At 45.4% G+C, this 144,179-nt stretch overlaps 1 protein-coding gene and 1 long non-coding RNA gene across 6 annotated transcripts; one reads left to right on the top strand and one right to left on the bottom strand.

The window, feature by feature from the left end:
- The first annotated feature begins 24,625 nt into the window (after positions 1-24,625).
- LOC125346359 (semaphorin-4D) lies at positions 24,626-132,295 on the top strand. Of its 5 annotated transcripts, XM_048339213.1 has the most exons (21): positions 24,626-24,723; positions 55,702-55,774; positions 88,934-88,984; positions 96,670-96,998; positions 98,535-98,680; positions 101,600-101,662; positions 103,036-103,134; positions 106,979-107,072; positions 108,039-108,152; positions 109,002-109,153; positions 111,069-111,244; positions 111,328-111,484; positions 112,665-112,887; positions 114,177-114,292; positions 118,205-118,377; positions 118,452-118,495; positions 119,597-119,926; positions 122,065-122,271; positions 126,716-126,925; positions 130,406-130,503; positions 131,404-132,295. In XM_048339213.1, the coding sequence occupies exons 4-21, from the start codon at positions 96,896-96,898 to the stop codon at positions 131,428-131,430; spliced, it is 2,532 nt and encodes an 843-aa protein (XP_048195170.1). In that variant the 5' UTR covers positions 24,626-24,723; positions 55,702-55,774; positions 88,934-88,984; positions 96,670-96,895; the 3' UTR covers positions 131,431-132,295. The 5 variants fall into 5 exon arrangements, with proteins under 5 accessions (XP_048195170.1, XP_048195005.1, XP_048195087.1 ...); XM_048339048.1 differs by lacking the exon at positions 119,597-119,926; XM_048339130.1 differs by lacking the exons at positions 119,597-119,926; positions 122,065-122,271.
- Positions 123,944-132,343, bottom strand: LOC125346727. The gene is made up of 3 exons (XR_007210025.1): positions 132,333-132,343; positions 131,926-131,930; positions 123,944-124,903 (listed from the first exon to the last, which is right to left on the bottom strand). It is a non-coding gene; the product is annotated as an uncharacterized LOC125346727 (long non-coding RNA).
- Between the last annotated feature and the right edge of the window lie 11,836 nt (positions 132,344-144,179).

The raw sequence follows: 144,179 nt of genomic DNA, 5'->3' as shown, positions 1-144,179 counted from the left end.
TTTCACAGACTTTCTTGCCAGGGTTGACCTTGATCTTCAATCCCCATATCTGAGCCTACTGAGTAGTTAGGATTATAGGCATGAGTGCTTGGCTATTTTGCAACTTGTAATGAGGTTATTGTCCCATGAAAACATAAGTTGAAAATGAATTTATTGCTGGGGTAGAATGATGCAGGAATGACATTGATAAAGTTACATTGTACTTATAAACTGATTTACTGAATTGAAACCCCTTTGTACAACTGGAGATAACTTAAATTTTTTTTAAAGAAAATGAATTCATTACACCCATCCAAATGGACATAAGAGCATAGACTACAACACATTCAGGACACTTACATTAATCTATAGCAGAACAAAATTATCTCACAAAATTATCCACTGTATAATAAATTAATGACTACATTATGTAATTTTATTAAATATTGAATGTGAGGTAGTGTGAGTCTACTTTTGCATTATAAAGAAAAGCTGTGGCATTGCACCTTAGTAAGCCAGGGACTGCTTGTATTCTATACGTGTGATCACTGGATTTATGTAAAATATGTATTAGGAAACATAGGACAATTCTCAAAGGATGAGATAAAGCTGGACAAATTATATTGTTAATTCTGCTGACCATGCTGATTTCAATCACCCTATGTAGTACACAATGGGCACAGTACACCCAGGGCAAGGTTCGTACTAGTGATCCTCTTTCAAAGTTTTCTTCCTCCTGACATTTAGAGTTCCTAGGGGATCCACTCTACAAGAGCTATTTCACCCTGTCAGCTCTGCTGCCTTCTGCTTGCCTGAGAAATGGCTAATCGAATCCTTATTCCACAGTGTCTTGGTTCAAAGTTCTGCTAAGCCATATGGCCTGTATGGGAGAGTGAGTGTAATTAGAATGAGACATGAAAGGATATGGGAAGCAAAAGGAGGTGCTCAAGAGTGAGCACACACAGCATTAGCGCAGGGCAAGTTTTGAATTTTCAAATGAAAAATGCAAATACTGATGTATTTTCCTATCCTCCCCCCCCCCCCAGGTATGTAATCCCTCTGCTTTGAGAATCCTTGTACCAAACAGTTGGAAGTGAGAGAGATGACTATCCTATATGAGTCAAAGGGGGCAGGGGGGATCTTTATTCTTATTTCCTATCACATGTCACTAGTTGATTTCCACTCTGGCTTCTTTGAGAAGCAGTAATGATCAATCCATAAATCTCTCAGTGGTCTGTGGGTATGCTCTGAGCAGCTCTGTGCAGAGCCAGGTCTGCTCTTCACTGAGGAGCCATGAAGCCTACCCTATTGCTCCTCTGCAGTATATCTTCCTGGCCCTTTCTGGTTTCTGTCCCCCTGTGATTCCATTGTGCAAAATCCCACATCGGTGCCCCATCCAGAGCAGCCAAGACTCTGCTTTTGCTTTATCTGTTCATTTATTTTGTTCAAACCCCTTCTACTTCCAGGCCCTTCCTCAAGACACTTATCACATTATTTTTCCCATACTGTACTTGTTATGAGAGCACAGCTCTAGAATTTGGATCTTTAATGTCCCCCAAGGTTCCTATGCTAAAGGCTTGGTTATCAGCCTCTGGCTGATGGTAGTGAAGGAACCTATAAGATATGCAGCCTCATGGAAAGAAGTTAAGTAATTGGGGGTACCCCCTGGTAGCATATATTGGGCTCTGGTCTCTAGACACCATGAGCTCCTTCCTTTACCACACACTCTTGCAATGACATACTGTGTAACCTCAGGCCCAAAGCAACAGGTGACCAAATGACCATGAACTGAACCCTCTGAAGCTAAGGGCCAAAATAAACAATTCTTCCTTTTAAGTTGATTCGTTTAGGCATTTTGTCATAGTGATAGAAAGCTGACCAGCACAGCCAGCTTCCAGTTCTCCTGGTGCCATCCGATTCCCTCTTACACTGAATAGCGCCAACCTGTGTCCACAATAGGACATCATGAACATAACTATGTGTGACTTCCAAGGTTATCTCATAAAACATACTGAGTCTTCCACCCTACTCTCTTTAGGATTCCTTTCCTTGCTCTGGGCTGGGGGAGACTAGTCTCCATACCATGAGACTGCTTGATCATGGGGAGAACACACATCTCTTGCCAACACCCTGAACCACACTATCCAGAATAACAAGTGTATCTTTGGAAGTGGGAACTCAACCCCCATCAATTCTTTGATTGGGACCACAGCCCAATCACCCAACTACCTGCCCTCTAATTCCTGAGCCACTCCAACCTGTAGAGATCATAAATGTTTATTGCCTATGATTTTAAGTTTGGGGGCTATTTACTCATTTATTTATTGCCAGTCCTATGTCTTGACCTCGGGGCCTAGGCACCGTCCCTGAGCTTTCTTTGCTCACGGCTAACACTCTACCACTTGAGCCACTTCTGGTTTTCTGGTGTTTAATTGGAGATAAGAGTCTCATTGATTTTCTTGCCCTAGCTGATCTTGAACCAGAATCTCAGATCTCAGCTTCCTGAGTAACTATAATTATAAACATGAGCCGCCAGAGTCCTGGCTAATAATAGGTTTTTTTTTACATTATATATTTATTACATATAAAACAAAACTATAACTTTTCTAAGTATTTATTGTATATCTTTTATCATGATGAAAGAATGAACAAAATGAGCCAAGCCCATGATAGAAAAAATGTAATATTCCCATCCTCTATAGTATTTTAATACCTTCTGCTATGTTTGACTTGGGGTTTCTATACTTCAGTACTGTCTGAGCCAAGTTTGGATCCATTAACCAACACAGAGAATTTTCTTTTTTTTAAAAATTTATTATAAAGGTGATGAACAGGGGGGTTATAGTTATAAAAGTAGTGTAATTGGTACATTTCTTTTACTCCATTTCCCCTCATTTTCTCCCACTTACCACTTTTCACTCCCCTCCACCCCCAAGTTGTAAAGTTCATTTCCAACAAAGTGTCTAATGAGTATCATTGTTGCATTACTTCATCCTTTGTCTTGCTGTTTCTGTGATTCTCTTTCCCTTCCATGAATCAGAACAATCTAATTTTCAGAACTGCAGTCTAAAAATATCACCTAGTACTTTGAAAGCATTATTACTGATGAGCACAACTTTTGTAAGTTAGCACTTGCCTGCAATCCCTTCCAGTCGGGATGACCCTTCACTAGCCTCATTTTGCATATCACCTTCTTAGGTACAAATTATATATGTTGTAGAATAATAATGAAGAACAAGACATGATGGGGTATACTATTTTACTCCAAAGACGCACCCTGAAGCAGCAAGGCATGTGGAATGGAAATATTTTCACTGGGTGCTCACCTTTCTCCAGGCTCTCCACATTGTCCACATCCTCTGAGTCAATAGCCCAGGTCTAATCAATGTATTATTTCCGTTAAGAAATATAAAGGTGGGGGCTGGGGATATAGCCTAGTGGCAAGAGTGCCTGCCTCGGATACACGAGGCCCTAGGTTCGATTCCCCAGCACCACATATACAGAAAACGGCCAGAAGCGGCGCTGTGGCTCAAGTGGCAGAGTGCTAGCCTTGAGCGGGAAGAAGCCAGGGACAGTGCTCAGGCCCTGAGTCCAAGGCCCAGGACTGGCCAAAAAAAAAAAGAAATATAAAGGTGGGGGAAAAATGAGAGAGGAGGTAACAAGTTGGATAAGAAATGTTCTCACTGCCTTACGTATGAAACTGTAACCCCTCTGTACATCACTTTGACAATAAAGAAATGAAAAAAATAGTAAAAAAAAAAATGAAGACGTTATTAACAGGTGTTTTAATTTGTCAGCCTACAAAATGAATTTCTTGAAGTGATTTCTAGTGATTTCAGCTTAGCGAAAGCTGGTAGTGAGAGTCATTGACCATATTCATAAAATGATTACACTTTTACTGTAGTAGTTTATTTTTTATAATAGCTAAAGAATTCCTCCAATTAAGAGAATGAAAAGTTCATATTGTTACATACATTCATGCATGTATGCATACATACATGAACACATAGATTCTTAAACCAAATTATACTAAACCATACATTAATTAAAGTAACACTATAAACTATAAATAATTAAAGTAACACTATAAACTATAAAATGTGTACCATAAGAACATAGTTCTTGGGGCTGGGGATATGGCCTAGTGGCAAAGAGTGCTTACCTCGTATACGTGAAGCCCTGGGTTCAATTCTCCAACACCACATATACAGAAAACGGCCAGAAGTGGTGCTGTGGCTCAAGTGGCAGAGTGTTAGCCTTGAGCAAAAAGAAGCCAGGGACAGTGCTCAGGCCCTGAGTTCAAGCCCCAGGACTGGCAAAAAAACAAAAAAAAACAAAACAAAAAAAAAAAAAACCACATAGTTCTTGAGCTTGCCACTGTTCATATAGATGTTTCTGCTTGGACAATTCTCCTCTGAGTAGAATGCATAGAATCACATGAGTAAACTGCAAACTCTGCATCAGGGCCAATGAGATAACAGCAAAGGAGATGGTAATGACATCATATCAACACCTTAAGCCTCTAGACCAGAAGTGACGCTTATCCAATCTGCTCATGTTCCAACTAGCCACTGGTTCTGCCTAGGAAGACATAAGTGGCTGCTGACTGGAAGCAATTCCCTGTAATGTCAGCTCTGTAGCTTCTCTGGGGATCAGTTCCTTGTCTCCTATGCTGACTCTTTGCCCTTTATTTAATTTTTTTTTTTTTTAGTTTTGTTCCTGGTGCTTCAACTCAGGGCCTGGACACTGTCCCTGAGCTTTTTTGCTTGGGGTTAGTGCTCCTCCACTTTAAGCCATTTGTTTTTCTTTTTTTGCCTTTTCAATATATACCTAGGTACCAGTGGCTCATGCCTGAAATCCTAGTTACTCAAGTGGCTGAGATCTAAGGATTGTGGTTCAAAGCCAGTGTGGGCAAAATACCAGAAGCATTGCCATGGTTCAAGTGGTAAAGCATCAATCTTGAGTGAAAGAAGAAAGAAAGAAAGAAAGAAAGAAAGAAAGAAAGAAAGAAAGAAAGAAAGAAAGAAAGAAAGAAAGAGAGAGAGAGAGAGAGAAAGAAAGAAAGAAAGAAAGAAAGAAAGAAAGAAAGAAAGAAAGAAAGAAAGAAAGAAAGAACGAGAGAGAGAGACACACACACACAATGCTCAGGCCCTGAGTTCAAGCCCCTGTACCAGCACAAAAATTAATCAATTCATTCATTCTTTCATTCTTTAATACCCTGTGATATAACTTGCTGCTCTCTATGGAGAAATGATCTGGATGGATGAAGGTAAAATAAAATCATTGTGCAGAAATGTATATGAAATTCTTGTAGCACAACCACAAATGAACCCAAGGAATTTTGCAGAACAAAATGCCAGTTTGGGGGCTGGGAATATGGCCTAGTGGTAAAGTGCTAGCCTTGTATACATGAAGCCCTGGGTTCAATTCCTTAGCACCACATATATAGAAAAAGCCAGACGTGGAGTTGTGGCTCAAGTGGTAGAGTGCTAGCCTTGAGCAAAAAGAAGCCAGGGACAGTGCTCAAGCCCTGAGTTCAAGCCCCAGGACTGGCAAAAAAAAAAAAATGCCAGTTTTTCTTCTTGGTTAAATCTTCCAGATAATGCAAAAGTGAAGTCAGCCAAGTTGGAGTTGAAGATTTGAAAACTCAAGACAAACAAGCACAATGGAAGCCAGACTCTTTCACCTTTCAGGCCAGGCAAAGTGAAGAGCTGTTGTGTTCCCTGCTCATGTTAGTCCTGGCCTCCCTCACCCTGTTGGGCCCTCCAGCTTCACTGATCACAGCACTACTTTCACTCTCCCGCTGTGTTTGCTTTCTCTCCTTTGAGAAATTGCCTTAAGAACACCTTTGTCTTCCAGGGCCCTAGAGATCACAGCAAATGAGTTACTAAGGAATGTCTATTGGTCCATAAACCCATAGGAGACCTGAACGAAAAACAAAGCTAAGGACTTTCCAGAGACCATGTTCACACTTCAGTTTTAAAGTTACCACCCATGGGACAAATGGGAAAACAGAACTCTGTACACCCTGCGGTCAGATTTCAGAGGTGGTTGCAGAGCAGGCCCAATCCAGGTCCTTGAAGGAGGAAATCACAGAAGAGGTCATTTTCCACAGGCATAGAAGTGACCACATGTGCCTCCAGTTGCCTCTTTTCTTTCACATCTCTGTATCTCTCATCTCTTCTCTCTGATTCCCCTTCCTTCTGTCCTTGACCTTCTCTTGTCTCCCTAAGCCAGATGAACTTATTCCTAGCAGGGACAAGGTAGTACAGGAACTAGTCACATCTGTGAGACCTAGGGTAAAGGAAAGAGGAACAGTGCATCCCCATCAGGAAAAAAGAGTCCACTCATCCCCATCAGTCCAGAGTCAGCTTCCTGGATGTACCTGGAGTCTTTTAGCTGGTGTTAAGTAGCTGCTTCATTGCATTAGGATATTACAAGCATGTACAGAAACTTCAGAGATGTGCTGTACCAGTAGTCACACAAATGCTACTGTATATGGATGGCTGCCATGGCTCTTGGAGTTTCTCTCCATCCTCTCACCTACACTGACCATAGAGATCAGAAAATCCAACTGCCCAGGAATCCAAATTGAGGAGGACAGGGTTCTGCCTTTCCTAGAATGGATCCCCCTTCCCTAGGTTTTTGCTTATAAGGCTGGACTAGCCAGGTGCCAACACCAAAATGGACTGAGGCATGGCATCATGAGAATCCATATCTCATCTATGGTGGTCCTAGAGTGAGTGTCCCAGGGAGATCATCACAGTCATGTGGTACCCAGGCTCACAGGTGGAAAGAGAAATATTCAAGAATTTGCAGGCATATTTTAAAACCACCATGACACCCACCCTAAACTGGGGTCCCTAGAGTTCTATATTTATCTCTTTAGCATGCTGCTGACAATTATCTAATAATCTTCCACTAGGCTCTAGGCTCTACCTTTTAAAGGTTCCACCACGACTCACATCTGCTGAGAATGAAATTTCCAACACATGAACCCTTGAGTAACAAACCACCTGCTGATAAACCGACTTTTGAGGACCAATGCTTTTGCTCCAGAAGGCACATCCACTCCTCCATTCTCCTAGCACATGGCAGGCAGTTTGTTGTAGGTCCTGCCCTTAAAGAAGCTATGACTATCCTTCCCCCTCAGCTCTATCCTGTCCAGAGTTTTGTTGTTGTTTGGCAAGCTGGTATGGCCGCTAGCCCTTGATACACTTCAACAAACCTTTAGCATCTTGAGGACTGTTTCTTAGCATGGTGATGTGTCTGCATTCACACAGGGATGAGGTATGCAAACAAAAACATAGTTTCCAGACACCTCAGTCACCAGTGCATGGAGAATACATACAGTCTTGTGTGAAGGGGAACAAAAGAAAAAGATTTGAAAACATACCCCAGATAGCAAGCATGTATTTAAGTAGTGTCATCTGGGGGGTACAATTCCAAGCAAGGATGGCAAGGCCTTGGCTTTCTAGTGCTAGGAGATCCTCCTAAATGGGGAGACAATTCAGATGAAGAGCCATGGCTGCTACCCAGCTGGCTCTGAGCTCACTCTCTGCTCCTTCTCTCAAGGAGCATTGCTATACCACAACAACTTTGCCTTCTACTTTCATCCCAGAAATTGTCAAAGCCTCTTAAGTCCAGAGTTGTTGAAAGCAGCCAGACAGCTGGGATAAACGTCAAGATGAAATCCAGAGCTGAGTGGAGTCTAACTGCCTCCTGTATTCCTCATGGGCTAAGAAGAGGTGTCTTTCCAACTAGAAACAGAAAGTCTAAGGGCTTCACAGCCTTCATGTTCAGCCATTCTCTTTTCGTAGGGCCCCTACATTAGGCCGTCTACTCTACCCTTGCTATAGTTGGATCTCAAATGTCCCCAAAACACCCACGGGTTAAAGGCTTATGCTAGGGCATGATAAGTGGTCCTTACATCATGGGAGCATGCCTTTGTGGAAGACTCTGGGACCTCAATAACTCTCTACCCATCCCCATCCTTCATTACCACATGTTCCCACCTTAATGCACTGCTTTACCCACTGCCCCCAAAGCAATGGAACCATCCAATCAAACATGGAAACTTTCAAAACTGCAAACCCAAACAACCCTTTTCTCATCTTAAGTGGATTATCTCCCGTATTTTGTTACAGTATTGGAAGACTAACAGTCCTTGACTTCCTTTAAAGATTTGGTCACCATCTACATTCAAAGACAGAGAGATACTACTATGCATCCTTAATATGAAAATCCAAAATTGAAAGTACTGCAGAACTCAACACTTTATGAGGGCAACATGATGCCACAGATAGAAAGTGCCATCCTATGAAGCTGCTTCATGCACAAAATTGTTTAACATACTGACTAAATTACCTTCAAGCTGTGTAAATAAGATGTATATGAAGCAAAAATGAATTTTTATGTTTAGACTGAGCCTTCCCCATCCCCAAGTTATCTCATTATGTGTATGCAGATATTCCAAAACCCTGTCCTCAAGGAAAAAATCCAGATCAGGTCCTAGCCCTTTTGGATTAGGGATCCTTCGAGTATAGTGAGCATGAGGTGCAGACCCTCTTCCAAGTGTCGACAGTCTGAGCCCTAAAGAAACAAGTTTCTCATGTTGAATGCCATGCTCTACAGAAAGAGGAGTTTTTCCTGGCAATCCTGAAATTGCTGCAACCCCACCATTGAAACTGATGGCTTCTCTGTGGGCCCGGTGAACCCCAAACTATCTGAGTAGAACATCCATTGGCAGACACTTGTCAAGATTTCTTAGCACTGATAGAAGGAAGGGATGAAGAGGTAATTTTTTTTTTCAGAGAAAGGATTTGGAATGTAATATTAGCAAGTGTTAAGTCAATCAGCAACAAACTATTTGAAAAATAATTCTGCTGTATATCAGCATGGGGTCTATGTCGGTCATCTTACAGTTGCTGTGAAAGGTACCTGGAATATTCAACTTACAGGAAGGAAGTATATTTTACCTTTTGGTTTCCGTCCATGGAGGTGTGGCCCTGTTGCTTTTAGCCTGTGGTGAGACACAGCATCATGGTGGGAGCATGGTGGTAGAGGCAAAGCTATAGAGGCCAGAAAGTAAAGAGAGAGACAGAGACAGAAAGGGGTGGGGCCCTAATGTCCCTTTCAAGGACACGCCCTGAATGACCTAACTTCCTTCTACTAGTTCCCACCTCCTAAAGGTTCCATCACTTCCCAACAGTGTCACAAGTTGGAGCCAAGCTTTTGACATGTGGGCATGTCAAAAAACATTCAACAGATAAGCCATAATGAGGTCCTTCCGTCATTTATTCATTTTATGAACAGCCCATGTCTCTGGGTATCTACAAGGAAAAGAATAGAAAGGAAAGAGAGATTTAATCCTAATTTGGGCTAGCAGCAGCTTCACACAAACATAATGATTGCACAATGAAAATAAAAGTGAAAAACATCTGGATAAGTTAGCCCCCAAAATGCTGCTTTTCAAAATTCACCAATGAATCTATTTTTGACTCTGAAGGTTAAAGCAATAAATTACTTCAAGAAACCTTACAATGGCAGGCCAATCTTCCTGGCCCTCCAGATGATGGGAGTGGGGTGAGTGGAGATGGGCCATCGCCCAGGCGGGAGAAGTAGGTGAGCCAGGCCACAATGGAGGCCCTGCTTCTGTCTTTCCTGGAAAAGGCATTTAGACCAAGAATTTCTGTCTGCTCCCTCAGCTGGCTTTGTTCCAGAACAGCCTTTTGCTACATTCAGCTTCTGCCATAGTGACTGGAGATGCAATCATATCCACAGTAAAAATCTACCAGTTAGGTAGGAGGAATAAGTTCTGGAATTCTGTTACATGGGAGGGCGACCCTAACCAACAATAATGTGTTATACATTTCTAAATAGAAGTCAGGATTCTTGAAGGTTCCAAATATAAAGAAATGATGTGTAAAGTGATGGATAACCAAACCACTGGTTCGATATTGTGCCCTGGTACAGAGTTATATGTGTCAATCGAAACCAGCCAAACCAAATAAAACAAAATTTTTAAAAAGATAGGTGTTTTTTAAAATGGGCTTTTATCAGGGTTTCCTTTCTCTTGAATCTACTCCACTCTCCTGGCCTCCTGCTAAGCAGCTCTGTGTCTGGCAGCTCCTCCTTAAAGCCATTAGTCCGGACACTGGGCTTTGCAAACCACTTTGCCTAATGAAGAAGGAACCACAGCTTTGTGCATAATGGTTGCAGCCCAGCAAGGAGCATGCTTGCTCTGTCTACATGAAATGCCTTCAAGATCAAACCTTTTTCTTCGCATTCAAGTGTGTGGCATTTACAGCCTTTGAAAATTAATATAAATGTTGTATTTCCATTTTCTCTCTGAACTAAGAGTATTTATGATTGAAAAGAAAGACAAAAAAGAAAAGAAGAAAATAATACCAGGAATAGGCAACATGTTTGGGTGGAGAGGGTAATGGAGCAGGGGGGAGGGGCGGGAGGAAGGGTGAGCAAACAGTCATTATATTCAATGTATATTATGTCAAAATTGAACTATGTAACTTAATAGTAGGGGTGGGCGGGAGAATGGAGGAGAACAGTGGAAGAGGTGGCATTGATCAAGATGCATTGTACACAGAACCAGACTAATCTCTTGGTACAACTACTTACTAAATTAAAAATAAAAAGCCTGGGGACGGGCACCTTTTCTAGTAAATATGGTTATGCTACAGAGAAAGAATATTTGGAGGATGTCAGAATTTCCACTCTACATGTCTCTTAGCATTGCTTTTCTGTTATTCACTATGGGCTCTGAGATAAATAGCAATTTTTCTTCACTTGACATTCTATAAGAACAGTCCCAAAGCAGTATTGCAGATCAAAACCCTGCTTTTATTGAGTCTGGCTGAAGCACATTCATTCCTGCCTTTGGACGATACAATTTCCGGCAAGCTCTCTGAATGTGATGGATTGAACAGATTGTGGCAACAGATGGGGAAAAATAACCATCTGATTTTGACATAATGCTGAGAAATAGAAGATGAACAATAATTAGAAGAAGCTATACAAAGGCAGAGAAGACAATAATCAGAATGGTCTGCATTGTCTTAGGTCAGAGGAGGTTTAACACAGAATGGGGGTGGGGAAGATACCCTCCTGTGAAAGGGTAGAAAATGAATTTGAAATTGAAAAGACACCTATTTTTAAAAGCTGTGCTGCTTGCCTAGGGAAATGTGCTCATTTGCAACCTTGAGCTGCCAAAGAAATCTATGAGTTGGACTTATCAGCCAAGCCTGTTACGTTTAAGACCTGGAAAATCCTGCAGGAGAGTGGCTCAGGTACATATATGTGCAGATACAGTGACATTAATATGTGTGGACCAGTAAAGGCCCTGATGTGTGTTGTCATTACAGAGATGGGTGGAAGCTAGGGCAGCAGAAGCTATATAGTAAATCTCTTGCCCTTCAGAGGATGTTTTCTATGTTCATAGTCAACATATTTTATATGCTATAAACCTGGACTATTAAATTTTAAGTACCCAAGCCAGGTGCTGGTGGCTCAGACCTATAATCCTAGCTACTCAGGAGGATGAACACTAAGGACATCACTTTCAAAACTAGCCCAGATAGGAAAGTCTAGGGGACTCTTATTCCAATTAACTATCAAAAAGAAGCCATAAATAGAGGTGTGGTTCAAGTGGTAAGGCACCAGAGCTCTGAGTTCAAGCCCCAGTACTGGTATGAAAATGGAAAGTAAATAAATAAATAAGATTTAAAAACAATGTTTGACCTGGTACATCATCATGGTAAGTGCTCTGTGATCATTAAGAAGTAGCTTCAGCAAGGTGGTGGCCATGGTATATAAATGAGTGGATGCATGGGATTTGGATCTGGAGTATCCTCTAAAGACCCTGTGTTACAGACTTGTTCTCTAGTTTCCTATAGGAGGCAGTAAAAACTTCAGGAGGCAGAGACTAGTGGAAGGAAGTTAGGTCATTAGAGGTGTGCCCTGGAAGCTTCTTCTTGTCTCTCCTCACTTCCTGGCCATCATGAAGTGAGCAGACTCCTCAGTCATAGCTGCCCTCCATCATGTGTTATTCTGGCATAGTATGTCAAAGCAACAAGGCCAGGCAACCGTGGACTGAAATTTTGAAACTATGAGTGAAAATTAACCTTTCTTCCATATCAGTTTTTTGTCTTAAATGTTGTGTCACAATCACAGAATACCGACACACCTCCCAAACTCTCAAAGATCCTAGGGAAACCTTGTGTGGAGGTTCTCGTGGCTCAGGATGCCTACTGAGCCTGGAGGGAGACAGGAGAAGGAAGGAGCTGCACTCACCCACCCAGCTGTGACAGAGCAAGGGAGGAACGTGAAACCAACAGGGGCTGCCTCTCTTGACCTGTATAAGCTCAAAGACTCAGACTCACCCTTTTAAATCATGATGGAGGCTTACAACTGAATAAACATCTCTGGTTTCACTTGGCACCTAATACCTTGAGTCATTAAGTAGTATTAGTGCATTTAGTTTAATTATAAACAACACAGAAGTAAGACCATCTATCTTCCGTCTAAAGAAGCACACAGAGAAACCAAGAAAATAAGCAGAAGCAGCTCTACTAGGAAAACTTTGACCCTTCAGAAGTCCAGCTGCCTCATTGGTCCCATCAAGAACACAAAGCCACTTGTGTGGTGTCCTCCATGGTTTCTAGCTGGCCATACGCCTGGGAGCCTGGCCACTGGCTCACTCCAACCATGCTGTTTTGTAAAATCATTTCCTATGAGAAAAACAGACCTACTAGCTCAAAGGCAGAGGTAGGTAGGCTATCTTAATCTGTTTGTGAACTGTGGCAAACTACCTACCACTGGGCAATTCATAAATAATATAAAGTTATCACGTAGCTCTGGAGGCAGTTTTGGTGTCTTGTGAAGGCTTCCTGCTTCCAAGGTGGTACCTTCCATTGTGTCTTCACATGGCAGAACAAATAGAATGGGTGAGTCCACACTCTCAAGCTCTAATCTCATCCAAAAGAGTTATGCCTCCAGGATTTCATCACCTACTCAGGGCCCTCTTAATGCTTCGATCACATGGGCTATGATATGGAAACATACATGAGGGACATATTCACATTACAGCATAAGCCAAGCCAGCTACCTAGGCCAGCCAAGTAAAGATGATCATTTGTTCTTAAAAATGAACAATGAAGAATCATTGGCCACTTGGAAAAACTCCTGATGAAAGAGGAAAAGGTAACGGACAGGACAGCTGACCACAGAGTGAACTTCTTTGTCTCCAGAAACAGAAAAGAATGTCAGGAAATTTCAACTCTTTTTTCTCAGACTTTGGAGAAAGCATTGAATCCTTAAAAAATTAACTGCCATTTTGAAATAGTAACTATTTAAGGGACATATATTGATGTCTGTGATTCAGAACATTTTTTTAAGGAAATGAATGAAATTTGGGATGCCTAGTTCTCTGTCCAGATAGAGTGAAGTATGGCAATACAGTCATGGTAGAATTAGTGATAGGTAGCCATGGGTTGATTAGCCAGTTCTCTCAACCTTTCCATCTATCTAGCTATTTCCGCAATAAAATGTTGTAGGAGTGGGTATTAGCAATCAAGAAAATGGAGAGAGATGGCAGTAGTTGAAAAATGTCCACATAGTCCGGAAGCTAGTGAGTGTGTGTTTTATGATGCTTAGTGGTACAGTGTAAATGTACCTTTTTTTTTTCTTTTCTGTTACCAGGCTTTTGAATGGAGGGCCTCTTGTTAAGCTGGTTCTCTACCAGTTGAGACATGCCTCTAGCCAGGTCTTGTGCTAGTTAATTAAAGATAGATTTTCTCAGATATTTCTGCTTCGAAATTTGATCCTTCAGGTCTCATCCTCCTGAGCATGCCACTGACACCTGGAGTGAACATACGCGCATGCACGTGTGTGTGCGCGCGCTTGCCTGGAGCTTGAACTCAGGGTCTAGTTGCGGTCCCTGAGCTTTTGTCCTCAAGCCTAGCACTCTAATACTTGAACCACTCCTCCACTTCCAGCCTTTTGGTGTTTCCTTGGAGTTAAGAGACTCACAGACTTTCCTGCTTGGGCTGGCTTCAAACTCAGATCTCAGATCTCAACCTCCTGAATAGCTAGGATTATGGGCATAAGCCACCAGCGCCCAGCATGAACATACTTTTTTACCTCTTCTACTAACCAGTTCTTAGAGAAGAATCTTTTACTAGGCTATTCCATAAAATAATTTTTCAAAACAATTTGAATCCTAACCAAGCAGGAGCTATTGTCACTTTTGGGCATATGTTTTACTCAAATCACACTATTTCCTCTACCCCATCAGGAAACTAGGCAGAAATTGGTTTTTGTTGTTGTTGTTTTTCCCCCTCCTTTCTTCCTTCCTTCTTGCCTTTTATCAGTACTGGGGGGTGAACTAAGGGCCTTGGATTTACTTAGATTGCTTACTCTGCTGGTACTCTACCACTTGAACCATACTTCCATCCAGGTATTTTGGGAGGTAATAGGAAATGGAGTATTAAAAAGCTTTCTGCTCAGCATTAAGCCAATCCTCCAGATCTCAATCTCTGGAGTAGCTAGGATTACAGGCCCATTAAAGCAGTTTCTTTTTTTTTTGTAATTTATTTATTAATTAAACACAAATTTTTTGACAAGGTGTTGTGCAAAAAGGGTACAGTTACATAGTAGAGCAGTGTGTACATTTCTTGTGATATCTTACACCCTGTTTTTCTTTCCCTTCCCTAGGTCAGGTAGACATATATACAATACACAATGTACCAAGAACATATACAGTAGCGACATGGCCTATGCACAAGAAAATTCGCCTAGGGCTTTAAATGTAATGTCGACATTAGACAATATGTCGACAGTAGTCTTATATGAATGTACATACATAGCTTTTGAGCTATTGTATTCCACTAAGAGGTCAATTTTTGACCTTTATATGTTGAGTAGTTCTTTGGTTTTAGTTACATAATGTTGGGTCGCTGACCCAATCTTGTGGGCAATACCATTTGACAAGCAGTTTTTGGTTTCACAGACCTAGTCTCTACTGTCTCTCCGTCACCCCATCTTAACAGTCATATATCAGGGAGATCATGCCCCTTTGTTTTCTGTGTTCTAGGCTTGTCTCGCTCAACATTATTTGCTCAAGTTCTGACCATTTCCCTGCTAATAACAATATTTCACCATTCCTAATCGCTATGTAGTATTCCATTGTGTATAGGTACCATATTTTTTGGATCCATTCATCTGTGGAGGGGCATCTGGGTTGTTTCCATATTTTGGCTATTGTGAATTGTGCCGTGATAAACATGGAAGTGCAAATGTCTTTTTGATATCTTGGGACCTGCTGTTCAGGATAGGTGCCTAGGAGTGGTATGGCTGGGTCATAGGGTAGGTCTATATTGAGCTTTTTGAGAAACCTCCATACTGTTCTCCAAAGTGGTTGTACTAATTTGCACTCCCACCAACAATGGAGAAGGGTTCCTCTTTCCTCGCACCCCCTCCAGCATTTGTTGTTGCCTGAGTTCAGAGTATAGGCCATTCTAACTGGAGTGAGGTGATATCTCAGGGTTGTTTTTATTTGCATTTCCTTTACTACCAGGGATGTTGAACATTTCCTCATATGTTTCTTTGCCATTTTTATCTCTTCTCTTGTGAAGTCTCTGTTTAGCTCCTTTGCCCATTTCCTAATTGGTTTATTGGGCTTGGAGGGGCTTAGTTTTTTCTGCATATGGCTGCCTAGTTCTCCCAGCACCAGTAGTTGAAGAGGCTATGTTTATTCCATTGTATGTCTTTATTAAACAGTTTCTTTACTGAAGGAAAGGTGAGCATAGAGGTTGGCTGGGACAGAAAGGGATGGCTGGAGATTTGCTGAGAGGAAGACTGATTGCTAAGCACCCCTGTGAATCACAGAGCAAAGAAATGACCATGAAGCACTCTACCCATTCTCTTCAAAGAATACAATGTTTTAATATCCAATGATGACACCATCAAAGGGCAGATAAAATAATTGGGTTTTCTGTGCCCAGGTTCCTAACACCTTCCCTGCTAGGAAGCCCACAGATGGCCAAGTCCACCTGACTGGGGGGCCAGCTTGTCCTCAGAGACAGTCCTTACACTACTGTGCTTAGTATTGTTGCCAGAGTCTGTGCAGAAGCTTCTGTGCATATGAACACAGAGTCGATTGTAGCTGGCTGTGTATGCTGGGAGTTATGAGAAACATTAAAATGGAAATAAAATGGCAAATTCAAATGTTGGAGTCCCCAAAGTGACAATGAGTAAGGCACTGGCTTGTCAATCAAGGCAACACAATCTGCTCTGCACAATGCAAGAAAATGCAAGACCTAGTGTTGTCAAGGGCAGACAGACATCAGCCTGCAAGTAGCATCTGCCCATCAGGAATATGCCATTAGGACTTTTGATATATATATATATATATATATATTTGCTGTAATATATCAAAATATGGAGTAAGTACAACCTACAACAGGGCCTGTATACAGAGCTAAGCACATATCATTTTAAATTATATATACTTACCTTTCCTCCCTTTCATTTGTGTGTATGTGCGCGAGAGTGGGTGTGTGTTTTCTAATTGAAGTGTAACTTACAAGCACTAAAATGCAGAGCTCAATGCATTTTTGACATATGTATGCATTTAGGAAATGATGACTCAGCTCAAGATAACCCCCTATGTGCCTCCTCTTCATCAGGACCTACCAAGAGGAAATGCTACTTTGATATCAATCTTTTGGTTATATTTGGCTTTAGAAGTACTGTTAAGTATTTTCCCAAAGTGGAGCATAATTTCTACTCCCACAGCAATATATGAGATTCCTACTTGCTTCATGTCTCTATCACTGGATATTTCCAATTTTAGATATTTTAACAGGAGAGCAGCTTTCCACTTCCATGTATAATATCTCCAATTGTACTACAATGTGTTTGGCAACCTCTTTTTTTTTTAATTAAATTTTATTGACAAGGTGTTGTGCAAAGGAGGTACAGTTACATAATAAGGCAGTGAATACATTTCTTGTGATATCTTACATCCTCATTTTTCTTTGGCAACCTCTTAATTGCCCACTGACATCAATTTTTCCTTCCATCATAGAACAGACTTTTATTTTATTTTATTTTATTTTATTTTCAAATTTTTATTATCAAACTGATGTACAGAGAGGTTACAGTTTCATACGTTAGGCATTGGATACATTTCTTGTACTGTTTGTTACCTTGTCCCTCATGCCTCCCTCCCTCCCCCCCTTTCCCTCCCCCCACAGGTGTTCAGTTTACTTACACCAAACAGTTTTGCAAGTATTGCTTTTGTAGTTGTTTCTCTTTTTTTACCCTGTGTCTCTCAAATTTGGTATTCCCTTTGAATTTCCTACTTCCAATACCAGTAAACACGGTTTCCAATATACTCAGATAAGATTACAGAGATAGTGTAGGTACAACCACAGGATGGTGATACAAGAACATCATCAATAATGGAAACTACACATACACATAGGACGTTGAAAGTAGTTACAACTGTGATATAACAATTGTTTCCATAACATGGAGTTCATTTCACTTAGCATCATCTTATGTGTTCATAAGGGTATAGCTATTGGGCCTTGTGATGTTCTGCTATGGCTTGCCTAAACCTGTACTAGTTATTCCCAATAAGGGAGGCCATAGAGTCTATGTTTCTTTGGGTCTGGCTCACTTCACTTAGTATAACATTTTCCAAGTCCTTCCATTTCCTTACAAATGGAACAATGTCATTCTTTCTGATAGAGGCATAAAATTCCATTGTGTATATGTACCACATTTTCCTGATCCATTCGTCTATGGAGGGGCATCTGGGTTGGTTCCAGATTCTCGCTATGACAAATTGTGCTGCGATGAACATTGTTGTGCTGGTGGCATTACTGTGATTTTGTTTGTGGGCTTTTGGATAGATACCCAAAAGTGGGGCTGCTGGGTCATAGGGGAGTTCTATATTGAGCCTTCTGAGGAATCTCCATACTGCTTGCCAGAGTGGCTGAACCAGTTTACATTCCCACCAACAATGAAGTAGGGTTCCCTTTTGGCCACATCCCCTCCAATAGTTGTTATTATTAGTTTTCTTGATATATGACATTCTTGCTGGGGTGAGATGGAATCTCAATGTTGTTTTGATTTGCATTTCCTTTATGGCCAGTGATGTAGAGCATTTTTTCATATGTCTCTTGGCCATTCTCATTTCCTCATCAGAGAAGTTTCTTTGTAAGTCTTTAGCCCACTTGATGAGGGGGCTATTGGTTCTTTGCGGTTTTGTTTTGGAAGAAGGTAATTTTTTTAGTTCTGCATATATTTTAGAGATGAGGCCTTTGTAGAACAGACTTTTAGTTGGCTATATATTCACTCAGCTAGTAACTGCACCAACAATCTTTCTTGAAGTTAAATGTAAGCCTATGAGTAAGTTCTAATCAATGATATGTGACAGAAGTGATGTATGTCACTTTCCTGGTACTGTTCTCAAATCCACTGATCACACTTCTCCTGATCTACTGAATCTATGGACCACACTGTTTCTGGTCTATCACATCTACTGAGTGATCCCTTCCTGTTATATAAAACCTATTGCCCACAGCCTTCCTAGTCTAAGGGCTGTATGACAGTCTTTCTAGTCTATGAGATTCACAGTTTATGGCCTTCCTGGTCTATTGGATCTACTGTTAACTTTTCCTAATCTTTGGGATCTACTGCTCACAGTCTTCCTAGTCTAGGGATCTACTATTCACAGTATTCTTGGTCTACAAGCTCTACTGTTCATAACCTTCCTCTTTTATGGGATCTACTGTTTGCAGCCTTCTTGATCTATGGGATTTACTGTTCATGGCTTTCTTGGTTTATGGGATCTATTGTTCATGCCTTCCTGATCTATAGGGTCTATAGATTACATCCTTCCTCTTTCTCACTTTGTGGATGAGATCATCCAGAACAACAAAACTGCCTCCTAGTCCTGGTCTACCAGTGTGCCTCTGGCAATGTTGTACAAAAATTAATGTATACGTTGGCCAAACCACTGAATTTCAGGTTATTATATTACAGCAGGGAATGCCATGCTCCCATTTCTCCTTTACTCTTAGCCCTCCTGCACCTGGGCATGTGTTTGGGCTTCTCAGCACTTACCTACCCTCTACAAACCAGCTCTGTGGTTCTCTGAGCTCTGTACCACACACTGCTACAGGAATAGGCTTGTGTCCCAGTTGTGTGTGTGTTTCTTGGAGCTATGGGTCCATGGAATAAGCAGAGACTCAAAAGAGCCAAAGTCCTTTTTGTAGGACTCAGAACATGGAGAGAGTCCTTATCACCATCGTTTTAGAGCTGGGCTGCCAGTGGCTTGTCACAGAAAAAAAATGAAGAGGACATCCTAGCAGAGCCAGAGGCAACTACAGAGAAAGAAGAGGGGAGAAAGTCAGACAGAAGAAGGAAGAGAAAAAGCCCCCTACACACACACACACACACACACACACACACACACACACACTGACCTTTAACTGATATGAATATTTCCTTTAAATATCCCCACAGACAGCAAAATGTTGTCACACTTGCGACACAGGCACCCTGGTCCTCAGTAGAAATCACAGCAATCTTCACAATATATGTCAATTATCACAGAGTTTAAAGTACCAGTAGTTTAGCTCACTTTGAAAACTATTTGTTATTAGGCCTGCTTAAGAGCATATTATTCAATGTGCAAATAAAAGAGCAAACGGTCACATTTGAAAGCATTTTGATAATGGGATTTCAGAATAATTGGTTTCCTCCCTAATCCTGCAGTTGACTTTATGCAGTTAAAAAGCATCATTAGAACAGGAGGTCTTGCAGAGTTCGCCAGACTCAGAGCAGAAAATTTTAAAACTCAAAATAGTACATCAGAGAAGAAAGAAAAATACCTAGAGGCGATCTGAGTGGAAGCTGGTACAGGCTCCAGCTGTGGATGAGAGATGTGGGAGAAGATGAAGTCACTGTCACTGGGTGGAGTGGGGACACTGAGATCTGCTGGGGGTGTGTGGGCAGGTGCTGGAGGGTGGCAATGCTAGTTCCAGACTGAGGGCAAGGGGGGGAGGGGAGCATGGCTCAGGAAGGAAGCTAGTGGCAGCTGGAGGTCAAGGAAGAAAGGTCAACCAATTGTGAGAAGCAGTCACGGATTTCAGTTCTCACCTGGCTGGGTGGAGCCATGCTCAGCCTCTTTGGAATATTTACACACATTAGCATGACAAAGGATGGCTCCCTAACCTAAAATAGTGTATAGGGCTGCACCAGGAAAGAAAAGAGAGCTGTGGGCTAGATTATAGCCTCAACCAGATTTAGTTAGTTCTCCTGGCTTTGACGGCTCAGCACAAAGAGCAGGAGAACATCTCATCAGCTCAGCAGGCTTTCATTTATATCCTATTGCCAGTGTGGCACCCAATTTCTCAGGGCAGGTTTTAGGAAAAGTCTTCCAAAGCCTGTAGGGTTCATGGCAATAATGAGGACACAGGAGAGGTCTAGGATCCCCAAAATGCTGGGGATTAGTTTCCCTATTCCTTTCTCTGAGGGAGCCTGGGGGATCATGGGTCAGGACACCTCATTTTGGAAAAGCTGTCCAAGAAAGGCTTATTCTGGGTGAGGGAGGAGACAGGAACAAGATGGGTAGTAGTTGCAACACCAGCAGCTGCTGTGTAGGTAACCGGCAGCGCTATCCCATGGTCTCGAACATAGTTAAAAGATATTTCAAGCCAGTGCTGGTGGCTCTTGCCTGTAATCCTAGCTATTCAGGAGGCTGAGATCTGAAGATGGCAGTTTGAAGCCAGTCTGGACAGGAAAGGCCATGAGACTCTTACTTCCAGCAAACTATTCAGAAAAAAGCCGGTGGCACTGTGGCTCAAGTGGTGGAGCACTAGCCTTGAGCAAAAGATGCTCAAGGACAGCACTCTGGCCCTGAGTTCAAGTCCTAGGACTGGAATAACAACAAAAAAACATTTCTCAGACTTCCTGAGAAATCAAATTCCTCAGAAGGTCCTAGTTCTCTGCTCACTGTGGGTTCAGCCTTGACACCAATTCCTGAAGCCGCAGATGAATGCAACATGCCAGTCTACCAGCTTGGAAGTGCTCCTCACTGCGTGGCCCAGTCTCTACTCCCAGCCAGCCAGGTGTGCTAGCATAGCCTCAGGTCCTCAGCTCCTCCCACTAGCCCTGAGATCCACCCATACCTAATGAGCCACTCCTACTCACTACCTACCTACTTCCCCTTTACCCCCAGAGAGAAGCTGCCACCTGGATAAGGTGCAGACTCCATGTAGCTCCTTCTCTGGTGGGAACTACGGCCCCACTAATAAACCTCCTTATAAACCTTTTCCTGTCTGTGGCTATCTCCGCAAGGTCCCTTGGGATGGCCGGGACATATCCTTTCAAGGTGTACTTGCAGTTGCACACTGCAAAGAAGCACAGAAATAGTCTCTTGGACAATTAGTGAAATGATGCCGAAAGCCAAGTATTATTATTTGTGCTGTTGAAGCTACCACACCTGAATTTCTTTCTCATATGGGATGTAAATGTTGTCTCTTTAGTTTTCTTACTCATCTTCAGTTTCTTATTCATCTACATATACATGAGAGGTCCGTGTTCTATCAAAGAAATATTGGAAAACTTTACAAAACGTAAGTATCCAAAACGTAAGTATCAGCATTTCTGGGGAAACTCAATGGAAAATTGGCTAATATGTGTCTTTTTTTTTTTTTTTTTTTTTGCCAATCCTGGCGCTTGGACTCAGGGCCTGAGCACTGTCCCTGGCTTCTTTTTGCTCAAGGCTAGCACTCTAGTACTTGAGCCATGGTGCCTCTTCTGGCCTTTTCTATATATGTGGGGCTGAGGAAGCGAACTCAGGGCTTCATCTATATGAGGCAAGCACTCTTGCCACTAGGCCATATTCCCAGCCCTAATATGTGTCTTTGATGTACTTGAAATTAATATTGGAGGGGAAGGTAAATTAGTAGAGGAGAAGAGAGACTTGGGTTCATTTTGTTATCTTATGTGTCTGAAATGAGCAGTGACAAAATGTTAAATAATAACAACAAACAAATCGACTGGCCACCATCCCTGAGTGAAGGGAACAAGGAGGGCAGCCTTTCTTTACACTGGTGAAGTGTGTTGGATGTTTCACTTTTTTTTTTCCTCTCATCCCTTGGCCTACAGCAAGAAACAGGTTGGATTTAGGATTCTCCAAGTTTACAAGGCCAGAAATGTAAACTCCAGGACTATCTTAACAATGACTCTTCTCTGAACTGAGCAGCCCTTTATCAGGGATACAGCTGGTGACCTATAAACCAGAAAGTGGTTTCTGAGGTTATTGAGAAGCTGCTCAACACATTCCCAGAGTGTGGTAGACCTGTCTAGACGCTAGCCCTAGAGAGCCGGCTCAAGCAGAGGCAGCTGGCTCCTCTGGCTGAGAGATCTGTCAGAAAGCTCATAGTGAGCAGAAACCCACTTTCTCATCTAATTACCTATGTGTCCTCATTCAGCCCTTCATAGCCCTACAGGGCACTCTTCTCTGAATAATTTGTAAATTGATGTCTTGTGCTCCATTATGAATTTTCCAGGTGGAAGCTCCTATGTGTCACCTACTTCCTCCCAGCATGATGGTGGCTGTCTAGACACCAAGTGAGACACAGTGTTCTAAGTGTGCCCCACCTATGAAGAATAAAGGAGTCTCTCCTTCCATCTCGGTAGTCCTTGCATTTACTTAATGCTAAGTGTGTATGCATCCCTTTCCTGGGGATGGTTACTGTTTTATCTGTCCTGGTCTAATTCATTCCTGTGAGATTGTAATCCAAAGAGAATGGACATCTGGATTCATGGACTCCTACAGTTGAAGAAAGCTTGGAGAGAAAAAAAAATCCCTCTACTTCCCTCAAGTGGTCTCCTGCACTGAACCTGGGGCACATACTATGGACTTTACTCACCATTTTCTGCTTGTGTTCCTACAACCTCCCTTACCCTCCACCCCTGACTGCCACCCTATTCTTAGGTTGGGCAGGACAGAGAGCTGAGTTCCAAGGTTACCTTGGAAGTAATGGAGCCAAGAATCAAGTTGAGGGCTGTCAGAATTGGAGTGGAGGGTTATGATTTCTAGGCAGTAGGTAAGCTCCTACTTCATCCCCTTTGGCCCTAGTTCTGCCATCTTAATCTTTGCTGGGATTGATTCTATTCTTTTAATCTTGGCACAGAAAAGCAAAAGGTTTGTGAATGGAAACTTCCTAGCACTTGGGCATTTTATCATCTAGGAACTGCTTAGTTTAACTCTGCTTTGAGCATTTTGTGGTCTGAGCAACTTTAGCCCTATCTTCTGGCCCCTAAGAATCATGGTAACCCAAGATGCCATGGCTGGGCCTTATGAGTAGCCCTCCCCCTGCCCCCCCAACTCCACACTGTAAGGTCCTCTCCGGGAGGGCTACATGCAGTTACCCCCACCTGATTGTCTCCACCCAGTTACCTAGGTAACCTGCATACCAGGAGGGGATTGCTTCCCCTTTCCCTGAGGTCACATCCTGGCCACACCTCCCATCCCTGCCCTACATAAGGCATCCCCCCGCCCTCCCCCCCCCCCCCCGGGGTGACTCGATCTCTCATGCACCTTGAACTTGAGAGCAGGTCAGCAGAATAAACTTTTCTCTCCTGCCCGAATACCGTGTGGCGTTCTCCTTTACTGGTTACCTACTTTAAAAACCTAACACACACATTCAGAGAAACCTGACCAATTCACTTGGGAATTAGGTTCTCTTTCCACGAGGGCTGTGTCTTGGGACAGCACTGTCCACCTGGCCAGTCACTGTGAGAGCCATGGTCACTTCTACCTCTGGGGCAGAAAGGATGATGGCCTGTCAGGGTAACTCTTTAGGGCTGTAGTATTCCAACTTGTGGGATAGTTACAAATTTGTTTCATCTGGGGTTGCATGGAGGAAACCTTTGCTCCATGCCACGGGAAACCAAGAGCTCAGGAGGACCACACTAGGAAACCGGGAAGGGTCTGGCGTGTGAAGTTCAAAGTCAAAATCCCAGGTGTCATGGATGCCTGTCTGCTTTGCCCACAGCAAGTCAGGTCTTTAGCGTGGCATCTTAGAAACTGGGATGCAGGAGCATCTGGAGACTGAGAGAATCTGAAAGGGTCAGTTCCAGCTCCTAGAAATGCCAGCTTGTCCATGAATACTTGGTGAGAAATGGGGTGAAAGAGCCCCAGCAGAGATCAACCCAGGCCTTGGGCCTAGCCCCGGGGCCTGGTGTGGGGGAGCTGGAGGGAGGGAGAGCAGAGCAGGAGAGGGGAGGGGGAGTTGGCAAGAGAGGGGAAGGAGAGCAGCTTGGGGAAGGTGAAGGAGGGTGAGGAAGGCAAAGTGAAGTTGGGGGAGAGGGGGGAGGGAGGAAGGGGAGGAAAGGGGAGGGATCAGAGGAGGGAAGGCGGGAGGGCGAAATGGGAGGAGGCGCGAGGGGAGCGGGGGAGGGGCCTGCGTGCCCGCCCCGCGCCCTGGGCTCCCCGCGCCGGCCTCCGCGCCCTCGCGCCGCTACATCCCCGTGCTGCTGCTGCCCGGCCTCCTCGCTGCCCCCTCCCGGAGCCAGTCCGCCGTCGCTGTCGCCGCCGCCGCCGCCGCCGCCACCGCCGCCGCCACCACCACCACCACCGCTGCAGCCGCCATTCTTGGCGCTGGGCTGGCCGTGCCGGGCCCTGCAAAGAGCGCGCTCCAGGTAAGCGGCGGGGCGGGCGCGGGGGAGGGCGCGCGCGCTGGGCAGGTGTGCGGAACCGCCTGGCCGCACCCCGGGACCCTCTCTTTGGACCCCTCCAGCAGCCCCCTCCCCCGATCTCTCCCCTTCCCCTCCCCCTAAGATTCCCCATGTCCCCCTCGGAAGGTCTCTCGGAACGCCACCTGAACCTTCCACCCTGCACCCTCCCGGGACCCCCTGGATTCCCCCACCCGCCCCAGCCCTTCCCCGCCCTTCCCCTTCTCGCTTCGGGCCGGGCACCAGCGGGCAGGTGGCTCCCGGCGCGCGGGGCCGCGGAGCGCGTTGCCGACCGGGACCGGGGAGGAGGGGGGAGGCGCTTTGGGCCAGGCCCCGCAGCCACCGGCGGGGTCGCGTCCCTGGGGTCGCGCCGGCTCGACGGGGCCTCGCCGCAGCCAGCGGGCTCCCGGCCCCGCCGGCTTCTATTTCGGTCCTGGAGGCCTCGGCCTCCCTGCACCGGATGCGGCGCCGTTCACTCAGACAGGTGGGGCAGGTCGGGCCTCTGCGGTTAGGTCGCGGGTCTGGTGGCCAAGTGGGCGCTGCAGGCCGCAGCCTCCTTTGGGGTTTGGGGCTGTGTTATTCCGGAACCGCCCAGAACCACTGAGCCTGAGCTCTGGCTGCACCTGTTGCAGCGGTCCGGTGAACTGCTAGGTGTTGAGACTTAAAATGGGCTTTGCCAGTAAAAATAACGTAGAAAGGAGAGCTGAGTACCTATTTGGCTTTTTAATTTAGATTTTGTCATTTGGGAGGGTGAGCCAGGTTGCTTCAAATGAGGTCTGTTGGGGGTGTAGGAAGGGGGTGGCGTCCATCCCCACCCTCCTTGAGTGTTTACCACATGAAATCCCTTCTGCTTTTGTTTTGAAAATCTCACTCTGTTGGCACATCTCAGGCTCTTGGGTGGCCAGGCCCTCCCTGGACCTGAGGCCTGCTGGACCTAGGGCCTCCTGCCAAGCATCTGACCCTGCTGTTCTGAGTATTTTCAAGTCCACCAGGCGCCACCAAAAGGAAGTATCCCTTTCCAAGGGGTGTAGTGACACCCTGCTCTGTCACTTCATATGTGCCCCAGGTCTGGGGCCTGCCTTCTGGCTGCTCAAGTCAGGCTATTTGGGAGTGTTTACGGGGTTCCAGAAACAAGCAGCCTCTGCCAGCCATCAGGGTAGATCCTACTAGAGACCATAATGCCCCAATTGTCACGATGACGGTTAGTATCTGTGTACATCATGCTTGGGTAGACATCAGCTGAGAAGAAGAAAGCAGGTCTGCCTCCAGGACCCCACTAGGGGGGAGAGATGGCAAGGGGATGATTCTGTAGATTAGGACTGTCTTTTCTGAAGGCCAGACTTTTCAGACTGATAACAGTATCTATAATCTATGTGGCAAGTAAAACTAACAAAGAAAAACATTGCTGGTACCAGAAGTGGCTCTTCCCAGGGTCTATTTGCTAGACTTGCAGCTGGCATGGTAGTGGGGAGACTGCCTTCCAGCGATGGTTTGTCTGTTTGCACCCAGTGAGCTCCTCTGTGAACAGATTCTGAAGTCTACTCTTTACTGGCATACAGGGTGTTGAAAGCATTTGCAGAGACCCCTCTTTGAGGTGGCTCTCCCTCAAAGGAGCCCATGGGGTACATGGCCTGGACCATGCTTTTTTTTAATCTGTCTGGTGGGTTTGGGGGCCCAAGAGATGTACTTGATGACATCATGCACTTGTGGACAGTAGCCTGTGGATGTTGTGGATTGTCCTGGGCGGATGTTACCCAGAGCTGCCTGGTGGGTTCCTAGCCAATGCTGGGGAATGCATGCTAATGGCTGGCTGAAGAAGGAAGGGAGGAAATGTCCATTTTGCCAGCAGCAGCAGCACAATCAATAATGCATTGCAAAGATCAATAGTTTTTCTCCATTGCTCCTCTATGCTTCAGGAGGGAGTCTACTCAGGAAGGTTGGGCCAAGAGTCAACCCCTTGTGGGGTGGACCTAGATTCTGAGCTCCTGGGCCCTAGTGGAGACCAGGGCCTCCTCTCAGAGAATCCCTATTGTTCCTGGGTTAGCCTTGCAATGCCCTGGAAGAGGTTTCACTATGTTTTGTAATATATAGCAACCTTTCCCTTTGCATTAAGAATTTCTTGTAAAAATATCAAGAAAACATTGCTCTAAGTCTCCTTGCTCAGGCTTCTTCTGTTCCAACTCCCTCATCTCCCGCAGTTTTCCCTGATTGACACTGTGCAGACAGATGATTGTCCAGGATAATCACTGGGAGAAAAACTACAATCTGTAGTTCCTAACTAGGGTCATTTCTCTCTCTCTCTCTCTCTCTCTCTCTCTCTCTCTCTCTGTGTGTGTGTGTGTGTGCGTGTGTGTGTGTCTGTCTGTCTGTCTGTCTGTCTGTCTTTCCTTTCTCTGTTGTTTTGAGATAGGGTCTTGATATATAGTCTTTGAACTCAAGATGCTCCTGATTCATCCTCCCAAGTGCTGGGATTAAAGGCATCATTCCTGGCTAATTACTTTCATGTATGGTGACAATTTCAGGAAGGAAGGGAAAAAGGAAGAAGGAAGCAGAAACAATGGGGGAGAGAGTCTTCTTTCCCCCTTAGTTTTGGTCCATCCTGGGTTTGGCAGGTTCAGTTTGGGCAGCTCTACCCAAGTAGCTTGTGGTTGGTCTTGGCTGTCCCTGGATTACTTGGGGTGCTGCCCGCCCAAGAGCAGGTCAGGCAAGCTCTTCTGCACGTGGCAAGAGATTTTGTTTGGGGCCTCTGTGCCATTTAGCTGTCAAGAGATGACCCAGGAAAATGTGGAAATGTATTAAGAGGAGGTATCTGCTGACTTCCCTGTCTGTTGTGAGGTGTGTCTCCCTTGAAGCTGGGGTGGCGCCCTCTGCAACGCCAATTAAGATGATCTTCTAGAGGATCAGATTGGCTGCTTTGCTGAGATGGCTCAGTTTGCATGCCCCTCCCTGAGCACATTTATATGCCGTGGGAGTGCCACATGACAGGGCCCGCTTCCTGCTGACCTGCTGTTGGCCTTGGGTCTGGACAGTGTCCCACAATCACTTTTACATAGGACTCATTTGAGCTTTGAAGGACCAGGGTCCTGTCCTTCCTCAGATGCTGCCTATGAGAGTGACTCCACCCTTCCCCAGCAGCATAGTTGCAAGAGTCTGACCTAGAACCCCCAGTCATAGCCACATTTGATCCACGTCTCTATGACACAGTTGGACATTGGCTGAGTGAATGTTGGCTTTTAGGAATTTCTTAATGACTGCCCTGTGGCTAAAGTAAAATGATTATTCTCTTAGCAATCAGAGTGGTACAGGAGGAACTGAAGTGCTTAGGTCAGTGTAGGCAGGAAGGGATGGGATTGTCTGCTTTGGACAGTTTGGGGTTTGTTTGAGAGTACTTGGATTTAATGTTTTGCCACTTGAGTGCACTATAAAGATACTCGATAATTAAAAATATTTAATAGCCAGACGCTGGTGGCTCATTCCTATAATCCTAGCTACTCAGAAGACTGAGATCTGAGGATTGAAGTTTGTAACCCGCCAAAGCAGGAAACTCCATAAGATTCATATTTCCAATTAACCCACAATAAACCAGTAGTGGGGGTGTGGCAAAAGTAATAGAAAAGGCCAAGCAAGAGCCTGAGGCCCTGAGTTCAAGCTCCAGTACTAGCACACAGAATAACAGAAACAAATATTTAATAATAATTTAGGAACCCTAGTCCCCCGAAAATATAGCATTGGTTTCTTTACTTACAGAAGCATTTAAGGGTTTACATTAAACATCACTCCTTGGTTTAAAGCCTGCTAAGTGGTGCCATTTGCATGCACACATGTAGGCACTTAGGCACGGTAGCTCTTACTGAGTACACATGGCATGTGCATGTGGTTAAGCAGCTTCTTGGCCACTGCCAAGCAAGTCACTTCCCCAGCTAGGGATCAGAGGCAGCCAGGCTCCATAAGCAGAGAGAGCACAGTGTGTGTGTGTGTGTATGTGTGTGTGTGCGCGTGCGTGTGTGCGTGTGTGTAGGTGTGTGTGCATGCGCGCGCATGTGTATGTATAACTATGCAGTTGTGGCTGTAGTAAAAGTGTGTGAATATTCATATAACTTTGGTAGAGTAAATGTGCAAGTATGTGAGTGTACATATGAAGGTGAATGTGTAGGAGAATATAAATTCAGGAATGTGGGTTAGGAGAATGTAACTGAGTTTGTGTACACATGTGGAGAAAGGTGAGTATGAATGTGTGTGTGGAGCAGGGGAGTGCATGTGAGAATGTGTGGGCATGTGTAGCTTAGTAAAACTTGATTATAGCAATTTGTGTCCTACCCAAGCTCATAATGGGAATTTGGCTTACACCAAAATGGTCAGTGATCAGTGATTATTGGCTCTATGAACTTAAGCATTGTGGGTCCCATAAAGGTAATAGCCACTACCTATCCTCAGCAGCAGGGAACTGAGTTAGAGACCCTGAAGGCTAGCACGTGTCGTCCAGAATGGAAATAGTGACCTTGAGGTGGCAGAGTCTGGTCTGAGCCTGGCCTGTGCCCTTGCCTGGGCCCTCCACACCTGGGTCTAGTTCCTCCCCAGTTGTTCTTTCTTCCTTCTTCTTTCTTTCTTTTCTTTGTGTGCAGGACCTTGGTGCTGTCCTTTAGCAATTTCACTCAAGGATAGTGCTCTGCCACCATAGCTACACTTCCAGCTCTTTGGTAGTTAATTGGAGATAAGACTCACAGCTCTTCCTACCTGGGCTGGTTTTGAGCTGAGATGTTCAGATCTCAGCTTCCTTAGGAGCTAGGATTACAGTTGTGAGCCACTAGTGCCTGGCCTAGTTTTTAGTGGGAGCCTGTGCTTTCTCCTTCCATTGGTCCTTCATGGATCTCCCAAGTTACCCAAGCTTGGACTATAAGGAGAGCATAAACTAGTACCTCCAGTGTGAATGAGTACAAAATAAAAATACATATGTAAGGTTGCCTCAAAATATATATATATTTTTAATTCTCTGTCCTGTTGCGAGTAATTAGAGTTGCCTGGACAGTCAGAGTGTGATTTGCCACGATCTAGAATCTGGGGTTTGGCCTTTGATTGGTGTTTGTGTTCTGATTTTGATGGGAAGTACAGGAAGTTCCTGGGTAGGTCTGCATTTGGCTGAGTATCATCCTGGCTATGTGTTTGGGAGCTTTTGATGTTGTCTTTGTCGTTGTCATTACTGTTGACCTGTGCTTTATAGAGTCCTGGGAGAACCCAGCTGTGTGATGCTGTGACATGGGTGGCTCAGAGCCTGGACAGTTCTGCCAGGCTTGAGTTTATCAAGGGTCTCTATGGCCACTGTATGACACCTGCCTCCCCACCTAGCTTAGCATCTTTTCCCACTTTTCAGATCCTTCTACACATGCCCCTGCTTCCTCAAGGCCTCAGGGATCTTAGTGACAGGACCCAGCACGTTTGGCCATGGTAGGTAACATTTAAATCTTGAGGATTGCTTTTTGGGGTGTGTGTGTGTGTGTGTGTGTGTGTGTGTGTGTGTGTGTGTGTGTGCAGATCCTGGGGCTTGAACTCAGGGTCTAGTGTTCTTACTTAGCCGTTTTACTCAAAGCTGTTATACTTGAGCCACAGCTGCACCTCAAGCTTTTTGCTGGTTCATTGAAGATAAGAGTTTCGTGGACTTTTCTGCCTGGTTGGTTTTGAACCTCAGATCTCAGCCTCCTGAATAGCCAGGATTACAGATGTGAGCCACTGGCATCCAGAGTTCTCTTGGTTTTTAAAAACTGTTGTTATAAAAATGATGTACAGTGGGGTTACAGTTATATAAGTCAGGTAATGAGCGCATTTCTTTTTGAACAATGTCACCCCTTCCCTCTCTGTCTCCCAATTTTCCCTCCCGTTCCTACCCACAAGTTGTATCATTCATTTTCAACAGTGTCCAGTTAGTACCATTGCTGCATTTGTTCACCCTTCGTCCCTCCATTTCTGTGTCTCCCCCTTACCCTCCAAAGATAGAACAATGAACAAACAAGACAAAAAGAAAACAAAATCAAGAACAAAGAAAAAAAACCCTCTTGTTTTCATTTCCTGGGGTTCATTTTGATGAGTATTATTTTATATCTTGGATTTTTGATGGCAAGAACCTAAGAACTAACTCTGGCAGGATATCTTTTAGGGACTTCCCCCCCATGGATTCCTGACACCTGATAGTACTGAACCCTGTGTGTATTGTGTGTTTCCTATGCATAGCAATCCGTGATCGGATTTGACTTACAAATTAGGTGTCCAGCAAGAGATGAGCAACAATGATTAACAGTAAGACAGAACCATCATAACAATGTATTACGATCATATAAAACCTATGAATTGTTAAGGAGTTTTCTTTAAAAAAATTTTTTTTTTTACCGTGGTTGGCTGGGAGTAACTGAAACAGTGGTTAAAGAGGCCTGCTTCCCTTAAAGGGCTCTTTACCTCTCACAGTTCACTTCTTCCAGCAGGTGATTGTAGAGACAGTGAAGCCAGGAGACAGAAGGCCCTGTCCTTGACCTCATAGCCAGGTAGAGGGAGGTGAAAATCTGTGAGGAGAGGAAACATAGGACATTCTATCTTGAATTGGGGGGATAGTATGAGGTTCAAGGTCCAAAGATGTTTGCAACTTGTAACCAGCTGGCTGTATTCCCTCTGGTGTACCTCACTCATGGGAGTCCAGGAGTGAGGCTGGAGATAGATCTCAGGTACACATAGGGCAGGATGTGGGGAGAAGAGCTCTGATGTCCCATGATTAGGAGGTGAAATGGGGTCAGTCTAAGGTGCAAGTGGTGCTGAGTTTGTTGGATAGTTTGTTTGATGGCTGGATTTTGGTGACGGTTAGAGGTGATGTTTAGTCCTGAAGTTATCAGCAAGGTAGGTTGGGCAGAGAAGGGAGAAGATATGATGACTGAGTGGGGGTCAGGGAAACAGGAAGAAGAAAAGGCATGGGGTGGGGTAAGGGCCCAGTGACAGAATGTACATCAGGAGGACATGGGCAGTCAGGGCTGAGATGACCTTGGTATTAGAGGATGGAGGTCACTGGGGACTTAGCAGGTAGTCTGGGAGTGGAGGCTGAAGTATTAGGAGAGGAGGGGGAGGGGACTTGGGGCCAACCAGGGTTGATAACTTCTTTGAGAACTTTGTTCCTTTGAAAGAGAGGGTGCTGATCATGTGGGGTTTGGGTTTTATAGTTTGTAAGCAGGGAGAAAGTAATGGAGTGGAAGAGGAATCAATAGAAAAAAATATGGTACTAAAAGTGACATGTATTTGATCTCTTTCCCTCTTTCCCTTCCCTCCCCTCACTGATACTTATTGTACCCAATTAGCAACCTTAGCATGTAATTTTTCTTCTTACCTCTGGGATTCTTAACTTTTTTAATGAAGGAAGCATTTTATGATTTCTCCTTGGCGGCATTCTTACTCTTGCATTTATGGGCCATTATTAAATAAAATAAGGTCTATTCAAGTGCAAGCAAGCCCTGTGAGATTGTGAGTCCATCTAACAACTGAGCTGGCTACTAGGTGACTTGCGGTCCAGGTGGGACAGAGTATGATGTCATGAGATTTCATCATGATGATCATAATTATGGGCAATTTAAATCTTACTGATGGTTAATTTCTGGAATTTTCCATTTACTGTGTTTGAGCTATAACTGACTGTAGGTAACAAACTTCTGAAGGAAAAACTATAGGAAGAATAGGGGGGACTTAGATAGTATCTTTGATGTTCCTTGATGTCTAGCTTCTTTCACTGTGCATAATGTTTTTGAGATCTTTGTTTTTTTTTGTGGCAGTACTGGTAAGATTCTCAGTGGCTTTGTGCATATCAGTACTAAGTGTTTTTATTGCTGAATAGTATTTCATCATATTGTTGTAGTGCGGTTTATTTGTTCACCTGCTTGTGGGCGTGTGGATGGCTTCCTTTTGAAAGGTTATGAAGTAGAATCTAACAAGAAAAGGTAAACAATCAAGCAAAGCATGGATAAACAGAGCAGCAGAGAAGATAGTCAAGAAGCATGAAAGCATGCTCAACATCATTAGTTACTAGTGAGATGCAAATCAGGTTCACATGAGAGGAAATATCGCATTGATACCCCATTAGAATGGCTTTGATTAAAAAAAATAGATCCTAGTCCCTTGGGAGGGTAATGGTTCAAGGCCAGCCCTGACATATATGCATAATCCCCTTCTCAACCAATAGCTTAGTACAGTCGTTGCATCTATCTTTTTAGCTGTGTGTGTGTGGCTTTGATTGGTCAAATTGAAGTTCCAGGCTAGCTTGAGCAGAAAAAAAATGGAGGCCCCATCTCTACAGGAAGAAGCTCAGTGTGGTGATGTGTGCTTGTCATCTCAGCTATGGTGGGAAGCCTAAAAGGCCCAGACAGGAAATGAGATCTTAAAAATAACCTTTGTAAAAAGGGGCTGGAGGAGTAGTCCAGTGGTAGAAGGTTTGCCTAACAAGCAGGAGGCCCTATGTTCAAACCTCAGTACTGCCTCAAATAAACTAAAATATAAAATAAATAAACAAAAGGGAAATAATATGTTGTTGAGGATATAGAGAACATTGTTAGTGGGAAATATAAAATAGTTGGATAGTTGGGAAGATGCCATTTTTGGGAGTGCTGGTACTGGAGTTTGAACTCAAGGACTCATGCCCTCACTTCACTTTTTCACTTAAGGCTGGCACTGTATCACTTGAGCCACACCTCCACTTCTGACTTCTTGTTTTTGTTTTTTTTTGGCCAGTCCTAGGCCGTGAACTCAGGGCCTGAGCACTGTCCCTGGCTTCTTTTTTGCTCTAGGCTAGCACTCTGCCACCTGAGCCACAGCGCCACTTCTGGCCATTTTCTGTATATGTGGTGCTGAGGAATCGAACCCAGGGCCTCATGTATACGAGGCAAGCACTCTTGCCTCTAGGCCATATTCCCAGCCCCAGTATTGTTTTTTTGTATTTTTTTTTTTTTTGCCAGTCCTGGGGCTTGGACTTCAGGCCTGAGGACTCTGCCACTTGAGCCACAGCGCCACTTCTGGCTGTTTTCTATATATGTGGTGCTGAGGAATTGAACCTAGGGCTTCATGTATGCGAGGCAAGCATTCTTGCCACTAGGCCATATTCCCAGCCCCACTTCTGACTTCTTGCTGGCTAATGGGAGTCTCATGGACTTTTCTGCTTAGGCTGGCTTTGAACCTTGATTTTCAGATCTCACCCTCCTGTGTGGCTCTGATTACAAGTATGAACCACTAGCCCTGCTTGACAAACACTTTTATTCATTTTTAAAAATTAATTTTATGGTTATTATAAGGTACTGTACAGAGTGGTTACCATTTCATAGGTCAGATAATGAGTACATTTCTTTATTTGGACAAGGTCAGTCCTTCCTTCACTTCCCTGTTTCCCCCTCTCAGACTGCCCACAGATTACATAGGTCATTTTTTTTGTTTTACATAGTGTAAAATGAATAGCATACTGAATAGCATGATTACACTTGTGTTTCACCCTTAATCCTTCCTTTCGGTGCCTCCCTTTTGCCCCTCTCAAAAAGAATAAAGTTCCTGAAGCAAAAACAAAACACCATCACCACCGCCAACAACAAAACACATATTTCTATTTCCTGGAATTCGTTTTGATAAGTAGTATTTTAAATGTTCAGAGGAGTTAAACCTTTGGGTTCCTCCCCAAGGGTATCCTCCTCTAGTTTGTGTGTGAATGCTTGGAGTCTTATATAGGTTATAATGTCCAGTTATATTTTAGAGCTAGCTTCCACATATGGGAGCAAACACTTTTGAAGTCCCTGAAAAAGCTAAACATAGAATTACTCCATTATCTCAGCAATTCCATTTTTACATAGATTGTGGTGAGGGTTACATAGTATTGTGAAGGGACTGAATGCATTGTAGGCTTTAAAATGTTAAATTCTACCTTATGTGTACCTTACCACAGCGAAAAGTGATATATAAATATACTATGAGCAGTTAGAGGAAAATCTTACTGCAGACTGTGTGTTTATTTCTCCTGGGGTGGCTGCCTGGGAATGGAAGTGCAGGGTTTTGAGGTGTGTGTTTAGCTTTGCAGAATGTGGCAAAGTGTTTTGCAGAGCAGTTCATTATTGCACATTTTACCCCTTAAGCAGGAGCATTGCAGAGGATTCACGTTGGCTCAGCTCCTTGCCAGCACTTGTGGTTGTCAGTCTTTTGACTTTAGTTGTCCTGGCAGGAATGTTGGAATGCAGTATTCTGGACATTTCAGTTGCATCTCTTATGCTGTTGCTCATATTTTGGGGGATATAAGTATCTGTTCATATTTGTTGCTCACTTTTTAATTGGGTTGTTTATACTATGCTGGAGTTCTTTATGTGTTTTGAAGTCAAATCTGTCAAATAGTTGTACTGCACATAATTCCAATCTGTATCTTGCCCTCTTGTTTTGTTAATATATCTTTCAAAGGGAAACCTTTAGTATTAAGTCCAGCTTACTAATTAGTTTAATGTTTTATATTTTTATGTTGTATATGTGCCGGATCCCTTGTCATATTTTCTTCCATATTCCCCCCCCCCCAAATGTTGTATTGTTTAGCGTATTTATATATGCTGGTACTGGGGCTTGAACTTAGGGACTCTCGTTCTTGCTTGGCCTTTTCTGTTCAAGGCTGGTGCTCTATTTTCACTTCTGGCTTTTTTTGTGGGCCAATTGATTATAAGGATCTCATGGACTTTTTCTACCTGAGCTGACTTCAAACTTTGATCCTCAAATCTCAGTCTCCAGAGTAGTTTCAAATTGTGTTTTAATTACAAATAATTTAGGATTGAGCTCTTTTTCCCTTTTTATTTTGCATGCTGGGGATGGAATCCAGAATTTCATTCATGCTAGGCAAACAACCTACCACTGAACCATACTCCTAGACCAAGCTTAGTTTGTACATGGGTATCCCATAGTTCCAGGACAGTTGGTTAAAATAAATCTATGCTTTTCCCTTTGAGTTATCTTAGCATCATGATTGGTGAGTATCTGACTGTATCTACTTTCTTGGCTGATTCCTATCGGCCCCAGTACAGGGCTCTCTTGTGGGTGTGATGACCTTACTTCATTTTCAGCGTTGTACAGCCAACTCCAGATCCTTTGCACTGTATCTACTTGAAAGCAGTTTGCCAGTTTCTACAGAAGACTTTCTTGTATTTTGGCTGTGATTATTTTAACTCCTTAGGTCCACTTGGGGAAAACTGACCTGGTAGCAATTTCAAGTTTCCTGATCAGTAAAGCCTAGAATGCCTGATTGCTCTCTCTTAGTTTCTTTTAGTTAAGGTTTGTAGCTGCAAGTGTGTGTATGTTTTATAGATGTCTTGCCACATATATTCATAAATAGTTGATGTTTTTAAGTGTTAGAAATAATAAGTGGATTTGTACTTTTTTCATTTGTTCATTGCTAGCGTTATATGAATACAATTGGTGTTTATCCTGTGGTCTTCCTTAATTACTAGTGTAGCCTTTTAGTATTTCCTTAAGATTTTCCCTATACCCATCAAACCACACACAGATATTGCCACACACATCTAGAACCATAGCATATGTATACACAGTAGACTACAATATGCACACTGTATAAAACACACATAGCACGCATATGTACACATCCACACAGAAATACACACCATTCCCACACATACCAAAATAAGCCGCATATGCATATGTATGTATCGACCCAGAGAGAGCACATATACACACATAGATTGTATGTACTGTGCAGCAACATGTGTACATACACACACACAGACACATAGACTGTGTTTTGACATCCTTGCCATACTTATGCTCCACTCGTCAAACATGCCTGTCACAGAGCAAGGGGCATCTCTGGCAGTGAGCCAGCTAGCTGCCCTGGCCTCTCCCCCCTGCCACAGTGAGGCAGTAGAACAGAGTATGGGGTTTGTGGGCTGTTGAAAAGATAAGAGGAAGTGGCTGCAGGGTGTGGATGGCTGTGGGAAGCCCCTTGTGTGCTCTGGACTCTTGATGGGGATGGAGTGAGGCCTAGGACTGGCACATGATTCCTGGGAAGGTCGGAGTGGGGGAGGCAGGAAGGAGATGAAAATGTGACTCCCCCTGTTGTATCCCTTGGCACAGTTGGAGCTGGGATGCACATGGAAGCCAGTGTCATACTTGAAACCAAGCTGCACAGCAGTTCAGTACATGGAAGGTATTGCCCAAAGATTTTTATTTTATTTATTTTTAACCACACTATGAAAGCCTTATAACCATGGGAAGCTCAGCTGTGCAAGTAGCTTGCCACCGGCAGCTTTCAGAGTGTGTCAGTGATCCAGTAACATCTTTCACTGTGAAGCATTTCTGTATGCCTTGTGAAGCTTACCCACACACCTGCACAATCAGCTCATACCACTAAACCAGTTGTGCTGGACTGATTGTTTTGATATAGGATGTGTGAAGGTCTTTTTATTAAATTGCATTTTATTTATTTACATATCATTCATTCTTTTTTTTTTGGTGCTAGTGCTGGGGCTTGAACTCAGGGCCAGGTTGCCGTCCTCTAGTTTCTTTGCACAAGGCTGGTACTCTACCACTTGAGTCACAGCTCCACTTCTGTTTGTTTGCTGGCTAACTGGCAATACGAGTCTCATGGACTCTTCTACCCAGGCTGGCTTCTAACTGTGATCCTCAGATCTCCGCCTTTAAGTAGCTAAGGTTATAGGCATGATGAGCCTCCAGTGCCTGGCTTCAGTTGCATTTTATTTTAGAAGTGTGTTCGTACTCCCCACATGGAAAATTCTGGTCCACACATGGCATTTAGTGCCCCGTGGGTGACTGTGTGGCCATTTTAACGGCATTGGGTCAGTGTGTGCTGGCTGGATATGTTTCTCTTGTTACTACGTTGGCTCCCTTTTCACTCTTTGGCTCCCTTCACATCCGGCTCATCCTCTGGGTTTCTGGGCAGAGCCTACGTTGTGCTGCCCAGGCTGTAGGCTCTGGGTTGACCACACACTCAGGAACACCGGGCAGGGAAACTAGGTCAAAGCAAAGCTCTTGAGCAGGCGGAATTGGATATCTGATTTGTGTTTGAAAACTGAGGGCAGCCAGTGGCTTGGGTTTCAAGTGTGGAATTCTGAGAGACTGCCAGCTTCCTCCGGGTGCCCATGTGAACAGCAGGCATCTCCTGTTAGCATTGGTGAGGAGGGGGTGTTTGGGTAGAGACCCGCATCTTTATGTTATATCCATGAGAGAACCCTCTGGTTCCAGCTTGTTTTTCACCAGCTCTGCAAAACCAGAGAGGCAGAGAGAAGTTGGTCTTTAGAAGAAATACTGATCACCGAAGGGCCTGGAAAAGAAGCCTTTGGGGAGCTACAGATCCTCATTTATTTACAAGCAACCACTCTGTGTCTTGTGAGCTGGCAGGCACAGGGTTTTGTTCAGCTGGAAGAGACTGGTCTAATGACTACAACCGTCACTGCAGGGAGAATGGGCAGCTCAGGGCAGGCATCTCACTGTGAAGATGGACAGAGCTCAGCCTGCTCCCTCCCCCACACTCTTCTCTGAGGGAACCCAGCCAGCCTGCCTCATTCTCTAGAATAACTGCTGATGCTATTGGGCCATTTGTATCTCATGTTTTTGTGTCAGGACTATTTTCAGACATTTTCTAGCACTTACATCGTTGCAGTCACTAAAGATGGGAAGGGATGTTTCCCAAACACAGCCCCATTCATTTGCCATGAGGCCATGAGTCCATCCTCACTGTTGTCACCCAGTGAGCTAGGAACCTCTGTTGCTCCAGGAAGCAGAGCAGGGCCGCTGCTTCATAGAAGGTATTTTGTGCAAAGTGACTTGTGCAAGTTTGGCGAGGGCATTAGCTGCACAGGACTGAGGGCACCATGGAAGCCTCCATGTGGAATCAAAGCCACCAGTGTCACCTCTGTTGACACTTCACAGGGCATTCTTGGCATGAAGGGCAGGTTCCATGGTCTTTCAAGTTGTCAAGCCCTCTGATGGGGTGATCAGGTATGCTGTTCCTTGCCCTCTCTGTTACGTTCACACTCCCTGCGTATCTTCTCTATGAGGGTCTCGTAGTCCAGGGATAGCTGCAGACAGTGGCACCTGCAGTGCTGTGCCCAAGTGAGCTTTTGGTCCCGGACCTAGGAGGGACAGGGGCCACTTGGCTTCTTGCTGCCTTGCTCTCGCACAGTATGGGCTTGCCACTTTCTACAGGCTTCCATGGCTTTGCAGTGGGTCTTCTCAATCCACTGGTGGATGGGCCCTCTCCCAACTTCCTGACATCTTGGAGTCCAGGGGAGGTCATTCATTGAAACATACTCCCTTGCCAGTACTTTCAGCTTCCATTTTCTTCTCCCCAACTCTTCCTTCCTCTCATAGGGAGGGCTTGCAGAATTTATCCTGGAATTGCACAAATATATGTAGTCCAGTGTGGGATTGACTGAGTCGAAGTGAGCATTGCCAGCTTTTGTCCCCTGGATGCTGACCCCCTGAATGATCACAGCAGAGTTCACTGTGGCTGGTTTCACTGGGTACCTCAGCTGAAATGTTTTGTCACTTGGCGTCTGTATGACATTTGGCTCAGCTCTTGAAAGTCTTTTCCTTACCTTGGTTGGACATCCCTTATCCAAAAGTCTGAAATGCTCCCAAGTCTGAAACTTTTTGAGCACCAGCCTGACACCACAAATGGAAAATTCCACGGCATGCAACTTTGTCAACACCATACAAGATTATCCAAGGCATTGTCTAAAATGGCCTTCAGGCTATGTGTATAAGGTGCCTATGAAACATGAATGAGTTTCATGTTCAGACTTGGGTCCCAGTCCCAAGAGAAAGTATTAATATTGCACGTTAGATGTGTGCAGTATTCCAAATTAGGCAAAGTCCACAGTTTGAAACACTTTTGGCCCTAAGCATTTAGGGGACAGATTCCTCACCTGTGTTCTGTTGTGTGTGTCCCCATAGTTAACAACGTGCATTTATACCTAGCACATGTAAACCCATGCATACATAAGCACATACATGCACAAGCACGCACATATGCAGGAGGGCTGCTTGCTGCTGAATGAGGCCTCTGTGCTTATCCCACATGGACTGTTTTAGATCTTCCTCTTCCCTTTGGGACACCAGGGACTGTCGAGGTCTGATGGCTTGTTGTCATCAGTAGTGAGGGCTTCTGTGATTTACAGACTTGGGACCTGCACCGTCTCCATCTGCTCTGAGCAGGGGCCTCTGAAATGATTCCTTGCTGCCTGTGGACCCCATCTCTTCCACTAGGCCCTTGCTTCTTCCCAATGCTCCCTCTGTCCTCCTTTACTCAAGAAGGCAAAGGAACACCCCTGTCATTCCTTTGTGCTCCTCTGCCTCACTGCTCTGTCTCTGCACATGCTCATTGGCTGGCCAGTCATTAGCCCCTCCTTAGTGACATGTATGTGTCTTCTGGATCTATAGAGGCTACAGGCCAGCGGGAGAGCAGACAGGGTATACTCTCCTGCTGGGAGAAGGTGCAGGCATGCTGCTAGGTAATGTGGAGTCTTGGGTGCAACCTTGAGGGTGAGGACCATCCACAGGGATGGGATGGAGTGTTGAAGTCAGTAATGCCAGGCTTCAATGTAGAACTCATGATAGAACCAGCTGGTCGCTGAGTGGGGAGAAAGCAGTGATGGTCTAAAAATTTGGCGGCTGCTGAAGGCCAATGGCACATGCTATAGTCATAGCTACTCAGGAGACTAATGTCTAAGGATCACAGTTCAAAGCTGAACCTGGCAGGAAAGTTCATGAGACTCTTATCTACAGTTAACCACCAAAAAGCCCAAAGTGGAGGTGTGGCTCAAGTGGTATATAAGCACCAGCCTCGAAGGAAAGCTAAGGTACATCATTCAGGTCCTGAGTTCAGGTCCCTGTACCAACACACACATACACAAAACAAACTTGGTGGCAACTGTGTTGCCATGGCTCTGACATGGTGGGTGTCTGCCCCTTCCCATGTGTCTGTTTGTCCCCTGACTATTTGGACCAGTAGAATGTGATCCTGAGGCTAAGTGAGCTCCAGTGTTGTTTCCCATTCTTAACTGGAGGCCGGGAGGTGGCCTATAGTAGCCATGCAATGGAAAGCTCATCTCGCTCCTTGGAGGGCTAAGAAGGGAGTCCAGGGGCATTCCTGGGGTATGGTCCTCTGCTAAGAGCCCTCAGTGAGAGGATAAGTCTTCTAGTGACTGCAGCTTGCATTCACCAGCATCTTACCTTATGTGTTCTTGGATTTTGGAACAGAAAGAAGTAACCCTGGTGTGATCATTTGAGGCTCTTCACACTTTACCTAGAACTAGTGGGTTGCTGGGAACAGGACAGTATGGGACACAGAAGCAGGCCCCAGGAGAGAAAAGGGCCTCAGGTAAGCAGTACCCCCAGGACAAAATTGTAGGTGGGAGAGTGACTAATTTTGCTTCACCCTGCACATTTTTTTTGGTCTATTTCAATGGCCTTCCTTACCTGCTGACCTCCAAGGAAGTATTCTTTCCTCATAGAATCTTGGCCCCTTCTGTGACTGCCACAAACTAGGGATACAACGATTTCCCCAGTTTTAGAGGTAGAAATGGAAGTCAAGGTGCAGCAGGGCTGCGTCTCCTCACAGAGGCCCCATGGGAAGGATCCACCCTGCCTCTGGCAGCTTCTGGAAGCCCCTGACATTCCTTGGCTTGTGGTCACAGCACTCCACTTGTCACTTACCATGTCTTCTATATCTCTGTCTTTGAGTTTATGTATCTCTTAGACACACTGGACACTTGGCATTGGTTTTACGACCATCTTGGACAGGCCACTTAGATATCCTTCAGTGAAGCACATTTACAAAGATCTTTTTAGGTTATGCCTACAGGTTGCAGTGTTCCTGCCCCTTAGGCCTCCAAGAGCATGGGAAATACAGTTGAAACACTTGCTGGGGCTGCACCCCAGGCTGATGCCTGGTGGGTGGGGACAGGTCTGGCACAGGGGCTAGCAGACAGTTACCTTCCCTGGGATGAATTCCAGTGAATTTATCAGCAGGGAAATGGAAAGCATGGTTCACCTTCCACTCATGGCAAGCTGGAGAACTGAGGGCAGAGGAAACCTTCTGCTTTGTGAATAGATGCCACTGACTTGCTGACTTGGAGACAGGAAAGGGGCCTTCTATCTACTCAGGCCAGCTCTCCCCATCGGTGGGGCCTAGGGTTTTAACTTGGGTATCTGTAAAGATTCTTGTGGAATCTTCCCATGTGGGCAGGAAGTGAGATGTGCTGACTCACCTTTTCTTTGTTTTCATGGCATTTTTATTGTTCAAAAAATGGAGAGAGAAAGCACTGAGCTTCCTCTTTGTGCTGGGTCAGTGCCATTAACAGCTTGCCTTTTTGAAAGTTTCTTTTTTTTTTTTTTCAGATACACACACACATACACACACTTCTACAAGTACACCCATATACACATGCAACAGGGCACATGGTGGAAAGTTTACAGCTTGCTCTATTTACTCACCTCTGTACTATAGATTTGAATGTTGTGCATTGTGTGAGAATCTATGCCTGGCCCTTGGATGCTTGGGCCCCATGATGTGGGCCCTATGTCCTTTCCCCCCCCCGTGGGAGTCTCTCAATTTTGTCCCAGCCCTGTTTTGTTGGTGTTTTTTTTTTTTTGTTTTTTTTTTGCACGTTATGCTTTTCTTAGGCAGTAGTCATTTTGGCAATATTAAATATCACAGAGAAACATAAAGAGTAGAGCCTGACATAAGAAATCGATGGCTTTGCCAATCCTAGCCACTCAGGAGGCTGAGATCTAAGGATCACGTTTTGAAACCAGGCCAGGCAGGAAAGTCTGTGAGATTCATCTCCATTTAGCTTGCATAAAGCCTTAAGTGGAGGTGTGGCTCAAGTGGTAGAGCCTCCATCTTGAGCAAAAAAAAAAAAACCACACAAAAACAAACAAAAAAACCCCAAAGTATGAAGCCCTGAGCTCAAGTCCCAGTATTAGCAAACACATAAGAAGAGAAAAACAACAACAAAACCCTGCTGACTTCTGGGGTAGGCAGGTCAGGCCAGGCATTTGTGTACCTGCATGCAAGTTTATGTGTATGTATATTTTCATGTGAATGTTCATACCATTGAGTGCTTGCATGTTTAAATGTGAGTATATACACACGTGCACACATGAATGTCTCCCTGCACATATTTGCACAGGAGATCTATAATAGCAGGGCATTTGTGTTCTGGAGATATTTCTAGAGTTAGGAGGCTCTGCTCATTTGGAGGTCAACTCAACTTTTTCCCCCAGTAGTCTTAATTGTACTTTCAGCCAACAGGTAAAACCTACCACATTCATTTCTCATGCCTATAGCTTGCTTAGAGAGATAGCCAGTGTAGACGAATTCAACACAATGCTGTAGGTTGTATAGTGTGTTTTGTGGCAGTTATCTATTTTCAGCTTTCCTGCCCCTGGTCATAGATGACAAGTGTTCCAACTAGATGCTGTGTATGTGGTCAGGTCATTCATAATCGTGGCCTTCTGTGGGGTGCTGTCTGCTCACTGATCACAGAGACTTCCCTGTACAGTTTCTGCTCTAAGTGGGACAGGGAGATAGGGAGATAGGCACAGGCTTCTTGGAGTCTAAAGAACCTGGGAGGGCGGCTTTGCCATGTCCCTGACAAATTGTACTAGTTAGTACCCGCCAGAGAAACAGAAACAACAAGGTGTGTGTGTGTGTGTGTGTGTGTGTGTGTGTGTGTGTGTGTGCACAAAGACAAAGAGTTTATTACAGGGAACTGGCTCAGGATGTGGAGGAATAAGCTAGAGACTCAGAGAGGTCCAAAGTAGTTGAGGCAGAATTTCCCTTTTTCTCAGTAGAAGTCATTCCTTTAGTATTCAGGCCTTCAACTTTTTAGATAAGGCCCACCCACATTGTGGAGGGCCATCTGTTTCACTCTGTGGTTTAGTCTCATTAAAAAAAATACTGTCCTAGAAGCATGCAGAATAATGTTTGACCAAATATTTCCATACTGCAATCTGGCCAAGTTGACATTAACCATCACATGTACTTCCAAGAGAGGACCAGCTGTGTTGATTAATAAGTTCAAGCTGCAGGTAATGTAGGAAGGTTGCACAGAGTGTTGAAGAAGGAAAGGGGGTTGACTTGCTCCTGGAAGTCTGCTCCAGGAGCAAGTTTGTCTCTGGAAGTTATCAAGCTAGCATTAGCATGGACAAAAGTTGACATTTTATTTATTTATTACCATTTTTTTTTAATGATGCTATGTAGTGTGGCTTGCATTGAGGGACCGAGAGCTGACCCTTAGCTTTTTCACTCAAGGCGGGCTCTCTACCTTTTGAGCCACACCTCCATTTCCAGCTTTTCAGTAGTTACTTGGAGGTAAGAATCTCAGGCTTTTCTGCCCAGGCTGGCTTTGGACCGTAATCCTCAGATCTCAGCTTCCTGAATAGCTGGGATTACAAGTGTGAGCCACTCACTAAAAGCTGACATTTCTTACTCTCTGGTATGGGGCTCCTGCAAGTTGTGCCTAGTACTTCAGCTGGCCTTTGGTTTAATTGAGGCCTTTGCTTCCTGTCTGTCACTCTGGCCCTAGGTTTACGCACAAATAACTCTGTAGGTGTCTCTGGGTGTGATTTGTGTCACTCTGCACTGGAAATGGCTTTGCCTTCCTGACTGATTTGACATGCTAAAGGTATTCATTAGCAGAAAGCCAGGGAGTGCTGCCTCCCCTCTCCTTATATTTCCCTTTTCTGGGAAAAATATTTATGGCACTTGCAGTCATTTTATTGTTTCTCTTCCTTTGTGGAGCTGCTGAATTTGGCCTCCTTTCGCCTGGAGTGCTCTTATTTGACCTCTGTGAGAGACTGTTAATTTGACAAGAAGTCATTCCCTTACACAAGACAATCCTGGCCTAGCATTCCAAGACATTCTAGGTTTGAAAAGGGGCTGCCTGGTGGGTAAATAGATGAGGACAGATGAGGTCCCCAGGATGGCTGGGGATGACTGGAGGTGATTGAGTGTGTGATGGGTGAGTGAGTGAGTGGTGCTAGGCACAGGGTGTAGTAAACTGTATGGTTGTGTGTGTATGCGCGCGCACGCGTGTGATGTAGGGGGTCCCACACTGTCGCTCTAACCTAGGAGCCCTACGCAGGTGTGCTAAGGCCAGACTTCTTCTCATGATCTGGTAGTTAGTGTTTGCCACATGCTCTGCCTAAGGTGGAGAGAGGCCATACCACATGGACCTGGGGGTTCTTGGGAGGCATGGTCTTGCCCCAGACTAGTGTGGGCACAGGCCTCAGGACTGCCCACTCCCTGGTCTCTGGGGCTTCCTGTCAAGCCTCTGTCTTGTCAGTCTGTTTCTCAGAAAGCCAGGTCTTTTCTGGTAGCCCAGGGCCTGCTTGGGTTTGTGGCTAGCCTATTGTCTGGTTTCAAGTTTTTCTGTGGTACTGGCAGGGTTGAGGGGATGACCTACACCCCAAATGAAAAGCTGGTTCAGAGAGCTGACCAGAAACAGCATAGTATCAGTGGGGCAGCTTTTCCTGCAGTGGTACTTTCCAAGTCAGACCTGTGACTGAACCTGTGAGTTCCCATCTGCACCCAGCCCTGTGCTCTCCGCAGAAGGATTTGGTGGCAAGGTGAAGGTCCTGTCTGGCCTGTCTCTCTTCTTTGAGGTCAGGAGAGGCCTGGGAGGTTGGCTTGACACCGTGCCATGCTGTAGCTTTTGCCCTCAGGGCACTTATGTATCATGAGATTTGAAAAATTGAACTGAACCATTTAAAAGATGATTCATAGATTCTGAAGCTTGCTGGGTTCACTGCTTCTAACTGCAGAGGAAGAAAAAAAAATTAAAGTACATTTTATGGAGACTGTTTCTTGGGTTCTTTCATTTGTATATACACAGGAAGATGGATAGAAATCAGGAGCATGGAGACATGCAGATCTGTTTATGTTTATTTGTCCAGCATAATCTCTGGGATGTTCTTATTTGGATTAAAATGCTAGTGATTTCATAACTCAACCTCAGACATGCAACTTAAGCAAAAGTTAATCTCTGCTGACATGTCTGTTCTGCAAAGAGCCGACCACAAGTCAGTATGTTGATCCTGAGGGCTTATTGTCGCTAGGTGTCTAGAAGTTGTCATTTGTGCTTGGACATCACTGGAGTGTCCTTCCTTCCTTCCTTTCTTCCTTCCTTCCTTCCTTCCTTCCTTCCTTCCTTCCTTCCTTCCTTCCTTCCTTCCTTCCTTCCTTCCTTCCGCCAATCCTGGGGCTTGAACTCAGGGCCTGAACACTGTCCCTGGCTTCTTTTTGCTCAAGGCTAGCACTCTACCACTTGAGCCACAGCGCCACTTCTGGCTTTTTCTATATATGTGGTGCTGAGGGAATTGAACCCAGAGCTTCATGCATGTGAGGCAAGCACTCTATCACTAAGCCACATACCCAGCCTGGAGTGGTTGTGTTTTTTTTGGCAACATTGGAGATGGTGAGAGACTCATGTGTGGAATCAGGATAACCATATGTCTGTAGAGTAACTGGGAGTGGAAGCTGGCCATACCCCACAACCCTGTGCCTCACTTCTGTGAGGGATCCCAAGGGAAGACTTGAGGAAGAAGGTCTCGGCTTTTAACTCAATTGTCCATGAGTCTTTGTAGCTCTCTTTCAGCATTCATTTCTTCTTCTTTTTTTTTTTTTCTTTTTTCTTTTATTTTGTTTTTTTTTTATTAATTGGACATAAATTTTTTTACAAGGTGTTGTGCAAAGAGGGTGCAGTTACATAGTAGGGCAGTGTGTACATTTCTTATGATATCTTACGACCTGTTTTTCTATCTCATTTCTTCTAAGATTGTGTCCCCCCACCACTCCCCACTGTGCTCTCTCTCTTGTGTGTGAGTGTGTGCGCGCTCTCTCTTTCTGAAAATACCTTATTAGACTGTTGATCTTAGCAAAGTCATCATCTATCTTTCTTTTTCTTTCCTTAAGTCTAGAATTTTCACTTAAACAAAACATTTTATATGGCTTCTCATTGGCTCATCCATATTGCCAGAATTACTACTCTTGTGCACGGTGATACTGCTGTAGCCCATCTGATAGCCCAGAGGGTGACTAAGTGACTGAATGAGGATAGTTTATGCAGTATAGCTACATCTAGTAACCAAGAGAGTGACTGGCAGGAGGGTAGTATGTACCTTGAGAATACATTGAACAAGAGTGCCTCAGGATGGGGCAAGATGGAGTGAGATTTCATCATAATTCTAAGAATGGAGCACAACTTAAAATTTATGAATTGTTTATGTCTGGAGTATTTTTGCAGCATGACTGTAAGTGGAGAAAGTGAAGCTTCGGATGATTAAAATGCACACTTGCATGAGCAAGCCTGGGATGTATTTTTTTTTTTTTTATTACTTGTTGGTTGTCTGTGGGAAGCAAAAAGCAGGATTCTTTCAAACACAAAAGGAAAAATTGTCTTGAGGTCTATTTCTGGTGTCATTAACAGAGTAAAAGATTCTTGTCTTGTGTATACCTGACTCATGTGCACAGAAAAAAAATGGATGGATGAACACAAGCCCCTGGTCTATTTGGAAGAACGCAAAGGGAATGGGCCCTAGCTTTTTCCTTTCTAATAGGTGATAGTGGGTCTTGAACTCAAGGCCTTATACTTGCTTGGCAGGTGTTAATAGCTTTCAGCTACTCCTCCAGCCTCTTGGTTATTTCCAAGCTAGGGTCTTGCTTTATGCCCAGGCCAGCCTGAACTGTGATCCTCCTACTTGTGTTTCCTTTGTTGTTGGTATTGACAGGCACATACCACCACACACTGCCCCTAGTTGGAGTCTCAGGAGCTTTTGTGCTCTAGTTGGCCTCAAATCATGATCCCTCAATCTCTACCTCCCAAGTAGCTAGGATTATGTGCAGGCTTCAGCCATAGCACCCCACAGGCTTTAGCTTTTTGACCTTCTTTTATTGCTTTATTTTCATGTATAGATAATTTTGAATATCTATTTTTCTGATGAAGAAATAGGCTTTTTCTGTTTTCTCATTCTCTTTGTCTTTTTCTTTTTGGTTCCTAGATAGACCATCCTGAGCTCTCAAACTTATGATTCTTGCCTCAGCCTCCCCAGTGCTGGGTTCACAGATGTGTACCACCATGCCCAGCTCTTGGGTTGTGTTGTTATTTGCAGTAAAATATATACCTAGCAAAATTTACTATCCAAATTGAATGTATGTAGACATTTCAGGGGCACTAAATATGTTCACAAAGCTGTGACCATCTCCATTGTTCATCTCCAGAATTTTTGAAACTCTGACTTTACTAGTGTAGCATCACTTGCCAATTTCCTAGACTCTCTTCCTTGCAATGCTCTATTGCTCTTCGGGGAGTCACAGAAGAGGTGGTTTAGGAGGAGCACTGAGGCTCTGAAGCCCTTGCTGGCATGTGGTGCAGGACTAGTGGAGTTAACACTGTCAGTGTCTCTAGAAGGACCAGGTTGCTGCCTGGGAGCAGTCACACTAGGGAAGAGCTTTATCTGGCTTTATCCCAGAGTAAAAAGAAACCTGAAGCCTCTCCCTGGCAGATGGATGAGATTTATTTATTTATTTATTTTACCTCTTGTTTCTGGGGTTCATTGAAGACAGTTGTTCTGAGTGGCTTGTTATTAGGTACAGTTTTATTTATGTCTGTTTCCTATAAAAGCCCCATGTTAGCCTATTTGAAAAACCCAGGCAAACAAGGCCAAGTGGAGGGGCATGTTCGAATGGATCCTTAGGCCGAGATTTCTTTGCTGGTTTTTATTTGATGGGTTGAGGTGGCTGACAGTAAGTTCTATGTGATGAGTCTACTTTGTTCTTAAGGTGTGAAGCAAAAACTATTTGAATGAGTGAGAGGAGCTGCTGGTTTTTAGATCCTGACTGATATATTGTAACAGCTTTCCATGTGAGAGGAAAGGTCACAGTTCTTGAATAATGCTAGCAAGGTTAATTTTGGTTGTTTTAATTAAATATCTGTGACATCCTGTGCTTTAAATAGGAAAGTGATTTATGAGCAATGAGAAAAATGTAGATTTTTTTTTTTTTCCTAATGCTGAGGGTTTTGAAATCCTGGTTACCGGAGGAAGTAAGGTCAGTTGGGGACCCTGAGCCATGGTGGGTAGGCTGTGAGTTGCTGTGACAGTAGGTTGTGGCCAAGCAGGCTGGACCAGGTGACCTTCCTGCAAATGGTCCTTGATGGCTGTTGTCCAGCTCTGCCCTGTCTCAGGTAGTGCTTGATCTTCTGATGTTCACTTGCAGCAAATGTACATCCTGAAAGGTGAGTTCCAGATGATAATAAGAACTTCAGCTCTTACCACAGGTGCTTCCCCAGCTCTTGACACCTGGGAAGGAGCATGCAAGAAGCTAGTCTCTGGCCACTTTCATTGCAGTCATATCCAGGCAAGAATTAATAAGAAACGTGCAGTTGGGCTCCAGTGGCTCACCCCTGTAAGCCTAGCTATTTAAGAGGCTGAGGTCTGAGGATCCTGGTTTGAAGACAGCCCAGGCAGGAATGTCTATGAGATTCTTATTTCCAGTTAACCAGCAAAAAGCCAGAAGTGGAGCTGTAGCTCAAGTGGTAGAGTGCCAGCCATGAGCAAAAAAGCTAAGGGACAGCACCACACCTTGAGTTTAAGCCTCAATATCAGTGTTCAGGCGCGCGCACGTGTGCACGCACACACACACACACACAGAGACACAATTTCCCCTTTATTATAAAAGTAAGTTGTGTTTACTGTAGGAAGTACAAGTGAGCCACAGGGGAAAAATTAAAATCAATTTATCCACCCAGAAGTCTGCATTTGAGTGTGCCTTGTCCCTCTATATCTGCAAGGACATTGATCTAGGACCCTGCAGACACTAATCCACAGATGCGCAAAGTCCTTTATATAAAATGCTGTGCCATAGTACTTAAAGCTATGTAAATGCCCTATGAACAGTTATGTACTGAATTTTTTAGGGAATGATGATAAGAAAATTGTCTATGTTTTTAGCACAGATACAGATTTTCTTTCTTTCTGAATATCTTGACCAGAGATGTAGAATAGAACCCTTGAGTTCAGAGGACTGGTCTGGCTTTATGGCCTTTTAGAACTCGTGGGACTGAATCCTGGGGACAGAGTGGCTGGGACCACTGAGGATGCTGGGGTTTCTAGTAGGTACTAGACATCTGTGTTTTGTCTTCTTCAACTTTGTGGTGAGATCACTGGCTTGTCCTGGTGCTGAAGTGTGAGAAGACACCACTGGGGCCAGAGGACGTGGAGAGTGAGACTGCAACAGGTTCTTGTGTTCACTCACAGCTACCAGGAAGGGGGCAGGCAGGCCATGCAAGTGGAGCAGTGGCAGAAGGGGACTGCCCGTTTCTGCTTGTGGAAACTCCACAGCCTCAGCAACAAGGGAAGCCAGTTAATCCTCACATGTAGGCTTGTGAGTTCTGAAGGTTATGACTCACTTTCTTTCCAGGAGGCAGTGGCATTTTTCTTTCCACTGCGATTGCTTGGTAAAAGAGTCACAAAACCTTCTTAGGAGGCCCTGCTTTCTGGAGTATGGATCTGAACTTTCTGGTTGTATACTACACGAAGAGTGCTGTGGAAATGGAGCAACATCCGGGAAGAAGGTCTCAGTAACTGGGGTTGAATTCACATGTGGTGTGGTCACAGGAGTCCAGCAGTGAGTGCACTGTGACCTGGCTTCCCATGAGGTCATTGCTCCTCAGGATAGCAGACCAGGCAGAGCCACAGCCTGCATTCCCACCCCTGTGTTAAGCATTCATTGTACAGTAGGCACTGACTGCATGAAGAAAGTGTTTAGTTTGGTCTTGAGAGTTAGATACCTATACATGAATGATGTGTCTGGAGCAGGCCTAGCACAGATAGTCTAGATGCTTTTGGCTGTCACACTGTGTGTGTTCTGGACAGTGTGAACCCATGCCAAGGTCCTGAGTGATCTGCTAAGTGCATTTGTACCCTGTGGGGACAGCCACATGTGCTTACATTGTCCGTAAGTCATAGCCACATGTGCTTACATGGTGCGTCCCAGTGTATGCCTGCTTTCTAGAAGAGGTATTGCAGGCATGGCAGCCTCCCTTGGATGTTCCTGCCTCTTAGACATAGTCTAGGAACCCCAGGAAGAATCAGGCTGCGAAAAAAGTAAAGGCACTCCTAAATAACAAATCCATGTCACTGCTGTGTGACCACAGATCTAAGCAATGTCCATTTGTTGTTGTTACTATTTTAAGCTTTTAAACTCCTCCTTTGCTGTAGGTGTCTGGCCTGTTGGTACATGCCCCTTGACAGCTCTGGCTCTGGGCTATGGAACTGTAAAACCAGCTGGGGTGTTGTTGAAAGTGAGACTCACAACCATGACAGGCCTCTGTTTTCTGGTCTGTCAGGTGGCACACCACCACTTGACTCCCCAGCTCTTCAGTGCACCTGGCTTTGCCCCCAAATGCCAAAATCACTCCTGATTCTTTTTCTACTCATTTGTGGTTGTGGTCTCATTCCAAACCTGGTCTTCCTGAATCCCAGGTCCCATCCCCTCCTTTATACCAACTTGGGACTTTAGTATAAGCAGCCTTTGAATAAATTGTCAGGCTGTAGGACTCACAGTTGTAAACAACTAATAACACAAATTGTTCTCCATAGATGTATGAATGGCTTCTGAAAGCAAATCCACCCATAGGAAAAGTTAGTTTTGTGTCCATTGGAAATTCCTTTAGAAATGCCTTTACTTCCTTTAGGTTTATTTATTTCTGTTGAAGTGAAATTCACATAGCACCGTACTATGGCTTAGTGTTTGTTATCCCCAAACCCCACCCTCACCCCACCCCACCAAAGGTTATACATTGGAAATGTAATTCTCAAGTTTATGTTTCAAAGAACACTCTTTTGGAGGTAGAGTTAGATGAGGTCATGTGGGTAGGATCCTGTCATGTCATTGATGGTTTTATAAGAAGAGGAAGATTGACCCAAGCTAGGATACTTGCTTCCTATACATCTCACTGTGTGTTGTCCTCTGCTATGTTGTGATATATATGTATATATGTGTATATATGCGTATATATACATATATAGATATGTGTATGTGAGTGTATATATATATATATATATGAAGCAGCATCTCACCAGCACCAAGCTCTTGATCTTCCGAGCCTCTAGAACTGTGAGCAAATGAAATCTCTGTTCTTTATAAGTTACCCAGTCTCATATTTGGTCATGGCATCAGAAAAGGGAGTTGATGAATAAAATTAACTATATTAGAACCTTCAGTACTTTGTGTTCCCACCTCTCTAGTTATGCTCCTGGAACATTTTATTATCCAAAGGAGACACTTTATTCATTAAGGAGCTGCTGCTCCCCAGTCCTTGTACCTTAAGCCTATTCTATGTCATTTGTGATTCTTTGACTTTTCCTTTGAGAAGGTTATAACATCTCATTGGTTCCCTTAAGAATGGTGGCTTGGGAAAAAAAAAAAGAATAGTGACTTGAATAACATTTTGTGTGTGTATATGTATGTGTTTGTGTTGGTCCTGGGGCTTGAACTTAGAGCCTGGATGCTGTCCTCCAGGACCCCCTCCCCCCGCCCCTACCCTCAAGGCTAGCTACCATTCTACCACTTGAGTCAAAGCTCTACTTCTGGCCTTTTGCTAGTTAACTGGAGATAAGAGTCTTATTAACTTTACTGCCTGGGCTGGTTTCGATCTACAATCCTTAGATCTCAACCTTCTGAGTAGCTAGGATGACAAGGTATGAACTACCAGCATTTTGTTCTGTTGTGACCAGTTAGCCCTTGGCCAGTGCTGGCTGATGGTGCTGGCTTACAGGAATTTTGTGCTTCCTCCTTTATCTCTTCTCCATGGGATATGGTAGGACAAAGGCTCTTTTTAAAGTGCAAACCCAATCCTGGAGGACAGGAGGAATATTTCATGAACGGTTTCCCCAGCCCTGGCCATTGTGTCAGGTTGGGGGACACTCAGTAATGTAATACAAGTATCTTCTCCCTGGGCTGCTGCTTCTCTGGGCCCAGCAAATTTCTGTGTATTTATTAATTATCATGTATGTAGGGGTGTGTTAGCATACTGGATGTGTACAGCTGTTAGGAGGGCCTGGTGCCAAAAGCAGAGATGCATCCAAACAAGGCAAGAAACCCAGTAGAATTCAAAGCTTGCGTCAGAGTTGTCAGAGTGAACTGAGCCAAGAGAACAGGACCTTCCTTCTCACAATGTGATAGCCTTTGAACGGTGCTGAACTTGGCTTCTGGAAACAGAGATACCCCGCAGACCTAAAGGTGGCTGCAGGCATCCTCCCAGACCCTAACAGAACAACAGACCTAAAGGATGAGGGTGCGACTCTTAGACTCCACATCCATGTGAGTCTGTTTCCTTGTGGTCTTTGCCTGCCGTGGGACCAGCAGGATTCACCTCTGGCTGCTTGGCTTCCCCTTGTGCGGGAAGGGACTTTTCTACTCTCTAGTACCAGCTGGAGTGTTCTCCCCCTTTGAGGGTGTCTCCTTATTGGTAAGTGGTCATCTTTTCTGGGCACTTGTAGGGAAGAGGAGAGAGTAGGCACACATAGTGATCCTGACTGTTGGCCACATACGCCCATTGTTAAGTTTTGACTGAAGCCAGCAAGACTTTTCCACATCTGTGCTTAGAGTTAATAAGTTCCTAGGACTTACAGGGCAATGATACTGAGAGATTTCTCAGCATTTCTTTTGGAGTTTGTAGAGAGAAACTTCAGCCCTGTACTCTGCTGTCTGGGAAGCAGGAAGCCCCAGAATTTCCCTTCCTGATCTAAGCCAGGTTAATCAGATACTAGGAAAAGATAGTTAATAAAACAACCCCAGCCTTTGGATTCTGTCCACTAACACATTTATTTATTCATTAAGTCCTTTGGTGGTAGCACCAAGGGTTTTCTTGGGTTTGTGATATCTGTGACAAGGTGACTTTTGTCTGTTTGCTCTTCTGGTGTTATGAAAACCGTATCCTGTCCTCAAGGGGTATTGGGGTACCTTTGCTATCCAGTTAGTGGAAGCCAGTACATGGGGCTTCAAGAGTCCTGGCCAGGCAAAGAGGAATGACAAGGCTTCCTTGTGGTGACCTTTCCAGACACAGCCATCCCCTTCTCTCTCCTTTCTTCCCTCCCTCCCTCCCTCCCTCCCTCCCTCCCTCCCTTCCTCCCCCTCTTGGCCTAAGCTCTTACCAGTTTGTTCAGCTGTGTCTCCCTCCCTGGAATTCCCTTTTTCAGTTGGTTTCCTTGCATCCTTGGGTGGGGCTTTTGATGCAGCCTGGCACATGCAAGGAGCAAAGTAACAGCTCATTGATTCCCTGACTCCCCAGTGTGCCCCTTGTCACCGCATGTTGTTCCTGGGGACACCTTGGTGGCACCATCATCCAGTAGTCATTAGAGAGGCTCCTTCCTGGATCCTAATCCTAATTACCTCCCAAGACCCTGTGTCCAGATATTAGCACCATATAGTTTCAAGATTTAGTTCTCACCCTCTTTAATGTGAGCAGAATGGTAACCAACTTTCAGCTTATGACTTTTGGGGGAACTTTCCAAGCAGAGCAAAATGTAACTACAGGAAACTTTGGAATGTTGGGGTGAGGAGGTTGCTGCCTCTCCCTCCGTGTGTTGGAGGTTCTCCTGTCCCTCTCCATACTGCTGGCCCTCATGTCACTCCATGTCACCACCCAGGCCATTGCCCATTTTCAGGGGGAGCAGCACCACCTTGCTGTACTCTGTGCTACTCTCGTAGTAAATGACATTTACAGCCCCACCAGGATCTTGACTTTTGCCATTTTTGGGCTCTGGCCAGGGGAGTTTGGGAGGCCCTGGATGGTTAGTAAGGAACCCTTCCCTTGTATTCTCTTGCTTCGCTGCTTCATGTTTCTCCTTTATGTGTGATGCCTTTGCCTACTTTCTGATTATTTTCTCTCTTCCTGCCTTGCCCTCTTTCTTTGCTTCCTCCTGTTTGTTTGATTTTGGGTTTTTTTTTAATATTCTTATTTTATTTATGTATTTAATTTGGTCAGTTGTGGGACTTTAACTCAGGGCTTGGGCGTTGTCCTTGCTTTTTTTTCCCTGAAGGCTAGTGCTCTACCACTTTGAGCCACATGGTCCTTGCAGTTTTCAGGTAGATAATTGTGGGTAAGAATTTCATGGACTTTCTTCCCTGGGCTGGCTTTGAACTGTGACCCTCAGATATCAGCCTCCTGAGCAGTTAGAATTACAGGTGTGAGCCACCAGTGCTCAGCACATATTTCATTTTTAGCCTTAACAATTTTTTAAATACTGCTGGGTACCCAGTGGTTCACATCTGTGATCCTAGCTCTTCAGGAAGCTGAGATTCAGAGGATTAGAGTTCAAAGTGGAAAAGTCTGAGAGACTTCATCTCCAGAATAACCAGCAAAAACCAGAGCTGGAGCTGTGGCTAGCAAATGTGAGACCTTAAGTTCAAACCATGTTAATGGGAAAGAATAAAATTATTGAAAACTGTATGCTAACATAGAGGCATTTTCTTGAGGGGCCGAGTTGGAAGCTTTGTGCTAAAATGTGGTTCTTTATTGTGATTTGGTTATTTAATTGTGACTTTTCTGCATAAGTCCTCTACTGCCTGGCTCCTTCCCTATGGCTCTGAGCTTTACAGAGGGGGAATTTCTAATGCCTTGACTGCTGGTCAGAGCAAAATGGATAAGTCAGCGAGGGTGTAGATTATATACTGTAACTGTTCTTTAGTCATGATGCTAACCTTATGGAGTCTCACCTGGCCAGGTAGCTGTACCTTGTGACTTACCACTCCCTTGGACAGTGTTGCAGAGTCTCTGGTGAACATTTTTAGCACAGAGTTTGTATGGGTATTGTAAAGGATCTGATGCCAAGTTGGTCCTGCTAATATGCGTCCCCCTTTTCTAACTGTTTCAGGCTCCACTAACACCAGAAAGTGGGAAGAAGCCCAGTCCTGACTGCTGAAATGGTTGATGACATCAGTCCTTAGGTAAGTGATGAAACACAGTGGGGAAGGGTGGCTGCCTTTAGAACCGGCCCTGTTGTTGGTATCTGCTCTCAGTCAGTCACTGCTAAGTCTATTCTCTGCATGGCTTGTGGGGTGATTGGGAACCAAGACATACAGCCTCAGAAAGCTCAGGCTTTTCTGCCCGGGAAAGTCATGATCTAACTGGAGGATTGCACTTCACAGAACATGTGTGGCTTTGTGTGGCGAGGGCTGCCATTGGGGTGCTGCTGAGTGCTGCTCATTTAGGTAGTGAGTCTAGCACTGGTCAGCACTGGCTTCCCCAGGATAGGGAAAGGCTGTCTGTGAGGTTATTTCCCTGCTTGGGATCCCCCAGTATTTCCCCTGGAAATTGTGCCTTTGAACACATATATCTCCCACCCTCGGGGGTCACAAGGACTGGCGGTCCCTGCTTATTTTCTCTTTCATTGGTTCATAGCGTCTGCCTGGTAGGCAGGGAAGTCAGGGGAGGCAGCCTCTCAGGCAAGGATTGAGGAGGCAAAAAGGAGTCTGGGGTGGCCGGCCTCTCATACTACCACTTGTCCTTGAGAGTACAGTGTGGAGGGTGGCAGAAGGCCTGTGCTGAAAGCTCAGAAACAGTGGTGTGCATGAGCCCTGCCACACACAGGCATGTGTCAGGTGTGTCACCATGTCTTGGAAGCCCCCTGGGAATTCTGGGCCTTTCCATTATAAATGAGAACATAGACCAAGTGGTAAGGAGAGGCACCTACCCCTTGTACAGGGTAATCTCTGACCCCCTTTGCCACCAGCTCCCAACTAATATGCTGGTTGGTTGGCCTCTGGCTGGCTTTTACTTCTAGTGTGTTAGTGTCTTCACCTGTGAGTTTGGAGGTCAGTGCCACCTGGGTCTGCTAGGGGGATGTGTATGCAGGGCTCCCCTCTGTCCTTTCAGTTTTAAGGGTGCCCACAGCCAACTGTGGTATAGCTCTGCTACATGCAAATGGGGTAGATGGCCAGTAAAAGGGTGTGTGTTGACTGACCCACAGCTCCAGCACCAGAGGGGCCAGCAGTCTACAAGGGGCTGAGATCTCTGCTGTCAGTCTCACACCTCTAATCACTTAAAGTGGGTGTACAAGTTGTCTCTGTTCTCCCTAGGCAGCTGTCCTGACAGACTTAAAAGGGACTGTGAGGCTTATGCCTATCTGAGAAGTTCTCCTATTTCTGGACTATCTACTTTCTAGGATGGAGCAGAGAAGAAAAGAGAGCTTAGGAAGGAGACTTTCTTGGACTTAGTTGAGGTGAGACACCCCAGGCCCAGAAGCCTGGACTGATGGGTCAGGTTGTGGAAACAGAGCAGGTAGACTGGTCCCAGAGGCTAGGACTGAAAGTTTTACAGACATGTCTGCTTTAGATGAAGTTTGCAGCTGTGACTTATGTTGTAACATGCAGGACATTTAAGTCTCTGAGTCCTGTCCAAAAAAGCCCAGCTGCGCTGGCAGGTTGTTCCCATGGCCTCCAGCCCCACCATCTCCCGCCCAGGGGCCGTTCAGTCCCCTATCCCACTTGGGCTCTGGGATCCTCCTGGCTTCTACTTTCAAGTCATAATACAGTGAGCGCCCCACCCCCATCTGTGGTTTCACCTTGCACAGTTTTAGTTACAATCAATTAGAAGAAAGAGTGAAATTAGATATCGAGAGAGAGAGAGAGAGAGAGAGAGAGAGAGAGAGAGAGAGAGAGAGAGAGAACACCATGTTTCCGTACCTCATATCACAGAGTTGTATCTTGCATATAGTTGTATACTTGTATCTTGTTATAGTTGCTCTGATTTGTTAACTGGTCACTGATAATGTGTTACTGTGTCTAATTTATAAAACAGACTAGACTGTTTTCTTAGGTGTATATATAGGTAAAAGCAGAATATGGTCAGTATCATCCAGTGTCCAGCAAGATTAAGACACACATTTTAGAATGAGTGTTGAAGTGGAAACAAAAATAATTTCTCAGGGATCTTTTCTAGTTTGAAGAAATGATCCATACAGTTTTGTATTTGGCAGGGACAAAGCAGGCATTGTCCTTCCCTGTGTCCCCATGGCCTATCTTTGCCTATCTCTGTGATGTTGGTCCTAGAATTGAAGGGTGGCCTCCACAGGAAGCTTGTGTGTCTATCCAGTGAGGTAGTAGCTAGTAGGCTTGGGAGTCTGGCCACCAAGACTGTTCTGGGGGTACTGGGTGACCCTGAAGGTCTGCTAGGAGGTCCCAGGAACGTGGTACACAAGGGCATGGACTACAGAGAGCTTGATGGCTTCAGGATGGCGAGAGACTTCACTTGAACATTAGTCTCTGGGGAACCCAAAGTGGCAGAATGTAAGGCTGGGCCTTGCCTGTGATGTCTTCTCTTTCATCTAGATTCTTCACCCTAGATGTGCTTCTTTGGGAGTCACTAAGGGCAGAAATTGAAGCACTTTGAATTTCATTGCTGTTCAACAGTATGTATGTGCATTGCCCTGCAGTTGGAATATGCCCAGCCAACTTCTAGGAGGTGTACTTTATTTTTAGCTGGGGTTGAAAATACTCAGAGCCAGCTTGAGAGTAGGACAATAATGATTTTAATAATACTCACATGGGAAGTAATTACTTCTGTGCATTTCACAAGGCCTGGTAGGGTCTCTGTGGTCCCTGTGTGCAACCCTATGAGGCTTGGAGAAAAATGCTGGGGACCCTCCCTCTTTAGCATCTGGGCTCCTGTGGGTGCTGATCTGAAAGCTCATGGATCTATTAGTTTTAAAAAACAAGTAAGCAGGCTGGGAATATGGCTTAGTGGCAAGAGTGCTTGCCTCATATACATGAAGCCCTGGGTTTGAGTCCCAAGCACCACATATATAGAAAACAGCCAGAAGTGGCGCTGTGGCTCAAGTGGTAGAGTGCTAACCTTGAGCAAAAAGAAGCCAGGGACAGTGCTCAGGCCCTGAATCCAAGGCCCAGGACTAGCAAAAAAAAAAAACAACAAGCAAATCTGAATGCTTAGCTGGGTGCTGGTGGCTCATGCCTATAATACTACCTACTCAAGAGGCTGAGATTTGAGGATGTTAGTTAAAAGCTAGCCTGGATAGACAAATCTGAGATATTCTTATCTCCAGTTAATCAGCAGTAAGCCAGAAGTGGAGCTATCTATGGCTGAAGTGGTAGAGCTACCAATCTTGAACAAAAAAGCTAAGAGAGAGTGCCATGGCCCTGTGTTCAAGCCCCAGTTTAAAAAAAAAAATCTAAATGTTATTTGGTGTTCTGTGAGTCAAATCCTTCATCTGAAGACATAAAGTTTGAATTTGGTGCTGTGGGTCATTACAGGAAGCCTGTAAAACACCAGGTTATATGGTGGCTCCATTACTGGACCATCTATCCAGATGGTCTGGTCATGTTGCAAGCATGGAAGCCCACTCAGGCAGAGTCAGTTTATAGTGACTGGGAGCTTCCCTACCCTTCAGCGCCCCGGGCCTGAACCAGCTCCTCACAGCAGCTGTTAGTCTTGGCCTGAGCTACTTTTCTGTTTTAGATATTCACTTGCTAGTCCTGTAGGCAGACATGATACCGAGCTTTAGACTGGCCACCAATGTTAAATCTATAGCCTGCTGTGAAGACTTAGTACCCTAAAGAGAAAATTCATAATGCCCGTGAGGAAGTGTTCTGTTTTACATCTGTATTGGGGGAAATTAAACTTGACCATTTGTTTTGACTTTTGGGAAGATCTGCAGGCACTTGTTCCATTCACCTGGTATGTGCTGGGCAGTATAGATCTACATTGCTCTGTCTGCCTGGGGTGTGACTTCTCTCTTTGCAAGCTGGCTTTGGAGGTGCCTGGGGCTTGTCAGCCCAAGTATCATTATGTTACATTTCTGAAGCAGTTAGAAAGCAAACTGCTGGGGCTCATCAGAGGAATGGGGTTTCCACACTGATGGCATTTTTCCCCAGGGCACTCTGCCTAGATGTGCCTTCAGGGTGCTCCCACCCCTGAACCACTTCCAGGGTTCTGACTCCCTTGTTTTGTGTGAGTGTGCTCATTGGTTTGCAGCTGATTTTCCATGGCATGGCTGTGTCCTGAATGCATTGGTTGGCATACACAGCTTTCATGTCATGTTTGTGATGAGCTTGGTGCTGTCTTCTGTAACCCCTTCTTCCCCACCTCTGGGCACTTGATTTGACAGCCTCTGGGATCTGAGCAGAGGTACTTTGCCTGTGCAGCTGTGGGGCACCCAGTGGAGCTCTGGGAAAAGACCCCAGGCCGTCCCACATCTGGCTGAGCTATTAATATCTCACAAAGGGCTCATTTTCCCTTGCAGAGTGGGCATGTGGTGATGCTGTGATGCACACAAGGGGAGCCTGTGAAATGAGCCTTTCAGTGAGAGCCCAGCATGTTCCTCTTCATGTGCTCAGGCCTCATGGTTTCCCACCTGCAGTTCGATAGCTGTGGATGGTGGCTCTGGAGCCAAGGGAGAGCTCCAGCTCTCAGGAGATCAATGCTATCCACCTGTTTCTGTCTGGATCACCTGGAGATCAGAGGTTATCTGCAGTCCAAGCTGGGAAGGTGGGGACACATTTCAGTGGAGAAGCAAGCATTATAAAGATACCAAGATAGGTGTGAGTGGGTTAGAAGGAAACCCAGGAGAGAAGAGTGGCAAAGGGGCAGGACACAGGTCTAGAAGCCAGATGGTGATTGATAACCTGTGGGTCAGGACACAAAGGTCCTGAGGCACGTGGGAGGGAGACAGGATTTTTCAGACACATTGCAGGTAGGGGCTGTGGCCTGAGGGGCATAGTCAGGGTAAGGGACATGGGCAAGAGGAGATAGAGTAGATGTTGAGCTTGTCAGTGCTTTGAGTGCTACAGTGGGGCTAGGGAGAGGGTTTGTGGCAGGTGTGGGGTCCTTGAGTTTTGCCTGAGCAGTTGAAAAGATGGGGGACTCTTCTTGGAGTCTTCCTGGGCTCTGCAGGAGGCATCGGTTTTGGGGAGGTAGGATATGGTGTTTGGGAATACTGAAGCTGGAGATTCTTTCTCAATGTGAGGGAGTTCCTGGATGCCTAGGCTGGTGTATAGGGGAAATATGTCAGGACTAGCCAGCATTGAGAACTCCTGTGAATGGCCTCCTTCACCTGTACCTTAAACATCAGTTTGTGCCTGTTCTTGTTTGATGTTGGCCTGTGAAAGCTCTTGGGGGTCTCCATGATAGACAATGAACGATGCCTATGTACAGAAGTAGAAGGATTTGGTTCAGAGTGGCAGTCAGGGAAAGTAATGAGGGGCTATGTCCGTGGTATGGTCAGAGATGGGCTATAGGGTATTTGAGCCCTACCCCATCTTGCTTCTTGCAGCCTTGTGTTGCAGGCTGCTAGCTGAGCTCTGCCAGTCCTCTGATCTGTATGCTGTGAGCATGGAGAGTGAATGTGGACCACCCACTGTCAGTCCTGGTTGGGCACTGGAACTGGGTGTGGTGAAAGTGTGAGGGCCACCAGATGGGCTTGGATGCGGCACCTAGTCCCAGGCAGCCTCTCTCTACCATGCCATCCTGTGTTCCCCCATCTTGCTCCTCCCAAGTGTCTTGGGTGGTCTACCTTGACCAGGTAAGAGAGACTGTTTATTTTAAGGTTTTGTTTTTGTCCTTTATAACTGGTTGAGTTCTGGCCCCAAAAGACATACTGTCCTAATCCTGTGACACTGTGAATGTGGACTACTATGAACAGTGTCTCTCAGATGTAAGCATCTTCAGATAAGATCGTTTGGGATTAGCTGGTACCTGAAGTGCAGTCACAAGTGCCTTGTTGCGGAGGAAGCAGAAGGGTGGAGACATGTAGAAAGGGTGCTGTGTGAAGAAGTGGAGGCTGGAGTGGTGGCTGTGAGGCTGGGTTTTATTGTCCACCTCTCTGGGCCATGGAGTTCCCTGATGTGTGGGTAGGCATTGCTCCTGGGGTTACTGGAAGAGATGAGTGTTCAAATCAGTGGACTGAGTAAGGCAGGTGGCCTTCCTGATGTTGGTGAGCCTTGCCTGGTCCATCCTAGGTCTGAACAGGACCTGATTGTGCTCCGATGTGGTGAGGCCTACCTATCTCAGCAGCAGGAAGCTCGGGAAGCTTTTGGGGATGACTGCTTGAGATTGAACAGACTCAGGAGCCATGAAGCCATGGGAAGAACCCCAAATGGGATTCTCCAGGCACCTTCAGAGGGGCTGGGTTCTGCTGGTGTCTTGACTTTTGTCCAGTGGCACTGACTCTAGCTTTATTGCCTCTAGAATTGTGAGAGAATAAATTCCTGTTGTTTTAAGCTGCAGTTTGTAGTAATTGGATAGAGCTATTACAGGAAAACAGTTGATATAAACAGCACTTCTGTAAATACTTGGACCACACCTCAGACCTGTCATCTGTGGCTTAGACCGCCGGGTGTGGTTTAGCCGGGTCACAGTCTATGTCTCTTTATTTTGGGAGATCTTGCCAAGTTTGTTTCCGAGGAGATCTAACAGTTGGTCTTGGTAGAAGGCTCTGCCTCCAGCATCCTCCCTCAGTAGTGTCAGTCACTGTCTTTTCTTTTCCTCAGTCTATAGGCAGAGTGATTACTTGGCTACACAGATCGATGTCCCTGAAACCTGGTGAATTTGGTGTTTTTGCTCCACATTCTTCAGCCTTTGGGCCCTCCTCTGCCCTGTTTCTGGGAACGGGCATTCATCCCTCCAGTCCATCCCTCAGAGATGAATAGTGAGGAATACAGGAGGGATGATACTGAGCCTTGGCCTCACTTCTGTTGTGAGAACATTATTCTCAGTTCTACCATCATCCAGCAAGATGAAGTTGCTATGTAGTCCAATAAGCCTTCCTTCTTACTCAATGCTATAGGTACTAGCGTTACAATTACATGACTGCTCTTTGATTTTTCTGTCAGGAGTTTTATAGTTCTGTGTGTTTGAGTTAAACGTTTGAGTGTGTCTAGAATGCTTATTTATAATAACATAAATTAAGATGTTCACTGCTGGGCTGAAGCTTTAGTGGTATAATACTTGCCTAGCATGCACATGGAACCTGGGTTCTAACCCCAGCACTGATTTAAAAAAAAGAGAGAGAGAGAGAGATGTCAAAGGAAGGGAGAGTCCAATCTCAAGTGCATCCAGTGTGCCCGCATTACTGAGTCATCTATCCTTTGACCCATGGATGGAACATAACACTGTGGTTTGTTATATTCTCCTGTCCTCTGGGTTCTGTCTGAGGAATCTCTACCCACTCTACTGGCCATTTTCCTTTTCACAAGTCTGAGTCACGTTGGTGGCAGTCTTAGAGTGGGTTGACAGCTGCTGATGGAATCCCCCTTGCTGTGCATTTGTGGTGTGGCACCATCTTAACACAGTGACTAGAGAGGAGACCTCCTATATGCACACGAAAAACGTGGGTTTCCTCCAATTGCAGATAGGGCGGGGGAGGGGGGGAGGCAGAACGGACAGAGGGGGAGCCACAGGAGCTGTCCTGAAAGGGCTGCTAGGGAGGAGGCTGCAGAGGTGCGGAAGGGAGCCATGGGTAAATGGGAAGTACTTACTTGTGTGCAGAAGTATCCGTGTCATGGGACGCTTCCTTGAAACAAATGGAGAGAATGGCCAGGAGATCAGTTGCTACCTGGGGAGCCCATCTGTAAAGGAAGTACAGAGAATAGGTGAAAGCTAGGTAGGACACCTACACTCAGCCAGGCTGATCCTGCCCAGGCTAGGTGGTGACTTGTGTGGGGTACAGTGTGTACATTTGCAGGGGGCATGAGGACACACACATGTCCACATGGTGGGGTGTCTGTGTCACTGTCACTGGTACATGTGTCTGATTCTGGGTTGCCTGGCCCTGGTCTACCTCAGGACGTTGCACCCTTCTTTTGGCTGGTACCTCATGGTCTTCAAAAGTTTCCTGTGCTGCCTGAGATGGGCAGGCCCGATCACATGGGAGCACAGTCAAGTCAGGGCTGCTTTTGTCCCTGTGTGACTCTGGCCCTGTCCCAGCTTTAAGGCGGAGAGGTGCCACACAAGACTAACAACTGGGACCTAAGGAGGTTGTGCCTCAACCATTGCCTCAGAAGTGAGTGAACCAGGGCCATCAGCCACTAGCCTGCCTTGGGCAACTCCTCCTTCGTGGTAGCTACTGACTCATCCTGTTTCATGGGTGGCGGTTATAGGAGGGTGAGCCCAGATACACTTCGCAAGGAGAGATCATTGTCTCTGAGGCACCTGGGGGCTCCTCAGGAACAGCTGGTCTGTGCCATCTGCCGTGAGGTCAGCAAGAGGGTGGACTTGTAGCTATTCTGAGGCCCATGGGAAGGTGGACCGAATGGCCAGGTTTGCCGATAGGAGCCTGGATTCATGGGCATGGGATGTTTTATTTAAATTCTCCTTTTAGGTGCCCTGCAGCCTATGGGGCACAGGTGTCTATTCTTCTCCAGGGTCCCCACACCCTGGCTTTCATCTGGTGGTTGAATGGCCATACTCCTGTTGTCACCCAGCAAGTCTCACTGTGACACCATGAAGTCTTGCGGGGGGGGGGGGGGGGGGGCAGGACAAGGCCTCCTCACAGGTGGGCCAAGAGGTCTGTGAGTCATATCCTAGAGGGAGAAGTGGCCTCCTCCAGGGAATGCTGAGTGTCAGGAAGAGGTCATGCCTGTGAGGGGCTGCCTGCTGGCTGTGGGAACTGGTCCTTGTGGGCATTGTGTGGGTTCCAGACCCTTCGCAGAGAGTCTGGGCTTTGCAGTCAAATTGCTGGGTCCTGGATTATCTCACTAGGGAAGGGCCAGAAGGACTGAAAGATGGTTTTCTAGGCTAGATACAACGGTGAGGCAGAGCCTCTGCTTTGCCTTTTCCTTTCTTGTATGTGTGCTTTAGTTGCTGTATGCTGGGGTGGATTCTCAGCCAGCTGGAAGAGAATCTCCTGGGAAGTAGAATGTGATGTTTTTCCAGACTTACCTTGAACAGCAGGTGGAGGAGGAGGCAGACTCCTGCTCGGTGCATGCCTTGCTTTTGTGTACAGAGCAAAAAGGCCAGGTCAGCCCTGCCTTTCCTCCCCTCTTTGCTGCTGATTTTGCCACCACCTGGTTTTCTCTTAGTTCTTCTCCTTTTCCTGGGACTTAAGGAACAAAGTCCATGCTGTCCTTGCACAGCTGTTTGCCTTGAGTGGAGACTCCTGGAGACCTACCAGCTTGCAGAGACTGTGTCCTTCCTTTCAATCAGTGGATCAGCAGGGTTGGGGCTTGGGCAGCCCCTGCAGCCTTCATGGCAGCCTTTTCTATGCTTACTGTGGTGCATCAGGGCAGCCTAGTGTCTTGGGTCTGGCCTTCAGGTAGGGAAGGAAATGCAGTCCCAGTTCACTGTTTACCCAGGGTTGGGAGGGGTCAGTAACATTCTGAGCTCCAGGCCTAACGGGGTACTGGCCTACACACCTATGCTTTGTGCAAGAAGAGGCTGTCAGGTTACTTAACAGGGCCTCATAGTGTGTTACACAAGCGATGTTTAAATGTAGGTATGAGAGGGACCCATGAGGGAGAATCATTGCCTGCTCATCTGCTGTGACCTTGCTCCTCTGGCCGTCCCCAGGGAGGGTGGATGTACATCCTCTCTCCAGTTCTTTGTCCACAGTGCTGAAATCCCTTCTTACTTAAGAACAAAGGAGGGAATTTAATGGGATTTAGTTCGAGAGCAAACCGATTGCATTAGTGTTGGGGGCTGGAGTAATGAGGGAAAGTGGGGACAAAGCAGTCTCACCCCCAGGTGGGGTTGATGGAGATCAAGTGCCTGAGATCCTGGAGCCCAGAGGCAGACCTCCAGGGCAGAGTCTCTTTGCTTTCTCTCTGACTGTTGGCAGCAGTTAGCCATCTGGCAGGAAGGAGAGCCTTACCCAACAGGGTCCTGCTTGTGTGTGGAGGGGAAGTGAAGGGCTGTTGATGAGGTTGGTTTGGTTTTAAGGCAGTGCTGTCAGTGTGGTGGCAGTTGGGATTCGGTTGGCCTATCTTCATGTGGGAAGGGTATGCTGGGTTAGGTGCAACAAGGGTGTGAAGCCAGCCACCAGCTTCTGCTGAGGAAGCAACTTGCCCAGGGAGGTGATTGTTATTCTTACCTGGTTTCACTGCCCTCCCTGAGTGACTAAGGAAGCAGGCTGCAGTCCAGTGAGACAACTTTTGGGAGCTCATAACAAAGCTCTTTGCTTTGTCTTCTTAAACGACCATTTGCTAGAATAATCAAGTCAGCATATGCTTGTGGATAGCGCCGACCGCTTCTGGTTCCGGTTCCCACTCAGAGCTGCCTTTTGCCTTCTGACCAGTCCAACTTACCACTGTGGTTCCCTGCCAAGGATCGAACACAGCATGTGACCCCATGCATGCACATATGCTTGTGTGAGTGGATGTCTCACCCCCTAGGTAATTTCTATAAGGGAAGGTCCAGGCCCACTCTTCTCTGCTCATGTTTGGCACGGTGCCCGGCAGTAGCAAGAATTTATGAAATATCTGCAGATGGATGGGAATAACAGTTGTGCAGATTGCCAGGGGGTTTGACCTTCTTTTTTCTAGCTCAGGGAATGCTTTCCCCAGAAGGTCTGGCTGCTTTGCAAGCCATGTGCCAGGACCAGAGGGGTCGAGGTTGAAGAGGAATGGCTAGGGAAAGGGGTGGGGATGGGAAGCCAGTGAGGTGGTGACCTGCATTGTTTGGAGCAAAGGCAGCAGAGAGCCATGGAGGAATTGGTTGAGGTGTAGGTGGAAAAAGGATACAGCAGGTAGTAAGGGATCCAGGGGCAGGTGGTATGGACACTCCCTGCCATCCAGGAGCACAGAGAGGGTAACAGCTTTCTGGGTTCTTTTTGCTTTACTCAGATAGAAATCATGAGCAGGCAAGAAGTAGCTCCTCTAGTGCTGGCAGACCTGGACTCTTGAGTGCTGAAGGCATAGAACATGGGGTGCAGACTAGAGACTTACAACCCCCTATTCTGAGACCTATTGGTTTATGAATTCAGGCTCTAGAGACCAGGGACTTAGGGCTCAGATGCTTGGGTTGGAGACTTAACTGCTCTGGGCTTTGCCAGTGGCTCTGTACTCAGCAGTTAATTCTTCCTCTTAGCAACAGTCAGGGCCAGGTGATGTTATAATTCTCAACCTTTGGGTGTCAGGACCTATGGCTCCTAACTGCAGCTCAACTCATAGCTTTCCAGTTTTGGGTGATGGCATTTGGGACTTGAACTCGTATTTTTGCAGTGACCAGGGCCTGCAGTCCTGTGTTTTCAACTCTTCACAGCTTTCTCTCTACCTCCACTGATGTCTCCATGACTTCTATTCGCTAGCATTGCTGCCTCTGACACTCTGAAACTTATAGCCACTGTAACTACCACTGCACTGGTGTTGTTGTCACTGGCCTTACTTCTCCTCTATTTCTTCTTCATGCTACAGACTCAGCCTAGTCTCACAAAGTGATGCAGTACAAGAAGGGCAAAGACAAATATGTAATATTTACATAATTTGAAGATGGAGGAAAAACCTTCAGGTCATTAGAGCCAATTTCAAAATCCACAAGATAAAGGACCATATAAAGAAAGATGACTAAAGCCTTATATATTAAAATATGCTCAATAAATTTGAATACAGATCATCTGGTAAAAGCCTTGCAATTTACAACACAGGGAGCATTACCAGTAATAATCTGTGAGACACTTTCACATCGAGATTGTGCTTTTAATAGAAAAATGGAAAAAAGATATCAGACAATAACTCACACATAAAACATTCACTTGTCTATTAATTCTTCAGAGTTTCAACACCAAGAATAACCAGAAGAGTTTCTAAATGAACGTTCTGTAACACTGAGAGCCACCTCCTCCCACTGAAGAGTTAAGCACTCATGAAATGGTTCAGTGGCTTGTTAAAGCCACAACAAGTTTGAGAATCTAAGTTGGTGTGATGCATTTTTGAACTGCATTTTTTTATAAAGCTGTGCACTGTGTCAATGGAGCATAAAATTCTATTGATTCTTCATGCTTATCCTTGAGATGATGAAATGTTTTTCAGAACTGATGGAGGAAATAGTTCTGTTTTGAATGAAATCTTATGGAAAAGATAAATGATTAGATACGAGTTTATAGCAGAGAGAAAAGAAAATGTATCTCTCATGTAGACTAATGTAAATTCTATTAAATCCAAAACATTGGAAGTTTGTGGAACTTCCTTAAAAAAAAAAAAAAAGGCAGAGATTCCCTGTATGCCCAGGGGAAGAGGCACTGATTGGAATCAGAGCAGCTATGGTGAGCAGACCAAGTCAATATTCCGAAAGAAGGCAAAAACCACCAAGAAGACTGTGCTGAGGCTTGAATGTGTTGAGTCTAATTGCAGACCCAAGAGAGTGCTGGCCATGAAGAGATGCAAGCATTTTGAACTGAGAGGAGATAAGAAGAGAAAGGGTCAAGTAATCCAGTTCTAAACTTTAGATTTTTCTGGTCTTAATTTTGAGGGGAAGATCTTGAAGCTATAGAATTACCTTCTGGAAAACTAATAAATGCCAGAAAAAAAAGTAGAAGCCAGGCACTGGTGGCTAGCTACTCAGGAGGCTGAGATCTGAGGATCAAAGTTTGAAGCCAGCCTGTAAATTCCATGAGACTCATCTCCACAGCAACCACCACCACCACCAAACAGACAAGAAAAACAAGCCAGAAATGGAGCTGTGGCTCAAGTGGTAGAGCACTGGCTTTGAGCAAAAAAGCTCAGGGACAGTGTCTAGGCCCTAAGTTCAAATCCTAGAACCAGTGCCAGAACAAAAAACAAGTAAGCAAAGAAAGGATCATTTAGGAGACTTTTATTGGACCTAGTGTCACCATACCAGTGGACAAGGGAAGCCAGGAGGGTGTTTTCCTGGTTATCTGGAAAAGTGAGCTGAGCAACTTGGTTATAGCCAGAGGGGAGCATGATAAATATATTTGTACCAATCATGAGACAGTCTTTTGTGCAACTGAAGGTCTGTATTTGTACCACCCACAGGCCTTTTGCTGGGTTTTGAGGAGGAGTAATCTCCCTTGCCCCAGCCTGAGTGAGAATAGCTGCATCTAGAGTTCACTAAGGTCCTATTTTAGTTAGAGTGCTTCTTCCAAGCCTTGCTCAGGCTGTGTGGAGTGGTCATGATGTCAGCCATGGTGGTGATCCTCTATAGCTGCTGGGGTATCCTCAGATTGTAAAGTGTCCAGACCAGCCAGGCTGCCATGAGTGTAGCCCAGCCAGTTGCCAGCAAAGGGACTTCTTGGCTGACAGTTCCTGGCTCACAGCTGCCAGGCATAAGGGAAAAATCTGTCAAATGGCCAACTCTTGACAGATTTAATCATTCATAGAAAGCATTAAAGAGTGTTTACAATTAAGGTGCAATTAAAGCTCAACATAATACTAAAAATGCTAAAAGCATTTAACAGCTTGTAATATTTAACAGTGCTTTACAGTGCTTAACTCTCATACTAGGGAGAGGTGAAACTTTGTGTCACTGTGACCGTGACCTCGTCTGAGGAGTGAGACTCCTACTACATGATTGTAGTTTGTCCTGGGTGGCATGGGTATGGAGGTGCCACAATCTAGTGGCTCCCTGAACATGGTGATCTGAAGAAGAATGCATAAGTGCTTGTCATGGCCTTTGTTCCATGTGGTAAGTCTAAGAGCAAGCTGGGCTCTGATGTCCTTTAGCTGTCTCACCTGCAGCTTGTATGTGCATTTTGCAGAGCTCAGTAGGGTGTCCAAGAGCTGTGAACAGATGCAGAATTACTATATGACAGTATCTTCGGTTAATAGAGTGAATAGATGTTTATAATTGATGCTGGAATATGGTGAGCTTGTTTGTTGGCCAGCTGATTTTTCACTCAGCCAAACCTCAGTGAATTCTTCAATAGCTTTTCTTTTCTTTTTAATCAAGAGAACACACAGTACCTTTAAATAGATTTTTAAAAACAAACAGTTGCTTTTTACCATGAACAAATTGACAATTTGTACTTTGGGATATGGGTTGGCCATGATGATCTCTGGGTCGGCCATCTCTGGGTTGGCCATTTGTTGAGCTAGTTCTATTTAAACAAGGGAAGTTGAACTTATGTGTCACATTATATGTATGGATAGTGCTTTAATCTATTTGGTGTTTGAAACTATTACCCTTTTTTTCTGACCAGTTATGAAGATATATTTATATATATACATACATATATATATATGTTTCTTTTTCTTTCTTCTTTTTGGTGTTAAATCTTTAATGAGAGAATAAATACATTGTCTTATATATAGTGTTTCTCTTAACCTTAGTGTTGCCTCTGCTTGACCTGGGACACCTGGGTCATCCCTGTGTTCATAGTTGTACCCTGTACATTCTGTGCACCTCTGCTGCATAGAGTAGCTAAGGGCCTGGCCCAAGGCTTCACAGGAGCCAGTAGGATCCCAACATGTCTGTCTTTGGGATGAATGCTCCAGTGACTCCCATGTGGAGAGAGCTGAGAGGCAGGGACAGCTCTCTTTTCCTTACCCTGGAGCCCCTGGGTGCTTTGTGAAGCTGTGGCCCATATGCCATTGCTTGGTGGGCACTGCCTGGTGGGCAGTGGTCTGTATGGCTTGGGTGCCTGGCTGAGTGGCCCCTTTCCCTGGGTCTGACTCTTCTAGCCTCCAAGGCAGCCTTTCTCCTTGTCAGCCCCAGACTGCCCTGCCCCACACTCCTGAATGGGTCCACTTGGGAAAACAATCAGGGCCCACATCGCAGAACAGCCCTGCTATTTACAGGGCAGAGAATGGGGACAGGCTTGTTCCATGACCTGCGGGGAAAACTCACCACAGGGCCTTGTTCCACTGCTGAAAGGTGCCTTGTTGTGGCCACAGTGGACCCAGCTGCCTGTGGCTTATGCCCCACACCCTATCCTGGATGTGCCCGGGCTGATAACACAGCCCTTGGACCCCTGTGGTCAGGACAGATGTCCCAGGAAGCTCTGCAGGAAACATCCCCTGGAGCACTTGCCCTCCAGGCAGCCAGGGGCCACTCACCAAAGCAGGACAGGAGCCTTGCCTGGAAAGGTGAGCAGCTTGGGCAGGTGGGCCGACGGGCAGTGGGGCTGGCTATTTCTAGTCTGTGAAAGTGGTTTGGTTACCACTTCTTCCCACCAGGGTTCAGTATTCCAGCCTTTTCCTAAGGAGGGCAGAGCTGGATGCCCCCCTTCTCCTCAACTGGAGGACTCAGGAGTCACCCAGGTGCTTGGCTTTGAAGGTAGGGGCTCTAGTTTAGCTGTAGACACTGGGGTGACAGGGCTGACCTTAAATCCTTCTCTTAGGCAGTAATTGGACATCTCCTGTAACATATCCTATCAGATATGCCCACTGGGCAGCTGTATTCTTCGAGTTCATTGTCTCTTGGGTTTTTATTTCATGTGTGTTCTGTAAGGAAGAGGACATGGTCCTAAGTGTGACTTGTGGGCATAAACCTGGTAGAGCCTTGCCTAGATCAATGAATGGTCCAGGAGCTGGGGCTGCTGTGCTGATGGAATCTTTGGGACTTGCTACCCCTAAATCCATGGGCGAGGCTCCAGTAAAGGATCTTCGTTGAAAGATTGCTGGGGTGGCCCCAAGGGTGGCCCCAGGAAGGTCTGTAAGTGGAGGTATTCCAGGCACCCTGTCATGATGACTCACTTGTGGAAAGTGAGAACTGAGAGTTGCAAAATCCTTAGGGTGGGGATTGGGGACAAGAGGGGAGGGGCTAGAAACAAATTTGGGCCTGCCCTGGAGACTGCTGGAAAGAAACTGGGGAGCCTAGAAGAAAGCTGGCAACGGCTGGGGCCCAACATTTACATCGGAATGGAGTGTCTGAATGGAGTGCTGTAATCCCTCCGAAATTGGGATCAGATTAGCATCTGAATGGCTCTTCAGTCGGGATTCCCTTGGAATGTGCGGCTCTGTGTAATTTCCCAGTGCTGCCTGAGGCCCTGTGCTAACTTCCTGCCTGCCTTCTGGATAGGTCAGGGTCCCTCCACCCCTGACTTTCATGAGGTGCTCAGCTACACCGGACCCCCAGAAGCTGAGATTATCTGTACTGTGCTCCACCTTGGAGAGAGCACTCCCCCTAGCCCTCCAGAGAGCCAGGGGGACTCCAGTGCTTAGGGCACCAACTCAGGCAGGTTTGATGTGAACTTTCTGCTTGTAAAGAAATGGCCTATCAGTTCCTAGCACAAGGTCTCACCTCGGTTACAGTGATTTTTCTAGGGAAAAAAAAATCAGGAATTATGCCCACACTAAGCACATCCTCCTAGTTGGCAGGTGCCAGCCTGGCTGCACCTGATTTGGGATTGAAATGTTTACAGTAGCATTATTCCAGGGTCTGCTGGAGAATGAATAGTGGCTTCATCCCTGAAGCTGTCTTGTGTTAGGCTACATGGGATGGGCTTTGCACTGGTGATTAAATTCAGGACCTTGATTGAGATGGGGAGATGACCTTAAATAATCTAGGTGGGGGGGGGGCGGGGAAGGGGGAGGCCCTAAGCGTAATCACTAGAGTCCTTATGGAAGAAGAGTGGAAAGGCAAAGAGGAGGTTCAATACCTCTGTTGGAGTGGAGGGAGAGACTTTCTCTTGACCCTCTGAGGCCCTATTTGTGGAGATTTTAAGTAAATTCAACTAACAAAAGACAGATTAACAGAGGGAAAGGAAGGCAGGTACTTAACAGAACTGAAATGAGACCAAAGAGCAGTTAAAGTCAAGCTGACATACCGTTTAACAAAAGGTGATAAATGGCAGGGAAGTTAGTACTGGACTAGGAGAACCGTGGTAAATTGTGTGAAATAACTAGGAAGCATGTGGATGAGGGTTGTTTAGGAGGGTTTGTGCACGGATCCATGTTAGAGTTGTCTCCAGTTTTCCCACATCCTTTGAGAGATTTCAGACAAGATGGGAAACATACTGGGAGTAGTACCAAATTTTATTAAGAATAGGAAGTTCATTAGAATAGACAGGTGCTTTCAATGTGAAAGTGGATTGTCTCAGAGAAGGACTGAGAATAACCATTGTGTGTACCCTGGCACAGACTTACATTGAAGTTTATGGCTTTGAATGTCAAAGCCCTCTACAGGACCAGCCTACAGGGAGTGATTGACAATAAAAGTTTGAAAGAATTAATACACAACTCAGGAGTCACTACACATGTGTGATTACCCATGAGCACCTAAGAAAACTCCAGAGGAGAAAATTTAATGAGAGTAGCCTACCTTTACCTCATTAGATCTGAACCTGTTTTCCACTTGGAGTAGGGGGAAAATGATGACCAACATTCCAGAACAAAGTTTCTATCATACCTCCTTCCTGTCCTTTTAAAAAAAGCCTACCACATGAGGGCAAAAGCAGGTGGAGAAAGAGGTGTGGGGGTGAGGAGGAAGAACAGGGCTTTCCGCATGTCTGTATACATTGAACTAAAGATTCTACATTTCAGGCTCACTTTGCCCATTTCCATGGCTCATGTCTAACTGCTACCTATCACTTTTATAAAGGAAAACTTAGGCCTTGCTTTTTGGCAGAAAGGAGGGGAGCTATCTCTCACATGTCTCAGCTCTCAGAAGTTCTCATGCCAAAGCAGCCTACCTGGCATGATGTATTCAGAAGCCACTCTCTGCTGTGAAGATGGAGGAAGGGACCAAGTAGGCAGCTGAAACAGGAAAAGCTGAAGCAGGCAGGGAAAGACATTGTCTTTCCCTTGAAAAGATATGTCCCGGCCATCCCAGGATACCATGCCGAGATAATCACAGACAGGAGAAGAAGGTTTATAAGGAGGTTTATTAGTAGGGCCATAGTTCCAACAGGAGAGGGAGCTACATGGCGTCTGCACCTTATCCAGGTGGCTGCTTCTCTCTGGGGGTAAAGGGGAAGTAGGTAGGTCTTAATAGTGAATAGGAGTGGGTTTTAGGTATGAGTGGATCTGGGGGCTAATGGGAGGAGCTGAGGACCTGAGGCTAGGGAAATGCTAACATCCCTCACCTCCAGGAAGCACATGGTCAAGTCCTGGATTTTAGATGGTCCTCTGTCAAGGTCTGACCACTACAGCTGTGAGGTACATAAAGCACATGTGGCTTGAAGCCACTGAATTTGTACTCTTTTTCTTTTCGTGTGCGTGCGTGCGTGCGTGCGTGCGTGCGTGCGTGTGTGTGTGTGTGTGTGTGTGTGTGTGTGTTTTGTAATGGGGACCCTCCAAAGGAGGGGCCCACAATGTAACGGGGTCCGAGGGTGGGGGAAATCCCCCACCCCTCCAAGAGTTCACCACTCAAAGACAGTCTCAAGTAAAAAGATGGATTTATTGGGGAAGTAAAATGTTATGCCCATGTTGCGTGGAGACCACCAAGAAGACCACCGAGAGCCAGACATTCCAAAATGCAAAAGCAAGGCTTTATTCAGGCGAGCTGCAACTTGGGCCTCATCCTACCCACCGACACAGCGGAGGTTAGGAGGAAGGCCACGAGCAGAGTTTTACATGGGTATTTAAAGAAAAAAAATCACAAAGTTACATAAACCAGGTGCAGGCAGGATTGGGGTGTGAGGACAAATCTGATTGACATGAGCCAGGTGCAGGGTTGGGGTGTGAGGACAAATCTGATTGACTCGGGGCTAGGGGTTCTCTAAAAATTGGTCTGACTACATTCCAGGGTGGTCAAAGTATCTGGAACGTTCCCGAACTGGTTGGGCCATCCAGGAAATGGGTTTTTATGGCCAGTTGGTGTTGGGAAATGGGCTTTTATGGCCGGTTGGTTTATTCTTAGCTTAACACAACAAGATGGTTGCAGTTTCAATATGGAGTCGTCCTAGTCTTTCATTCCCCCTGGACTTATGGACATGAAGCACAATCCTGTGTTTCAGGCCGTAATCTAAATTCCAATAGCTTTTACAGTGGGGCCATGACCTCACAAAAAGTATACTGACCAGCCAGGGTCACAGCCCAGACTCGGGAGCTGGAACCACAACCATAAAAAGCAGGCTGGCTGCCCAGGGCCGCAGCCTAGACTCCAGAGCTGGGACCACGCACGCTGGGCCACGCTCAGGGTTGGGTTATAAAGGCAAACACCACATGGTCAAGCCTGCCACACGCAGGTGGCCAGTGAGGTTACAACACTTACAGAGCATGCCAGGTCACACGCAGGTGGCCAATGGAGTTACAGTCTATCTCAGTATCTGTTTGAACCAACCTATCATTCTAGTTAGAGTTGGCGCATGGGTTTGGCGGGACTCACATGATGCAGGTGGATACGCCTACTCATAGGAGGGCACTGATTTAACCTTGAACGTTCCTTGAATGTTCTACAACTCAGGTGGTCAAGCAGTTTACACAATCTTATCACAGCGAAGGGGAACTTCCCTGCATAGGGTGGGGGAGATCTTAGTGAAGATGGAGTTGGCTTCTGCTCTAATCTGACCTGGAGTCAATCTGATGCCCCTCCACATTTAATGATGGCACTAGCCAGATCTGACCTCCCTATTACATGTTTGTCCTTAGGCTTGAACTCAGAGCCTAGGCACTGGACCTGAGCTTTTGTGCTCAATGCTAGTGCTCTATCATTTGCGCCACAGTTCCACTTTTGGCTTTTTGGTGTTTAATTGGAGATAAAGAGTCTAGTGGACTTTCCTGCCTGAGCTGGCTTTGAACTGTGATCCTTAAGAACTCAGCCTCCTGAGTAGGTAGGAATATAGGCATGAGCCACCAGCACCTGGCTATAATCTTTTTTCTTCTGTTCCACCCCCCCCCCCCCGACCTTGGGTGGTCTGGCTACCACAAACCTTTATTCCAGTTGTCAATCACCTCCTGTCTGTGGATCTTGGTTCCTGAGTGCTGCTGGATCCATACTTGTCACCAGAGAAGCACATTGTCTGACCCAACATTTGTTATTGGTCTCAGTGCTTTAGCTGTGGACATTGTCACAGGGTTCATGTGAAGCTCATAGACTGTCGTTCCCATGTGCACAGCTTGGGTCTATGTATTCCTGGGATGTTATGATGTTTTTGGTCCATAAGACCTCTTACAGTAGCAGAAGTTATACAATTGTACTATTTGTTAAAAGGTCTCAGAGTCAGCTTGCTGATTAAGTCCACACCCTGTGTCCCTACCTGTTTACAAAAATCTTTTAAGTTTCTGTTTCTCCAATGCTGTACTGTTTTCCTGGTGTGACGTGCAGTTGCAACAGTCTTGTTACACTCTTTCTTGGAATGTGACTCTCTTCTCAATTCTTGTAGCCCACATAATACCTCTTTCTTGGAACTAACTCTCCCCCCGAAATTCCCAGGGTCCATGTAATGTGACCCATGTGACTGACCCGTATTTTGTTTGAATTCTACCCACATCTGTCCACTACTGCCACCTCCATTCCTGATTGGAACAGCCTGGCAGGTCTGTCCCCCAATAAAGCCTTGAGCCCATATCAGTCGTTCCCCCCTCATTTCTTACATTTGCCTGTCACCAAACCCTGAGTTCCTGCCTGGCACAGGTCTAGGGCATGGGCCTGAATAAACCAGGGTGTGGAATCTGGAATCCCCAATGCCTGGGGTGATCTCTCTCTCTCTTGTTATTTTATTTTCTGGACTCTAATGGCTCCTCACTTTGTCTGTCTCCCTCCCTCCCTCCTTCCTTTTCCTGTCTGTCTGTCTGTCTGTCTGTCTGTCTGTGATGAAGTCTTACTATGTTGCCCAAGCTAGCCTTGAATTCAGGAACTCAAGTGAATTCCCACTTCAGAGTTGATGGGACCTCCCATAGGCAAGCACAATACTGAAGTTGGGATGTGGTTTTTTAAATGGTTGTTTTTAGAAGTTAGATGGTCTAGCTAAAGGTTTAGTAGATGACCCTAGCCATTCCATGGTGGTAAATCATAATAATATTGTTATAGCTGGGTACCTTGGGACCAGTTTTCTGCCTTATTGAAGAAACTAAGCTGAGTCTGGGTGGCAGCTTTGTGAACCCAGGTGTTGTGGTCTGAGTCTCTTTGGTAGCAATGGACAGAACTTGTCAGAGCAGAGCAGTAGAGCTGTGCAGGTGAATGAGGCACAAACAAGCTCCCCCTGGGGGTTGGAGGTGAGGATCCTAATCTGGCTGCTGAAGAAGTGGACTTACATCTCTAGAGAAGCAAGAACACCCTTGTGGGAATTTGAGGCCATTTCCCCTTCCTTAAGGGGCACCTGGAGCCATGACCATCAAAAGAGAGTGGAAGGTTGCAATTGTTGAAAAACCATAATTGCTTCTAAGGACAATAGTGAAAAATAACTGTACAGATCCCACGTCCCATAACTGAAGGCTGGCTGGTTTTGATCCCTCTTCCCAGTTTGTGGTTCATGGGATGGTCTCCGGTGAGCCCTGTGAACCCTGGCTGAGACCCAGCTGTACCTTGTGGGCACCACTGCAAAATCAGAGGCCCTCTTTCCTAACATGAGCAGTCTGTGTGGCTGCATGCAGGTTAGGCCCTGCCTGATCAGATTCTCATGACTGCATTCTTATATGGAGAAACCTGCACTTAAGGGATCATTTATCATCTCCTCTCTGCATTTAATAATATACTCTGTTCTTCTGTACTTGCCAAAAAACACTGACTTGCCTGATTTGTGCTGTGTGCATATTTTCTTAACCCCTTCCTGATGTGCACACATTTAGTTGGTAAGGATTTACTGTGAAGGCATCTTGAGATAAACATCCCCGAGCTGGCATCCTCTTGAACTTTGGGATTCCCTCAGGCCAAGAAAGCAGCAGTAATGCATTCCTGGAGATTCAAGACCAGATTCCTGTGAGAGATAGAGATACGGGGTGCAAGACCATCAACGGGAAGAATGAGGACAGCTTCTGTTGTTGAAAAACTGCAATTCTAAGGAAAGCAGTGAATAATGATCTTACAACTCCACGTCCAGTAATGGAGTGCTGGTGCGTTTTTGTTTTTTGTTTTTTCATCCTCATGGAGATCTGTTAAGCCAGGCCAAGCCGGTCAGGCTCCTTTGCAGCAGAGGCTAGTTTCTGCCCTCACGGGTGAGCTTTGAGCCTTGCTGGTTTTCTTCTTCTTCTTCTTCCTCTTCTTCCTCCTCCTCCTCCTCCTCCTCCTCTTTTTTTTTTGGCCAGTCCTGGGCCTTGGACTCAGGGCCTGAGAACTGTCCCTGGCTTCTTTTTGGTCAAGGCTAGCACTCTGCCACTTGAGCCACAGCGCCACTTCTGGCCATTTTCTATATATGTGGTGCTGGGGAATCGAACCCTGGGCTTCATGTATACGAGGCAAGCACTCTTGCCACTAGGCCATATTCCCAGCCCCTCTGGTTTTCTTCTATGCCTAGGAAGATGTGGCCTATTCGCCCTGGACACAAGGCAGCAGCCACCTCAGGGCAACAGTCACAGTAAATTGTCTCCCACTGAGGACTGGGGTGCCTGTTACATTCCTGTGTGGGGTGCACATGGTGGGCAGTACAGACGGAGCTGGTGTGGGTTTGTGGTTGGAGCATGATGTGGTGTAGCATGGAGGGAGGTTGTGTGATACCATCTGACAAGGTGGGATGGTGTGGCAAGCCCAGCCAGCCATAGGTAGTTCTCTCTGTTTCCCACCTGCTAGTTCGGTCCATATTACTAAGAACTTCCTTTAGTTCTGACATTTTGTGGTATAATTCTTGACCTATGAGTAATCCCCCTGCCTGTGTTTGAAATGATTCCAGAACCTTCTATCTCCAGCCACCTCTTCCCCTGTGTTTTGCCACCTCTCCTGTCAGCCTGTCTTCACAAAGTCTGGGCAGAGGAGCCACTTTGGTAACTTGGGTACAGGTTTTACGGCTAGAGTTTTCATTAAGGTTTTATGATGTGTGTTTCCACACCAGTTTGACACAGGGCAGACTCCCAGAGCCCATTCTGAGTGTGTCACTGGTCACCCACTGTACTTCAGTGTGTGCATGGATTGGCTTCCTCATTATTCCTTTCAAAAGCTAGCAAAGAAAAAAAAGGAAAAAAAGAAAAAGTGCCAGTGAGCATTTTTGAAGGGCATAATGAGCAGTGGGCACTGATTTGGAAGAGCTTGTTTTCCGGGCTTCCTGGGCACATGAAGACCATCTCTCTGTTGTGGGTCCACATTTCTTAGCCAGGCAACGCGTATGCCATCATTGTCCCTTTGTGGTCCAAGATTCTGCTCTTTATAAAGTGTCTACGGACTCCGAACGTGTAGGAAGCTTGCAATCTTGGCGAACTAGATTTAAAGGAGCCCCATTCAGCCCAAGTATATTTACCAATTCCCGTCCAGGCCTGTCAGGCATAGGGGGTGGGAGCCTGCAGTTTCTATGTCTGCAGTAGTGTTGGATACAGCCCCTGGATCAGGTACAGAGGATCAGAGAGTGACCTGCCTACCCATTGCTTAACACCACATAGGATACTGGAAGTCTCTACATCATTATTTTCCTTCTTTCAAAAGGGGGGTGATCCTGGCACTTAGAGTAACTAGCAAGGTCCTTGTAAAAAGTTGATGTCTTTGGCAGCAGATTTTAGCTATTCCACAGATTTGGTGTGGATATCCCTGTCACTGGTGGCCTGAATTGCTCTTCTTCCTGCCTGAGAAGGCTCTTGATATGGCAGGAAGTTGGTGCTACCTCACTGGAGAGCTGGTAGCCTATGCTGGCTGGGGATGCTCTTGGATGTGCTACCACGGGACCAGTGATGGTTGGCTACAAGGTGTGGACGGGTCTCACATGGAGTCACTTCTCAGCAAGGCTGGTGCCTTTGATTTTTTTCTGGGCCCGGCCTTCTTTGAGAACCTGCTAATAAGAACCTCCCAGTGGACAGAGGTACTATGCTGGGTACTTACTAAATGTATTTAAGAAGGACCAGAGTGTACAGTTCTGCTGTATACAGTTGTCTTTTAGAGGCTGCAGGTTGATCCTGGAACTTGCACAGATCTTTGTGCCATAAAATGATACCATTTTTGCACACATCCCTGTATATTTTAAATCATCTCTAGATGAATTATGGTAACTAATATAATGTAAATGCAATTGGAGTAGTTGTTCCACTGTATGTGTAGGGTAAGATGACAAAAAAAGGAGACATGATTCATATAGACCCAGTTTTTCAATATTTCCCACCTGCAGTTGGTAGATCTATAGATACAGGTACCCAGCCAGGCTTTGGGAACTTTTCTGCTTTTTGGTAGCATTTCACGTGAAGAAGCACCTGGTGAACCAGCTGTGCTGAGCCGTGTGTGTGTTTGTGTGTGTGTGTGTGTGTGTGTGTGTGTGTGTGTGTGTGTGCCACTCCTCCCCCCTCCCCCCCCAAAGGAAGTTTCTCTCATGGTGATCCATGCTGTGTGACCCCAAGCTCCATGTCTATGTCTGTCTGATGTCCTCTGTCTGAGATAAAGAAGGCCACCTCTTATGTGGTTCTGGGATCCATTGAATGAACATCTGTGTTGGCCTGAAAACTGCACCTGGCTCACAGTGGAGGCCTCCACCTCCTCCATGGCCCACCTGGCACCCTTCCAGCAGCTTGGGTGGAGTTGCTACTGTAGCATGGATTGGCAGGGTCTATAACCTATCTCACTGTCAGGTGCTAGCAGGTATTATAGGTTTGACCACTGTCCCTCAGGTACCTCCTACAGGGACTATGTTGCAGGGGCTGGAGGAGGGGTGGCTACGGCTGTGACTGTAATGAATTTGAGATCCACAAAGATACAGTGTGGGATGTAGCAGGGCTAGCAAGAGACATTGACACCAGGTACCATCCTACTCTTGTCTCCATGGTGATTGTCAGGAAGGAGCTGCCCAAAGCACTGCATAGTACCAGGCCATGCCAGTCCAGGAGTCCTTCAGAAGCAGGATGGCTGTCAGAGGGGCATCCCTGCTGCCACAGTGACCCTTGACCATGGGAGGGCTGGCTGTACCCTCCTCACCCACAGGACCAGCTGAGCCCCCTACAGATGACCATCTCTCTCTATAGCACAAAGAGAGGATGCCTGTGGAACCAGCCAGGACCTGGCAGCACAAGTGTTCCTTGGTTTGCACATTTCCCATGGCATCTCCTGTTCCCAGGAGGTCTGGCTACTTCTTGAAAGCCTCAGGTTGCTATTACAGGGGGTCTTGAGAGGTGGTTTCTGCCTGTTTGTGTCACTGTGACACATCTGTGATATGATGAGCTGCAGGCCTGATGCCAGTTCATGAGTCTAAGCATATGTGTGGCTGAGTGCAAGCCCAGGAAGGCAGGAAGCCCAGTGCCACTTGTAAGTCCACTGGGAATGCTCCTTACATAGAGGAAAGCATGCTTTCTCCAAGGGGAGTAAACACATGAGCAGGGTAATTTTTTAAAAAATTGGGTTTAAGTTATTACATATATTTCACAGTATACATTTTAACTTTCACAATGATGAAAATTGTCATTCTACTCTACATAGCTTGTGAAGTCTATGAACTTTACCAATAAAATCATTTTCTCCGTTTCAGATATGTACGTTATGTTCCTTTTGTTTGGCAACATCTGTTCCTTCCGTCACTCATTCCTTCCTTTGCATTCCCACCCATGTTCCCTTTCATCAGTGTCTAATGTAGCGATGGTTCCCTTTGCTATATTATTGTTGTTGTTGTTATTATTATTACCGTTCTCACACACTTTCCACTCATTCTATGTCCTCTTTTCTTTTTGCTGTATTTTGGGATCTTGAGACCTGTTTACTTTATTCTATCTCTTTGCATTTTAATTCTAACACCCCCATATCAGGGAGACCATATGCCATTTGTCTCTTTGTTCTTGGCTTGTCTCACTCAGCATGATTTGTTCTAGTTCCATCAATTTTCCAGCGAATGCCATTATTTTGTCTTTTCTAGTGGCAGTGTAAAATTCCATTGTGTACAGGTACTACGTTTTTTTAATCCATTCATCTGTAGTGGAGCATCTGGGTTGTTTCCATATCTTGGCTATTGTGAATAGGAACAGGGCAGATTAGTGAACACAAAATACATGAACTCTCACATCCTTGAACTACATGTGTGTCTTATAGGGCTCTGACATCATAGGGCCCACTTGTAGTATCTACTATTGACCCTGCTCTTGTTGCTGGCTCCATTCAGAGCTCTGTTTGGGGCCTCATCTTCTGGTCTGGTACTATCTGATATGGCTTATTTTTCAAAGGATATATGGTCACAGTCCATGCTGAGCATCCTGGACTTTAGGAGTGGGTGCTGAGCATATTCAGGTCCATGCCATTGCCCAGAGGTAGGGTCCAGGCACCAGAATCATCAGTCCAGCTGTTGATGCAGCCTTGCTAATCTTGATGTAAGAATGTTCAGGAATATCTGGATTTTTTCATTAGGTATGGGTTCCTATTAATTCCAAGGCTTGATGTTCTTTACTTGAAACAACTCTGCCTTGTCTTTCTTGCCCTGTCCCTAGTAGTAGGTCCTGCTCCTTCCTGTTAGAAAGGAGACAGAGTAATGGCCAGGTGACCCTGAGGATGGTATAGGATCTGAAAGATGACTGTGCATTGGTGTCAGGTGACAGTGACTCAACCAGCTCCTCTCTCCCGCATGGTGATTCACCATGCTTCACACATGGTATGTGAAGCATGGTAAATCATGGGGAAGGTGACCCATGGCTCACAAAATTAGGACTCTCATCCACTATGACATTCTTGACCTGCTGCAGATCAGTGCTTGCCATGGGGTGGCTGGACTACATACCCAGAGCTTCTGAATTCAACCCACAGAGTTCCAAGTCAGGTACCATTGTTAAGGGATCTGGTTTGCCAAGACAGGAGGGCTCTGTTTAATGGTACAGTGAGACATAGGAGATGCTTTCCCTGTTTGAAGTTGCAGAGGTGTCCCTGGGGTGGTGGACTCCATGATTACAGCAGTGGGTGATTTCTCAGTGGCTCTCTTTTCTGTAGGGAGGTCAGCAGAGCTCATTCCTCGGGCTTTTCCTGTTGCATTGGGGTCACATGAGTGTATCTGCTGGAGCGATGTGCCTGGACTGCACTCCTACTCCCACCCATCTTTTCATAACACCCACATCAGTGTGGGGCCAGGCAAACTTGAGCGCCCCTTCAGGTTGTGACTTTATTATATTAGTTTGTCTTTTGCTTTTCTGCCTCCTGGGCAGATGGGGAGGACAAGAAAGACCAACTCTGTGAGCTACAATGAGAATGGATAGTGTGATATGTTGAAGGACTCTTTCACTGGATTACAGTTCCTCGGAGTTGGATACAATTTTGGTTTTGCCATATTGTCATTTAGCTATTTGGAAACAAACTGATGGAAAATCTGGCTACAAACTCAACAAAGGTTGCAGAGAAATTGCCTCATGAGCCAAGGGAACCCTGGAGTTCCTGTCTGGGGAAAAAGGTAAGTCTTTCAAGGCCAGGCATATCCTGAAAATTACTCTCTCCCATCTCAGCAAGGCAGAGCATTATCTCCTCTTAGTTTATAATGCCTTGATGATACTGGCCGGCTCACCCTCAGTGACCACTTGGTGAGCTATTAATAAGAGATGTGGGTTGGTTTGGATTGACTGTGGTTAAGAAGCAGCAGAGCATTGTAACATTGTGTGTGAACCTGTTGTCCCTCATACTCAGGCAGACCCTTTGAACTTGGAAGACTGAGGCCAGTCAGGGCAACATAATGGGACCCTGACCACTCTCCTTAAAAGAAAAGATGTTGTAGAGTGTCAAATAACCAGCTGTACTGAAGCTGCTTGCCTGATACCAAGGATCAAGGCATAGTTACTGGCGGCTCTGCAGGCTGGGAGGTACCAGTGAATCAGTCACAGTGACAGTATGTGCACTTGAGTTGACAATCAGAAGTAAGAGTGGCACTTGAGTTGACAATCAGAAGTAAGAGAGGACCAGGCAATCCCAATGGCAAACTCTTTTCTCCTACTGGGAGAGAAGTGAACCAGGTCCTCACAAGGCATATCCTGGAGCAGGTGACTCCCCTCACATGCTTGCCACGTCCTAGGGAGGGATTGTAAGGCAGAAGCTCTTGTTGGCTCTGGACCCTACCCACTGAGTCTTGGTTATGACCTGTGGTCAGGCTGGCCTGAATTTTGCTGTGTATTTCCAAGACATAACACAAGATGAAAGAATTTGGTTGAAGAATAGCATTTTGTGGATTTGAGACTTAAAAAAGAAAGCACAGTGTGTGCTTGTCCTGTCCCCTCTTGCTGTGCCTCTATGCATGTCGTGTGCAGCTAGGTTGAGTCAGGGTGGCAAGTCCAGAGGATCCCAGCCTGGATGAGGGTTTGGTGTCGACTGTAGCAGCGTGCTCTCTCCTACTCACTCCCGTCCATGGGCCCATACAGGAATCCAGGAGCTGCATTGTGTGTAGGACTCCACACCAGGTGTCACTGGAGGAGAGCATTGGAACCACTGACTCAGAGACATGAGGCATCAACTCAGAACACATCAGGAGAGCAAATGCTTCCAAATTTGCAGTGGCAGGAGCCCATAACAGCCTTTTCGGTCTGTTTTGTGCTGTGCTCCATGGTCTTGTGTGATGGTTCTCTCAGAGCCTGGGGGTGCTGTAGAGGCCACCAGTCATTGTAGGGCCCTCAGGGTTCTAGACTACTGGTGGGGTTTTAGGAACTTGGTTTTCCTCTGCACAGGAGTGCCATCAAACGTGGCTCATCTGAGCCCAGAGGTGAAGGGCCAGGCAAGGCAATGGGAATGGAAGTGTGGCTGCTGCTCTGGAAGCAGCTAGTGTGCTACACAGTGGAAGTGTCACAAGTCTATGCCACACCATTGGGGCAGCAGATCTCTGGCCTTCTGTTACTAAATTGTGGAAAGAATTTGTTCCAGTGTGAATTGTTGACCATTCACATGCATACCCAGAGAGGGGTGAATGTGTGGTGCATCCTTGGAAAATGGTGCCCAGGTGACTTGCAGTCTGAGGCTGCCAGAATCCAGCAAGAGACCTGCCTGGCTTTCCTGAAAGGCCACTGGTCACTTGCTCACATTCCCAAAAGTTACTATTCTTCCTGGTTACGTTTTCCCCAATGTCCAGTATGTGAGGCGAGGATTCACTGAGTAGAAACTCTGTTTTCCAGAGGGCAGGTCTGTGGTGGGCCTGGCCTGGGAGCTGAGCCACTGGTGGCCTGGGTGAGGTGGGGGCAGGTACAGAGGGGGAAAGGCAGTTAGTTGTCTGGGGCACAGGTCTGAAGGTACAATCTGTCTGTCAGACATGGCTGCCCACAGCTGCTCATGCAGACCCCAATTGAGTCAGGAGCTGCTCTGTCAAGGTACTTAGGGGCTCTGTTTATGCTGTGATATGTTCTCAGAATTTACTGTGTGGGGAAAGAGGGGAAGCATGTGCCTGGCAAGGTGTAGGTCACCTTTCGGGGATACCCCAGTGGAGGCTGGGCCTGTACTTCTGCAAGCCTTGGAGAGAAGTAGGAGGATTTGAGTCCAACAATCATGTGATGACAGCTGACATTTAGAAAGAATGACACACAGCAGGGGATTTCAGTGTGCTCTTAGAAAGTGACATTCATTCCTCTCTCAAATGGACCCCCCAGAGGTCAGAGTTTGTTAGAATGAGAAATTCTTATAAAACTTGAACCAGTAGCATGCTTATCCAGTCTCTTGCTGTTTGTGAGACTTCCACTTCAGCGAAAGCCCTTTAGTAAAGCGGCTTTACTTTGAGAGGTACAAGGAATGGGACCTCACTTGTCATTATGATGTGTTTTTAAGATTGTCAGAAGGTTTCCTCCCCCCACCATGGCCTTTTCTGAGCTTTTCAAGGTTTCCACAATATGTCTGACTTTGGATGTCAGACTAAACACATTCTAATTAGACCAGGTGTGGTGACATATGCCTTTAATCCCAGGAGGATCATGAGTTCCTGGTCAGTTTGGGCTACATAACAAAGTACTGTCATAAAATAAAATAGAATATTCTAATTTGAAACTGTATGCTTAAAAGTTCAGGTAGTGGTAAAGAACCCAAATTGTAGCAGAATGTGGTGACAGACACCTGAAGTCCTGTTACCACCGAGGCTGAGTTAAGAGGGCAGTCTGGGCTACACAGGGAACATGTCTTAATTTTTTTTTTTTTCTAATTGTTAAAGACACATGTTTCCTACTGCAGGTCAGACCCACTCTCTATTCACTCCCATCAGCCAGCTTGTCATTGTTTAAGTGTTCGTGGATTTTGTTGTTTTGTGCCAGTACGGGGGCTTGAATTTAGGGTTTTGTGTTCGCAGCTTTCTTGCATACAGCTGACACTCTATTTGAACCATCTTTCCATTCTGCATTTTGCTGATTGATGGGAAAGGAAGCCTCTTGGACATTCCTACGTAGGCTAATTTGCAACCATAGTCCTACAGGCCTCTTTTTTAAATGATAGTGGATATTGAACTAAGGGCCTCACACAGGCTAGTAAGCAAGCTCTCTACCACTTAAGTAGCACCCCCCAGCCCTTCTGTTTTTATTTTTGTCCTTGAGAAAGGGTCTCTCTGCTATCACGCCCACACTAACTTCAAACTGGTGATCCTCCTACCCCTGACTCCCAAGTAGCTAAGATTACAGGTGTGCACCGCTGGGCCTTTTTAAAATTCTTTTTGTAACAGTTGCATTGCATTCTTCCCAATGGCTGGCTGTGCTATAGTTTGTATAGAAAGAAATTTACACATATAAATAATATGTACAGATTCTGGTGGACTTAGGATGGTATTATCTGTCTACTAGTTGGTGGGAAGTCTCACCGTGTTCTAATGTGTTGACTTCCAACACATGGAAGCCTGTGCTGGAGTTTGGGACTCATCTTGCCTAGCGCCCTGGCTTGCTAATAAGCCTTGCCCACATGCATCTATCATGTGGACATGGACATGGGCAGCTTCCACTCCTGGCAGCCAGCCACTAAGGGCAGGGTCAGGTATTGGACAATAATCTTTCCTTTTCTTGTATTTCATAGTGTCATCAGTGCGAGAGATATACCAGCTAGTAAGACTCACAGCAAACACTTGGCTGGTGTTTCATCAGGTGCTCAGTGTGGTGTAAGTGTGTCACATGGGTTCATCTTAGGTCCTCACAACAGCCCAGAGAAGCAGCTTGTATTGGTCTGTCCACTCTCTGAACAAGGATAGAGAAAGGAGCACAGAGAAACCCAGTAACTTTCCCGAGAATGTCCAGCTTGGAAAAGCCAAGCTTGGAGCCCTGATGGCTTTCATCTCAGGGCATTGGTCTACTCCGCCTGTATTTTATTTCCTCCTGGTACTGAAGAGCACCATGCTGCTTCTGCTAGAAATGTCAGGGCACACTGACCCTAGGGAGGGTCAAGGAAGTCCTGCTTCAACGCCTGGGCTGTGCCCTCTCCTGAGATGTTCAGCCTGGCTTCTGTAAGAGAGGGAAGTACTACTCTTTCCCTGAGTGCCCTTCCTCCATTCTGGGGGCCGTTTTGCCTTTGTTGGAAAGCACAGGGTTGGAACTGTATGAAAGGTAATTATACAAGGAGACTTTGCATTCTTTGGTAGGGTGAAAACTAATTATAGCTTGTCGGGTTTTGTGTTGAGGAAGCAGAAGAAAATGGCCTGGGTGAAGGTTGAAAACAGGCCAGCACCCTGGAGCCTGGGTAGATCTGAGACAGGAAATGTGTTATAACTCAGAAAATGGTGTGTGAGAGGGATGTGGACACTGCACTTCCAGGAGGTTGGAATCAAGGATATAGACATCGTCGAGTCTAGCTGTTGAAGGTCATTGAGAACCAGAAGTGTTTGGAGAGTTCCTGCCCATCTACAGAATGAGCATTTCTCATCTTTCATTATCAGAGTGACAGACATGTACTTAATTTCATGAAAAGAGGAGGTTTTCAGTGAATGACGCCCTCCCCTTTTTTTAGTGAAGTGTTTCGGGCCCTGTCTGCAGGCAGCTACCCTGATACAGGGGTGCCAGCGTTTGTAGGTCACCCCGTTGCGCCTGCACCCTGGCAGTGTGGATTTGCAATACTGCTGCCTGGGTGGGGCTACTGTGCCTCCCTAGTGAATCTACAGGGAGCACCAATGCCAAGGCCTGGTACGTGACAATCCCAGGACCTTCCAGTGCTCAAGGGGAGGCCCTTTGGTTGATGAAGTTGTGATCATTTCCACATGGTGCACTAGTGGCCCATCTGATAATTCATGATGACTGTTCAGCATCCACATGCTAGCTCAGGCTAGATTGAGGGCTTGGGTGGGAAAGTCAGGTGTTGCCTTCACCTCCAGGGGATCTGGCTGCTTGACTGGCATTGGGAAAAATCGGGAGTGCTCATCATTATTTGGGAAGTAAGAGGCAGGTAACAGAAGTCCTGCCCACCACAGACATACTGGGGTCTGAACCTGAAATGGAGCAAAAAGGATGGTTTCTGATCCAGGAACATTGTTATCACCTCTGAGCCTGCCTATACCTGCCTGTGGCCTTCAATTATGCAAAGCAAGTTAGATCCATGCTCTGGATTGAATTCTCTGAGATTTCTGGGGTCAGAGACCCTGGCTTGGGAAGGGTCAACTCATTTTGCACAGAGGGACAGATACATTCCAGAAGCTTTGCCCCATTCTTCAGGGGACATTTTTCTGTTTGACTTAACAACTACCATGGAAACAAAGGAAGGGCTGGTGATATGGTTCAGGAGGCCCCTGATCCATTCCCAGCAGCCCCCCCTCAAAAAAAATTAACACCCTAAATGAGTATTAATTTAAGTCTTTATATGTGTTCTGTTTTCCCTTGGTTTTTTAATGAAGATGAGGATACATTTATAAAATGAGTAGACAATTAGGTGATAACTTTTCTGATCCATGAACTAAGATGTATCAGAATGGCTTACATTGCATGAACATATGCCTGTGGGAGCCAGGCATTGTGATACACACTGGTAATTCCAGTACTTACTTGCTAGGCTAAGGCAAGAGGAGTGTGAATTTCAAGTCAGTCTGGTCTACATGACTAGACCCTGTCAAAAAGAAAGCAAGAAAGAGGAAGTAGCAGTGGCAGTGGTTGAGGGCTCTTTACTACACTTCCCCTTTGCTGGTGGGTGTGGCTGGCTAGCCTCACTTCCCATTCAGCTGTGGCACCAGCTACACTGGTCTTGAAAAGGTCATCTGCCCAGAGTCTACAGGTTAAAACTGTGGCAGGAATCTTTCCCTTCTTTCTAGTAAGGATGCTGAGTTTCTGAGAATGCAGAATTAAGAGCTTAACTATATCCTTGTTTCCCATTACTTTCAGAGCTAAAGTGTCTAGAAGCTCCTGGAAAAACCCCAGAGGCACATGGTACAGGTAAAATATGTTGTTTTGTGATCTTTATTTCCAGCTTCTGGAAGCCTCCAGAACAAGCAGGAACTTGTTTGTTCCTGGCAAGCAGGAACAAACTTGGCCCCTGGATATTCTTTGGGGCTAAGGTTGAGACCTAGTTACTGTCCCTTTGTGTGGCCCTGAGCACCAGAGCTGCTGGGTGTGCTATCCTCTTCCTTTCTCCCCCATTGCTTCTCCTAGCTCCCCTTCCTGGTTCTCCTGGGTGGCTCCCCTTCCCACTGTGTGCTGGGCAGTGGCTGTCCTGTTGAGGGGACACAGAGGCTCACCTTTCTCTTGGTGAGACACTGTGTGACAAGGAAACTCCTAGTGTCCCCCTGTCTGGAATATGGTTCTTTTTGTGATTCTTTTTAATTTTGATAATTTCTAAGCCAAGCCTAGTGTTAGAACAAAGAGAAAGAACCATTGTAGCTTGAGAAAGCAGAAGGAAAACTTCATCTTTCCTTCCTGCTCAGATTCTTGTGCAGTAGGGCCAGAGTATCGTATTATTTCTGTCTGCTTTTTAAAAAGCTTGCTGCCAGCCCATGTCTGCATGTTCTGTGTGTGTGTGTGTGTGTGTGTGTGCGCGCGCGTGCGTGTGTGTGTACACATATATGTGCCTACATGTATATGTATTCGATTGTTATTATAAAGGTGATATACAGAGATATACAGTTATACGTCAGGTAAAGAGTACATTTCTTTTCAGACAGTAGCATGCAGCCCCCTCTTTCTTTCTCTTTCTTTTTCCCTTTCTCTCTCAGTTTTTCCCTTTCTCTCTCAGTTTTTCCCTCTTGTCGCCACCCATAAGTTGTTATAGTTAATTTTCAGCATAGTGTTTAGTGAGTACCACAACTACACTTGTTCGCCCATTGTCCCTCTATTTCTGTGCTCCCCCTACCCTCCCAAAGACAGACAAATGAATAAACAAGACTAAAAGAAAACCAGTACAGCAACAAAGGAAAAGCTTCTTGTTGGGTAGGGCTGTTTTATTTATTTTATTATTTTGGTGTTACTAGGGTTTGAAGCAAGGGTCTTGTGCTTGCTAGGCAAATGTTCTTCTTGAACCACACCCCCAGTCCTTTTATGCTCTGGTATGGTTTTTCATTTTGTCTAGGTCAGTCAGACTATTCCTACCATGTAGCTGGGGTTAGGTAGGTGCCACTACACCTGAGTGATCTGTTGATACAGAGTTCTTGCTAACTTTTTTTTTGCCCAAGCAGATCTTGAACTGGTATCTTCTCAGTCTCCACCTTTGGAGTACCTGGAACTACAGGCATGAACCACTGTGCCTTGATAGTTGGATTGCTTTTTATGCTGGTACTAGGGCTTGAACTCAGGGTTTAGATGCTGTCCTTAGCTTTTTCTGCTCAAGGCTGGCTCTCTAAATCTTGAGTCACAGCTCCACTTCTAGCTTTTTGCTATGTAATTGGAGATAAAAGTCTCACAGACTTATCTGCCTAGACTGACTTCGAACTGTGATCTTTCAGATCTCAACTTCCTGAGTAGCTAGGATTACAGGCATGAGCCACCTACCCACAGCTTGGATTATTTTAATCAGCACAGCACTACATTTGCCTTTTTATTGTGTGTTGACTGGATGTGTGTACACACACATACACACACACACACGCATTATAACTTTACAAATTACCTGTTACATCAAGGGTAGAAGATCTGTTTTTCTACTGGTTTATGAGGCTGCTTTATTTATGAGCCATCCTAAGTGTTGATGCTTGGATTGCAAGTATCTCTTTTCTATTCCCCTCTCCCCCTCCTACCTCCCTTAGACCATTTTTCTTTGAACTTTGTGGGCCTCTTCAAAGAAGTGTTTGAGAATATTTTACAGTGTTCTGCTACTGCTGTATAAGTAGTAAGAGAATTCCTGTGTGAGACTTAAGAGAAATAGCCCTTCCCACATTTTCTGCACTGATGTCATGGGAACCCTTGAAGTACCTTCAGAGGAAAGCAGCCCTTCTCATTCTCATATACTGCAGGTTACAAAAATGGCCAGAACATCATCCAAATTGAGAAATGTGCTGGCAGGTAGGAAATGGCACTGAGTGCCTCTAGCTCCATGCAGAGACCTGCTACATATCAACTTATAGTTGTACTGACTCAGGTAGAGCATTGTTGATACATCAGGTATTTTTGTTTGTTTGTTTGTTTTGTTTTTTATTTTTGTCAGATGGAGCTTGAACTCAGGGCCTGGGCCCCTGGGCTTTTGTGCCCAAGGCTAGCACTCTATCACTTTGAGCCACAGCGCTACTTCTGATGGTTAGTTGGAAATAAGAGTCTCACAGACTTTCCTGCCGAGGCTGGCTTTAAACGGTGATCTTCAGACCTCAGCCCCTGAGTAGCTAAGATGATAGGTATGAGCCATGGGCACCCAGCTCAGGATTTTGTTTTTGTTACTTAGACCTGAGCTCAACCTCACAGCTCCATGTTCTCATTCATTTTTCTTGCTTAAGGCTGGTGCTGTACCACTTGAGCTGTGCCTCTAGTCTGAGACATCAGTTTTTAATGAGTGAATTAAATTTTGTTTTACAAAAGGATTGTAAAAGTGTAAATAGTTCACATTGTTCACAATGATAAATAAATGCATGTCCTGGCTATTTCCATCTCCTTCCTCAGAGATGATGTTTTTTAATGGTTGGATGTTTATTCAGGTCTGTGTGAGTTCATGGGTGATGTCTATATGTCTACATTTATGTCTAATATGCTTATGTCCATGTGTACTTTTACATTTCTATGTGTGTGTCTATGCATGCCCTTGTGTATGTTTGTGTAAAGACCTACAGACAGACACAGCATCCTGTCTGGATGCTATTTGGACTGGCTCCCATGATGCCTTGCACCTGCCTTCATTTATGAAGTGAGTAATGTGCACAGGGAAGTCCATGTCACCTGTCCCAGTCTGCAACATTGTGTCCTGCTGACTTACTCCCATTTAAGACTTGTCCTGTACTCACAGGTTTTGCTCTCCCAGCACTGTCAGCCAGTCCTTATCCCTGTTGTCACTCTGCAGCCCAAGAGTGTTGCTGATAGTGACAGTGGGGAGTGCCAAGTGTCCCCTCAAAGCCCCTTCTCTCCACTCTCACCAATACTGCCTGGTAGCAATTCTAATTTTTGGTCTGCCTGTGAACAAACGTGCACTATTTTAATTAACATTTCTCTAGCGGAGTTAAACATTCTGGGAGTTGTTTTTAAATGTAGGAAAGTTTCATAAGACTGGAAAATGAATGTAAACAAATTCCAATTAAAGTAGAGCCTAATGTATAGTTTATATAGTTTAGCCCTCTATGACCAGGTCCTGTCAGTGACATTTCAGAAGCTTTCCCAGGTAAATGCTGTCCCCTGGCTCTCTAGAAACATCTCTACTGAGTTCCTATGGGTCAGCAGTAACTAGAAGGATGTTGGTCTTAGTTGGCTCATGCTGCTGTGACAAAATACTGAAGTCTGAGCAGCTTATGGACAATGGAAATCTATCTTAGTACCGTAGGCTGGAAGTCAGAGATCCAGGCACTGGTTTGGGATGTGGCCAGAGCCCACTTGCTGGTAGATCCTGGGTGCAAACATCTGAATGAACATATTTATCTGAATGTTTTCATAACCTTTTGAGCCTGACAATCACCTTTGGAGCTGGCTGGCCATCTCCAGTCAAAATACACTGCTGGAGAACCAGGCTGAGCCTGAAGTCCCTGTGGGAATGCTGGAGGTGCAGAAGGGACCTTAGGCCAGTGGAAGGGGGTTATTTCATTTATCTAAGTAACTAGTCTGTTGGAGTCACAGCATGCATCTGTGTGCCTTGCACACATGTCACAGTGTTGTCATGAGCTAGCCAAAACACTCCCTTCCCAGTTGTCACAGCTACAGAACAGGCTTGTGCTCCACAGTTGGTGTGCTCTTCCCCCCCCCAGCTCTGTCTCGTATCCAGGTTTTCCACCCATCTTTGGTACATGAACAAAGTGAGAACATGTCTGAGGCATCCTGCTGTGTCTTGCTTGCCTCTGAGAGGTGGTATAAGACCAATCCTGCATCCTTGGGAACTCTGTGCTGCCAGCCACCCTTGCTGGGTGTGTTCTGTCAGTGCAGAGGCAGGACTCTATGTGAGTCTCTATACAAAGTGCCTGCAGTTCACCTGAGGCACATGCCAGTTTCCTTGGGTGCCAGTGAGGAAGAGGCTTTCAGGTTAGGGTGCTGTGCTGTTCGCAGCAGGCACTTCAGCACCTGCTGAGTGTTGACCCACCCACTGCCAGATCCCAGGGAGGAGGACCCATCGGTAAGCCCGGACACTAGGTTACAGTTCAGGCACTATAGTAAGGTGACACCTACACGTGCATTCATGACAGAGCCACTGTATACCACACCTGCAGAGATGCACATATGCATGTGCATACATACATGGACACATGCACATGTAATCACTGAACTTGTATGTACAAGTGTACACAGACACATATCCTTACAGATGGATATGCACACATAGATGTTTACACATGTACACGGGTATATCTGTGTGAACACAGGCATTTACAGTGCATGTGTGCATATACATGTGCACTTGTACATGCCTGTACACAAACACATGCACACAACTTAAAAAAAAATCTAGCCCCTGCTCTTGCAGTTGCTGGTGCTCCTGGTTTTTCTCCTCAGCCCCTGTTCTGATATCCAGGCCCCTGAGATGGAGAGCTGCTGCAGTAGGACAGGTCCTGACAGGCAGAGGGAGGGCCCAAAGCCCCCTCCCAGTCCAATCTCCTGCCATTTGAAGAGCACAAGTCCCTCCTTGTGAGCAGCACAATTATGTGTGTGTAATGGCAGTGGCATTCATAACCCTGTCTCTAATGGGCTCCTCTGTCAGATCCTTCTGTCTGAGTGCAAGGTTGCAACTTCCCACTGTCACCGCAGAACATGCGTTCAGCAGCCTCAGTTCTCTGCAGGAGACCTTCCCTTCTCAGACCTGCTTAGGAGAGCATTGTGCACTCCCTCCTTCCATGTTGTTGGTTTAATTTAGACCTTGAGAGGTCCCATTAGTGACTGAGGAGGCCATCATTCTTAGAAAGTACAGCGGCAGCTAGAGGCTTGTGTGGGTGTGGTGTGTGCTTCCATTACAGCACTTACCAGTGTGTGCTTGTGGAAAAAGGAAACAAAGCATCAGGGCTTCCTAGTGTCATGAAGCAAACAGTGTGTCAGTACCTCTCCCCATCCCCCCACCTTCATGCAGCTCCATCTCTAGGGACATTCGTGTGGCTTGTTTTATAAGCCATGGGGGAGGAGTGGTGGGGTCTGGGCTAGGTTGTGGCAACATGTATCCACTGATGAGATAAATGGGCTTCAGGCAGGGATGTGCCAGGCAGGGCTTATAGGGGAGCAAGGAGAGGGTTCATTGGGCCTATCTGTTCCTAAAGGAAATAGGGAGGTTACTGTGAGGAAGAGCAATTGCCAATATGTCCATTTAGGGTTTTGCTTTGTGATATTTTCTGCTGTTAGGGTCTTGAATCCTGCCTTGTCCCCATCTTGGTGTTTTAGTTGTGATGTGGGGCTTCCCTGGTTCTGCTGTGCCTCTGAAGGACTAAGTTGGGGAGACATTGTTAGGCCCTATGTCACGTAACTATACAAACAACAGCAGAAAGGGAGAAAGACTGTGGGGGTCAAGGGAGGCACTGAGGAGATGACCTTGAAGTAAAGGATTGCTGCAAAGAGAAGATAGCCACTAGAGCACCTGGAGTTGTTCTGGAAGAGGGAACAGCATGTGCAAAGGCTCTGGGGTGGCCTGAGGGAGGTCAGCATGCCTAGGAGTTGAGGAAGGTTTGGGGAAGAGGCAATGGAATCAAATAGCTGGTAGCTTCAGAGCTGGCATTTCAGAGTCATGTACTTGGTGCTTCCAGGAAGGTGTTTGACCCCCACCTCCACCCCCGGCCCCCCAGCAGCTTTTAGAGTCTAGGCTCCATAAGGACCCTGCTCCATCTTCCCTGTCCCTGGGGTCATGCAGCAGAGATTGCATGAATGAAGTTGGGATCTGCTGAACTGCTTTCCTCCAGATTACAGGAACCAGGACACTATAATTTATTTTAAATTCACTTTACCAAACAGCTAATGCACTTTATATGGCTTAAGGGAGAAAGCAGCCCTTGCCAGTCTTAGCTTTCAAGTCTCTGTTCCTGATTCTCTGAGATGATTTCAGCTATTCTAGCCATTTTCTCCTAATTCTTTTGCGTTTGCTTTACCACTATTTCCTGATATTTTCATTGTAGGAGATGGATTGAGCTATAGGGGCCTCTGATGTGAACCGGAGATGGTAGTTTAGTATGTTGTCATGCTGCATCACAGGCTGCAGCTGGTCAGGCACAGAGCTGCGCCCCCCCCCCCCCCGCCCCATGCTACCCCCACCCTCCAGGCTTCCTCAGGATCTCCTTTCCAAGTCTGGTGCCAAAAATCAGTGGTGCAGGTTCAAGGACTATATCTGGAGAGGAGTCACAGGTCTTGCCCCTTCACACAACTACAGGGTAGGGGTTTTGCAGGCCGGTGGGTTTAAGGAATATGGTGGCATTATTAATTGCAGAAGAGTTGGAAAGGGTAGGAGGCAACAGCCAGAGCACTCTCACCATCAGGCTGACCGTCTTTGTTGCTCATGCTGTTCCCCTTCTCTGGGAATGCATGGAAGATATTCATGGAGAAGAGGCTATGTTGGGATGCTGTCTCATAATTGCCCTCCTAGCATTGCTGCTGGATTGTGGCACATTAGGCCTACACGGAGATGGCTTTTGAGAGCCCCACTCACCCATGACTCCTTCTCTGGCCATTGTGCCCCCCCCCCAAGGCAGTGGAGGCCTTGTGAGCAGGGCCCACACTCCTTTTATGTGTGTGGCCAAGGCCTGCAACTCAATGAATGGTCTGAGATCAGTGTCAGTATCCTGGCCTCCAGCCCTTTGGCAGCAACATGAACACTTGGTGTCAGAGGCAGCCGTTGCTGGGTTCAAGACAATTCTGTGGCTGTATCCAAGACACCCCCCACTTCATGCATCATTCCCTCATGATGGCTGAATGGGGGTCCTACCCAGAGGATGAATATGTAAACTTGCTCAGCCATCCATCTGTCTCCAGCCTTAGTCCTTGGATTTCCTGCCATGCTGGGTGTCAGGATTGGCATTAGCCCTTGGTGTTGGCCCTGTGTTGTTTGTGAGGCCCAGGTCCAGACTAGCCCTAGCTAGTGAACAGTCATTGGGACAGAGGTGAAAAGCTGAGAATAATGACCATGTATCTTCATGGCAAAGATTGGCAGGCCCCTACCCTGGAGCATTCCAGCCCCAGAAAGAAGCAGGGAATTTCTGACCAAAGGGGGCTTACCACCTGTTGGAATAGACTGGACAGTCAGTTGCTGCTTCCTTCCCTCAGTAGCCTGGAGTGAGAGGAAAGGATGGAAAGGGGAGGCAGAAAGGAAGATCTTGCAGGAAGGAAGCTATGCAGTGGCTGGCCATTCCCATCGGGCCCAGGTCAGGTCCATCTTGGAGTCTGATCTGTGATGTGGGCCAGCTGGGTAGGAGTGTGTGTATGTATGTATGTGTGTGTGTGCGCGCGCGCGCACGTGTGTATGAGCTGAGAGGACGTTTAGAAGCAGGAGCAGCATGAGACCTCATGTCCTGACACGTGACCTTGTTTGTTCCTCCCAGTGTTTCCTCTGCAGGCCTTAAGGAAGCATCAGTGGCCTTTGACATCCAGGACGTGAGCGTGGCCACTTCTTACCTGTCCAGCAGGGAGATGTGGGTTCTTGGGGACCCCACCGCTCATCATCTTGGAGCAGAGCTGCTAGCTTGGTGAATGAACATCGTCTCCACTGCTACCTCCTGCTGCCCATGAGCCTTCTCTACTAAATCCTGTAGCTCAGGGCCCTACCCCATGAGGATGCGTGGCCCAGTCAAAGGGCTGCTTACAGCCCTAGTGGCATTTGGGACAGCAGTGGCATTTGCACCAATACCCCGGATCACCTGGGAACACAGAGGTGAGAGCCAAGGCTGTCCAGATGCTGACAGTGCAGGGAGGGGACCAAACACTCTGGGGCTCTGAGATAGACCACTGGGCACCTGGCACTTGATCTGCCAGGTTCTCTGCCCTGGCTCGTGGTTCATTCTGCATAGAGGGATGCTTTGGTGACTGGAGGCTTGCTCAGACCTCTGATGGGGTCTGAATTAGGGAATCTTTGAAGGGTAGGTTTTTATCTAGTACTGGACAATGACTGAGGGGCTGTCGAGCACAGGCAAGTCTTTTCCCCTTGCACTTAAAGAGTGAGGTGAGGACAGCTTGAGTATGTCTAATTCCTGCTCACTGGTCTCAGTTGTAGTTATTTCCTCTTCTGGGATCTGTGTCTTGGTCCACAAATCTCTGGCCCAGAGCCAAATACTGGATGTTGAGCAAGGGACATACAGGGCTCAGAGTCAGACATGCCCAGACCATCATGCCCCACAGAGCTGGGACCTACGCCCTACACGTAATGCTTTTCTTTCTGCCCTGGAACATTAGAGTGGCAAGCCTTAGCACCTGACTTGTATTGTTTTGCATTTTCATACTTCTTGGACACCTGCTGTGTGCTGGACACTGTGTCAGTGCTGGGAGATTTCAGCTATATGTTATATATGCCCTCAAGAGCTCATAGCTTAATGAGAACAATTATAGGACAATCGATTGAGCTCCAGCAAAACATCAGCTTGAAATTAGTTGAAATTAGTCACAGTTTTGGAGAACAGTGGATAGGGCTTCCAGGATGAGTGTGACACAGGTCATAAGTGACACTTCAGGCAAAAGAAACAGCTTATAAGAGAAGGACCTTGCTGCTGTAAGGAACTAGAGACAATTCTAGAACTCCTGACTCTTCAACCCCATGGCACTTGGTAATAAATATGTGGAAATCCAGGTTGAAAACTCTCAGATTGATAACAGGACAGCCATAGAGATGAAACAACTTTAAAAAAATTAATGCTTACCTGGATGTGGTGCTGCACACCTGTGATCTTAGCTCTTTAACAGAAGAGTAAGAAGGGGAAGGGAGGTGCTCAAGGCCAGTATGAGCCAGGACAGTTACACATCACAGGCAACAAAGCTTGACATTCATGTGGGAGTTGAGACTCTCTCAAAAATATATGTGTATAGGTAAAATTGAAACCATGTTTTTCCAGACCTAATCTGTGCTTGATTAAAGACACATGGATGAGTTAGATGGGCAAGTGAGGGTGTCTGGTTTGGGATCCCCTGGGAAGCCACTGAGGAGGGGCCTGGAATTAAGCAAGACTTAGAAAGTCTTTGGGTCCCACAATCAGCTGCAAAGCCTGGCTGTGAAGTGGCCCCTAACATGCCCTTGATGGTGACCTTACAGGTCTGTCCTGGAGGTTCCCCATCTGCCTTTATGGCTCTCACAGCTTGCACTTTGTCACGCTCACTGTAGCCAAGTAAACAGGTGCTCAGGAACTATCCTGATCTCAAAAATGACCCTTTGGCTGTGTCCTTCCTTCCTGCCTCTGATATCTTCCTTTGTCTTTTACAGAGGTAGGCTTGGTACAGTTTCATGAGCCAGATATCTTCAACTACTCAGCCTTGCTGCTAAGTGAGGACGAGGACACACTGTACGTGGGTGCTCGAGAGGCCATCTTTGCAGTGAATGCAAGCAACATTTCTCAGAAACAAAATGAGGTGAGTCATGGGTCCTGCTGCCCAGGCACTGGCAAGAAAGCCTGGAGTGAGGAAGCCAGAATTTCCTTCCTGGCCTTGCGTTCATGTAGAATTAACTCAGGATATCCACTGGTAAGTCACCCAGCCTCTCCCACCTTCTTTCCATCTTTTCCTTTTAAGCTTTTCTTTTTTATAGAACAGTCTTTACCATGCACACAAACAAGAACTCTGTTGTTGCCAAACCTGGATAATTGTAGCGTTTGCAGGCTGAGTTCTTGTTCCTGCCTCAAGTACTCCCTGCCTCTGCTGGCCTTCAGATGTTTTAAACCCAAATCCTACCTTCATCCGTGCAAGTCCTAGGGAAAGGATTAAAATAAGTAAAACGCAGCACCCCAAAATTTTAGGACAGCCACTGTTCTGTCAGTTCAAATTTCAGAAACTTGATTATGAATCTTCTTGTTGTTGTTCAAAGATTTGTATTGAACCCAGGAAAAGCAAATCCAGTTCCACTGTTACATTCAGTCATTCTGTCCATTTGATGTGTTTCTTGGGCCACCATCAGTTTCTTTCCTGAGAAAGCCACTCTGCATCACCTGTCTCATGTTCTAGCCTTGTCATTTCTCCTTCCATGCTTATGGTATCTTATGTGAGCCTTTGTCTTCTCACACCTTCCTCTGGGGCTGGCTTAGAACCAGAGCTTGCCCTGAACAGAGGCTCAGGTGAGCAAGGCACTCCCTGCAGACAGGTTTCTTCCTCCTGAGCCTCAGTGGTCTCTGGATGTCAAAGCCAATGTGTGCATCCTCCTCAGTCACAAAATGTGATGTTCTGCTTCTGTTTTCCCTTTTCTTCTGACAGCCGGGAGTCAACTAGAAAGGAAAGTGCCTGCCTAGCTTTGTGGTCTTGAAGGTTTAGTGAAAGTGGGGACAGATGCTGGAGGCCGGCCTTCATGTACCAATTTTCAGAAAAAGGAGTGCATGCCAGTTCTACCCAGAGGGCAAGAGTGAGGTTTCCACAGTTTGATTTTTAGTGCTATAGGGATTGCTGTAGACATTTATTTTACTTCTACCCCCACAGTTCAGCCCTCTCTTGATTTGGTTTTGTGATTTTGGGGATGAAACCAGGCCTTCTACCAGCTGGGAATGTGTACATATGGGAGCTGCTCTTTAAGCTTTAGGTCCTTATTTAATCATCAGATTCTCCATCTTACTGGCAGGCCTTAGGTTTGATGCTGGTCCTGGCAGTCTGTTTTCCCTGCTTTCTGACACACGCTGTTCCAGGCTGGTAGTAAGCATCTCCTATCCCCAGTCTCTATGGCTCTGTTCTGTCTCCTTGATCTATCTTATTCCTAAGGTTTGGTTGACAGGTCAATACATTACTGAATCTCTTCTACTTTAGAATTAGTGTTTTTCCGGGAAGTTGCTGAGCAGATGGATGCTGCAGGTTCATTGCTCACTCAGTCCTTCCTCTGCGCATCTCCATTTCTCTCAGCTATATCTTCTTGGTGGCCTGGGCCAGGGCTGTGCTAGACACAATTCTTTAGTGAAAAGCCCAGAAATGTGATCCAGGATTGATTACCATTGACACCCTTGACCCCAGCAGTTTCCACAGGTGGATGAGGAACTTCAGTTGCCTTTCACATTCTGAGGGAAGTTGCCAGGCACTTGGGAACTTGTTAGGCTCTTGGACATCCTGATTGGCTATCCACTGTGATGACTTCACCTGGGATAAGTGTTGCTGCCCCAGGAACACTTGGGTGAGATCACACCATTAGTTCTGAATGATATCTCATGTGGGCTTCCCTCTCCCAAGAAGCTCTGTGTGCTTCCTGACTACTGAACCCCGTGTCTATGTGAGTCTTCAGAAATTTCACCAGTTTCTGGGCCTCACACAGGAAGAGGTGAATGTCATTTAGGGAAGGACAAGGCAGGAGTATAGGGCCCTTTGTTTCTCTTTTCATCTTGTATTGCTTTTTGTCCTGTCGTGGCCTTGGAGAGTGGGACACACACCTCAACAGCTTCTGATGCTGCCTTGAAGATCCTCCACAAGGTCGACTGAGTTGACAGTGGTGGTAACACTGTTAAAATCCGTTGCTGCCATCACAGGTGTCAGGAACTGTAATTATGCCATCTTCTGAAGGCTCCTTTGTGTGTGTGAACTTACATACACATATACATTGACTTGAATTCAGGATCTAGGAACAGTTTTTTACTGGCTACTTGGAGACAGACTCAAAGACTTTTCTGCCTGGGCTAGCTTTGAACTGTGACTCTCAGATCTCATCCTCCTGAGTAGCTAGGGTTATAGACATGAGCTGCCCTTACCTAGCTCCTTCTTCAATTTTAGTGGATATCGAAGTTTTTTTTCTTTTAACACATATTAATTGTACATATTAATATTTCCATGCATGTATAAAGGATGCATTGATCAAATCTAGCTATTTCTACCTGCCATAGCCTGTCTATTCTCCAGTAATCACTACTCTACTTTCAGGTTGACTAGTTTTAGTTTCCCCACATGAGAGAGGAAATGTAGTGCTTGTCTGTGTGTGCCTTATTTCACTCATGATGCCCTCTCATTATACCCATGGTGCTGCGACTGATAGGATTCCTGAATAATATTCCACTATGAATATGTGTGATTATTTAGCTTTTAGAGAAAAGTAATTTTTCCCACCTCAAATAGTTCAGTTTTATCCTGTTCTTTTGTGATTAATGTCAGGGTCCCTAGACCTCCTGTTTTTCAGATGATAAACATAGAATGATCAGGAAGGCCCCACATCACCCTAGCAGTCCTCCTTTGCAGTTTCTCCTCCAATTCAGAATGCTCAGTGCTCCGAACTCCCATCATGTGCTTTTTTAAAAACCACTCATTTTATCCCACATCTATTTTTAAAGGGAGAGCATGAAATGAACTAGACTTTCATTTGTTCCTCCCTCACAGGTTCACTGGCAAGTCTCAGAAGACAAAAAAGCAAAATGTGCAGAAAAGGGGAAGTCAAAACAGGTAAGTGCTTTTTGCCAGTTGCAAAATCTCACAAGCATTTCTTTGTTGTTTCATCTCGAGTTCAGCATCTTCTGAATTCAGCTGGGTATTTGAGTGCTCCTCATGGGCTCTGTTCAGTCATCCTGGGGAAGTTCCTTCCTTCTTTTGACCATAGGGATGGGTGCCAGACACAGGAGGCACTTGAAAAATGTGTTCCACTTAATATGAATCATCATATATTGACTATAGGAACTGGTTTCTGATGTAGTGTGAAATTTAGGATTCTGGGGATGTTGCAAGAATTTGGGGATTCTAGGTAGAAGCCCATTCCTTAGACTCCTAAATATAGTGACACTTAGGGAGCACTAGAGTGTCCTTTCAGGAGCACCGGTTCACCCTCTACCTACTGTGTTACTGCCTGTGGTTAGACAAGTATCCAGGTTCTCACACTGTGAGAGCCCATCAGCTCCTGATGATTGCTTATGACCACAGAGTTCCGGCAAGAAGTTGCTTGATTGAAAAATTTCTTAGGAAACTTGAAGGATTTTCTTGTTCTTTTTTTTTTTTTCCTAACTATTGTTAGGAAAGTGTTAACCACTTTTATTGAGGCATTTGTCCCTGAGCCAAGTGTTTCCTGAGAAGGAATAAGCAAGAGGATAGCAGGTACTGATGGAATCACACATAGTGCAGGGTCTCCAAAGCAGAGGGAACTGGCCACTGGCACTGCCCTCCTCAGGCAGAGCCAGAGAGTTAGAGTCCCTCCTTTCCCCTTGGGTGATTGTGAATTACCTCTCCCAGTTTGAAAACAGTCACAGCCAAAAGAAACTTTACTGATTTGAGATAATTTCAGGCTGTAGCCTATGTAATCCAAGTACTGTTCGCCCTAAAATAGCATGTGGGTTCCTAAGTAGAGCCTTTGTTTTCCTGCTGGGGCCTTTATGATGCACAGCTGGTGACACTCCCTCTAGGTTCAGTTTCTCTCCTCTGGGATCCTAAGAAACATGTATTTCCTGTTCTGTGGGCAGCATCACCTGGAAGGCAGAAGCCTTTTGTGCAGGTTTGTGTGTTCAATGAGAATAAAATACATTTCTTTCTACAGTGGGGTTTCAAGGATAATTTGAGGTCAGCTCCTTTCTGTGTTTGGTCTACAGATCTTTACTAAGTATCAGTTATCTACCAAACTGAAAATATCACCGAAGCAGCCTGTGTACAACAGGAGAGATAAGATTACATAGCTCAGCTGATAGTTGAGGAATACACAAAATGATGGGGTATCAGTCTCCTCTGTGTGGGAACATTAAGGAGGGAAGGCAGGGCAGCACAGTAAGACTTCACAGTGTGGATATGCAGGGTACCTTAGTGGCTGGCTATTGATGGTGCTTCTCTCCCTACAGACGGAATGCCTCAACTACATCCGGGTACTTCAGCCCCTCGGTGTCAGCTCTCTCTATGTATGTGGGACTAACGCATTCCAGCCCATATGTGACCACCTGGTAAGGCCACAGACTTGTTCCCTGATCAGTTGTGCTCCCTGAGCTGTGGCTAAAGCTGAGTGGAGCTTTGGGTAGACATAAAATGAACTCTAACCCCAAAGCACTAGGATTTTTTCAGCTCTGCAATGTGAGGGCTAAGGCAGCTCCAGGCCCCTCTGGGAAAGCTTCATTAGGCTGTGGGAAAAGTGTGCAGCCTTCACTGCTCCTCTGAGCCACATGATATTGCTGCACAGGGCATGGGTTGAAGCAGGACTCAGGTCACTAGTGGTTCTTGGGCATGATGGAGAGACATTCTAGAAAGCGAACTACTGACAAGTACCTATATACTGTGGCCCCCAACACCCTGCCTACAGTGGGCTCCAAGGCACACAGATGAAGGTCCTGCAACCTAGATCGTGTGTATTCTTTGCCAGTATGTTTGTTGGTGAGTCTTGGAATACCCTATCAACATTCTGTGTTGGCATGACCCAGCCACTGCACACAGCCCTCCCAGGGCCACCCACTCTGAGTGGTCTGAGCAGGACATCCTCAGCTGACCTGATTGGTATCTTCTCTATCCAGCTGTGGGAAGGGAGGAGGAAGGGCCTCCCTCAGCTAACGACCAGGTAGAGGGAGGAGCTTAAACTGTCTCAGTTTAGAAATAATCCGATACTCAATTTGAAAGTCATCAACAGAAGGAGGAGCATGTTTTAAGCAAGTACATGGGAGAGTTGGAAAGGAGGCAGACTTTCTAGTAACCAGCCTTGGATTTCATACGTTCCTGAAAAATAGGAAACATGTTATACTGTGGCTCCTGATCTGCACGAATGTTTCCAAGGCCCCAGTGGATGCCTGAAAGTTCAGGTAGTACGAAACTACCTGAGGTTTGTGTATAAAATCTGGGGTGACTTCTCAGTGACTCACGGAGCAGCAGTGCATTCAGCCTGGGCACACAGAACAGTGGCATTATTCATGTCCTCTGCGGGGCACTACTCAGAACCCTGCGTTGCCTGCAGGTGCCTGAAACCATGGGCAGGGATTGACTGATGAAATGCAAAATGTTGTTTTCTATATCCTTAACTTATTTGATTTTCGTATTGTGCTAAGAGATAGAGTTCCTGCTTAACAAAACGACAGCAAAACAAGGGTCAGAGAAATGAGAAGATGTATGGACTCATTAGAAATTCTTATGCCAAAAGTTAAAAAAAATATATTAGTTGTACTGGAAGCATTATTCGCATGAAAAGGTCAAGCATTGCCTAGCTCTAAGCTAGTTAATTGGAAGCTTCAAGTACTGTTGTTTATACTCATATATGGTAGAAATGTCTTGGTTGAGGTAAGGAGAGAGTAAACTTGGTGTCAGTCTAGACCTATAACTCCCCAAAATGTGTGTGTGTATGTGTGTGTATGTGCACACATGCACATGTGTGCACACATGCTCCAATCTTGGGGCTTGAACTTAGGGCCTGGGTACTGTCCCTAAGCTTTTTTGCTCAAGGCTAGTGTCTACCACTTGAGCCATAGTGCCATTTTTGGCTTTTTATTAGTTAATTGGAGATAAAATTCTCACAGTTGTTCCTGCCTGGGCCGGCTTTGAACTATGATTTTCAAGTCTCAGACTCTTGAATAGCTAGGATTATAGGCCTGAGACACTGATGCCCAGCTAACTTTCCCCAAACTTTTTTTTTTTTTTTTTGCCATTCCTGGGCCTTGGACTCAGGGCCTGAGCACTGTCCCTGGCTTCTTCCCGCTCAAGGCTAGCACTCTGCCACTTGAGCCACAGAGCCGCTTCTGGCCGTTTTCTGTATATGTGGTGCTGGGGAATCGAACCTAGGGCCTCGTGTATCTGAGGCAGGCACTCTTGCCACTAGGCTATATCCCCAGCCCCTCCCCAAACTTTTGATAGAAAATTTGAAACAACAAAAAAGCTGGTCACTTAGTCATGTGTACTAATCACATGGATTGTGTGCACACATGAATGGCCATGTGTGAATGTGTGTAGTCTTATGGAAGTATGACCCATGATTTTTAAATGCCTTTGAAATTGTCTCTTAAAAATAGTGACAAGTGGGCTGGGAATGTAGCTTACTGGCAGAGTGCTTGCCTAGCATGCATGAAGCCCTGGGTTCGATTCCTCAGCACCACATAAACAGAAAAGGCCAGAAGTGGCTCTGTGGTTCAAGAGGTAGAGTGCTAGTCTTGAGCAAAAAGAAGCCAGGGACAGTGCTCAGGCCCTGAGTTCAAGCCCCAGGACTGGCAAAAACAAACAAAAAAACCCCAGAATACTATCTTAATTGCCCTGTTGCAACCTGTAGTGGCTCATGCCCCATGAGATTAGATGTTCCTGTCCCACAGGCCAGCATTTCCAGCCAATGTTTCTTGGCAGGGCTGGAGCTCTCAGCTGTGCTCAGCAAGTCCTTCCTTTTCGGCTTCTCCAGGCTAGTAGATGCCCAGTGACATCTCACCCATATTTTCCAAGTGTACCTTGGAGTTCTGGCAGGCTTATTCTGTGTGTGGGTCTTCTGAAACTTGCAAGTTTTGCCTGTCTTTCTTCCTGGGTGCTCTTCCTATATGTCTGTGCATTTTTCTTATATATTCAGGGAAGAAACTGCCTTATTTGTCATTTCTGAGCATTCTGGGCATTCCTCTCAATTCAACATCTGTCATCGTATTTTGTCTTGCTCTTGTGTTAAGAAAGCTTTCTAATTTTTTCTGTGGTTGAGTCTGTCTACTCCATTCCTTATATAGATGGGGGGGTTTCTTGTTGGGTAGAGGTTATAAAAGGTTGAAGTCCGGGCCTTTACTTTTCTTTAAATGCAGTTTGGGTTTGTGTTGAGTTTTTCAGACTATGAATATGTTTTCTAGCATATATTTTCATGGGTGAGGAGAGGGATAAATTCTGTTTCTTTAAAAAAAACACTTTATTTTTATCTTTAAGTAGTTGTACAAAGAAGTTGCTGTGCAATAGAGTAGTATATGAATACAATGAAGTTTGTTCAATATCATCCATGTATTTTCTTAATTCTGTAGAATATGCAGTGGATTTTATAACTTCATTCCCCCCCCATTTCTCTCTTCATTTGTCTTATTTTTGTTTTAAGTTTGTTTTTCCTATTGATTAAAGAAATTCTTCCTCTGTTTATGTTTTCCACATTTTTATTAGTGTCATAAGGGGATTTCATTTTGGCATACAGTACATGTTTGTCAGACTCACCCCTCCGTCACTCACCCTTATTTCCCTCCTTGCTTCCTAAAAAACCTTATTAAGCGTCTTTATTCCATTTTCATATGTGTACCTAAAATATTTTGGCCATTTTTGTTCTCCTTTACTCTCACTGTTTGCCCTTTCTCCTGCTACTGGTATCCCACATCTCAGGCAGGACCTGTTTTATATACCTGTCATTAATTTTAATTTTAAGTGTATGCTCAGAGGGCTTTCATCATGACATTTCACACATGCACATATTAGTATTTTAATCATCTGGACTCTCTGGTGATAGTTAAATTGTACACATGGGCCCTGGTCTCTTGTTGGGCATGTCTTGTATTTCATTCTTACTTGGCCCTGAACAGCTCTAGTAGAGATACCATCATCCATGTCCCCACTTTCCAGATGAAGATGGTGAGATCCTGGGTCACTCATTGAAGGCCCAAGGCACTGGTGTGCACACTAAGCTGAGTGACATACAGCAAGGAATAGAACCCAAGTCTCCAAGAGTAGAAACCATGTGACCCAGCTCCCATTTGCTCTTCTCTACTGGTCGTCCAGGAATTAGGAATCTATAAAACTAAATGGTACCAAGACACATTGTTGTCACAGAAAATTGGATGTCTTAAGATGCTCTTTCTCTTTATTCCACTGTAGAACCTAGAATCCTTTAAGTTTCTGGGGAAAAATGAAGATGGCAAAGGAAGGTGTCCCTTTGACCCTGCGCACAGCTACACATCTGTCATGGTTGGTGAGTTGTTCTCCTCAGGCTCCCTCGACGCTGAAGCTTATGGCTAAGTGTCCCATCCCCCTACAAGACACTTGGCTCTCCTTCCCTCCCAGTGCTGTCTTGCCTGGCATTGTTTTAACATCAGCTGCCCTTGTAGAAGGTATATGTCCCTCAGCACAGACTCCTTAGGAAGTTTTTGATTCATTGTTCAAAGGGATAACCAGCCCCTATGGTGGTAGCACACTGCTTTCTACACAGCATTGAGATATTCCTAATTGGGAGGGAATTGAGCCGTGGTGCCATGTGCTGCCTGCCGTGGTCTCATGACATCTGCAGTGATTGGGCCATGTGCCTTTTTAGGCACCCGTCTCTGTGCAGCCTCCAGCTTACAATGGTTCCACAAACTTTTTTTTAAAACCCTGTCATGGTATGGAGTGAACCATAATAGCATTCAGTCTTCACTGTCAATACTAAGTTCAGTGAATTTCATCTGATACTCAGAATCTCATGACAAAATAGACTTTGAGTGAGGTGATTCTGCCTTCCTTTAAGCTGGTGTTCTGAGCGCATGTGTGGTCTGTGATCTGTGCTATTGGGTCAGGAAGGGGAACTTAATGTATTTCCAGTAACAAGTGCTTCCAATTTAGGATCATTTTATGAAAATGTAACCCATGATAAATGGAGGAGCTATCTGTTTGCTGTTGTTCCACTGAATGTGGAAAGTTCTTGATGTGTTCAGTTACTTCCCTTTGAATCATAAAGGGCACCTACAAATGTAGGTGTACAATTATTCCAAAGGAAGGAAACAGCTGTAGGAAGTAGAAGGGCTTCCCAAAAGTTGGGGAACTAACTTTTTCCTTCTACACAGGGGCATAATTCAGTTACAAAGAAATCCTGTTAACACACTCATCCATGGCTCTGTGCCACAGCTGGAGGAGCTAATCTTATTCCCTTTCTTTTTTCCTCCCTACTCCTTGGCTACCTCAGATGGAGAGCTGTATTCTGGGACAGCATATAATTTTTTGGGAAGTGAGCCCATCATCTCCCGAAACTCTTCCCACAGTCCTCTTCGGACAGAGTATACGATCCCATGGCTGAACGGTAAGACACAGTATAGCTCACCTAGTGTGTGTATTTCACTTCACTTCCCCTCTGGCTGTTCCTGATCTTCCTTAGCTCTAGAGAGCAAGGACACAACCATCCAGGGCAACCTATTAGATGGCCCTCAACTAAAAGAACAATTTTTAGGCTGCTTTATTTAACCTTCTACCCTGAGAACAGACTGGAGATATTTTCATAAAAGTGACACTCAGATGGTAAATGAAGAACTCCAATTTGTTACATTGGGGTGCGGTCTCATTTGGGCATGGCATTAACATCTCAGGCTTTGTATCAACCCTCCAGAGCAGGCCATATGAGATCAGAAGGCCTTTGTACCTCCAGACAGCACCTGGCTGATATATGAAATTAGGGTCTAGGCTATTTGTGGGGTTGCTGGTCAGTGGGGCCTTGGGCTACTTTAAAGCTTTTCAGTGTGGGGCAAATCCTGTAGCCTCCAGGACTGCCAGCTCCTCAGGATGAGCCAGCCAAGCGTCTCAGTGTACTGCTTCCGGTAGCTGGGGTTGTTTTGAATGACTTGTTAAAGCACTGGATACTATGGCTGCCTGCCAATAAAGCTCCATTAACCTTCTGGGTGGGCATTAAAGATACCTGCATGGCTAGTGTTGAGGCCACCTCTCTGAGGCTGAGCAGGGTGGGATAAGCACAGCCAGGCTCAGTAGCATCATCATTCCTTACTCGGGCATTGTTGAGATGTGGCACACACACTGCACATATCCGTGCAGGAAAGCCCCCAGCCCCCAGGCTGCACTGAGTTGCCTATGACCCCATGAGGAGCAGGCAGTGATACAGCTACATGTACAGGGCCAATCTGGTGTCATTTCTCTGCAGAGCCTAGCTTTGTCTTTGCTGATGTGATCCGAAACGGCCCAGATGGCCCCGAGGGTGAGGACGACAAGATCTACTTCTTCTTTACGGAAGTGTCTGTGGAATATGAGTTTGTTTTCAAGTTAATGGTCCCTCGTATTGCGAGAGTGTGCAAGGTGAGCACTGCCTTGCCCTCCCTGAACTTATGCTCTCTGGAAGCAGGTCTGGAAATGTTACTTTCCCTGACACACGACCCCTTCCTGCCACAGATGTCACTGTGAGGGGCCTGGCTGGTGCCAGCATTCCATTCTTGGAGACCCCAGTGGTGTCTGCGGGGAATAAAGGAGAATTGGAAAGCAGCATGCAACCAGTCAACTTTCGGTTCTAAAGCACTGTCCTCAGACCTCCCAGATACATAAGTTGGGTTTTGTTGTATGCTTTCACCAGATTCCATGGCAATTAAAGTCTTACTTTTGAACTCTCAGTCAACTGATTGAACCATGAACCATGTGCCAATGCTGAGGATTAAGAGGCAAGAACCACACTAAAATGGCTAGAAGAGCTCTTGCACTCTCACCTTTCATCCCTCCTGAAGTTCTGTGGCCATGAATATGGGCAGACCCGACTTGACCCTGTCCTTGACATCTTGTCCTGGAGGAGGGGGTGGCAGGAGTATCTCTAAACAGGATCCAACAGTACACCCCCACCAAATGCTAGTTGCAGGTCTAAGATGGCTTTTGTTGTTCCTTTGGAGTCCTTTTCTTGTCCTGAACTTGTTCTTAATACTGGATTGAGGCCAGTATGAGCACAGGCCCCAGTTTCTGCCACCCTGTGTGCATAGATCCTTCCATTGCTCCTCAGGACCTGAAAGTCCATGAGACAGATGGCCACAGACATGCTGGAAATTTCCTCTGCCAAAACCTCAGAAAGAAAATGCAGTTCTCTTATCACATTCATCATTTATCCTCCTAGATTTCACTGTAGAGATGTGAAATCATTGTGTTCAAAATAAAGAAAGCCTTCCCATCTCCTGTTCTTCTGCCTGCACATTTCAGTGGTTCCCTCCTGACCCATGGGGCATTTGTTCTAAGACCTCCATAGACAGTATCAAAATCATATGTGCTGGGTTTTTTCCTATACACACATATATGATAAAATTTAAAGTATAAATTAGGCACAATGAAATATTAGCCATAATGGCTAATTATGAAGATACACTGTTATAAACTTATGTGAACGTATTTTCTCTCTCAAAATTGTGAAAGCAAATATTAAAAGTCTAAGACCGGTGTCTCACAACTACAGTCCTATCTAATTTGGAGGCCGAGATCACAGTTTGAAGCCAGTGGTGAGACTTTTATTTCTAGTTAACCAGCAAAAACTTGGAAGTGGAGCTATGGCTTGAGCAGAAAAGCCAAAGGTCAGGGCCCTGACCTTGAGTTCAAGACCCAGTACCAGCACACACATTAAAAGATCCCGAGACTGTCTAACCCCCATAACTGAAATCATGGGAAGGTCACCATGGATGGATAAGGTGTATCAGTTATATTCCTTCCCAATCACAGAGTCCTGAGAGTTCACAGTTATCTCTCAGACACTGGCCTACTGCACAGTATTTAAGGACAACCTAGTATGTTCACCATATTTTAGCTATATGTCAGCAGGTAAAATGAAAGTAGAGGCTTGGATCTATCAAAAAGGGACATTCATACATTCACCCAAGATAGGTTTCAGTTCTTAAGGCCCTTAGGATTCACTTGCAAGTTGTAGTTTTGAAATTCACAGGAGCCAAGAGTGAGCCTTGTCAGAGCCAGAGTTCAGTGGCATTCAGAGTGCTATGGAGTAGTTGTTTCAGTTGTTATCAGATGAATTTTAAGGGAGAGGATATTTTGTCTTTTGCATTTTATTTTGATCCAGAATGTCTGATCAGAGTGAGCATAGAAGTATCTGCTTTCCTTTCACTCAGCAAGGCTTGTCTGGGCCATGCTGTGAGCTAGTGAAGGTGGATATTGCACTTTGTATGCAGACCACCTGCTTATGGCTTATGGGCCATCTAAACTCCCCTGTCATATCCCCTACCCATTGTTCCAGGGGGACCAAGGAGGCCTGAGGACCTTGCAGAGAAAGTGGACCTCTTTCCTGAAGGCCAAGCTGATCTGCTCCCGGCCAGACATAGGCTTGATATTCAACATACTGCAAGATGTCTTCGTGCTGAGGGCCCCGGACCTCAAAGAGCCTGTATTCTATGCACTCTTCACCCCACAGCTGTAAGTGCCTTTGGCAGAGGAGGTATGTGCCTTCCCTGCTGGCCTACTATGTTCTGTAAGTTCATATGGTCTCCCTTTTGCAGGAACAACGTGGGGCTATCAGCAGTCTGTGCCTATACACTGTCCACAGTGGAGGCAGTCTTCTCCCGTGGCAAGTACATGCAGAGCACCACAGTGGAGCAGTCCCACACTAAGTGGGTGCGATACAACGGACCAGTGCCCACTCCACGGCCTGGGGCGGTAAGCAGCATGGTAGCTTGAAAGAAGGACTCTTCTTATCATCCAAGGGTTCAGTCCCACAAATGAAACTTGACCAAGTTGCCAAGGCTCACCTGTGGGTCACCTGGTCACAGGAGTCTCCACCCAGCCAGGCAGCTGCTGAGCCTGATTGCTGAGGAGCACAGCTCTCAGTCCTTCTCTGTTGGTTTCTGTGTGCGGAATAATGGGTCTCGCGAGACTCTCTGAGTGAGGTGTGCTACCGGCAGGTGTTTTGCCAAAGTAACATTGCATAATACAGTTAGGAACTAGTTCATTTTTAGTTTCCTGCTGAGAAAGAAACAATTTCTCCACAAAGGCTTCTGTACTGTCATGAGCTCTACTCTCTCTCTCTCTCTCTTTTTTTTTTTTTTTTGGCCAGTCCTAGGCTGTGAACTCAGGGCCTGAGCACTGTCCCTGGCTTCTTTTTTGTTCAAGGCTAGCACTCTGCCACTTGAGCCACAGTGCCCCTTCTGGCCATTTTCTGTATATGTTGTGCTGAGGAATCGAACCCAGGGCCTCATGTATACAAGGCAAGCTCTTGCCAGTAGGCCATATTCCCAGCCCCGAGCTCTACTCTCTTTCCTACAAAAACTAGTCGATTTTAGGTAAAACAAACTAATCATTCTAGCTGATGTCATCACCCAATCATTGTTTCCCACATGGTAAGTGGGTGTTTATGTGGCTCTTGGATAGGCCCCGACCTAGTCCTCCCCCAGGACTGGATCTTTCTGTGAGTATCTGACAGATGCTGTTGTGTATATTGGGCTCAGTAAATATGTTCTCTAGTGCTTATGCATTTTGTTTAACGCATATCAAACCATTCTTGATGTTTTTTTTTTTAATGCTATTTAGTATTAGACTGTTCTTCAGTAATGCTTTCTGTGCTTCTCTTATTATGGGAAAGCTATCAAATGATGGGTGTTTTCATTTCATGGCTCAGTAGTCTTTCTTTCATAGATAATCCCTACTCTGATTATGCACCAAAAGTGCAGTCTTATCCTATAGACATACTTTAAAACTGTATCCTCTGATTCCTGGGATGAGGCCCCCTCAGGTATCCCACGTCACTCTTCTTTGGAGACGTTCAGTGTCTACACCTTACATGATTCTCAGTGCTGTGCTTGGGTGGACACATTAACCAGGAAATCATTTGCCCTCACAGTGCATCAACAGCGAGGCACGCGCGGCCAACTACACCAGCTCTTTGAATTTACCAGACAAAACTCTTCAGTTCGTCAAAGACCACCCTTTGATGGATGATTCAGTAACTCCAATAGACAACAGGCCCAGATTAGTCAAAAAAGATGTGAACTACACCCAGATCGTGGTGGACAGGACCCAAGCCCTGGATGGGACCGTCTATGATGTCATGTTTATCAGCACAGGTGGGTTCTGTGGGCTTCACAGTCACAGTGCATCTGTCTGCATCCTTAGATAAGGAAAAGGAAGTCCACTTGAAATCCTTTGGGGGTAGATATGTCCATCTCTTGAGGTGACAAGAGGTTTGTGATAGTATGAAATGATTTCTGAAACATAACACCTGTACTTCAGGTAATCCATTAGTCAACTGGAAAACATGTGAAAGATTGCAACTCCTGGTCTGTGTCTGAACAGTGCTATTGCAAAGACATCCCTATTGTGAGAAACCTGGGTGATTCCTGTCAGTGCTGGTTGTGAGCTCTGATCCGTCTGGCACTTCCTGAGTGCTAATAGGCCTATTGCTGCAACCTGGAAAGACCTACACTGAGACAGGTCCTGACCTGTTGGAGGCACACCTCCTCATCTGTGCACACTAGAACCAGTATTTCTGGACCATGGCCTGTAGCCTTGGCAGCTGACAGGGCTCTGAGCCCACCCCTGGAGCTTCCCAGCTGATATATGCCCTGCCCTCAACTGCCGGCAGCCCCATTGGGATCTCTGGAGGGCCTGTGGAGCCCAGGAGTTGCCTCAGGTGGAATGAGCCTTCCACTCTCAGTGGCAGCTTGATGGATGAAGGGTGTTTGACTAAACATGTGATAGGGCCTTATACTACGTGAGAAAGTAAGAATACTTTGTAAATGGTTTTTTAGTCTTTTTTTTTTTTTTTTGGCGGGGGCGTAGGGATAATAGCAGCCTTTGAACTCATGGCCACATGCTTGCTAGACTAGGATCTATTGTTGAGCCACACCTCCAGTCCTGTTTTTCACCTTATTTTTAGGATCGTGTCTTTCTTGCTAGGACATGCCTCTCAGTCACCACCTGCCTGCTTCAGGCTTTTCATACTGCCTGCAGAACAGGTGCGCACTACTACAGCCAGCTTCATTCTTTGGACTTTTTGCTGGAGTTGGACTAGACTGACATTCTCCACCTCCCACATAGCTTAGTATGATAAGCAGGCTCCATTTTATCCAGAGATGGATTGAGAAAGGAGTTTGCCAACATTTTTCTCCCTGGTGTGGTATCAAACCATGGTCCTCCTGCTCTCAACCTGCCATGTAACTAGGAATAAAGGAGTGAACCACTGGCACCCTAGCTCTTTTTCATGTCTTCCACAACACTGTCTTCTTAGCCTAAGCATTTCATTGAGAGAGTAACTTGGGAGGGCAGAAGGGGGAGCATTTGCCTCTGCGTGACCTTTATGACCTTGATGTGTCCCTCTGGGTGGCTTCACTGACCTGGGGATTTGATCTTGCAGATCGGGGCACCCTCCATAAAGCTGTCAGCCTTGACAATGATATGCACATCATTGAGGAGACACGACTTTTCCAGAACTTTGAACCAGTACAAAACCTACTACTGTCTTCGAAGAAGGTAAAGTGGCTAAGGTAGTAGGACTGGTGGCCCCTTTGCTGAGTAGCTTTGCAGGTCTGTGATGTAAACTGACCAGCCTGAGTGTGGTTGCTATATAGAAAACTGTTCTATGAACATCAGAAGGAGGCAGACAGAGATGGGGAAAGCAGAACTTCACGGAGTCCTTGGTGCAGATGGCAGATGGAAAGTTGAGACAGTGCCCCATGAAAACATGTTCTTGTGTTCTGAACCTTTAAGATTGCAGACTTGCAGGTGGATGTCACCATGTATAAAGAATGAATCTTTAGAAACTTGTAAGAGAACTGGCAGGCCACTGTACAGTTCTCACCTGTGTCAACACCACGCTTGGTTCCTAATCAAGGGAAACAAATGTTTCCTAGGAAGAAACTGACAATACATTCTAGAGACTGGAGCCTTGACTGCCTGAGCTCAGCTTGGAGTGAGCCAGGCTGTGGACATCAAGCTTAGCACGTCCTAAAACTTTCATAGGTAACAAATCACTATTTTTATTCACCCTTAAATCCCTTCAGCCTGAGGACAGGATGGAAACATCCAAGGGGTGGTAGTGGTTGGATTTGACTCCCCTGTCACATGTCCACCTGTGTGTGGGAAGCAGTTCCACAGCTGGTTGGAGCGGTGAGGAGAAGAACACAGGCAAGTCCAGATCCTGACTGCTGTGACCCTCAGTTGCCAGTTTGTGTGTTTTGTGCTTCTCTTTCCCCTTCTTAAAATGGCCTTAAATCACACACACATATCCCTCCACACACACACACACTACACACTATGTTGTTGTGAGCACTACATGAATCTTGTGAAGTCCAGGATCCAGGAAGAATCTGTGACCTGGGCTGCCACCTGCCTCCACTGAAGGGTGGCCCAGGGCACGACCTTGCCATGTTCCTATCAGCCAGGACGCTCCTCTCCTGGTCATGGTCTCCGGAGGGCCTCATGTACAGGCCTCATGCTGTGACTGGGCCACACTTATCATGTCCATTACTGATCCTGTCCTGCTTTCTTCCTCCTGGCTACCTCCTTTCCATGGCCTTGCTCTGATCCTTGGCCCACATAATTCTCTGTGGCTGAGATTCTCAAGTTTACTACAGTCTGCTCAAGCATCCTGTGGCAGGGATGCACATTCACACCAGCCCTGCAGAGCGCTGCCTTCCTGAGTTGCTCCCTTCCCAAGGACCAGAGTACCCAGGGCCTTTGCCCATGTGACACAGGCATCGTCCATGCAGATGGAATAGAGCTGGCCTCTCAGCCGCTGCCTGTTTGCAGACATCCCTTCAAAGTCTCTCACCCTCTTTCCCAGCTGTGTCCACAAAGTGTGAGGAGGCTGTGTCTGATCTTCAGATTCATTCCTTGTTTGTCTTGCAACATGAAAAAACAGCATTTGCTTACTGGTTCTGAAAAGGAAATCTCCTAGTTGGTCTGTGAGCTTCCAGATACTGAGTATCTGTGTTTGTTTTCCCTTTTGTCTCCAGAGACCAAATGGGCCAAAGACTTGAAAGTGGCTGTGTGATCCAGCCCTGACCTTTCCCTAGTAACATCTGGATCTCCCAGGTTGCTCCACATGTGCTTCATCCAGACTTGTTCAAGCACCCAGGAGGCCTCTATAGTGTGCAGTATTCTTTGGAAGGAATGGGGACCTAGTGTGAGTTTCTAGTGAGAAGGTGCTTTAGAGGCTCCTGTGGAGATAGGGAATTGTTGACCCAGCAGGACCCACCCACAGCAGCTTATCTTCATAGATATGAACTTCTCTGTCTGGCCAGCATCCCCAGCATAGCCATGTGACTGAGTTCTGGCTGATGGCAGGTGCACACAGCATGGAGCTGTACCAACCTCTATGTGGAACCCTCCCCACTGTGTTCTATATGCCCTGGAAGCCCCTGCCTCCTGGGGTCCTTGTGCCTCTCTCTGCCACGTGGGGTTGAGACTCGGTTGCTCAGGGCAGGTAAGAAAGGATGCATAGGCCCTTTGAGTCCTATGCCTTCTCCTTAAGTCATTTAGCCTTGGTGGATTTGGATGTATGGCTGTGTTGCCATGGTACAGGCAGCAGCTATTTTCGGCCTGTCTGGATGGGCTCCTTCCTCTGCTCACAGAGGAACAGGTCTGTGGAACGTGGAGAAACCATTCTAGTGGCTCCTGTGAAGGTTCAGAAGGAGCCAGTAGCACAGTTCCCCTGTCCAACAACTGGGATAGAGGCAGGTTCTCCTCACAAACTCTCTTCTCTGATTATCACGGCAGGATTTGGTTTGAATTATGGTAGATACACTTGTAGAGGAGGGTAGATCATGTGCCTGGCATATCCCATGCCCTGGGCTCCATTCCAATCACAGGAAAAAAAATATAGACTTGAAATGTACCATCCCACCTGTTTGTTCATTTGTTTTGTTTATTTTTTTTATTTATTTTTTTTTTTGCCAGTCCTGGGCCTTGGACTCAGGGCCTGAGCACTGTCCCTGGCTTCTTCCCGCTCAAGGCTAGCACTCTGCCACTTGAGCCACAGCGCCGCTTCTGGCCGTTTTTTCTGTATATGTGGTGCTGGGGAATCGAACCTAGGGCCTCGTGTATCCGAGGCTGGCACTCTTGCCGCTAGGCTATATCCCCAGCCCTGTTTTGTTTATTTTTATTTTTTGTGCTGGTACTAGGGCTTGGGCACTGTTCCTTAGCTATTTTACCCAGGGCTGGTGGTCTACCACTTGAACCATAGCTCCACTTCCAGTCTTTTTGCTGGTTAATTGAAAATATGAATCTCAAATGCTTTTTCTACTCAGCTGGCTTTGAACTGTGATCCTCAGATCTCAGCTTCTGAGTAGCTAGGATTACAGACATGAGCCACTAGTGCAGCCTCCATCCCACCCATGTTTTAGGTGTACAATTCAACAGTCATAAACACACTCACCTTGCTCTGCACCATCCCACCTTCCATCTCCAGAACTTCTCATTTTTCTGGACTGGAACTCTGACCGTATTTTCTCCATCTTGTTCCCCTGCCCTTGGCCCCCATATTCTTCCTTTTGTCTCTCTTGAGTTTTACTACTCAAGACAGCTCCTATAAGTAGAACCACACATCTGTCTTGTGACTGGCTTATTCCACTTAGCACAATGTCTGTGGGTTCAGTTCATGCCATAGCACAAATTAGACTACCTATTCTTTTTAAGGCCAAGAAATATTCCATTGTCTGCATAGACCATGTTCGTCCACAGATGGCCACTTGGTCTGTTTCCATCCTTTAGTTGCCATGAACATGGTACACAGATATCTGAGTCTCTCTGTTATATATCTGGATGCATATGACATGTGCGCATTCCATGGCTTTCAGAGCCCTTGTGTCAGTGTTTATGAAGGTGCATCTTGTTGGTGAGATGCAGCTTGTGTGACAGTGGAGTGGAAAGGAGCTCTAGTTGGGCTGTTCACTGCTGGCCACACAGTCCCATCACATGCCTGCAGGGCTGCATGCACAGGTACCACCAGAAACAAAAGGGCTGCTGAATAAGCCCAGGTTGGACCCAAGGCACAGGTTTGATGGGAAACCTTAAGGAGCCAGGAGCTCAAGCAGTGGCTACAGCACAATGTATTACTAGCCCTTTGTACTACTGCTGGCCAGACTTCTTCTTCTTTGCCTTCTTGAGCATTTGCAAAAGAGCAGTGATGATAGGATAGCATGTGGGTGTTTGTGCCCCAGATTAGACTTACTTTCCGTACAGAGTCACAAGGACATTGTGCAGGGCCGGACCAGGCTCTGTCTTCTGTCTAATGTCATCCCAGTTTTCGTTCTGTGGAAGGAGTACTCATTTACACCCTTCATACAGTGCCCAAAAATGCTCTGTCATTCTCACAGAGACCTGGAGCTCTTGCTGTCCATGATGTCCACCTAATGCCTGTCTGTCTCCTCCTTCCGCACACAGGGAAGGAAGTTTGTCTATGCCAGCTCTAACTCAGGAGTGGTACAGGTCCCCCTGTCTTTCTGCGGGAAGCACAGCAGCTGTGAGGACTGCGTGCTGGCACGGGACCCCTACTGTGCCTGGAGTTCATCCACACACACCTGCATGGATCTTCATGAGGCCCAGAGCCCCAGCAGGTATGAACAGGGCACTGTGGACCACCCTTCCCCCATGAGCGTGCAGTGACTTATGGGAGCCCTTTGCCTTTCAGGACTTGGATTCAGGAAATGAGCGGTGATGTGTCCTCATGCCCAGGTGAGTGCTCCCCATTGTACTATCCCCTCAGGAACAGTGAGGCTATCCAACCATTCCCAGTGCTTCAGCTCTATGGCATTTGTATGTGTGTTTATGTATGTTTTCCTTTCTCCCCTTTGATCAGAGGTCACCTGTCACGTGCTTGATTTGTTACTTTCTTTGTCCCTTTGATAACAAAAAAATACTTGTATTTGCATAGGGTATACTAGAAATCATTTCAACTTCTCAATTTGAGTTTTTTAAACAAAACAATTACCTGTTAAGAATGAGAGGCAGTAGTCCCAGAGTACAGGCTGAACAGCTCTAACCCAGTATTCACAAAACTGAAACTTTTTGAGTGCCAGTGTGACCCCATAAGTAGAAAATTTCACACCATGAGACTCGTGTTTCATGCAAAAAATCATTTTAAATATTATATAAATTTAACTGCAGGCTCTGTGTCTAAGATGCACTTACAAATAAATCCTGTATTTAGGTTTTAGTTCTCCTCCCCAAGCTATACCTCATTTCACACATGCAAATATTCCAAAATCTAAACACACTTGTAATTCCAAAATCCTTCTGGCCCCAAACACCTCAGACAAGAGACATGCAGCCCATAGTTAGTTCGACTAGTATTCCTTTCCCATCAGGATCCTATTTTCTGTGGCTAACCATTGGGAGATAGTGATGTAGCCAAAGCCAGGGGTGGAATTGGGCTAGGATGCCCAGGACCCATCCCTCCTCTATCTGACAGCAGCATCTAGGTTAGGAGAAATAGGAAAGAAATGTAAGACCAACACCAACTTCTGGCCTTCCCAACTTCTAGCAGAATCACTTGGTATCTAACTCAGACACATAACTGTCACACAGACACATAACTGGCCGTTGCTTACTGTCACCAGCCTGATGAGTTTTCTCCCGGGACTTGGGGTGAGATGTGGGATTTCTGCTAGCCAGATTCCATCTTGCTTTGTTCATGCATGTCTTTATCTTTTCGGTTGGCCTGAAGGTCCATCTTGCTCCCGTGGATGAGACTCTTGTGTCGTCTGTAGGTATTGACCGATATTCGAAAGCAGTTGAGGGTTGTTGATGCTGTGCACATTTATCTTGATGTTCCAGATAAAAGTAAAGAAAGTTTCCGGCAGCATTTTTTCAAGCATGGTGGCACAGCAGAACTCAAATGCTCCCAAAAGTCCAACCTGGCCCAGGTGGTGTGGAAGTTCCAGAATGGTGTATTGAAGGCTGAGAGCCCTAAGTATGGTCTTGTGGGCAGGAAAAACCTGCTCATCTTCAACCTGTCTGAGGGAGACAGTGGGGTATACCAGTGCCTGTCGGAGGAGAGGGTCAGGAACAAGACAGTCTCTCAGCTGCTCACCAAGCATGTCCTGGAGGTAAAAATAGTCCCACGGACTCCAGGGACCACTACTTTGTCAGCTTCTCAGACAGAAGGTAGAAGAATGACCCCCAGAATGTCAGCGGCATCCTCCCTGGAGTTATCTGCCTCGACTCCAGCCATACAGGCCACCACACCAATTGCTGTTACCTCCCCTCCCAAGCCCCTGCCTACTAGCACCTCCTGTGAACCAAAGCTCATCAACAAGGTTCCCCAGCTCCACTCAGCAAAGACAGTGTATCTCAAGTCGAGCGACAACCGTCTTCTCATGTCCCTCTTCCTCTTCATCTTCGTCCTTTTCCTCTGCCTCTTAGTCTACAACTGTTACAAGGGCTACCTGCCCGGACAGTGCTTGAAATTCCGTTCAGCGCTGCTGCTCGGGAAAAAGAAGCCCAAGTCAGACTTTTCTGACCTAGAGCAGAGCGTAAAGGAGACATTGGTGGAGCCTGGAAGCTTCTCCCAGCAGAATGGAGAGCATCCCAAGCCAGCTCTGGACACTGGCTACGAGACAGAGCAGGACACCATCACCAGCAAAGTCCCCACAGACCGCGAGGACTCGCAGAGGATCGATGATCTCTCTGCCAGGGAAAAGCCTTTTGACGTCAAGTGTGAACTGAAGTTTGCTGATTCAGATGCCGATGGAGACTGAGGCCCGTGGTGTGCTCCTGCCTGTGTCTTTGCAGTCTGTGTGTGGAGAGTTTAGTGTTTAACCAGTGCAGTAGCCAAGTCTCAAGATTGTGCAGCAAACCTCACCCTTTGTCTCTTCTCTTGAGTTGAAGCTGTGACTTGTTTCTCTTTGTCTGTTTGGAAAATGACAAGCATTGCATCCCAGTCTCAAGTCCCGCAGTTGTTGGAGTACTTTAAAATGTTCCTGTGGGTAGTGGCACCATGTTACCTTAGCCCTTATTTTTGTCCTGGGGGAGAGATGGTGACCTCTACTGTCTGGGAAGAGTGACCCTTCCGCTTCCCCTTTTCGTAGCAACTACTAAAAGATAATTTAATTCCAGATTGGAAATGACATTTTAGTTTATCAGATTGGTAACTTATTTGCCTGTTGTCCAGATTGGCACGATTCTTTTCTTCCATTTAATTATTTTTTAGTACTTTTACTTTGATTGTGTTGATGTCTTTGGTCAGTTTTTTTTTACAATTATAAGAAGCAGATGTTTAATATTTAGAAGATGTGGATCTTCTACGTTTTGTTATATGATATGCAATGTGGCTTATGTTGCTTAAGGTTCTCAGGGATAGACTCTTTTTGCTGAAGGCATTCTTTCGGCTTTTTAGAAATGTGGACCTAAAACCACCTGTTGAACACACTCACTTTTTGATCTGATTTCTTTTTATTCTTTGAGGGAAGCATCATTTTAGACAGACTTTTTTGCTCTACTCTCTTTTTTTTTCCACATCCACAAGGCAGGTTTTGTGTAACAAAGGCATTGGGCCATGAAAGGAGACGAGTTTCATAAGTTCATAAGTTCATGGCAATGCCGCTGGTCAAAACCTCCTGTCCACATGGACAGTGCCTTTGGAAAGATGATTCGAACACCTCCTGTCTCATCTCATACCCATGGTCCTCGGGCGTCCCCTGTGGCCTTGCTCCTCCGTTTCACAGAGCTGTCCTCCTGGAAGAGAAGTGGGCCAGGTAGATGGGGCCGCCCCGCCGGCTGTGGGCAGGACCACGGCATCCTCGGGCATCCAGCAGCCATTCCATTCCAGATGACTCTACGACTGTCACTAAAGATGTAAACGGGCGGTACGATTTTCACACTCATCTTACACTCCACATCCCCAGTCTGTAAACACCCATTACAAGGAGACTTTTATTCCATGGCAAAGAGCAATAAACTGGGATTCTGTGTGTCTGTGTGACAGCCTCATCTACAGCATGATGTGATTTGGTCATTTTGGTGGCAACGTCTGTGTTTTTATAAGATTTACTTTCTTTTTATTTTTCTACTTTGAATTGTATATATTTGGAAAGTACCCAAATAAATGAGAAGCCTTATCATTGATTTGGGCAGGCTGTTACTTAGTTACTTGTGTGATGGCTCCAGCAGGGCAGTCCGGGGCACTTCCTTTTCCTCCTCCACCTGTCTGTTTCCTGCTGCATTTTGCACTCCCCAGCATGGGATCTGTTCCTGACTACCTTCTTTCCTTAGTGCCCTTTTCTTTTCTGTCCTCTGTCTCGCAGCCTCATCTCCTAAGCCCTTTCCTCCTCCTGGTTCCTCATCCCTGTCCTGTTTGGGCCCCAACTCGTCTTCTCCCCGAAGCCCCTGGCCAGCCTTGGGCTCAGGGCCTCACAGCAGCACGCAGGTCACCTTGCTGCCACCCTTCCTGGGTGACCAAGCACAGCAAGTGCAGGCGCTGGGGACCTTCCATCTCTTCTGCCAGGCTGTAGGTAAGTCATACCCTGTCTGTCACTGTCTTCCCATTGGCCACCACTGGAAGCACAGTGGCATGTGAGAAGGGCCTCTCCACATCCACTCCATCCTCTAGCTCCTGCTGCCTTTATGGCTGTGCTTCTGGGGTCACATTGTATCTTACTTTCATAGCAATTTATCCAGAGATAAACTGTGAATAGCCATCACCAAGCTGTTCTAAGATACAGCAGAGATCTGCCATAAAGGTCTAGGTGTTGGCTATTTGGAACCTCTGATTCCAGCAGAGAGGTTCTCATCATAACTGCTCAGGTCGGCCACCGTGCTGTAAAAGCAGTAATGGGTGATGTGTAATGATGGGCAGATACTGACAGAAACCATCCTGTGTCAGATTTGTTACAAAAGCCAGTTTTCCAACCTTGACATGGAAGGAAACCCATTTCTCCAGTAAGACTGAATCTTCACCTCTTTGGCTCCTTCCTGCCCCCCATGGCTTTGCTGGTGACCTTTGTTGTGGGAACATGTCACCTCCAGCAAGGGCTGATCAGAGGTCAGATGGTCTGGCCAGTTCCTGCTCCCTTGCAAGAGTCTACATGGAGGGCATTGCCCTGTGCTGTGTGTGAGTTAGTTGCTACCAGGGGATGACATGGTATGCAATGCAGGTGTGATCAGTGTAGGTCGACAGCTCATGAGCCCTTAGTGCTCAGGGGGGATGGCTAGGGCACTGGTCACTTTGTGACTTCAGAGTCAACCTCAGCTTGGCTGCTGGAAGGGCAGGGTTCAACATTGTCCCTAACCTTCCAATGGCTTAGTGCCAGGCAGGGTGGGCAGAGCAAGTCCATTGGCCTAGGTCTGGCACTGCTTTCTACATATCCTGTCATTTACTAGCAGAATTGAGTTTGTTATGGTTCACCATGCTCTGAGCCATGATGCCTCAACACATACCACGTACTTGCCACACACAACACCACCAGACAATCTACCACATACCTCCAAATACCACACAATATACCTTACGACATGACTTAACACCTTGTCATTACACTCCACACTTACCATACCCACATTCTCCAAATACTACACTATATACACACCACATCATATCACATACATCCCAAACACTACAGATTACACACAACATGCCACATTCCACTGCATAACCACACTCACCGTATACATACCACCAGATACCATACTAACAGTATACATATCTACCATACCACATACCATAACTACACACCACATGCATGCCACCACACTGCACACACATGCTTCTTATCGTGCATATAGCACATAGCATACACACCATACCACTTGTACACATCACCCACTCATACATCATTTGTGCATCACACCATATGCATACCACATACTGTATATATTTTATATGTATACTACACACAGCTCAGTCCCATACACACATCTTAAATGTCAAACCGTACCTAGACATGCCATATCCATTCCGTATAGCAACTAGACAACACATATAACATGTCATACATGTACCATACATACACACACAGGCCCACCCACATAATCCAAGGTTTATAGTTGCAGACCCTTCTCTAGTCACATCTGCAAAACTCTTACCACACAAAGTCCTGAGGCAGGATCCACATGTGAGGGTTACCATGAGACTCACCACTATATGACTTCATTGCTGCTGCTCAATGGGCTTGGGCCATTTATGAGGACAGCTGAACCCAGCAGAAACCCTTCTTGGGCAGCTAAGCCTTCTGATTGATGGGCAGCTGCATCCCTTTGAGCCCTGGAGGCTGCTCAGACCCTTATCCTTACCCGTCCACAGATCTTCTGGAACCATTGTGGGAAGCAAGGTGAGGCCTGGGCAGCAGAAGCCTTGGTAGCTCTAACCCCTAACCTAGTTGTGCCTTAGAGGAGGGCACACCAGGAGAGTGCCCCTCTGTGACATTTCTCCATCTCAGGATTCCCTGTTGTGTCTGTTGACAAGTTCCAGCCATCAAGCCTCTCTCAGTCACTGTTCAGGCTGTCCTTTGTTTTGGATGGGTTATGACCCCCAAGCTCCGAGCCAATCCAGTCCTCATCTGGAAGCCATGAGTCCTCAGTTGTCTCCAGTTGTCAGTCCAGATCCCCATGAAGTCCTTAGTGGTGCGGAGTGATTGTCACCTCTGGAGACCACTGGATGAAGTCCTGACTGTGGATGTTTGTTGGGATGTCTTGAGGAGGTGAACTTCAGATCCACCTTACCACAGTAAAGGCTCATTTTACTGTTAAGTCATGGAGAAGGAATGACACACTTGAACTTGGGCTTCAGTCCCTTAGAGGTAACAAATGCAGCTGCACAGGGACAAGGTTTAATTCTGCACTTGTGTCTCTCAGCCTCAGTCTGAGAAGAACAAAATCAGGTGAAGTCTGAGCCAACAGCTCATACTTCCCAGAACCCAGAGCCAGTACAAACATGACATGGTTGCTAGGGAATCACATGAGATCTGAGGCTACAATATAAGCAAATTTCTATAAAATGAGGCATGTAGTACTACCCTGTCCTGAATTTCTCAGAGTAGGCCTGAGTGAAATGGGGTAAATTTTGACAGATGAGAACTTCAAGCCTGCAGGAGCTTTAAGAGCCTTCCCATAGCTGAAAGCAGAAAATTTCCAGAAGCGTTGCCTTACCTACCACACACACCCCAAAACCAGATGAGGATGTGGGCAACACTACCCAAGCCATCCTAGCAAGATTGGATGATAGGGTACTTGGGGCAAATGGCCCAAAGCAGAAACAAGTGATCTTCCCAACAGGGCCCTAGCTGGGAGATGGGAGAATGAAGCCCCATGAGCTCAGCATATGGACATGAGCAGCTATGTTGTAGATTTGGATTAAAAGCCACTACTAGTGTACATTGATGGTGCAGCACAGATGGGGTAGCCCTGCAGAATGGCTTTTGTTTTGTGCCAGTCCTGGAACTTGAACTGGGGGCCTGCGCACTGTCTCTGAGCTTTTTTGCTCAAGGCTAATGCTTTACTACATGAGCCACAGCTCAATTTCTGGCTTAAAAAAAAAAAGATGATTAATGGGAGATAAGAGTTCCACAGACGTTCCTGCCTGGGCTGGCTTTGAACCATGAACCTCAGATATCAGCCTCCTCAACAGCTAGAATTACTGGCTTGTGCCACCGGCACTTGGCATGCAGATTGGTTTTAACTCATTTCCCTCTCTCTTCAATCTCCTCTGCATTCAAAAGGAGTTGGATAGCTTAAAAAGAAGGAATGCAATGTAAGTACTTAAATTTTTTTAACATCTAGTAATGATGTCCATTTTTTGACGAATATGACATATTTAAGACCATCCCAATTATAGTAGAATTTGCAGCTAGTATGTTCCAGGCTACTCCTGCCCAAACCCAAAAGTGTGCATCTCTAACTTGATCTACTGGGATTCTCTGTCCAATGGTTTTGTTGTGAGAACTTTCGAAAGTCCCCTGTCCTCACCATTGTGGGAGCTGGTGGATGGAAAAAGAGATTAAGCTTCTTTTAGAAATGATATTCATGTTTGATGTGGCAAAACACTCTCATTCTTTGAGTTTTTGATACTGCCAGAGTTTCTTTTACTTTAAGAAAGTTTCTTAAATTAGCTTTAAGAAACTAACTGCCCATCAGCTGGGGAATGGCTAATAAAATATGGTGTCATGAAGACATCGAGCAGTTCCAAAGAAGGGAACACTTGCCTGTCCCTGTTGTCTGCATTTCCACACCCATGGATCAGTCAACCATGGATCAGAAATAGTCACAAAAAGAGAAAAATGGACTCTGTACTGAATGTGTTCAGACATTTTTTTTTCTTACAACTATCCCTAAACAATGTAGTATATCAACTGTTTAATAATAGCATTAGTGCTATATTAGGGTTTCTGAGTAATTCAGAGATGATTTAGTGTATATAGTAGATATGTGTAGACTATACACTATGTCATTTTATATATGGGACTTGAGTATTTGTGGATTTGGGTGACCTAGAGCCAGTCCTCTGCGGACACTGAGGGAAGGCTGTATTTATGATCCCCAGTGGATGGACATGGAGATAAGTGTGTTTGCATATACGTGTAGGTATACATTCAGATACCTTGGTAGATAGATGAAGTAACTTGTGGCTAGAGTTGAAAACACTTAAGTAGAAAGAAACAAATTTTGTAGACTGGGATTGTGGAGTGTGTATAGTGTGTATAGTGAGTATAGTGAAGACGTGGTCCAAGTGCTGGAAGCCAATGGGAAATGAAGGTCCCAGGAATCTAGAGCCCTTTCCTACTCTCTGTTGGGGTGGGGGCATCCTCCAGACAAAGCCCAGGGACTAAACTGGAAGCTGCTCCTAGTCACCTGTATTCCAGCTGAGGCAGAACCCCTCCTCTGGGGAGAGCCCTTTGCCTCTCTGGCAGTTCCTCTGAGTCTTGATATTCAGGACATGGATGGAGATGGTGCATATGCCCACAGGTCCTGGAGACCTCCGCCTCATCTGGGAGAAGAACAGCCGTGTCCTGGAGACGTGTGTGCCAGTGCAGGTCCACACACTGCCTGATGGCAGGACCCATCTGCTCAGCTGGCTGCGAGACAGCATCCAGGAGAGTACCGAGTACCGCTGCTCTGTCCTCTCCTCTGCGGGGAAGCAGTCCTCCAATGTGCAAGTGTCTGTGCTAAGACGTGGTAAGTGATGTCCATGCCCCTGTAAACACGTAGGAGGACAATTTTCATGTTTCTCTGAAAATATGCTTACGTGTAGCACTTGAGATTTGAGATTAACCTACTGACTTTCCACTAAGAAATATGAGCATCTCTTTTCATTCTGCTCCCCCAGTGTGCACAGGCATACTTGCACATACCATGCATGTGCCTTTACATGCCACACACACGTCTTGTATATAAATGCACAGACATATATCACACCAATATCTGCACAGACCACATGGGATACCTACACAGACACTAAGTAGATATGTACATGCAATGCTTGCATACATGCATATGCCACACAAAATGCATGCTTGTACATAGAGATGCCTTCATTCAACACTAACATGCATACTTGTACCTACACCACATACATGCCTGTGTAAGGCACACAGATTTATTTATGCATATGTCACATATGCTAATATACACAGCGTGCATACTTGTATACATACCACATGGCACATGCCCAAAACAACCATCCTTGCATGTCTACCACTTATAACCTACACATTCCACAGTATACATATGTGCACACACATGGCTCTTATATGTCTGTGCCTTGTGCATACCTGTATACATATGACATGCAAAACCCACACATGCATACTTATATCACAAGCCTGCACAAGACACATACATTCCTATAGGCACTCCACATATACACACATACCAGACATACACTGCGCACTTGCATACATGCATTGCCACTTACACATGCACACATCCACATCACACACTACTCATTGGCATGCACATCAACTTGCTGCCAGTCTCTCTTTCCAACACAGGAACCTGTGTTTATGTTATTAGGACAGCTGAGTTCCTGGGCCTGGTTGGATTTCCTTACTTGTGCTGTTTCTCACAGGATTGTTCACTATGCTTATTTCTATTTGCTTAGTTCTCAGTTCTTAGTTCTCAGGAATTCAACCAGCTTTAAATTCTGCAGCTGTCCAACTCACTTGATTACTGTAAACAAAGCAGTGTCATTGGTCTCCCTGGAACCTGGAGGTCAGCTCCCATCCTGAAACCAGAGTTAGGTGTTGCTCTGGGCTCACCTTGAGGCTGATGATGGTTTTCCTGTTGGATCACCTTGTTTCCTAGGTGTGCTTCTCTTGATTTGCTGTTTTGTGGTAATGTATCTTCTAGCCCACCTCAGAAAAGGTTACATGGAAGTGATGTTTTGAACCTGTGCTGGGAATGCAAATTGGACTGACAGTCACTTGCATGCAGTTGTGTGAGGCTCTGCTCCCCTCTCTTCTAGCTCTGGGTATTTCACCTGTCCTGTGTTTCTTCTCTGACAGCTTCAGTGTTCTCCCACTTTCTTAAGCACTGTGAGATCTCATCATAGCTTGGTCTTTTCATGTGCTGGCTTAGAGCTATTACATATGAAAACCCAGCCCCCAATTCTAGAACATTTTCTTAAATATCTGTTCACAGTTTTTCATTGCATTTTTTGTTCTCTTTCTGGAACTCCTTCCAGGCAAGAGGATACTCAGGATGCTCCTCTACCACTCCACCTATTTATTGTAACTTCTTTAACTTTTCTTTCTACTTCTTAATTTTTTTCAATTGAACTTAAATGATGGAACAAAGGGTGACCCAACTCAACAGTGATACTCACTAGACACTGTATTGGAAATTAACTGTACAACTTGGACAGGGTGGTAGGGAGGGAAAAAAACAGAGAAAATGAAGGAGAGGTAGACAGTGTTAAAAAAGAAATGTATTCATTACCTGACTTATATAACTGTAATCTCTCTGTATGTCACCTTCACAATGAAAAAAAGAAATTCTGTTTTTCTATTTACATAAGAAAGATTCCCTAGAGTCCTTTAGTGAGTTCAAGAGAGCAAAAGTAGTTGCAAAGGTTCCCCTTTGGACCTCCAGCTGTACCCCTGTCCACAAAATACCATGGCTTCCCTGCCTCATCTAAGAGTTAGAGGCCCCATTGCCAAACCAATGGCCATGAAGTGTCTGCAAGAGGCATCAGGACAGCATGAAGTCCTCTCTTGCTTCACTGCATCTAGTTTCCTTGTCTGAGGAGGTGGGTGATGCTGTTACCCTGCTTACAGATGAGGTCACGAAAGCCCAGAAAACAAGTATAGGGCAAGACTTGACTTTGAGTTCAAGCTGCTTTACAGCCAAATTACAGGTGGTTAGAAGACAAGGTTACTGTTCAGACAGCTCAGAGTTTTCTCACCCTTTGGTGATTTTTGTTTTTGAAGGTAAAGGCAATGTTGAAACAGTTGTTTACAAAGCAAAATGTTTTTCTACTGGTAACAAGACTGCTTCTCTACTCCCCTCACATGTTAGAATCTGAGGTGTCCCTGGAGACCACTGAAGGGGCCCTTGTTCCCCCATTCTCTAACCCCACTGGGGTCTGGACCGCAGGCACTTGCACTGACCCACCTGCTTCTGGATGGCTTTCTGTCTGAAGGGCTCTTATTCATGGAGCCTCAAATTCACAGAGATAAGCCTGTGGCTCAGGGAAATGGATGTACTTCATTATTGCTTGGCTGATGTTTGTGTCAAGGTGGCCTTGCAAGTTAGGAACTTGTAGAGGTATTCTTCTGTTTTGGTTTTGGTTTTGGTGCAGGTCCTGGGGCTTGAACTCAGCACCTGGGCACTATCTCTGGACTTCTTTTGCTCAAAGCCAGCACTGTACTACTTGATCCACAGGTCCACTTCTGGCTCTCTCTCTCTCTCTCTCTCTCTCTCTCTCTCTCTCTCTCTCTCTCTCTCTCTCTCTCTCTCTCTCTCTTCTCTCTCTCTCTCTCTCTGTGTGTGTGTGTGTGTGTGTGTGTGTGTGTGATTAATTTGAGATGAGTCTCACAGACATTTCTGCCTAGACAAGATCTTCAGATCTCAGGTTCCTAAGTAGCTAGGATTATAAGCATGAGCCACTGGTGCCTAGCTAAGTAACTTGTTTTGAGAATACACATAGGAAGCCACTGAAGAGTGAATGGCAAGGGACATAATGTTTCCATAACCCACGGTTATGCTGGTTTCCTGTGATACTATCAGTCTCAGAGAGAGCCAAGCTGACTTCTGAGGCTCTGTGCTACTCTCACTGGAGGGAGCTGAGGAATCACCTGAGACCTGGGGTCTGTGCCACCTGTGTGGCTGTGGGAAGTCCTCTGTCACAAAGGAACAAGAAGTGGCAATGGGGTATGTGAGGATAGGTCCATTGTGGCCTTGAGAAAAGCTGCCAGTGGAGAGTAGGATGTGCCAGGGATGTTTTGAGCACTGCCAGTAAGGAAAACAAGACCACTGGATGCCTGGAGTTCTGCTGTGGCCTCACTCCACCTAGCCAGGGGTCAACCCAGTAAGACAGGCCACTGGGGCAGGTCAGAACTGAGGATCGCCCACCCTCTGCAGTCTCATTGGACAGTGGGCAGCATCAGTGCCATAGAATCTGACAAAGCTGTGACCTCAGCCTTGCTTGTCTTCCAGAGGCAGCCCAGCAGGAAAAGTGGAGCAGAGAGCTTGCTACCTGGCGGGCTGTAGTTGGGGAGCATGATCGGCTGATGCAGGGCTGGAGGAAGGCCTGGGTATGTATTTGGCCATCCCAGAGATATCTTTCTTTGGACCCACATTTGCCAGTAGGCCCCTTACTTACTGTCAGTCTGCAGAGCAGTTCTGTTTTTGAATCTTGCCACCCTGGGGGAATCCTGGGTCAAGGGTCAAGGAATGCCTGAGGCAGTATTAGGAGGCATGCACAGGGCAGTGACAGGACCCACACTCTGCAAGTCACCACTTTGAGGCAAGCAGGAAACCTGCAAAGGTTGGACTGCCTCCTGGTGGCTCCTAGCTGGGTTCTGATGGGGAACAGGGAGAAGTGGCATCCTGGGTCTATCCCTTATGGGGCCGGTCACCAGCTCCAAACCTGTAGAAATCAACAATGACCCAAGACTTCTCATACATAAGGAAGACTGTCTAGACCACAGGACCTTGAGTCCCTGGTGTGGCTGCTTTGGCTACCATCAGAGACTTGGCCAGAGGTAGATAGATGGGTCTCCATCATCTCAATCCCTCAAAGTGCTGTGGGGTCAGATGGTTGCCAGGCTGCCTGATGGTCATCCAACAGGGTTGCCAACAAGGGGAGAGCATGCATAGTTGGCCTTTCATACTGGAGGACATACATGCACATTCCCTTTTCCAATTCCTTCCATAACATCTTCTCTGGGTACCCCAGGATGCTCTGAGCACCCCCCCCCGCCCCCCGTGAAGAAGCAGCAGCAAGAGGTGGAACTTATGGCTGCTTCTTTGCCTTTCTGTCCTCTGAGAAGACCTCTCCCAAATGCTTTCATCCTTAAGACTCTAAGTGGACTGGTCTCACGGGAGGAGATGTTCAGTTCTGTTACATCTTAGACATCTATGGGAGAAACAAAACTGAGCAGGTAAAGCCCATGTGTTCTCCTAAGATTTCAAATATCTCCTTGTTCTTTCAGGAAAGCTGCAGTAAGGACACCTTCTAGGTACCAGGAGACCACTTCCAGTGCAGATCCTGAGCTGATCCTAGCTGACCCACTCCTGCAGAAAGCCCTGTACTCAAAGGAGCAAGCTGTTCTGCCCTGGCTGGCTATGCACAACCATTGGGCCGCCATCTGCCTGGCTCCACCACGAGGATGACCAGTAGATACACTGAACCCCAACTGAGCCTGGGAGTGTAGCCAGGACCTTTTGAAATGTAGGTACTAATGTAGGACAGAAGGGTATGTCTGGCAGACACAGGTGACCAGGTGTTCAGGAGGCTGCAAACCAAAGCAAGTATCCTGTGCAAACAGTAGTGAAGGCTCCTCCGCCCCAGGCAGCCACCCCTATCTAATTCCAAGACATCATTTTACATCCATACATCCATTCCTCCCCCAGGACAGAAAGCAGGGCTGATGTGGCCAACTCCCCACCTGATTCCTCAGGGGCAAGTCCAGCCCATTGCTCCACCCGCCCGCCTAATGCACTAGCCATTTCACCCCAGCTGCCAGGAAAAGTGATTCCAGGTGAAGTCCTTTGCTTTATGCCTTGAGTGAGGATGAGGTCCATTCGAAGTATGTATGTGAGGGAGGGGCTCTGCACAGTCTGTGTGTCATCTTCACTAACCTCAGACCACGGGCTGTGAGTGTTTTTAAAGTGCCACATGCTCTTCCTGCCTGTGAGTGTTTCCCTGTCAGTGCTCTCCTTCTGCAACAGGCCATCAAGCAGTAGAAGTAGAGGTGGAAAAGCCAAACAGCTCAATTATGCAAATCTCCTGGTGCCACATTAAACTGTTATAACAGTGTCTAAATGGTGAGAGTTTTCTTATACTTGCTTCTGTGTCTCTAATTATTAAAGCTGTTTACTGAAGACTCTGTCATTGTGTGTGAACTTGTGAAGGCTTGACCCTAGAGCTGTCTGGTCTTTAATCTTAGAGACATGTCTGTTCTTGACTGTAAAATGAGTTTTCACAGGTATCATTAAACCAAAACCTCTGTTACAAACAAAGCCAACCTCTATGTGACACAGGGAGACGCTGTATGTCCCTTTAGTTATGCAACTATAGCCAACTCCACTTCCCTTCTTTCTGGGGCAGGGTGAGCCTGGAATCAGTCCTGTTTTGAGTGTACATGTTCCAACCAGTCACTTTCTGGATACAGCATGAATGACCATCCTCTGCCTGGGTTCCAGGCAGACTCATGCACTCTGTTCCCCACATAGAGCTCCTGTTCACCCAGCCCTGCCAAGCTGCCATTGTCAATTCAACCATTTTGTGGTACTAGTCCATGGGGGCAAGTGAGAGCACACGGGTGATGTTCTCTGACTGCAAAGAGGTGCCAGTCCGTTATGGACAATTGGTACCACTCTAACTGCAGCACAGTAGGACAAATGGCACAGGTCACTTCCCAGTGGCCCTGCCTAGCTTTCCATACTAGGATAACTGGCATGCTACCCCAGCCTGCTTCCAGCCTGACCCACAACCTTTCTTATCTTTAAAATCTCTTACACATTCTTATGACTAGCAATGATTCCAAATGAAATGTATTATCTTTTGGATGGGATCCCAAATGTACCAAACAATTTAGGAAGATATAAGTGTTATCTATGTGATCAAATCTTCTGAATCTCAGTAAGTCTGATAATGTATGGGTCCCATGTTTGACCAGGGACATTTCTAGGTAGACTGCACTAACCACTGCTGTGGGGAATCAGCCCTGCCCACCACACATGAGTTGGCATTGCCTTTATAGAAGCTGATATTTGTTTCCCCACATATACCTTCTGTCGAGCTACCTTACAAGGCCCTTATACAACTCCAGTAATATTTCTTTTTGATTCCCTTCAGTTTTCTCCATATAAACTTGTTTCTCAATCTCACCATGAACAGCTAAGTATAATCCTTCCACAAGACTGATTACTACTGAACACTAACTCTTTTGTCCATCCTACTTCCTGTCTTAGTAACTATTCAGAGAAAAAAAATTCCTGTATCTTTTCTCCCCCTCCTTCTCCTCTCCCTCCCCCTCCTCCTTCTCCTCTCCCTCCCCCTCCTCCTTCCCCTCCAGCCCATCCTTCTCCTTCCGCCTCTCCCTCTTTCTCCTCCTCCTCCTCCTTTCTGTTTTTGGGGTTTGTTTTTAAGGTGCTAGTCCTGGGTCTTGAACTCAGTGCGCTATTCCTGAGCTTTTTTACTTAAGGCTAGTGCTCTACTACTTCAGCCACAGCTCCACTTCCAGCTCTCGTGTGTGTGTGTGTGTGTGTGTGTGTGTGTGTGTGTGTGTGTGTGTGTATGTGTGTGCACGCGCGCGCGCGTGCGTGCTTAATTGAAGATGAGAGTCTCACAGACTTTCCTGCCCTGGTTGACTTTGAACCACAGTCCTCAAGTCTCAGCCTCCAGAGTAACTAAGATTACAGGCACGAGCTACTGGCACCTGGCTATTTTCTGTTTTCTTTCTTTTTTTCCTCCACTTTAGTCTTTTGAGACAAGATCTTACTGAGGAGTTCAACCTAGCCTAAACTAGTGATTCTATTGCCTTAGCCTTCTAGGTGCTAGAATTAGAAGCATGAGCTATAATCCCTCTGCTTATTAATTAGGCAAATTTCCAAATGAACATACACCAAAAAAGCCTAACCACAACCTGGACTTATCTTTGTTTGTATTTCTTTTTAAAATGAAACAGGAAAAAGTAGTTGCCCTAGGCATAGTAGTACATGCCTGTAATACCAGCACTAGAAAGATAAAGGCAGGAACAGCAGATGTTCATGGCCAGCCTGAGCTATATAGTAAGTTCCAGACCAGCCAGGGCTACCTAGCAAGACTGCCTTTAAAAAAAAAAAAAAGAAAGAAAAGAGGGAGGGGGCTGGGAATATGGCCTAGTGGCAAGAGTGCTTGCCTCACATACATGAAGCCCTGGGTTCAATTCCCCAGCACCCCATATATAGAAAATGGCCAGAAGTGGTGCTGTGGCTCAAGTGGCAGAGTGCTAGCCTTGAGCAAAAAGAAGCCAGGGACAGTGCTCAGGCCCTGAGTCCAAGCCCCAGGACTGGCAAAAAAAAAGGGGGGGGGGGGAGAAAGGGAGCAAAGAGAAAGAGGGAGAGGAAAAGGGAGAGAGAAGAATTAAAGAATTGAATGGGATAACAACAGCTATAGCCTATGGGGAAAACAGATTTCAATCAGGTCAGTTAATAAAACAGAATCTCCTCTCTTAGAAAGAATACATTATAATATTGACTTGGTACAGTATGTGAGCTAGTATATTTAGTATACAACATAAAATTTTGGAATTCAAAACAACAAGAAAGTGTAACCCACATTTAGTGGTCATAATTAGTTCCTAAGACGTGGAATGTAGCAGACATACTTCAAGGCAACCATTACAATAGAACACAGGTTTCTATAAATAGGAAGTATATGGAAGATGGGCTTAGAAGATTTGAGGTGGAGAAAAACCAATGAACTTGAATATGAAACCATTTAACATGAAATGACTAAAGCCAGCTTTGTTGGAACCAACACAGCTACCTTCAAAGAAACTCTGTTGAGTTTTTCTGCCGTGGTTTTTCAGCAAACTATAAATAGGCAAAACCATTCTACTGGTACATCGAACTTTCCAGTGTGACCTTGGTGCCAAGAATGTGCCTGCCTGTCTAATAAACCAGGAATATTTTGGCTTACATAAAGTCACTTTACATAAAGTCCTATTTAATACATGCAGCTAAACTTCTGACCCAAACTGTCTAGCTATTACTGCCCGGAACCATTCTTGCCACAGGAGGGCTCCCAATACATTGCACTTTATGCACTTCTAGATCCACCCAACTCTTCAGTCTCATGACACCTTGTGGCCATGTGCACAAGGCCCAGGTTACTCCGGAACACAGATAAACCAATGGAAATTATTCTATTTGAGGAAAAGTAGAAAAGGTCTGAAAAAGTGGGCAGAATCTCAGGGGACCAACATGAAAATCACGGATATGCACAAGACAAGGAAAGAAAAGGATAAATTAATTTGAAATAGTATTCAACTTCCCAAATAAGGTGAAAGTTTTAATCTTCAGAGTCAAAACCCACAACCTAGTCCAAGTAGGGTAACAGAGATCCACAATTAGACACACAGAATCAGACTACTGATGGTAAAAACAAAAGTATAGAAATAAGAAAGGAAAGCCAAGTCATAGAAAGTAGACCAGCAATATGATTAACATCTGACTTTTCATTCATCTGACTATTCTCAGGCATACTTAGAGTCCAATCTTAGTTCCAGAGGTGACCGTGATTATCAAGGGCTCTTTCTCTAGCCTTTGCTACTTATGATTCAACACTCCCAGTAACATAATTATGCTTACTAGCAAAATCTCAGCACAAAATTTTGAGATTCAAAGAAACAGCGTAGCCTCTCAACTACCCTACACCAAATACTCTATGCTACATCACAAACAAGATGCACAAGACACTTTCTACAGGCTTCCTGGAAAACTGCATGCTAAAAAACAAAATCAGTGTTTGGAAAAACATTTTCCAAACTTTCCTAAGTAGGCTAGTCAAAACACTTGTTTTGAGAGTCCTCAAAGTTAAGGCAATTTCTTTTGTGACCCGTGAGGGAAGTCCAAAGCTAGCTACTAAGGGAAAGCTGCCTTGCCCATAGATAAAAGAGCATCACTTCTCACCAAAGCCCCTGGATTGCTCTGGAACTGCTGATACAAAATGATAACACTCCAGGCTTTTATCAAACTGATACAAGCTGAGAGAGGTCATTTTTAGGAAAGATTGCCTAACAGGGCAAAAGTGTTAAGCTTTGATAACCAGACATGTGATGTGTGAAAACATGAATCTTTTTGTATGAATACTATTGCCCACATTTATGAAATGAAGGAGATTTAAGTACAGAGTCAATCCTGGATTATGACAGTGTAGGAAATATTTCATCTTTGCCCCTATTTCTGACACTGAGCTTGGAAAACCTTTGCATTCACTAAACTGCTGTCTCATTGTAAGGTGATGAGTGACTCATGTCTGGAAAATCTTGCATAGCCAAAGGATGAGGACTAGTATTTAGGGGAACAAACCAAGTGACCTAACCCTACAAATTTCAGGCAGAATTGAATCTCTGGGAAGGGAGAAAGGCACTATAAATTGAGTTATCACTAATGGCCAATGTTTTCATTTTAATGGCCAATGTCAGTTCATACTTAGTAGAATCCTCATAGACATCTCCATCAGGATTTGGAGAACTTCTAGGTTGATTAGCATGTGGAGATCCTAGAAAGGTGTCTAGCTGGGAAGACTATAAGAGCTTCTAACACTCCTTTCCCATACCTGGCTATTTGTCTCTTCCATCCAGCTGTTCTTGAGTTGTTGCCTTTATAATAAACCATTAATCTAGTAGCCAAACTGCTTTTCAGAGTTCTGTGAACTCCTCAGAAATAACCAAACCTGAAGATTGGGTCCTGGGAATTCCTAATTGTAGCTGGTAAATCACAAGGATGCTGGCAAGTTGGATCTGTGACTGCCTTTGAGATGGGGACAGTCTTGTGGGGACAAAGCTTTTATGGACTGTGAACTCTGTGTTAACTTAAAGCAGTGATTGTCAACTTTGAATGACACAGTGGAATAGCTAGTGAGCATCTGCTGAAGAAGAGAAATGGAAAACACCACACATCTGGTATTAGAAATGAAGTTTGCCTTTAATAAGGAATAACTGTTAATACAGGTTGAATATCTCTTCTGAAATGTTTGAGACTAGAATGGATTCACATTTCAGAGTTATTTTGAATTGGAGGATATTTGTATGAACTTTATATGTATGGTAAAATGGGATGACAGCAGGGTTACTTAGTTTTAAAAAATCATTGTAAAAAAAATCATTGTAAGAGATGCATACTGAGGTATTTGTAAAGGAAACAACATGATAACCTACAAGTTGCTTTAAATACTTGAGGAAGCCAGGTGCTGCTGGCTCAGGCCTGTAATACTAGGTACTGCAGGGGCTGAGCCCTAGGGATCATGACTCAAAACCAGATTGGGCAGAAAAGTATAAGATCATCAATAAACAAGCAAGGAACTGGAAGGGGGCTAACGTCCCATAAATGGGACCATAAAAGAAAAAAATCTCAAGGAAGAAAAAGTTACAGATGAAAAGTGATAAAATATTAAATGTTGGAGCAGGTAGATGACATATAATAGAAGAGTTAATCATATTTCCTCTACTTCTGACCATTAACATGTTCATCTTTGCTAGGCTCCAGTGGCTCGTGCCTATAATGCTAGCAACTCAGGAGGCTGAGATCTGAGGATTACTGTTCAAAGCCAACCGAGGCAGGGATGAGAATTATCTCCAAGTAATCACCAAAACAAAACAAAAACTAAACTGGAAATGGAGCTGTGGCTCGAATGGTAGAGCATTAACCTTAAGCAGAAAAGTACAGAGACAGTACTCAGGTCCTGAGTCCAAGCCTCAAGACGAGCACACAACATGCTTTAAAAAAAAAAATCTTTTAAATTTGAAAAGAGAACAAGGACATTTTTTCATTTAAAAATGTAGAAAATTGGGCTGGGGATATAGCCTAGTGGCAAGAGTGCCTGCCTCGGATACACGAGGCCCTAGGTTCGATTCCCCAGCACCACATATACAGAAAACGGCCAGAAGCGGCGCTGTGGCTCAAGTGGCAGAGTGCTAGCCTTGAGCGGGAAGAAGCCAGGGACAGTGCTCAGGCCCTGAGTCCAAGGCCCAGGACTGGCCAAAAAAAAAAAAGTAGAAAATTAAGACAAAAAATTTCATGGAGTGCTTGTTAAATACCTATGCTGATCTATCCACCAGGGTTCTGGGGAATAGGCCTGAAGCCTGGATTTTCTCCACCACCAAGTGGTACCATTGCTGGCCATCCTGGGAACATGGATACACATGAGTTCACAGATGCACATCCACTGTGCTTCACCCATTACAGTCTGGCCAGATTTAAACACACATTTTAAGGTTGTGCTATGTAGGCTCTTATGAGTCACCTAAAACTGACCACTGCATTAATCACTGGAAGGCTAATTAGGAAACTGTTTACTAAATCATTCATAAGTGACATTCAAATTTTTCAAATTCAACACAATACCCATCAAGATCCCAACTTATTTTGTAATAAAGTATAAAAAGCAATCCAAAAACTCATATGGAACAATAAAGGACCCTGAATAGCAAAAACAACCCTTAGAAGGAGAAACAGTTCTGGAGGAATATCAATACCAAACTTCAAACTCTATTATAAAGCCATAGTAATAAAAAACAGCTTGGTACTGGCACAAGAACAGGCCTGCAGAACAATGGAATAGAACTGAAGACCTGTAAATGAACCCTCAGACCTATGGCCACCTAATCTCTGACAAGGGAGCCAAAAAAAAAAAATAGGATGGAAGGATAGCCTCTTTAACAAATGGTACTGGCAGAATTGGCTAAATATGTGTAGAAAACTAAAGTTAGATCCTTATATATCACCCTGCACCAGAATCAATTCCAAATGGATCAAAGACCTCGAGATAAAAAGCAGATACCCTGAAAATATTACAAGAAAGACAAGGAGAAACACTAGGGCTCCTTGGTACAGGACAAAAGTTTCTCAATAAAGACCCAGAAACACAGCAAATCAAAGAGGAGCTGGACAAATGGGATTGCATTAAATTTCAGTATTTCTACATGGCAAAGGACATAGCTAGTAAAATAAATAGAAAGCTCACAGAGTGGGAGAAGATCTTCACTAGCCATAGAACAGACAAGGGCCTTATATCTAAAATCTACCTACAGCTCAAGAAGTTAAGTAACCCCAAAACAAACCTTCAAAGAAACAACTACCCCATTAAGTGGGCTAGAGACTTAAAGACAGACTTCTCTGAAGAGGAAATATGATACATGAAGAAATGCTTAGCATCTCTGCCCATAAAAGAAATGCAAATCGAAACAACATTGAGATTCTGCCTCACACCTCTTAGAATGGCCATTATCAAGAAATATAACAAGAGCAGACGCTGGCAGAGATGCAGTCAAAGGGGAACACTACTACACTGTTGGTGGGAATGCAAACTGGTACAACCACTCTGGAAGGCAGTATGGATGTTCCTCAAAAGACTAAACATAGAGCTCTCCTATGATCCAGCAATTGCACTTCTGGGCATTTACCCAAATGTCCACAAACAAGGCCATACTAAAGATACCATCACAACTATGTTCATTGCAACACTATTTACCAGAGTAAAAATATGGAACCAACCCAGATGCCCCTTAGTACATGAAAGGATCAAGAAGATATGGAATATAGGCACAATGGAGTTCTATGCCTCCATCAGAAAGAATGACATTGTCCCACTCATAAGGAGATGGAAAGACTTGTAAAAAATTATATTACGTGAAGTAAGCCAAACCCAAAGAAAAGTAGGTTACATGGTTTTCCTCATGTAAGAACTATACTATGTCTATGATATTCTTAACAGGGGATCTTAACACAAGTGCTTAATACATAGGACCATATATAATGAAGTGTATTGACATAAACTCCAAGATATGGAAACAAGCGTTTCTTATTATGTGTAGTTTTATTTATTTTTAACTTTTAGTCATTTTTTTTGTCTTTCATCTCTCTTAATTTTCTGTTCCTTGTATCTTGCATAGAAGATTTTTCGACCAGGAGAAGGGAAAGAGAATCACAGAAACAGCAGGTCAAAAGATGAACTAATACAGCAATGATACTCACTTGACACTAGGTTGGATATCAAATTTTCAACTTGGGGGGAATAGGAGTGGAGGGGGTAAGCAGGAGAAAATGAAGGTGCGGGTAATATTGTCTAAAAACAAATGTAACCTTTTGGAAATGTAACCCCTCTCCCCTGCTCATCACCTTTTCAATTAAGACAAAAATTTAAAAAAATTTAAATTCAAACAAAGAAAAAATTTAAAGAAAATCCTTACCTAACCCACCAGAGAGGCTAAAATTGGGAATCCCCAAATCACTAAATTAAGTCAAGTATATGCACTATCCAAAACTTTGATACACCATTGGTGAGAGTGTTAAGTATTAAAAGCAGTTGGGAAAAGGTATAACAATTTGTAAGATAAACACTTACACAGCCCAGTATTTTCATCCCCTTAAATAGATACACAACTAAAAATGTGTCCTTGAATATTCATAGCAGTACTGTTCACAATAGCTAAATGATAAAGCAATTCAAGTGTCTACCAATGAGCAGATTTTAAAAAGTGTTGTATGAAAAGTCATTCAGCCATAAACATAAATGAAATAATGAAGCACTTCACAACACTCAGGAACTCTCAGACATTCTGTTGAACAAGAGGTGAAAATGATCACCAATTAAGGCTATGAATTCAGGTTCTCCTAAGAAACCACATACATATTCCAGAGTTTGTAAAGTGACTGACCTTTGCTGTTTGGAGCCCTTTTACTGAAGAGTTGGAACTCTGAATATGAAGAAGTCCAAGTTATCTTGGCTGTCTTTAGTCCCTTTTCATAGCAATTTACTATCAGCCTCTATGTCTGACCGCCTTTCTTTGTGATTCTAGATAAAATGCTTGGAATGAATACTAAGCTGGCTAGACTTCTGGCTAGCAACTCAAACTGTTCTTCCCCCTCTGTGTTTCCTTTATAATGTGTATATAGGAAATGTTTATGAGTTTGTTTTTTAACAATCTACCTAAATAGAGAAGAAAGAAATGGGATTGAAATAAAAGCCCAAATCTGAAGATGACATAAATGATTGACAGCCCAATGAATACACCATTGGTGAGGATGACATGACTGATGATTCTTTTTATTTTTATTTTTTTTGCCAGTCCTGGGGCTTGAACTCAGGGCCTGGGCACTTTCCCCGAGCCTCTTTGTGCTCATGGCTAGCTAGCACTCTGCCACTTCTGGCTTTTTTCTAAGTAGTTTATTGGAGATAAGAGTCTCATGAACTTTTCTGTCTTGCCTGGCTTCGAACCATGATCCGCAGATCTCAGGCTCCTGATTAGCTAGGATTATCTTGAACCACCCTTGCCCAGCAATAACAACTCTTAATTGGGAATACCAAGTACTACCAGAGAAAATGAAAAGCCACCACGCAACCTGTTAATTTTAATCAATATATGAGAGATTACTCGCATCTAAACGAAAATCTAAATCCAAATCTAATCTTTTCCTTGAAAACTGAAAATCTCCACTATTTCACTAATTCAGACTTTGGCTCTGTAGAAGAAAAATCTATTTTGGCCATGGTGTTGTTCTCCAAATTAGCTGTGACATTCTGCACAAACTCCAATAACTTGATAAAGGGCCTGGCACTCCCATTTCAGAACTGGATGATATGGCTCTTAAAATCTTTATAAAGGTAAAGAACAGGGCTGGGGATATGGCCTAGTGGCAAGAGTGCTTGCCTTGTATACATGAGGTCCTGGGTTAAATTCCCCAGCACCACATATGCAGAAAATGGCCAGAAGTGGCGCTGTGGCTGAAGTGGCAGAGTGCTAGCCTTGAGCAAAAAGAAGCCAGGGACAGTGCTCAGACCCTGAGTCTAAGCCCCAGGACTGCCCCTCCCCAAATAAAATAAATAAATAAATAAATAAAGGTAAAGAACAAAGAGAACCCTGAAACTTAAGAATAAACTTAAAAGGAAGGAGCAGACTAAGTCCACACAGCTGGTGGCTTCTGCTATTGGCAACACAATTAGAAGGAAAACTTACCCTAAGCTGGCAGAACAACCTCATTCCTCCAGGAAGGATATCAACTGTGGAACTTTTTCCTACTGTAAACAACCTGGCCCCTAGAGTATGGAATGACCTGAAAAAAGTTGCCTCCTAGATGCTGTCTCCAGTGGAAATAAGAGGAAGAGAGACTGCCCTTCTTTAAGACAGGAGGTAATAAATTCCTCTGAGGGTCAAATGGCTCCTTGGTATGTTTCTAGCCAGCTCATCACTGCTAGGACCTCTGCACACTTGACGACTGATAGGCACCAATGCTCAGCCAGGCTCCAGTCTTCAAATTCAGCATGGTTGAGCTTCCAATAATCTGGTCTTTGATAGGTAAGCTAATGAATCTTTTGATACTAAAGCTATACTCTGTTGTCTGAAATGGGAGAGCCTTATTCTTCTTCACTTACCACTCACTATCTCTAAACCTAATATGTGCCCTGTGACTGGGTTTTCTAAAAGACTCTTTAAACAAACATATAGCCTAGGCTTCCCTTGAACTTGCAAAATATCATTGATGGGCCTCAAATTGCTTTTCCAACTACCTCCACTGCAAGTGTATGTACCACTACACCCAGTGTAATCAGATGTTGGGTCCATTGTGCATTTGCAATCATGAATGAGCTAAATGAAAATTTCCTCATATCTCTTCTAATCAAAGCTTCTTTCCATACCATCTTTTTGTTTCATATCTGTGTATTGAATGGAGCTAACTTCAAGGAATACCACATGATTTTCCCTACCACATGATTTTCCCTACCACATGATTTTCCCTAATGAAAGTTTTATATACTGTACATTTTCATTAGTGCTAGAAAAGTCTTCTGAAATTGAAGGCCTTTAATATATTATATTTATAGTTATAACCCAGCATGAATTCTTTTCATTTGGGGAAAAAAAGAAAATAATTGCTTCATTAACAGAGCTTCTCTCCACTGTGAATTCTTGAATGTACTTGAGATAATGCTTGAGAGGCTTTTCCACATTGCTTACATATTTAATTTTTTTAATGGTGTGTCCTCCCATTGATTTTAAAGTCACTCAGTTTGTGAAGGCTTTCCCATACTACTTACATCCTTAAGTGTTAGCATTTCCCTAGCCACAGGTCCTCAGCTCCTCCCACTAGCCCCCAGATTCACCCATACCTAATGAGCCACTCCTACTCACTCCCTAACTACTTCCCCTTTACCCCCAGAAAGAGAAGGTGCCACCTGGATAAGGTGCAGACGCCATGTAGCTCCCTTTCCCGTGGGAACTATGGCCCCACTAATAAACCTCCTTATGAGCCTTCTTCTCCTGTCTGTGATTATCTCTGCATGGTCCCCTGGGATGGCCGGGACATATCCTTTCAATAAGGTTTTTCTATACTGTAGAAGACACCTGGAATCACTGAAGCTTTCCCATTGCTTACATTCCGCAGTGCGAGTACCTTCATGTCTTTGAAGGGCAATGGATTGAATTATTTCCCACATTGGTTACCTCTGTAGGGTTTCTTTTCATCTGTATTCTTGCATATATTTGAGAGGTATTGAGATCAATGAAGTCTTTCCTTCAATATTTATATCCATATGATTTCTCGCTAGTGTGAATTTTTTAAAATTTATTTTAAGGTTAATAGAGATAATTTAAAGCTGTCTTACATTGCTTATATCTATAGTTTCTTCATTGTATTTTCTTTCATGAAATTAAAGCCCACTAGAGTAAGTAAAGTATGTTGTTACATATATAAATCCAGCTTCTCTCCAGTGTGATTTCTTCCATGTGTTGTAAGTGCTCTGGACTGAATGAAGGCCTTTACACACTTTACACAATGTTTACATCTATAGAGTTTCTCTCCACTGGGAGCTCTTTCATGCATTTGAAGGTAATTGGAATTAATGAATGATTTCCCACATTGTTTACACTTCAGTGTGAGTGCTTTCATGCCTTTGAAGATGGCCTATTTGCAGGAAGGCTTTCTCTTCACTGTGTGTCCTTTCATGGAATCATAAGTCTTCTCCACATTGTTTACATGTGAACAGTTTCTCTTTGTGGAT

The sequence above is a fragment of the Perognathus longimembris genome, chromosome 1 (genome assembly GCF_023159225.1).
Source record: "Perognathus longimembris pacificus isolate PPM17 chromosome 1, ASM2315922v1, whole genome shotgun sequence".
Taxonomy (NCBI): domain Eukaryota; kingdom Metazoa; phylum Chordata; class Mammalia; order Rodentia; family Heteromyidae; genus Perognathus; species Perognathus longimembris.
This window is presented reverse-complemented; position numbering and strand designations above follow the sequence as displayed.

What these genes read in the sequence shown, in the direction of transcription:
- LOC125346359 (XM_048338965.1), top strand. Translation starts at nt 96,896, where the DNA reads ATGAGGATGCGTGGCCCAGTCAAAGGGCTGCTTACAGCCCTAGTGGCA. An exon ending in TTTCTCAGAAACAAAATGAG is followed by an intron (nt 98,681 to 101,599) that starts GTGAGTCATGGG and finishes CCTCCCTCACAG; the next exon opens with GTTCACTGGCAAGTCTCAGA. An exon ending in AAAAGGGGAAGTCAAAACAG is followed by an intron (nt 101,663 to 103,035) that starts GTAAGTGCTTTT and finishes CTCTCCCTACAG; the next exon opens with ACGGAATGCCTCAACTACAT.